Source organism: Myiozetetes cayanensis, unplaced genomic scaffold, assembly GCF_022539395.1.
Source record: "Myiozetetes cayanensis isolate MyiCay16 unplaced genomic scaffold, myiCay2020 scf23, whole genome shotgun sequence".
Taxonomy (NCBI): domain Eukaryota; kingdom Metazoa; phylum Chordata; class Aves; order Passeriformes; family Tyrannidae; genus Myiozetetes; species Myiozetetes cayanensis.
Genome location: NW_026087445.1, coordinates 10,307,201 through 10,450,911, shown reverse-complemented (window position 1 = coordinate 10,450,911; position 143,711 = coordinate 10,307,201). Strand labels below are relative to the sequence as shown.

General features: G+C 49.1%; 2 protein-coding genes across 10 annotated transcripts; both read right to left on the bottom strand.

The window, feature by feature from the left end:
- Positions 1–30,520: 30,520 nt before the first annotated feature.
- Positions 30,521–88,333, bottom strand: MVB12B (multivesicular body subunit 12B). Of its 5 annotated transcripts, none has more exons than XM_050319897.1 (11): positions 88,065–88,333; positions 83,388–83,473; positions 82,227–82,349; positions 78,014–78,121; positions 74,915–75,011; positions 71,888–72,017; positions 71,471–71,593; positions 59,858–59,955; positions 40,746–40,801; positions 39,393–39,452; positions 30,521–35,172 (listed from the first exon to the last, which is right to left on the bottom strand). In XM_050319897.1, exons 3-11 carry the CDS (start codon positions 82,335–82,337, stop codon positions 35,086–35,088), a joined length of 870 nt encoding a protein of 289 aa, XP_050175854.1. In that variant the 5' UTR covers positions 82,338–82,349; positions 83,388–83,473; positions 88,065–88,333; the 3' UTR covers positions 30,521–35,085. The 5 variants fall into 5 exon arrangements, with proteins under 5 accessions (XP_050175854.1, XP_050175855.1, XP_050175859.1 ...); XM_050319898.1 differs by having other exon boundaries at positions 83,388–83,505; positions 88,065–88,133; XM_050319902.1 differs by lacking the exon at positions 83,388–83,473 and having other exon boundaries at positions 88,065–88,142.
- A 38,672-nt stretch (positions 88,334–127,005) lies between these two features.
- On the bottom strand, positions 127,006–132,545 carry LOC126642469 (uncharacterized). 5 transcript variants are annotated; one of them, XR_007629446.1, is made up of 3 exons: positions 132,337–132,545; positions 128,158–128,531; positions 127,006–127,581 (listed from the first exon to the last, which is right to left on the bottom strand). XR_007629446.1 is itself a non-coding variant. In XM_050320130.1 (2 exons), the coding sequence occupies exons 1-2, from the start codon at positions 132,500–132,502 to the stop codon at positions 127,064–127,066; spliced, it is 684 nt and encodes a 227-aa protein (XP_050176087.1). In that variant the 5' UTR covers positions 132,503–132,534; the 3' UTR covers positions 127,006–127,063. The 5 variants fall into 5 exon arrangements, 1 of the variants encoding a protein (XP_050176087.1); XR_007629447.1 differs by having other exon boundaries at positions 127,006–127,316; XR_007629445.1 differs by having other exon boundaries at positions 128,341–128,566; positions 132,337–132,539.
- Between the last annotated feature and the right edge of the window lie 11,166 nt (positions 132,546–143,711).

The window sequence follows — 143,711 nt, the reverse complement described above, 5'->3', positions numbered from 1 at the left end:
CCTCACACACGTGAGAGCTGAAGCAAGCAGCAACACACCTCTGCTGTGGAAGCCACCTAAGTGATCATGTCTATCGGGCATTTATCTACAGACAGCACGAGTAGCTTGCTGTCAGATGAGAAGCTAATGAGAATCCAGGAGCTCTCCATGTCTCCAACACCTCTGCGCAACCTCTCGGCACAGGTTGCCAGCCTTGTTTGGGAAGGGTGAGTGAGACCGGGAGCGCTGCCCTGGAGTGTCCAGAGCAGCTACAGCTCTGCTGGGGGGTCAGAGCTGAGACACAAACCCCTGCCCCCCCTCCCCTCCACCCCAGTGAGTGCAGCTGTGCTCCCACACCACAGCACCTGGGCAGACCAGCGCTGGCAAACCAGGACCACGGGCACTCCAGCATCCACAGAGATGCCTCTTTGCCTGACAGCTGTGCATTAACTCTGGGGCCATGTTACAGCAGTGATGGTATTCTGGGGGAAGGCTGATGCTTCTCTGAGTTTAGCAGCTTATGATAAATATGGTGCATGCTGTCGGGGTAAGATTTATCCTTTCCTTTCATTCTACCAGCTGTCAAATGTGTTTGATTTTTCCCAAGCCTTGAGTGTTGCAGGAATTTAGCCAATAAATACAACTGATGATGATTTTCACTTTGGTTTCAAGCATCTGCCATTCATAACAAAGCCTGATTAAAAATGTAAGAAGATTATTTTTAGTTTCAGAATGTGGCAAAGAAAGCCTTGCTGCAAAAACATGGTTTGAGGCATGAATAATTAACTTTTTTTAAAAAAAATCAAGGTATATGGAGCTCCATAAAGCAAACGGGTGAATCCTCCCCAGAGCTCTGCCTTGGTTGTGATGTATCCAGGGTGCAGGGTGTGCTGTTGCAGCCATGCTGCCTCTGGGATGGCCAGCTCTTCAGTTCTCACTGAACTTCTGTGCTTTTATTGTGTCTGACAAGTTAGTGACTCCTTGCCTCATGGAGGACTTCAGCATAGATTCAGAGCCTGCAAATCCTTCAGAAAGCAATGGGGGAAATGCAGAGCAGCTCTCCAGGTGGTGGCAGGAGCAGACAGGACTGTGGAAATTTGGTTTTCTCTCTCTCCATGGGGTTCAGTGGCTCTGTGTGTGGAGCAAGGCTGCCCTCCCTGTTCAGCTAGGGCTGTAAAAATGCAGCTTTTGCAGGTCACAACTCTTGCCAGCAGCACATACGTCCTCACAGCAATAGTGGGGGCCATTGACGTGCCTCCAGCTCACTGCTGCTGACCCTCTCTGTGCTCCATGTGTGCAGGGTGGGCATTTAAAAGTGCTTTTCCCAGAAGTTGTGCAACAGGTAGGAAACTGCGGCACAGAGTGGGGAGTTGATCTATTACTCCCCATCTGTATCAGGAGCCAGTGGGCAATCCTGTGGGATGGTCAGTCCTGTGGGGGGACAGAGGAGATGCTGGGATAAGATGGAGGGAGGTGACAGAGCTGCAGACCCAATGCTGGTGGTGGCTGCTCTCATGCTTGTCATACTGTTAACTTCTGAGTGTTTAGTATATGGAGATGCAGACAATGAGGATCAGTTGTTTTCGGGATTCACTGCTTTTACCCACATTACAAACCATATCTAGTCTCTTGGAGTGAATTCAGATTGACAGGACTAAATAGTCTGATAATAAATTTATCAAGATGTTAATGATCATCAGCTTCTCCATGTACTACTTGGCAAAATCACCACAGGTCTTCCTATTAGCTGGAAATGCTACCCATTTAGGGCTCGCTTTGAAATTTTATCTTTCTATCTTGTTTTCTGTTTCCTCCTTTTTTTTTTTCTTTTTTCTTTTTTTTTTTTTCCAGAGATCTCATCTGTTTGCCAGCATTCTCTGATCAGCATCTCTCATGTGTTTCCCATTAGGGCTATGATGTGTCTAGCCATTTTACTTCTCCTGCCCTTTTAAGTGGTGTCAGTCTTTATGCTTTGCTACTAGTTGCCTTTTATCTCTGCAGTCTCCAATTCTCAGTGCACATCATTACCTAGCTCTTGAACTATCTTTTTCTTACTCAGTATGACAAATCTCAGAGGCCTGTGGCAAGCTCTTGCAGGATGTAGATAATGACGCCTGACCAACCGTCAGGAGAGGTGGCTTTCCATGAAAAAACAGAAAGCCTCAGCTGTGGATGTGGATGGCTGCCAGCCATCTTTGGAGCTCAGCACCATCTGAGCATGAAATCACAGAATATTCTGAGTTGGAAGGGAGCCACAAACATCATTAAGTCCAACTCCTAAAGCAAATAGCCCATGCAGGGATCAGACTCATGAACTCGGTGTTTTTAGCACCATGGTCCAACAGAGCTGATCTCAGAGATGCTCTGCCAGCCTCGGGTAGAGTCTGTAGGGCCCACAGCACAGAACTCTGATCCCTCCTGCCAGTGAGTGCTGGTGGCTGCAGGGCCCAGGGTAACAGCTGTGACCCTCCAGGGAGGCCTGATTCTCTCCTTGATTTCCCAGCTCCAGAGTGTGGGATCTGATCCATCGCCCCACGGAGCAGCACAGCTCACAGGGAGCCCAAGATGCACCTGAAGGGTGGTGCTGGAGCCTTCAGAGATGTGAAGACGTTTAAAAGGGGAAAAGCCCATCAAAAGATATCCAGTACTGACCAGGCTGTTCCTTATGGCCCCACGAGCCTCTGAGTGTGAGAATTTGCTTGTAAGAGTTCGTTTGAGGTGTCCGTTTTGGCTGTTCTCTGCACTTTCATGATTATTGTTTCTTTTCCCAGGCTTTTTCCTTTCTGTTTTCTCGCATGGTGCACTACCTATGGTCACCCTAATATCTGGCTTATTTATTTGTATTTCCTACTGCATTTCATTCAACCATGGATGTCACTAATGATCCACAGAAACCTCCACAGAGCACCACACAACCCCAATTAGTAAGTAACTATGGATAGTGTTACCCTACGTACAAACAAGAAAATTAAATGAAACATGGTGTGGCCAATTCAAGGGAATGCCTATATGGTGTGAGTCTCTGTCAAAGTAAAACTCCTCTAGTTCAGAAGAAATCAAGCCTCTACTTCTCCCTGTGTCCAATTTTCCCTATGAAAAACATGAATAAATAAAGAATCCCCCTGTGAAAGTTTCTCTAAAGGTGTATAAAATAAAAGGCTCAGATTACATCTGTTCTGTGTGACTTGTCTGTAAAGTCTTAATCTGTTCTGGGCTGTTATATAGCAAAGGTCCCAGATAGCACCTCAAATAGCTAGAAACCAGCCAAAGTGTTTTTTCTCAATTCAAAAAGAAAGTCTTCATTAGGAAAATGTCAGCATAAATACATTAATTTTTTTCACACTAAATTATGAATAGAAAAGACAGAAACAAGTCCCTTTGCATGCTTTGCACATGCCTCTCACTGACAGGAGCCAGCATTTTCTGGGGCATCTGATCAGCTCCTTGCAGGGACCCAGGGAAACTCCTGCTACAGCCCCACAGGTGGGGGCACACCCATGCTCACAACTGCTTGTGGCTGTGGGGACACCGTGGGGACACTATGGGCCTGACAGCAGTGGAAAACTCACATCGCTCTGGGTTGGTGACAGTTTATTTGTACACATGTTCTGAAAAGGAGGGCTTTCTCCTCTGTCTGGGAATTCTGCCCCTGTCAATCAGTCGCAGTCAGGCTATCACTCTTTGTCCCCATGGCAGCTCCAGGCCACGCTGTGCCTGGGGAGCTGCTGCAGCAGTGTCAGCACTCACAGGGCTTGTCCCTCTTCAGCTGCTCCCAAGAAGGGAAGGGCAGCTGCCAGGGCTCTGTCCCCCAAGCAGTGTCACTGGCCAGAGGATGGGCCTGCAAAGCCCCATCCCTCACATCCATAGCTGACAAAGCCACCCTGCTCAGCACATCACTCTGAGAGGCCAAGGGTCTCATCAGCATCAGCAGTGTCACCCCTGCCTGCCCCCAGAGCCAGACACAAGCCCCTCTGCCCCAGGTACAGGCAGAACGCCCAGCCAGCTGCAGAGCGGGCTCCCAGATGGGGCTGCAGTTACATCTTCCACACAGCCATGCTGGCACTGCCATTCCCAGCTTCAGGAGACCTCAGAAACCTCCTCTGAAAGCAGCCAGAGCACCACAACCACCTGCCATCTCACCGGGCCCCTGCGCTGCCCATGCCCTCATTGGGTGCCTGCACCCCTGTGCCAGGTTCACGCTTCAGGGTTCACAGACACTGAAGTGGTAAGAGCAGTAAAGGCACAGAGCTGCTCCTACTTGGGCTGGAAGCGAATCTACTCACTACTCCTTGACAAAAGCCAGTGCTTTCAATTTCTGTAAGAACAAGACCAGGTGAAGCAGAAGGCCGTGGACAGTCTCTTTGCATGGATGTCTTCAGTGGGCAAGTGCTCCTGGGTGTGCCATGCACATGGGCATACAAAGCCTCTGGCATTCCTCAAAAATGCTATGGGAAGGGCTGCATAGTGACACCAACAATGCTGAGAAATCACAAGACAGTCCTTATTTTCAAGTGCGAAGTAAGTGACAACACTTTAAAAATTCAGCCCCATATGCTGAACCAGAGAGGTGTTCCAGCTCAGTTTTCCAGGGGCTTTGAAAAGGATTTCCTGCAGTGCGGCTCATTCGACTCACTTTTCGTAAGCTAGTTTTCAACAACATCTTCTAAAAGCTATTAGTTTCACTGTATGTATCATGCAGGGTTATTTAGTACGTCAGGAGGAAAATTTAAATGGACAGGTGCTTTAAATTACAAGATGGTGGAGGTGGTTAATAAAAAAATACTAGAAAACATTGGTAACCTTATTTTAGGCTTGAAGTGGGTTCTGTAACTGATGGGCAAATGGCTTTGAGAAACACTGAGACCTGTCAGAAGTGGTAGGTTCAAAATGCATTCAGGAAATCAAGCTGCTCCCCAGAGCTCAGCGCTCGGCACACACTTCCCAGACATTATGCACCTTTAAAACTATTTATTTCCTCTTGGATATTTGCACTCTGGGCACAATTAATTGCATCACACAAATGTCCTATATATGTGACAGAGAGAAAGCTCAAAACACTTGCATTTCTTGTCATGACCTGAGAGGTGTGAGAACCATAATGGGCTGCCTCCAGGTATGCTGCAACCAACCTGGGGAGAGACTGAACCTCCCTCTGCACTTCTGTGCCTTGGACTGAGGCTGTCCCAGGCTCCGGATGTTTTGGCTATGACCCATAACCCACCTCCCTGCTACTTGGAGGGTCTACCTGGTACCCAGGCTGTGTAGTAGGTCCCACCACCAAAGAAGAACCAAACAAGAGGCTTCTTGCAGCTGAGCATCTGCCATGTGTGTCTGCCACCAGCATTACCCAGAACCTGGGAAATGGCCTCAGCAACAGCTTAACAACCTTGTACCACCCCTGTAGCCCCATGGGTGGATGCAGTGCATGGATGCAGCACCCAGGGTGCAGTCTTGGGGTTTTTCAGCACCCTGTGACTCCTGGGGTCGCAGCTCATACTACCACCTCCCAGCCCCTCACCTAGAATTATCCAGCACCTGTGCAAAGCTAGAGCACGGCAATGATACAGCACATAGAAGAGATGGTCACACAAGTGCAGCCAGTCCCACTGCATGCACAAGGGTCTGTGATCACTCAGAAATCCTGCCAGTGTCAGTGAGACAGCTCAGAAGGAGAGGAACAGGAGAATGGAAAAAAACAGAAGAAGGATTTAACAGGGAGATGAGGAGGGTTTAATTATTTCATACACTTGAGGCTACTTATTGAGATGTCTGCTGAAAGATTAGTGCTGTAATGCATTCATGTATACAGCATGCGAGAAGGGCAAGTCTGGTTTGTATAAACATTCCCCAACATCACCACATCTTACCCAATTCCTTTGGCTTGGAGATCAGGCAAAAAATCTAATGGGAGTCAACTGCTTTCCAAGATGCTTGATACTTCCTAATTATTCCAGGTTGGAAACATGTCAACAGCCAAAGCAGAGATACTCTAGTATCTCTTAAATCTGGCCAAATTCAGGCTATTCTTCTGTTCCTGAAGCTCAGGGCACAGGAGAAAGTAGGAAAAGCAGGAAAAAGCAATTTGGTGCAGCAGGCAGTAACAGGGAGCAGGTAAATCACTGAGGACATGACTGGCAGCAAGGACAGCAAGGGCTTTGGCTGCCTCTCCTTCTTCCCACTCTACTTGGGACAGCACAGGACCCTGGGAGTGCCTGTGGTGGGGGTGGGAGCTTGGAAAAACAGCCTCCTGCCACGCACACACCTGCAGGATGTTCCTGGGCCTCAGAGGTAATTCCCTTCTGAGACTTGAAAGAAAGTTTGTATTTCTTTGCCTACAGTTTGCCTTGTCAAACCACAGAGAGTGGAGCATCTGTAACTGGTTTGGTTAATGCTGCCCTAGCCTGACTGAACTTTTCTCCACCCAAGATCTTGTTAGGATCCAACCATGAGACTAAGAGACAAAATGTGCAAAGTCACAGGGGAACAAGAGGAAACAGGAGGAACAAATCCCCCAAGTTCCTCTACCTTGAATGCCCTGATGATGCAGCCTCAGATGGTGATGTGCAGCCAATGTTTGGGCAAGAGGATGGAGTGACCGTATGAACCCCAGAACACCAGGCTGCCTGCTCTGTGCTTCGTTAGACCACTCATTCTGCAAGACTGCTTCAGGCTCCTGACTGGAAATCCCACCTTTTTTCTTTTTCCTCAGCATCTTCTCCCATGTGCATAGTTTGCATGCCAGGGGATGAGCCGTTCTGCCCAGATGCTTTCCTGATGGTTTGGCTCACTGACATGAAAAGAGTGGACAGTATGTACCAATGCACCACAAAGTCCAAAGAACAGACTGCTGCAGGAGCAGGTGATGATTCGGACTTTGGTCTGTAAAATATACATATGTATGTTTTGCTCTGCTATAGCACATCTAGTGTGCTCTCCTTTCCAGCAAGGAATGACGGGAGAATCTATAGGATGCCTTTGTTCCCTGCAGTGCAGTACATATGCCATGATGCATCAGCACTTACAGTGGAAATGGATTTTACACACCATCAGAATAACAGACAGTTGTTAACAGTTTCATATAAGGAAAGAAACATTTTAGTCTGTTAGGATGGGCCAGATTCTTCTGCTGCCTGATCATTTGGATCCTGGTGGCATTGGGGAATCAGTCTGAAATCTGAACATACAGTCTAGTTGTGAGAAGTGTTGTGATAGGATGAGTGGGAGATAACTGTGCCATTGAGGGTTGTATGATTTGTGTAGTAAATACACTTTAAAAGCTTATTTTGTCCATACTAAAAACCTATTAAAAAAAAGAGTGATATTAAAAAGTTGAGACAGGCAGAATTTGGCCTGGAATCTGCATTTCACATCAGAGGCTTTTAAAATCAAAGGCACAGATACAGTAACAGACCCACCCCAGCACCACGATACCCACTGATTAGCGGCTCTCTGAGGTAAGGCAGTGACCACACCATGCCCCAGACTGGCACCAGCCACCCCCACAGTGGCCAGATCCTGAGCTGTGCAAGGACAAGCCTGAGGAGTGTGTGACTCCCCCCAGCCATGGAGTGTGGGCACCATGACCTCAGGAGGTTTTCATTAAACTGAGAGCACAGGAGTAAAACCAGGGGAGATTACATGTGGGTGCAGCCAGTGCCCTGAGCAGCATTCTGACATGCTTCAAACTGAGCCTAAACTAACAGGGGATCATACATGTGTTTCAAATGTTTTTGGCATTTCTTTAGCATGCTCGCAGTGTTTGTACTACTAAACCACAACTTCCTTCTCTGGGTAAAATAAGAATATTAGATATTCCTCTGACAGAACACAAGAAGGGAAAAAAGCGAGAGGTGTTTCATGTCCTGCCGGTTCAGAGCAGAGGTGCTCAAGCTCCCAGGAAAGCACAGTGTGAGCCACCCTCAGCTCACTCCAGCCATCCAGTTAACTTTGTACAGATACACAGCTGGAAAAACAGGCTCTCTCCTGCCCCACACAGGGCCACCCTGCACCCCAGTATCACCAGGGCAGCTGCTGTGAGCCAGGGGATATAGAGCATTGGAAACCATATGCCTTAGCAGAATACAGAGGGGTTTGAAGCTATTTCAGTTGGGTGAAACATGAACAACGAAGCCATGAAGTCTATGAAGTTTCAGATGTTAAAATCTGACACAGGAGCTTTTAGGGTACAGAAACCCCCCTCAGCCTCTCCATTATCATGTGTTTTATCCTCAGAAAAGCTGATTTGGACAATGCAGCCTGAGATTTCACTGCTGCCTTTTTCTGCACTGACCTGTACAAGGAACACTTGCATTAAGGTGAATCTGCACCTCCTCTGGACTAGACACTTCCCAGAAGGCAGTGTTTGCCCTGACTTTGCCTATCTGCAGAAAAGCTGAATTTCTTTTTCAAAAAAACGGTCACTTTATTCCAGTTTTGTCTTATTTCACTACACTTGATGTACTTTCTCTCTTAATTTTGCATGACAGATAGGCTTTGTTGAAACTTTGTTTCACTAGTTTGCCTTTTTTTTTTTTTGACATTGTATCATTTTATAACAATTACTCAAAGAAACATTCAGATTTCAACAAAGCATTACTGTGAAGTCACTAGCTCACATTCCTTGCAGTGCTGCAGTCATTTCAGTTTTGCATTTTCATGCGTCTAGTTCTCCCTTTCCACTCCAGTAAAGTAGTCTCAAATAGGAAGAAATGGAGGAAAGAATAGCTGCTATTTCTCTGATTTTTAAAAGCAAACCATCAACAGAAAAATTATTCTTTTCATTACACGAATTTCCTCATGAAAAGAGAAAAGACATGAGACAGAGTTCTCTTTCCACTTCCTTTTTCTGAGTTTCTCTGCTCTTTCTCCCCAGAGTTCCCTGCCCTGGGGAAGAGTCTTTCTGCACAGTGCAGGGGCAGGTGCCTCTGAGACAGGACAGGAAAGGTCAGCAGCCCGACAAGGGGACCAGACATGTTGGTCCTGCTGAAAGCCCTTTGTCACTCAAGAGAGCAGCTTTTGTACAAGATTTCAACTTGTCTCTGTTACTCTGGTTTTAATGCAACTGCTAAAAAATCACACCTATGAAATTTTACATTAGATAAATTAAGAGAAATTCACTTCAGTAAAACTTCATTAGAGCAAATCTTGCAGTTTTATGGTGTTTAGGTGTAAATTTTATGTTCTCTTTTAACTTTTATTTTTGTTTGCAACAAGAACTTGGGATTGCACTGAGCTGGCATAGGACAGTGAAGAAATATGTCACCAGCCTGGTGTGGCTGGGTGTGGAAGCCAGCCTGGGGCAGTTCAAGCCAGCAGAGATCATAACAGGTCCTCCAGGGAGAAACAGCCCAATCCTCAAATTACTGGTTCTCAGTCTGCCTCATTCAAAAAGGGAAATCCAAGGCCTTCAGATTTGGTTTTGTGTATCAAGTTAAAAACTCTCCAAAATTGCCAAAAATTATCAGGTGAAATCAGGAAATTTTGCCTGGTTCCCATCCAAAATCTCACAGCCACTTAGGTTGTACCAAATCTCACACAGGTTCTCCAAACCTCACATTGGTTCTCCAGGTTTCCAGTTTCATCAGCAAAGTTCTGCATAGCTTTACAGGAATCCCAGTTAAATCCAGAGGGAATCCTTTGTGAGGTCCTAGGTATAATACTTCTATATTCTGCCTTTTTTTTGTGCCTATACCCAAACCGTTGCCAAATTGAGGCATCTCTGAATATTGGAAACAGTTTGGTTTTTTAAGGGTACGCACACAGTGGAGAGTCAATTAACATCACAGACGTGCTTTTTTTGGTGGTGTGTTTCCATTTGGAAACAATTCATCCCAAATTCTAGCAAAGCCCTTCAAAGCATATTGAACTGATTTAAGGAATTTGCATCCAAAAAATTTGAAATTTAAACAATGAAAAAAGAGGTTAAAAGGCGCATTAAGGGTTGTTTATAAATCATGCCCTCAAACGTTAAGCAAACACGCTGCCTTCTTTGTTGGCAGGAGGAGCGAGAAGAGCAGGCTATAGAAGCATGGATGTGGGCAAGGATCAGGGGAGAGTTCCCCAGTGCTGTGGTGAAGTGGCCAAGGCCAGAGCTGCCAGTCCAGAAGGTGGGTGAGGGGCTGTGGCCTCAGCACTGGGTGCAGCTCCGGGTGAGCTGGTGCCAGGCAGGCGCTCTCCATCAGAGGGGCTGGACCCCACCATGACCTGTCACCGTGTCCCGCTGTGCCCTCAACCTGCTGGGACTCATTTGCAGGAGATACTTCATTACAAACAAAGGGATTCTGCTATTCTTTAACATTTCATTTCCAGAGTAGCTGCAAGCCAGCTCCACTGAGACTGAGCCTGGAACCAAGGGGTAGCATCAGCACACCTGAGCAGCACTTTGCTCCTTGCGTGCACTAACAAAAAAATGAAAAGGATCTGCTTTCATCTGTCTGAAAAATACAATTTCCTATGAAAGATCTTTAGCCCTGAGGGTGCTATGGGTGTCTCTGCCCCTCCCCATCAATATTCTGCACAAATGGAAAAAATTGGGGCAGCCCCTAGGCAACTAATACTACTCCAAAGGTTTCTCTCAAAATAAAACAAAAAACAAACCCATGATGAAATACCTAGTGACTGCTACAGACTGTATGCAAAATCCAGAGACTTCCCAGAATTGCTCCAAATTCAAAATTCCCTGAGGAAATGAACCTTGTTTTATAACAGCTATAGGAGCTGGTAACTCCGAAGGGTGGAGGCGCAGGAGGGAACTGCTGTTGTGGGAATTCACTCACAGGCCATGACTGGGAAGGAGAAAAGCCAGAACACGGGGACAATCACAGACCTGCCCTAGAGCACATGGGGAGCAATGTCTGTGCTGTTGCTCATGCCTTTTCTCCTCCCCACAGACACCATTCCTGCAGCTCCCAGGGCTGCACCAGCGTGCAGCCAGATGGGCTGGGCAGGCTCAGGGGCAGAGGCAGTGTCCACTTCGAGGGCCTGAGACCTACAGCCACAGAAGAGGTGAGTGATGGGAGATGCCTTTGCTCTGGCAAAATAGCAAACACCTCGGTCCCACATCTGTCCCAGCGCTCTTGCACACTGGCCTTTGTGCTGCTGGCGTCACTGGGAATTAGGATCCAAGATGATCTCTTTGGATTCCCAAAATGCTATGCACCAAAATTAGAGGCTTCTTGGAAGACACACTCGTGGTTAAACAACTCCCAGAACTGGACACAGCACTCCAAGTGCAGCCTAAGCAGTGCCAAGTATAGTGGAAGAATCACTTCCCTGGACCGGCTGGCCACACTGTTCCTGATACAGGCCAGGATGGCACTGACCTTGGCCACCTGGGCACACTGCTGGCTCATGTATCCACACAGACCTTCCTCAAGGACACCCTGAACAGACAGAAGCTGCACACTGAGCAGCTGTAACTTTCCCACACCATTTCTTTGCTCCCATTTTCTCCTGCCCCTCACCTTTCCCGCAGCAAAAGAAACAGGGACATTTCTCCCCCAGATAGTAAAACGGCGATTTGCAAGCGGTGCAAACAACGGAGCAGAGAGCTACAGGCATATGTGTCCTACCAACAGAGCCTCAGAGCTTCAAAGGTCTTGGCAATGGGATGTTCTGCCTTGGGAAGTCACAATCGGGTCTGAGCAGACTGGGCCAGCTGGAACCAGGATCTAACACATAGAAATTTGAGTTCCACGTGATTTCAGTACTTTAGGTGAGTGTTTACCTTCACAGGCTATCAGCCCAGGGCCAGACACTTACTGACAGCAGCAGTGTCATACCCGGGATCATAACACTGAAAATCCTGCAAGGGAGTTCATTCTGTGGTGCATTTCCAGGGAAAAATCCACAGTGTCAAAAAATGAGGTGCCTCGGCCAACCCCAAAGCACTGTGCTCTGGCCTGACCACAGAGCCCATGTCATCCCCAGCATAGGGATGCTTCTGCCCAGGGGCTGGGGCCTTTCTGGCCGTGTGGGAGCAGCCTGGGCTGTGTGTCCCTGCTCTAACCCGTCGCAGAACTCGGCACTCCACTCTTTAATCTGCTCCACCACTCCTCTCTGTTATTTACAGCTGCTTAAAGCACCTATTGAGCCCTGCCTGTAAAAGGCCTGGGTGCTTTTTGATCATGCCATGAATCTTCTCCTCACAGACTTCTCCTGGACCTACACAGTTTTCCTGAAGAGCAGTACACACTTCTGTTCCTTTCAGAGGAGGAATGAGGATTACGGAGCTATAAAAGCGGAAGCAGGCTGCTTGGCAGAACATTCCTTGAGATTTGCCAGCCTAAGCACACAGATGTTTCTCAGATGGATGAATTTGGAGATGAAGATCTACGTGGCATCTGTCAAAGGGCTGGTGTTTCTGATCTGTGACAAACACTATGCAGGAACACGCCTGTTCTGCCAGGCTAAGGCTGCACACAGCAGATCTACCCATCACTGATTTAATCCCCCGTAATTTATTAACTTTCTTGTGCACACTCGTTTGTACCTCATAATTCTCTTGTCCGTAATGAAAAATTATCTCTGGTTGCAGTTGTCTTTCCAGAGCCAAGGAGAGCTGCAACGGCACCCAAATGGTTTTTGGATGAAGTACCATCCCTAATAACTACACATTTGCCCATCAGACATGCCGGTGAATGCCAAGGATGGAGGTGCTTCTGTAGCTGCAAAAACTTTCTTTCCAATTATTTTCTTTCAGGAGCTGATGTGTGCAACAATGGGCAGCTGCTTTGTCTGACACTGGTACAGGACAGGATGCTGGCAGCAGGTTCTGTTGCAGCTGCTGCAGGACAGAGAGATTATTGGTCTCTGACCAGTCCCAGAATGCGTTCCTCACACTGGCCTGTGCCTTGGTGAGAAAGGACTTTAATGTCAAGCAACTCAAGTGGTGACCACACTTGAGGCTCACAACCACCCCTGCTTGGGGCTACCTGGACACTCAGGGCCTGGTCAAGGGGACAACTGCAAAAGCCCTGTGCTGGACCTTCATTCCAGCACCACCAAGACATCACTGAATTGTTTAGGCTGGAAAAACCCTCTAAGATCATTCAGGCAAACCATTCCCTTAGCACTGCCAAGCCCACCACTAACCCATGTTCCCAGATGCCAAGGCTGTATATATGTTAAATCCCTCAAGGGATGGTAACTCCACCACTGCCCTGGGTAGCCTGTGCCTGACCACCCTTTCTGCAAAGACATTTTTCCTATTATTTAATTTAAACCTCCCCTAGAAGGTGCTCCAAGCCCACCTTCCTTCTTGCTGTGACATCCAAGGGGCTCTCATGTGTGCCCAGAGCTGGCCTGCTTGGGTGGAGGGTGGCCAGACCTGGTGCTGTGTCTGCAGCGTGCACTCCTGCAGACACCAGAGCTCCCTGCTCTGAGCAAGGGCGAGCTGCAGTCAGGGACACAGGAGATGAAAAGGGTGTACAAACACCAGAACACTTTTCTCATTGTGAATCCCAAACCATAATTCTTCACTTTGGAGTGTGTAATAAAAGGCCAACTGCAAAGTGCTTACAGTTGGTGTAATATTCTGTAAATCACAAAAGAAAGAGAAAAGAACTAGGCTACAGGTTTCTGAGGAGTTATGAGTAATGGATTGTCAGCCTCAGTTCAGACCTATACTAAAAATCTTTTTAACTAATGCATTAACTCTTTCACTGCTCCTGCAGATGAAAGCATTGGGGTCACGAGATGTTACAATTTCAACATCCTGCTCCAATTCATCCAGGAATACTGTAGGTACTTGTGGGACCCAACTCCCCTTTCTGCATTTCACATTCACATTTCTGATTTCACATTCAAAGCTGCTGAGAGTGGTAATTAATCATAGGAGTATTGCAGAAGACACAGGGAACTTAGGTGCCTATTTTAAAAAGTCTACCAAAAGACATCAAGTGAAGAAGCCATTAAGAAAGGGAAAGGGATTACTGGTAATTTGTCATAATAAGACTCACAGCCTGCAACATGCAATTCTTTCACAGAAGTTAAAAAACAAACAACAACAACAATAAAAAACCAAACAAACCAAACAAACAAACCCCAACACCAAAAACCTCTATAATCACCATTCAATACTTTTTGCTCAAACAGTGCCCCCCCCAAGTTGTCTTTACATCTGCTGATAAATGCCCACAAGTAAGAGACTCCCAGTATCCCAAGTCCTGCCTGCCATTCCACAGCCTGTGGGGCTGAGCACCAGCACAGCCTCCTGCAATGTGGCTGGGCCAGCAGTGGGCATATCTCTGCCTTTGCTGGATCCCACCCCAAGGGCTCAATGCACGCTCCCGGCTGCAGCAGGACAGAGAACACTTTGTTAATGCCTCAACAGCATTCCTCAGCTCACCTAAATTCATGTCACAAGGGCTCCCACAATCTCACCTCCACCCATCAGAGGACAGAAAGGGCTGTGCTTGCTGCCCTGCGTGGGGAGTGCAGCTGGTTTTGGCACAAGGTTGGTAACACAGGGGCTCTGCAGAGACAGTGAAGTGACAGAACACATCATACACACTCAGCTACCTTGCACTTCTCCTTGGTGTTGCTGGTCTCTACTCCACCTTGGTACCACTGACCTCTGCAGTCAGGGCCCTCACAGAGGCTCTGGACTCTTATCATCAAGAGAGTGGTACTGGTTGTAAAGCAAGCAAGAGGCTCAGAAAACTGGTAACTTCAGCAGCAGGACAGCAGATGAGGGATTTCTGAAGTGACCTCGCCTGGCTGCTAGTTCCTCACTGCTGGAAACCTCATCAGAATCCCAGAGCCCCTGAATGCTGGTGTCCTGCCCTAGAGAACTTGACTGTTTCTTCCTTGGAGCAGCTGCAGGAAAGATGGGGGTTTTGATGGGTATTCAAGCTGAGCATCTCTCCCTGGTGCTACTTATAAAATAATTTCTAGTTCTGAAGAGCAGTGGTGTTGCTGTTGTACAGGCAGGTGCCACCAAGTGCCGGCGCGATAACTACGCACCTCCCACCTGGACTCTGCAGCTGACAGCATCACCGTCTCGGCACAACGCGCAGCAGTTCTGAAGGGACCAGGGTTACCCCGTCTCCCTCCCGCTGCCAGAAAAGGGCATCCCAGGGCAGGGACGGACCCGCTAACCGGGCGGGGTCCCCCGCTCCGCCCCCTGGTGGCCGCGGGGCACAGCGCGGGACGGGGCCCCGACACCGCCCTCCCGGCGGGGACAGCGCAGCTCAGCCGGGACCCGGCAGGACCCGCCGCACGGCGTCACTCGCACCCAGGCAGAAAGAGATCAATGGGCAACGGAGGCTGTTATTATTATTATTATTGTTTACACAGCGTCAGATGCCCGCCTGGCGCTTTACAGACCAGTGAAGGGAAACGCGTTAACACGGCGGTTTGCAAGTGTAGAGTCTGCAGTGAGAATTCCGGCACCAACTGTAGGAAAAGTGGAAGCATGTAATGCCTGCAGCATCAAGACATCCCATTACAGTTGTGCTACTTATCTCTCGGTACAGGTATAGAAATTTTCCAAGCTGTTATTCCCCATGAACCTATCTGTTAGTAAGCACCTAGGAACACTCATCCCTGTGGTCACTGGAGTTCAGCAGTGCTGTGATCCTCAGGTCTGGGCACGATCACAGTGCGCTGCTCTGGACTGGGGCTGGTCCAGTATCTCATGATGGTCAAGGCTACCTTCACTGTTTGTACGATGTTATGAGGCGATTTTCAGACTGGAAGCCAACAGCTAACACAGAACTCCCAGGAACATCAGACACGCACACCCAAACTGATAAAATATTCTAAAATAGCCCTGCAAGTGTCAGGAGCTGCCAGTGCAGAGTTTGACCCAGCCTGGCCGATCCTCTCCCAGTGATGCATTGGTCGTTCTGATTCGTTGTGATGTTCATTAGTACCTGGGGAATTCATTATTAAACAAACACGGGTCACCTCCGCTGCAGCTACTGGAGGAAACAGGCACTTCTGTCCTCAGTTACACATTTAACAGCTGTAATGACATCAGTAAGAGGCATTTTTGGACTGGATTTAAAGCTGAAAAATCCAGGCAAGCTCAGATGCCACAGTTGTGAGGAACTGCCAGAAATACCTTTGGCAGAGCTCGATATTAAAACCTGTGAGCTTGTTTGGTCAGAGTCAAGTCATAAACCACGATGTTCAATCACATTGGAATGCGAGGGCTGCAGTGAGGCGGCAATGCCTCTGCACTGCCATGCCCTTTCCAACAGCTGCTGCACACAAACCTTCAGCAAAAAGTCTGAAGAAAAAGTAAATTCTGATGCAGAGAAAACACAAAACAATATTGCAAAGGGCAGCAATGGCCAAAAACTAATCATCATGACACTTCAGCCTGTATGACCGCAGAACAAGGGACCTGTTGCTGAGAGGCAAAGGGCAGCTGGGCTAAATTAGCCAAGCAAGTTTGAGTCTGGATAGTGTCATTAAGAGAAAAGCAGAACTATGCCATAAACTCTAATGAATGCATTAATGGATGGCTTGTGCCTCTCAAAAGGGGAAAAAACGGTTTAAATAAAGTTATTAACACAGCCCACCTGTGTTTGGCTCTTGGACTATGTTGCTTAAATAGCCCATTAACTCTTGGAGTAACTAATCTTGAAAGTGAATATGGCCTTTCTGAAGTAGACATTTAACTACATTCATATAATTCAATTAGATGGAGCATTCTCAGTCCAAAGCCAGTGTTCTCTGCTTTCATCTCTAATAATGGTGCACAGCAAACTTTCTTAATATGGTGTTAAAAAGAATTTGCATTTGTAATGGTAACCAAAAATAAATTGCTGGCACTGAACCCTAATATATAATATGTAATTTCTGTGATATGAGTAAGCGTTATTATAACAACACAGAATTTTAATGTTGCATTTAGTTCTAGAATCAGTATTACAAGTGAGCTGAGTTTTAGGGCTCTGCCTTAAACTCACAGGGGAAAATTAATTATTTCTTTTAAAAAATGTTATTGACCTAAAGGTTCTTTTCTGGGCACCAGGGCTCACGTCAGTGAACAGACAATGCCCTGGACTGCTTCTGCTTGGGTTTGAGGGGGGAAGGAGCAGAGGAAGGAAAAAATCTAAGTCATAGTCTGAATAAGTTCATCCAGTTAATAAATAGTTAAAGCAAATTCATTAGGAAACAGGAATTTTATAGATTTAGTTAAAGGTTTCTTCCTATTTATGTCACTGAGAAATGATAAAATTCCTTTTATCACTCTACAACTTGTTAATGTTTTACCCCAGGACCACTTCATCTGTAATAAACATCTTAACAAAATATGCATCCCTAGGGAGGAACCGTTAATTTCCTTAAGGCCTCACACATGTAATAGGGTTTTATTGCATGCAGGTGCTTTGTGAAATTGCATCGACTTGTAATAAACGTCCAGTAAAGAGCAGGTAGCACCTAAAAGGGGGAAGTGTTTGTGCACCTGCCTGAGGAGAGGCTAAGCACACCCTAATCCTCCCCGGGCTTCTTCGAGGGCACCTAGACACCGCTCCGAGCCTCCCGTCTAGGGCACCGCTGCCTCTAAGTACAGCAAGGTAAATGCTTGCATTTTCAGTTGTGTTTAACCAGCTTAACCAATGAATGCGAGGTGAATTCAAGATATACTCAAATAGATTTGTTGCTGCTTTGGCTAAAACTGCAGCCTAAATTGCAATTGATTTAGTGTACCCTAAAGGACAGGGAATGGAGCATGGCATCTCCTTTTCCTCTCTAAGGAGTTATCTGGGTAAGATCCTTTATGGAATTGATATATGTTATTTATTTGTTTAGAATTAAGTAAAAACAAAGTTTAACTTAATTCTTACCAGTAATAACATACCTTAGACTTTTCAATTAGCATAGCTGTGCCTTAACTGTTTAGCTTTGAGAATCAATATTTAAAAGCCATCTGAACAGAGCTGTGTCCATGGTTTCCCAAGGATGCTGATTGCAGAGGGCTATTCTGCTCATCACTGTAACTAGCATGAGTGTCCAGCAGCAGTGTCCCATAGATGTGCTGCAGCTCTCTGTTGTTTCAGTTGCTTTACCATTTCTTTGTGTTTGCTCGGGAGCTGGGAGTTTGTGTTGTCCTATTGCCTTGAATGGCGACACAGTTTGTGTCCTCAAGGAATTTCTGAGTTTAGTTTCAAAATCCAGAACTTACTTCAGTAAAAGCTCTCCATATTTCCTTCCACTCCCCCACCTCCCCCAAAATATTTTTTTTTCCTTTCTAAATATAGTTCCCCAGCAAAGGGATATCAAGGCAAAATTGCAGCCAGAAGCCAGATAAATGGTTCTGGAGACCTGGAGCAGCTCAGATTAGAAATCTCTGAGATGAGATTGGATCAAATCGGTCTGAAACCCTTCAGCGTCTCTGCTGCAGGACCAGGAGAAGCTGCCAAGGGCAGGACTGCAGCCCCTCGATGAGCTCCTGGGTGAAACACAGGGCAACTGTTTCAAAAGCTCCTGTGACACTTGAAAATCAAAGTTCAGTTAAAATTTTTACCAAAGTGCATAGGAGACCTCTTGATCTTTAACAAGCCTATCACTAAAATACCCAAGATCCTTTTTCATTTCAAATACGGGCATTTTAAAAATTGTAACCATATGCAAAATTAAGAACTTAAAATGTTTTGCCTAGTCCAGACAGAAGGACATACACTCATAGTCCAGAGCATCACGTGAAATATTAACGGCTGTTAGTATCTGAAATGTATTTTTAGTGCATGTTTTAAATTTAAAAAAATTTACTTTTCACCAACACCTTTCTGAGCATTTTTTTTTTAATGTAAAAAATTCAGCTGTGATGTTATTGAATTCAAGAATTAAATCAATATTGAAATGAATTCCCCACTTCTTGGTGGGGAGGAAGAGTGGATAATGTGCTTATTACTGAGGCAGAAGAAAGCCATTCCTATCAAAGTGTGTGAAAGAGACAAATTTAGAGTCCTGTGTGGATAAATAACAAATACTATGGGGGAAAAAAAGGAACAAAAAAAGTAATTTAGGATCAAAGACTGAAATAGTGAATTCTAAAGAAAATCTCCCTGAATTTAAAAGGCAGAGGAAAAAACACACAATAAGTAACCTAACACCTAAGCTAAGATGACAAAGAAATAAATAGTTCTGCAAAAGTCAGGCAAGCATTTAAGGACATCAGTCACCCGTGTGCAGCCCGCGGTGCTCGGAGGGGCTGTGCACACTCAGGCTCTGCTGAGCCGGGCCCTGACCCTGACCCTGCCAGAACCCCTTCTGCCCAGGGATGCTGGTGACAGAGCTGTGGGAAGGAGCACAAGGGCTCTTCCCTCTGCACTCCAACACATGGGGGGCACAGCTCCCATCCTGCCTGGGCAGGGCTGTTCCATCTCTCCAGCTCTGCCAGGCTGAGGGAGGGAGAGTCAACAAGAGGGGGTTTGGGGAGCTTTTAGCCGGGAAAGCCCCCTGGTGCCGGGGAAGGGCAAATGGGACATGCACCCCTGGCAGTCCCAGCCCACTCTGGAGAGGATGGGTGGTGGGGGCTGCATGGTGGGGCAGGGGCTGCTGCAGGGACCCTGCTGGCCCCAGCCCAGGTGGGAGAGAGACAAGATCGACTCCCAAGGCCACAGTCATGATCAGCAGGTGTTCATTCTGAGCACAGTGAGACATGGGCAGGAGCCCCTGTCCCCCTCAGGCAGGAGCTGGAGAACACTATGATGAACAGCAGAGCTCACTGCCCTCCCCTTCCTAACAGGCTTTGAGGGGGCCATGGTCAGCCTGTGCTGTGTCCTGTGCTGAGACCTGGTGCTATGTGTAGAGCCACAAATAGGCCAGTAGGATTTCATACAGGGAAAAAAGGTTGTACTTGTCAGCAGGCAGCACTGGAGCAATTTTTCCCCCCAAAACAGCCATAGACGTATTTCCTTCCACTCGAGCAGCTCCTAGAGTCTTCCCCAGGCTGTGTCATGCTGGGGGCTTCACTGCCCAAAGGCACGGGGTGCGAGGCCATGCCACGCCACGCGCCACCGGAGCTGTCCCACTGGAAATCCCCTCCCGCGTGGAGCCCCGGCGACAGGAGGGCGGCGGATACCGAGAGCGGCTCTTTGGGAATGTGACGTGGATAAGGGAGCACCGTACTGCTGGAAAATCTTGGAAAATGCTGGCCGAGGTGCAAGTTTATGCGGGTGGAAATGAGGAGCTGCCACCAAGAGCAATTTCTGTGATTTCTGCTGGGAATGATACCCATTCCTGCTGGCCAAACCCGCCTCCTTTTCACCCCCAAGATTTCCTATGAAGCCACTTGGCACCAGAGCTGGTCATGGCAGCCCTGGAGCAAAGCGACATCGCAGCCCCAGCCAGCTCCATGGGGGAGAAGGGCAAAGGCGAAGAGAATAATACAGGACAGACCACACCGCTCCTGCAGCTCTGACTGAGCTGCACTTTAAAAGGCTCAAACAGTAGGAATGATCATCTTCAAAGAGAGGATTTATAGGTGCTGCCGGGTCCCAGGTGGAGCTCTGGGCAGGCAGGCGCTTCCTTCAGTCGTTATCACAACCCCTCGTTATCTCCCTGCAAGCTCTCAGTCCCAGTGTTGCCACTGAAAATATTCCCACAGAAAAGCTTAATGCAGTGTCCTTTTCAGAGGAAAAAAAATCAAAAAATCAAACACAAACCAAGGCAAACACTCAGCCCCTCTGTGATGAAGGAAATAGAGACAGAAGTCAGAGAGGCAAATGTAATTAGGAAACATATGAGAAGATTCAAAAGAGTTCAAAAGAATATGAGAAAGGAAATGTATAAAAAGTAAATAAAACACATTGTTTAAAAATGTTTCATATTAGACTTCCGCTATAAACATTTTACTTTTTATTTTATAGATTTCATGCTATTCTAATCAACTTTATTTTTGTAACTTCACAATTGAAACTGCAAACCTTACAGCCTGTTTTCACATTTCTAGGGTTTCCTTGTCAGTCTTTTATATCTCTCTAGATGGGGGAAAAATAAAGTCAATGAAGTGAGCCAAGAAATTCTAATTTCAAAACTTTTATAGAAAATTCTGCTGAAGAAACTCATGCACCACCTCATGGAAAGATCATAAAGGTTTGGTGAAAACAGTTCCAACTCCCAGACAAATCAAAGCCTAAATAGTTTACTGTTGCTTACCAAGGGTTTGTAAACTTGTAAAGGATATTAATGAAGGTGTAAACTCTTACTGAGGAAAAACAAATCTTTACTGTAGAGGATTGGAGTATTAAAATTGAGCAAACACAACACCTCCTCTGCCCTAAACTGCACCAGAACCTAAGAATTAGACCAGCCAGGTAATCTAAAAAACAATTTAGAAATGCAAGGCTCTGCTGGCTGCAATCATCTGGAGGAAGGTCCCATCTCATCTTTACAATCAAAGAGTTAACTCTGATGTCTCAACACACAAATAAGTAAATGTGGGATAATTAGGAAACAAATTCTGCAAACATCTTGAAAGGGGCTGGAGACCTTTGATCTTTATAGAAAAGAAAACATCACAATATGGTCCAGCTTTTGGGGTCTGCACACATTTTATACCAAGGCAGAGGATGGTATCTTTCTTAAAAATCAAGTAACACCTAATTCCATCATACCCTAATTATCTTAACTGATTTCATATGTCTTAAGGTATTTCACCAAAAGATTAGAGTAGAAAGAGGGACTGACAAAATAATTAAATATGCAATTTGCCAAGCTTGGGCAATATGGCTTTGAAATCACCTTTTCAGGAAGTTTTACAGCTTGTTCATTGACATATATATTGCAGCCTTCAGATTCTTATTTAAGCTCTTTTGATTACTTTAATGGATTAATACCTGAGTACCATCCATGTAAAGTCTAATACTCAAGCCTGTTTCTAATTTGTCCAAAGCTGCACTAGTTTCCTTTTGGTGTTATGGTAAGAAAAAATACTGTGTATTTTCTTTTTTTTTTTTTTAATCATAAAATTCTTTCTTCCAAAAGTTCTGTGAACACAGAAAAAAAGCCGATATCTGCTGTCCTTTCGGTAATATGAAGTGCTTTCATGTCTGCTAAGGTTTTGGTGGCCCAACAAACAAACCCACCAGCATTTTACCAGGAGAGTGCAGAATTGCCACTTTAACCCTTTCAGATTTATTTTGGGAGAAAAAAATCGTAATGAATTCATGCCTGGACCTTCACCACTGCACCATTTTGGGGTAAACAGGAGCCGGCAAGGCAGGACCTGCCCCAGTTCTCCCAGCAGGAGTGTCCAACCCTGGCAGCAGCACCCGCTCCCTCCTCGTGCCTCTGGAGCACTAACAACGCACCCACAGCCCAGGCAGTGCCTTGCCACAGTCCTAGGTCTATCATCCAGCCAAAGGCAGGAGGGACACTTCTCTTTTTACAGCAAAAACATTCCTACTTCTCTCTCCTGCTCTGCCTCTTTAATGATGCAGTTTGCAGGAAAGCTTTCCACCTAAAATCTGTGACCTGCTAAAGGGAGCCATGAAAGGAACCACCACAAGTGGAATCAAGGGCCCGATCGAGACGCTGACAGAGGCCAGGAGCAGAGCAATCCATCCTGTGGAGGAGCCTCTGACACTCCTGGACCCAGCATCCTCAGCTCATTTCACACACCACAAAAAGCTGACTGTGCTGCACACATGGCTCGCTGGCCTCTCGTTATTGGAGAGCCAGGTGTGGCTCTTTAACCCAGATGAATTTAGGAGGAACACTGCTGAGGTTGAAAGACATTTTTAAAAGAAAATTAAAATGTACATCCAAAGAGGTAACTTTGGCCATGGACACCAGAGCATTACTGCTCAAACACAACTCAGGCACAAGCCAAACAGACGATGGCATATCAGAGAAAGGGCAGCCAACTCCTCGCACATGTGAGGCAGCAGAGCCCACTTTACATTATGCAATTCACCCACCAAGATTCTTGTTGTGCCCTGTGCAGAGAAAACAACCTTTCATAACCCCTTGGGAAATGAACCTTCTCCTTCTTATACTTGTTTGACAAACTCAGCCCCTGCTATGCACCCAATTAGTGCTCATACAGCCACAGCCAGTTCAACCAGGCTGTATGACCTGGCTCCTGCTCCCACAGCCTGTGGTACCTCTCTAGCTCAGTTCAAATTTTGTGAAAACAAAAGCAAAGACAAGCTTTAAATAGAAAAGAAATTCAAGTTCAGAACTGCACAAGGCTCTGGATACCAAAAAGGGAAAGGCCTCAGCCATTCCTCCGGAAGCCAACACACATTCTTTAATGAAGAACAGTTTTTCCTCAAGATTTAACAAAACAATCTAACCCAAACCAGCATGGCCTTTGCCTCTGCCTGAAGAATTCCAGCCTAATTATAAACTTCCTCTGAAAGATGAAAAAATAGAGCTGATACTCACGGTTTGAGAAAAGACACAGGCGGCAGCAGGTCAAAAGCAGCCATTCTGCCAAGGACTGCTGATGAGCCCCACACCTGAGGGCAATGATGAGAAAGGGGCACCCAGCAGGCCCCTCCTCTAATCCTCAGCTGGGACCTGCCTGTGCAGCCTTGCACATGGTCAGCTTTACCTGTGGTCACTCTGGCTTCAGAGTGACTCCCTGGCATGTCGGGTGTCAGTGCCCTTTATCCTCCTTCATAAAAGACCCAGTTCTAGAGCGTTGGAGTTGTTTCCTACTGACTTTTTTTCAGGTTTATTATTTCTCTGTTCCATATTATCATTGGAAGCTATCAGAAATGACCTGGGACAATAAAAGAGCACTTGTTGACCACAAATGTGCATGAAAGGTCCTGGTCAGAAATGCTGTGGTTTACCTGCGAGTCTCAAGCAGGTGATGGAAAAGCGCCACTGGACTTTGGGCTTGGCTGCCCCCAGGGTGCTGCTCTGCTGTGGGGGAAGCAGCAGGTGGCCAGGCAAGCACTGACCTGGTGTCTCCCCTTCCAGGGCAGAGCCCTGCCCTCACTGGTCACACCAGGGCAGGTGCAGAGGGCTGCGAGAGCAGGGGAGGAATAGTCCTGCTTTGATGCTGAGATGTAGTTTAAAGCCTGCTTGTTTATTAGAGTCCATAACATTTTGCCAATGGACACATGTTAGGATTAAAAATATTGATACTGTTGGAAATGCTCCCTGTAAGCCACAGTTCAGCAGATGCCTTTAAAAATAACTAACTGAACAACAGATAGACACCAAACTGACCCAATCCTTCCCATCTCTAAAACCATGTACATGCACCATATTTCAGGGTCAATTTATCACAACATGCCCCTTCCTCACTGGTGCATAGCAAAAGGGAGAGCACGGACATATTTATAGCGTGCACTGCTTATCAGATGGTATAAATATGTCCATGCTGGAATAAATCACAGCGCGGGTGTGAGTGCAGTGACCCCCAGTGAGGAGGAAGCGTTGCTGAACACCTGGGAGTCCCCCAGGCACAGGGCAGGCTGCCCACCACTGCACCGGGCCAGCTCCTGCTGGAGGGACTGCAGGACACAGGCACCGTGTGGGGACTCACCATCATGTGCCCTTCATACTTGCACCAAGGAGCAGATGGAAAAGATTAAAGAGGCCTTCTCTGTATTCTCCTTCTCTGATCGTTGCTTGATAGCTGTTTACCTGTTTGCATTCTGAGTACAATGAAGCTCCCCAAGACAAGGGTTTGTATCAGCTTGTCCTTGGACCTGCCTCCGGTGATAGTGATGGCAAGGCACCATCAAGTCATCTCATGCTCCTCTGCTGAACTATAGAAATAGTAAATGTTTTTTCCTAAACTTTTACCTGTTACCAATTTAATACCATTATCACTACTGCCTGAATTTCCCTCCAAGTGGAAAACCCCAAGGAGACTTCCAGATGGTATGGGATTAAGAGAAAAACCAAGAAAGTGGGTTCCCCATTAGCCACTGCTTTTAGGAGAACAGTATCAGTTGCAGGGACAGGCTCAGAGCAAGGGAGGACAAGGAAAGGTGAAGGGAGATGTCTAATTCAGGCTATTTCTGACTCACCTGGGCATCTGGTGTCTCCTGAAGCCTTGGGAAACAGCTGAGATTTAAGGTTTGCAAAAGTGCAAATACAAATATATTGATAGGAAAATCAGTTTAAATTTCATACAGCAAAACTAATAATTCACAAATCATCAGGAGTCTCAAGGCAGAACTGCAGGTAGTGATGCACGAAATGTTCACAAAAGAATTGCAGAAGCTGCACAGAAAAGGCTGGTTAAAGAGACTTGGGGAGCAAAATGCCAGCAAACCCCACCAAGACAGAGTTTCTGTGTCCTTGTGGGACCATTTAAGATAATGTCCACTCCTGTGCAGGGGCAGTTAGGGCCTTCTAAGAATAAACTGATTAAAGAACATTTTGCAACCTATAAACTTGGTGCAGTTTAAAAGAAGTCTTTTAACCTTGGAGGTCTTATTTTCCTTATTAAGAAGTTGGGAAAGCCCTTGCCTTTCCTAGTTTGATCAGCTCATTAACGGACTGACAATATCTTGGGAGCTGCTGATGCTCAATGCTTTAATAATAACATCTGCTGACTTCCTCAGGGCCCATTTCAGAAGAAATTAGGTACAGGTTTGCATGCCAAAGTGAGCAGGGACGTCATGAATCTGCATCCAGCTGGGAAAAGCAGACAGGCTGCAGAATCACTGCTGCCACCAACACCGCCCACCGAACCCCGGCTAAAGGAGGCAGGATCTGTTCCCAGCCCCCTCCCCTTTGCAAAGAGCACAAATCCAGGCTGCCTGTGCCCCAGGCCCCCACCCCAAGCATCACCCTGTGCAGGACTGAGGTGGGGCGGTGGGGGGATGCCACTGAAGGGGCTGGTAACTGCTGTGGGATTTTTTTAATCTAGTTTCCTATGAAAACAAGGTTCCTGTGATCCCTGTGTGCTCGTCTGTCTGCCTGTCCTGCCCAATAACTTTGAACTCTTTTCTTTACTGATTTAAACCAGATTTCACAAAGAGGTAGAAGTCCAAAGGATAATTAAGTTCCTAAAAGCTTCATATATGTAGGCATTTGGGCAGAAAAAGGAATTAGAAAAAGAACAGGGGAAAAGTTTACATTAAGGGCTTTTGGTACATCAACTGGCTTCTGCCACCTGTGACAGGTCAGTGCTGGGGACTGTGGGAACAGGCCTATGTGTAGGTGGAACAGACAGAAAGTCTTTGTGTAACTCAGGGAACAGTAAGTTGCAGGAAGCTATCTCTGTGGCCTCCAGCACTCGTGAAAAGGATCTTCATACATCCCCAAGTTTGTACTTTTTGGGTTTTGCTGGCCCTTGGCCCAGCCCATGGACACAACAGCTTTTTCCCACCCAGTGGGGAACTCATTTGTCACTATAGAATAGCGACCACTACAACCATCCCTGGCAAGGGGTCAGCCCAGTCACTCTTACTCTTCCCCTCCACTTGCCTCTGCCGACCCCACGCCCTCTGCATTTCACCTGAGGCATCACAATCAACTCCCGTTGTGCTCCTGTGGGACACCCACAGGAATAGCCACCATGGGCTTCTCACCTGGTTTTTGAATAAGGAATGTGTTCAGACACTCCTGGCTGGAGTGTTTCCCTGGCAGTGAATTAACCTGAGATGACCTTTTGGCACATCAGCTTCTCAGGCTCCCTGTTTTCTTGACAATTCAGTGACTTGGGAGGCACCTTTCCCCAGCTCCCAGCAATCCCAGACAACCCAAATGTCAACCCTTTGCCATGAGTGTAGAACAGCCACTGGTGTGCTCCCTGAGGAAAGGCAGTGCTGCAGGAGGAGGGATGTGGTGTTGGGCACTGCTGAGGTTCAGCCTCACCTCCCCTGCTCCCAACAGGTATTTGGCAAAGACTGATGGACACCGCGCTCCCAGGCCTTGCCTGCTTCCCCTTTAGGAAGTTTCCTTAATAGAATAGTGTGTATTTTCCTTATTACCGTTTAAACCCCGCATTTTGGTGCTTCTGTCTGAGGGGAGGGGACCCATGGAGGGCTGAGGGTCCATTGCCAGGGGAGTGCAACACTCCCCAGCACTCAGCACAGCCAGAGCCCCCAGGCCAGCAATGTGGAGCCTGCAGAAAACCACTCAAACCCAGCTCAAGCCAAAGCACAGCCCTGTGCTTGGAAACTGTCTGTAAAGCTTTTTGAAGTTGAAAATCAGACTTTTTTTCTTTGCCCAGATGACAGCACTGTTCAATTTGGTGAAAAAAAGGTTTGGGACAATTACTATCTTGTTCCACACCAGATTAAATTAGAAAAAACTATAAACTATAAGCAAACCAGTGAGCAGGCTCATCTGCTTGGCACAGATGTGAAAACACCCAAGAGAGGGGCGCAACAGGTAGCTGAGAAACAATCAGTTTACTCATTTTTTCAGAGATAACTGGCATCAGTTCTCCCTCCCCAGGAGAGTGCCTGCCCTGCTTTGCAGCACCCAGAGCTCTGGACTTTGGGTGAGGACATCTGCTATTTGATTTCAGGTTTCTTCACTTGGAGGAACCTCGGAGGACCTGCTTCCATCCTGCTGGACAACGGACACTAAATTTGAGCCTTAAAATCTGTAAGTGGAGCCGGACTTTCTGAGTGACACTCGGTGAGCAGATCGCATTTACAGCCCCATTCCAATCCCTCAAAGAGGATGCCCTGGAGGGTGGATTGGGCTGTATTGGCTGGGAGCAACTTCTTCACCTGCACAGGTACCGTTTAGAAAAGGTGCATCACAGTACAGCCTCCATCACACAAGTTGGTGGGAAGATTGTGAAATAATTCCTGGCAGAGCAGCTGGATGAATACTCAGTTTAATTTAAGATCCCACACTCTCAAGTCCAGCTACAAAGTGGTCCCACTTGGGGCACTCTCTCAGCTTTTGGTTTAATCGAGTAAAATTCTAGAGGTCGAATTTCACCCTCAGCAGAAGTATGTCACAAGACTTCCAGCATTTCTGGTGGAAAAAGCCCAGCCCAGAGCCCGTTTCCTCCCAGAATCACATGATGGTTCGTTCGGGCTTTTTCTCCTTGACGTGTCGCCTGTGTAATTAACTTCTGCTTTGCTTTAAAAAGAGGCATCTACCATTTTGCTTCCCTGAAGAAGCTCATAATGTTATAATTTAAGTGTCAGGACAGATTAGGTTAAATGTGCTGTGTGATTCCCAAAGGAAAACAAACTTCCAAACATCCTCTGCTTGCCTTGTTCCATGTCATGGATCGCATTAGAGCTGAACATGTAATTCTGTCGCCTAATGTGTTAAAGTTGGCAGGAATTTTACTCTCTGTGCAAGGTGAGAAATTACTGAGCTAACAAAACATTTCGTTTCCCCCTCCTTGCGTTCCTTCTTTATGAGATTCTGAATGTGACATTTTCACAAAAATTCCCTGCACTTATTTGTGAAAAATGTATATTAAAACCAAAACACATCAAATGGAAAGAAATCACAGATGGTTTTATTCACAAGCAGCAGAATTAATGGCCTTCTCTACTCTTTATAAATATTGGAAGCAGATGAGTTCATTACTATTTCACTCTAATAAAGAAAAGCTGCTTGATTTTGACAAGACATCTACTTATCTAGTGTTTCTACTGAATAATAAAATCTATTTTCCTTGAAAAATAGAAGTTATCAATAAACAAAAACCTGCCTGGAAAATTTGCCAATCAAAAAAACCCCAAACATCTTCATTTCTGATAGTGCTGGAATGGAATTCGAGGGATTTTGAAAATGTCATTAATTTTCAGAATAGAAAGTTTTGAAATGTTTACTTTGTGGTTGTCTTAAATTTTTACATCTTTCAACAAAGCAAGTAGAAAAGTGAAAACATCTGACAAGGCTTTTGAAAAGAAAAGAGTCAGCACAGGCTGGATGAAGCTGTGGGCTCCTTTATCTTCCAGAAATCCACACACATGGAGCTTAGTTTAGGAGGGTTTTCTCCACTAGGCATTCAAACACTTCCCAGTCCACAATCCCGGCTCCGTTGGGTTTGCCAGAGCTTCAAAGTGCTGTTGGCAGCTTTTCCTGCCCTGGGATAAAACATCTTACCCAGGGGAAGCAAAAGCTGAGTCATTTTTAACCCCAAACAACATTCACTGATGTGGTCATCTTGTTAGTCATGGAAATTCCATGTTAGCTCTGTTTGTGCTTCTTTCAACACTTATTAACCAAGGAGTGAGGAGGTTTTATTTTAAACTGCAGAAGATGTTTATCCTCTCTAGGGCCATGACAATCAGTTACATGGCTTATCCATCATTCCAGAGAAAGGAAAGGATTTTAAGAAACTCCCCAGGCAAGTTAATTTTTAAAGCTGTAGGAGGTAGAGGAGAAAAGAAAACAAACATCACCAAAGCCACTGGCACACAAAGCCCGACACAACCCTCTGATGCTGCAGGGCCACACCAGCCAACTCCAGTCCTGCATGGGCTGCTCCCCTCGGGCACTGGGAGGATCTCCTTGGGGGCAGGAACGGCCAGGAGGCATCTCGCTGGAAAGGAATGGCCCCTCCCATGGCTGAAAACACTAAGCAGAGCAGAAGAAATTAGAAATTTTCCTTAGAAACCCAATTCTGTGAATGATGGATGATGTGAGCCAGCTCCTGTCCCACCTCGATGTTGGGGGATGAGGCTCCTCCTTGCTGGCGGGCCTGGAAGCTCAGCAGCACTCCCAGACACTGGGTCTGCAGCCCCACAGAGTGTCCTGGGCCACAGGGCTGAGCCCACGTCCAGTGCAGCAGCTGATGAGGCAGAGGGGATGGAGATGCTCGCAGGCCCCACCGGCACAATGATGGCTCTGGGCAGCTCTGTGCCCACCTGCCAGCCCAGGAAGCCACAGGCTGGCGTGGGATCGGCCCACTCTGGTTTATGTCCTCCCCACACCACCTTCCCCCCAGCCAGGACATTCAATCAGGTGCCAGTGACGGCTCCCACGGCAGCTCCAAGACGCTGCTTCTTAGTTTTTGGTGGAACAAGTGGTACTGCTTTCAAAAGGTTATAAAAACATGAGCCTGAAGAGAATGCTGGGAACTCGGGTATTAATCTCCCTTAATTCAAAGACCACTCAAAATAAGTGAAACAGAAATATTGGCTGGGGTGAGAAGATGCCAGAGGTCAGATTGTGCCCCACCAGCTTGGGTCAAGTTCAGAAGAATAATTTAGCATAAAGAAAAAGAATTTTCAATGTAGTGGTGTGGCACTGGCCTCTCCCTGGCTGAGCAGCCTATTCCCCCGGGGGGTGCCAGCCTGCCCACAGCGATGCCAGTGCGGCCACCGCAGCCCAGACCATGTGGCCACCGGCAGAGCTGATGGGATGGGCACTGCCCCAAGCCGAGCGCTGCCCTCACTGCCAGGGGCACCATCCCTGTGCCAGGTACTGCTTTTGCCAGGTTTTGCCCTGTCCTGCCCCATAAAACACTTTAATTGATTTCTGTTTTTGACTTTGCAGCATACCTTTGGAGCAAGACATTTTAGATAGATTTTCCATGGCTTTTTATATCCAATTTCCAAGAACAAAAAACCCAAACCAAGAGCACATTCCCTACTGGGGACCGTGCTGCCACCCCCACAGTTCACCATTCCAATCCAGGTAGCTATTTCAGTCAGAAAATTAAAACACAAAGCACAGAGAATAAACTGATTAAAACAAGTTTCATTTAACAAATTATATTAAGAATACAGACTGAGTTATCACAGAATGAAACTTCCCTTTGTAAAATACAGGAGGGTCATCTAAAATAAATATAAAACATAGTAACATTCATAAGATTAATGCACAGTAAAATCACTTTCAATAACCCAACCATCTTAGAAAACCACTTTGCAACTGCATAAAAGGTTCCTCTCTGCCATTTGCATGATGACATTTAAATCTGTTGCTGTTAGGAAACAATTTCATAACAAATGACCAGAATATCCAAAGTGTTTGGTTTCCCTGTAGTGAATGAACTGAGCAGCACCTCACTGAGCTTGTTTGTGAGCAGGGAGGCTCCTCCCTGTACCACAGCCAGGTCATCTGGGTTGGGATGACTGACACCAGCACTGCTGGGCTGCCCCGCTGCCAGGATTCCCACTGCTGGGAGGGATTCCCGGCTGTTAGTCAAGGCTCCAAGGCTGAGGTAATTAATTATCTGGATGTAGCAAGATGTGTCTGCCCTTCAGGAGGAGCGGGAACACCTCTCTGGGCTCCTGGGGCTGCCATGGGAGAGGCCATGGGCACATCTGGGGAGACAGACCCCATGTCACCCTGGGGGCAGCAGGGAGGTGAGGGCCAACATGGGACCAGCCAGCTCTGCAGGCACCACATCCTGATTTCCCTCCCCCCAGGAGATCTCAGGGCCCCATGGAAGAGGAGGTTCCAAGGTCAGCAGATGCATGCCCTCGCCACTAGCATCTGCCTGGCACGTGCCTGACCGTGCCAGGAATTCTCCAGGCTCAGAGGTGTGCATGTTCAGTCTGGAGAGCTCAGAACACTGAGGGGGTAGTGGTGGGTGTGAAACCAAACAAGCCCAAGGCTACAGATTACCAGCAACTTCTCACTGCACAGGAGGCTCCCAGGGATCCTCGGACAAACACCGCAGGCACACGCAGGGACAGTCACAGGAAAAGTCAGACAAAGTTTACTCCTATGGAACTAAGGCTACGAGGTGCTCCCACGGGGGAGACACCCGCTACAACTGTTCACACTTGAATTTTATCACAAAGTTCACACTCTACATCACTTCCTGTTCTAATTTCTTGCCTTTCTATGGTTAAAACAGCAGACAGCACAGCCCGGCCTGGGTGGGCACAAGTCACCTTGGCACATGACCAGCTTCTTGCTGTGAGGAATCCAGGAGGCAGCACGTCACTACAAACTCACATCAGAAGGTGTATTTTACAGTAAGCAAACTCCTTATTGCTGCTTTTCTGTCTCTGTTGCAGATGTACGATAATTTGGCAAACTAACTTCTCCATCAGCCACAAGACTGAACTACCTAGAGACCAGTTCTGTTCTACAAATTCAGGCAAGGTAGCCAAGCACATCTGGTAAAGCTTTGCAAATCCCCTTCTGTTGCTTTCCACTGACTCATCCCCTCCCCTTATGCTCCAGAAGGCTTTTCCACAGCCAGACAACATCCACATCAGGCTCCCTGAACACTTATTGCCTGGGCCAATGCTTCCAGAGTCGCATTTCGGACAGGGAGGAAGATGCAGAGATGCTCATACTGGCAATGGTACATGCCAGTGTGGAGGACTCACTGCGAGGATGCAAGGACCAGCCTTGCAATGAGCTGCTGTGAGTAGAAAAGTTATAGAACAGCCAGTAAAACCTGCCCATGGAAAGGCTGACCCGACACTCTGGATCTTGGGAACTCAGCGGTGCAATGAAAAAAACTTCCTCTGATCAGTGGACTGTGAAGTTGACACAGTCAACCACCCTGCACTGTGTGTCTCACTGTGCTTTCAAGCAGTGGCTCCGAGCCCTCTCCCTTTTGGAATCGCCCAGTTTTCCAGCCTGTGGTTAGCAGGGCTGAGAGCTCAGCTGGCTCTCAGCAGCTGCAGCTTCTTGCTCAAAACACCTTGATTTGCCCCATTAGCCCCAGAGGAAATGCACCTGTCCTTTCATGCATTTGGAACAGGGTGTCCCTGCAGTGCTAAGGTGCAGGATCGCACTGTGGACAGCAAACTCATCTCTTGAGGTTCTTCACAGGTGCACCCCTAAGCAGCTTTGCTGGGCCAGTGTCAGAGAAGAAGTAACTACAAATATATCCTTAAGATGTAGATGCCTGTCCTGCCAGTGTTTCAAGCACCCAGTGTCTCCTGTAGGTCACTGCAGAACAGGCTGAGCTCACTATCTCCAAGGCAGCTGAGCAAACCTAACAGTTAAAACATTAAAGCATAGATTTTATCTCTAAGCTAAATCTCACAGAAGGGACTCGAAGCTCTGCACCCATTTTCCCAGACATACCTGGGAGTGTGGCACTGAGTGCAGGGCTTGGCAGCTCTCAGAACCCACTCCTCGCTGAGCCCCCTGGCTGCTGTGCAGGCAGCCCTGCCCTCACACGGAAAGAAGCAGCTTGAGGAAGGGCTCCTGGCAGTGGTCTCTCTATCTCCCACTGGCAGGCACTGCCCCTGGAGCTCTGCAGACGATTCTGGCTGCTCTGCACCAGCCCACAGCACTGGGAACAGGGAAGGTCAGCTCTCATCCCAAAGCTATGAGGAATGCACCGCTGCAGACAGCTCCTGCCTACCTGCCGTGACCACTGAGCCACAGGAGAAGCTATAAATGGATGTCACAGAAAACTACAGAACAAATTACAAGCAGAAAAACAGACAGACAAGAGATGGATGAGATGGGTACAGCACTACAGTGTGGAGTGGATTTGAACTTCAAGTGAACCTGAGCCAAATGACCAGGCTGCCATGGTATGTTCATTTGTCGATGTCGGCATCATCAATCTGGCCTTTGTGAAGCCTGGCAGTGAGGTCTGGCTTTTCTTTCCTGCAGGATAAATAACAACTAAAAATGTTGCTGCAACCTCCAAGTAAACGAGCACTTCCAGGGGGTCACACAAGGCTCCAGAGCTGGTGCAAATGGCACAGCCTTAACTCTTTTGCCCGAAACTAACACAACCAAACTGGCCTCTGCTCTCCAACCACATGGTTGCTCTAGAGGCAGCTCCAGAAAATTATTTACCTGATTGGAAGCAGCTAAAGCAAAGATCTGGACTTGGTTTGTCTCAAATGTTACAGTATTTTGTGCTCATTATCCCAGCACTATGGTGCGGTGCCTTAAAACCAAAAATGAATCTTTGGACAAGAAATATTTTACATATGTACAAATAAAAAATAGAAGCTGACAGTACAAAACCTGCTATTAGTCACCATTCTGTGCAACTAGCAAATGCCAGATCAATCCAAGGCAGTGCAAAGCGGGTTGGGGCACACATATGACCCAGGCTGAGAGAGACAACACTGTTACTGTTACCATGGCAATTGCATTTCAGTGGCATCAGGAAATCACTGTTTTACAATATAAAAAATTGTATGTTTTAACACTTACTCAAAAATTGCCATTTTGCTGCCATGATGTAGCTTTGTTTTACAGCAGAGACTTAAAAGAGCAGCATGGAGTCAGATGGGCACTTGTAAATAACTTATTACAGCAACGGACTTCTCCAAGACATGCATTTGGCTCAGGAGTGAGCCCAGGTCAGTGATCGCAGGGGGCTGAGGTCAGGGTTTAATGCATCCCACTCTCATCCTGCGTCATGTCAGAGTTCAGTCCTTCCCTATGAGCGCCCAGGGAACAGGCACATCGCTTTTATTTTAGCAGCTAGCAGGGCACGTTAGAGAATTGTTTCAAGTGACTGGCAGGTGATGGTATCCCAGTTGTCAGCAAGGTCCTGGCTCCACAGGCAGCTTGGCCAGGTCAGCAGGGTGCTGCCAGGGTCTGCCAGCGTGGTGCTGCCAGCATCCAGATGGGAAGAAACACAGGATGTTTGTTGGTCTAGATCCGGATGGACACAAGGACACCCTGTGCAAAGCGGAGATGCTTCACCTTGGCACTCTGCCTGCCCTGCCCTGCCCTGCCAGTGCCCAGGGAGAGTCCAAGATAGGCATGAGCCAGTGGCCCCAGCTCCCCCAGCTCCAGCAAATCCAGTGACTATAGTGGGTGTATGGGGGGGAACTGATCCTGGCTGTGGCAGAACTGATGTGCCTGGACCTTGGTAGAGGGATGAGGCACCTGCTGCAGCTCAGTACTGCCACCGGACCGAGCACTGCAGGGACCTCCTGCTGCAAGGCGTCGAGAGCCGATCGGTTCCACAGCAGCTTGGGCAGCATTACCCGGCCATGCCTTTTACTCTTCCATTTAGGGCTGAGAGTTCTCGATGGTCTGTGAGCTCCCAGCTGTGTTTGCAGGGGTTTGCTACAGCTCGGGATTCTGTGACTGTCCTGCAGCAGGGTTACAAAGCGGGGATGACCAAGGCTCCCATCCTGTACTCACATGGAGAGGGGTCTGCAGCAGCGTGTGAGGGGGTGCAGCTGCCGAAGGGTCGCGCAGTCCCAACGTGTGGAGCGGCGTGTGCAAAGGGCGGTGCAGCGCAGGGTGGTGGCCGGATGCACGAAGGTCTGCCAGGAGGGTCCCAGCACTGTGTCCTGTGTCCCGCTCAGTAGTATGCACGCACACGCCTGCTCCGGCGCCGATGGCCCCTCAGGATGGCGGGACGGGCGGGCACCGGGTGGGGCTGGGCGGCAGGCGGGCCGCCGCGCTCTGCTCCGTCCGGAAGCTGTAGTCATACTGCAGGGTAAAGCAGAGAGAGAGAACCTTGGGGCACTGACCCATGCAGCCCAGGCCAGGGCATGTGACCATGCAGCCACACTGCTCATGCCTAGGGTGGGACGATACAAGGAGCAGAAAAATGTGGTAAAAACTGGGCCTGGCAGCAGCTGGCCCAAGCAGGGCCATACATGGTGAGCCTGCTGGCATCACCTGACCCCACAGCAGTGACCACTCGAGGTAAGATCTACCCCCTCTCTCAAAACCCAGCATTAACACAAACATGACCACACTCATCCAGTACATAAAACAGCTAGTCAGAAAGATTCCCTTTGGCAGGTTTTATACACAAGCCAATACCGTGAAAATTAACATGTTCAGTTCGACAAGGTGGGTGAAAATTTCTATATACACATCCCTGCACTCCCACGATGTCACTGCAGCCCAGGGACACCCCTGCAACTGAGGGACAGCCCCACGCAGCCATGGAGCCCAGGTGCTGAAGCGCCTGGCGTGCACTGTAGCAGTGCCATCTCGTGGTATGCTGTGGGCAGCACCCTGCAGGCCCTGGGCCACCCCAGGGCACCCCAGGAGAGGCCGAAGTGGCAGTGGCCTGCCCATGGTGGGTGGGTGGTCGAAGCAGCGCCATGCAATGGGGCTGCCGGGGCAGGAGCTGCCCGTGACCGCACACCCACTGCAACGGCCTCATATAGGGACTGCCGCTCCCCCCCATCTCCCATTTGTGGCCCCTGGAACGTCACAAACACGTCTCCCCGTGGCCTTGGACCACTCCTTGCCAGCCACCCAAGGGCACAAGACACACCGCCAGCAAGGTGACCCTGGGAATCAGAAGGTGCGCTGGGGCCTGGCCTGCCGGAGTTGTACCAATTGCGCCAGGGTTATGCTGGGGCTGTGCCAGGTCTGTGCCAGTTGTGCCGGGGCTGTGCCAGTTGTGCCAGGGTTGGGCTGTGGCTGTGCCAGTTGTGTCAGGGCCGTGCTGGAATTGTTCCAGTTGTGCAAGGCTGTGCCAGGTATGCACCATCTGAGTAGAAGGTAGGGTTGTGTCAGGCCTGTGTTGCGACTGTGCCAGCTGTGCTGGGGCTGTGCCAGTTCTGTGCCAGGACCACGGCAGTTGTGCCAGGGCTGCGCCAGGGCTGTGCCAGTTGTGTGCCAATTGTGCCGGGGCTGTGTCAGGACCGTGCTGCCTCTGCATCCCAACTCAGGAGACCACCGGTGCAGCGCCGAGCTGCGGGGGTCCCGCTCTCCGGAGCACACGGGCCCGGGCCCACCCCGGCGGACGGGGCGGCGCGGGGCCGGCAGGGGGCGCCGCGGCTTCGTGCCGGGCTGGGCCGGGCGGCGCCACTGGGCGGGAACGGGGCGGCCCCGTGTGGGGGCTGTACCGGGGCTGTACCGGGGGCTGTACCGGGGGCTGTAACGGGGCTGTACCGGGACCTGTGTCCGGGGGCTGTACCGGGGCTGTACCGGGGGCTGTGACGGGGCTGTACCGGGGGCTGTGCCCGGGGGCTGTACCGGCGCTGTGCCGGGACTGTGCAGGGAGCTGTGCCCGGGGGCTGTGCCCGGGGGCTGTACCGGGGGCTGTGCCCGGGGCTCGGGGGGCTGTGCCGGGGTTCGGGGGGCTGTCCCGGGAGCAGTGCCCGTCACCCCCCGGCCGCACCTCCCTGTCGCGACGCCGCAGAAGGCGGCGCCCCCTCGCGCCGTTCGCAATAGGCGTCATTTTTCAACACCCAAACGCATAAAGATGTCAGCTCAAACTGTTTACTAATTAACACTTAAAAAGACACAAATTAGATATGCGTGGCTAAGAGCAATTATAATCAAGACGAATCTCTCCAGTCATTGGGGAACTGAGGAAACTCCTAATTGCTGGAACCAATGTTTTAAAAACTGAAATCATGCCAGTTAGTAAATATGTTCATTTAAAAAACATTTCATGTGACTGCACTCTGGAGAATTGCCTACAAACATGCGAACAAGAAAAAATATTGCTGTGGAAAATTAAAATTTTAAGCCCTTTTAGATTTACAACTTCTTCATTAAATATATTTGCGAAGAGCAGCCCATGATAACTTGTAGCAATTCAGTGGTTAAATAAACTGCCTTCCCTGTCAGTTTAAAAGGAGTGATGAGTATTGGATGCTTGCTTTACTAATTAGACTCTCTCTAGACTTTTCACTCCACACCAAGCTCAAAGGAAGACGAGATGCGCCCCACGAGTGGCCGGACCACTGCGCTCTTTGCCACAGCCACGGGCACCTCAGCACCCACCGTGTAGCTGAAGTGACTGACAGTGCCAGCACCTTTCCTGTCACCTGCACCTGCCCAGGTGCCTGCTTGAGGATGCTCCCCTAGCCAGGACAGGCAGGAACAGTGAGGACAAAGCCCTATAGCCCCGCAGGGAGAGCTGGCAGCAGCGTTGCCAGGGCTCTGCTTCTCTGCTGGCCATCCCACATCCACCAAAGCAGCCATGAACAACAGCATGCACCGCTTACACCTGTGCTTCACCGCGTCTTCATACCCCAGCTCTCCATGCAATGCCCTGGGCATGGATGTGCCATCCTGGAGCAATGAGAGCAGCCTGGGTGCAGTCCAGGATTTGTGCCTATTTCCATTATTTTCCTGACAGGGTGGAGTCCTGTCACTCAGCTGCCTGCAGCTTGGAGGATGGGTGCATACATCTGCAAATGTGGCAACAGAGAACAATAACTCTTGGAATTCTTTGGGAATATTTTTTGCAAGGCATCTTGCTCCAGGGAGAATGTTCTGGCTGCTTTGGAAATCCAGAAGATTTGCTGTAATGGTGCTATTGCTTGCAAGGGAAATAAAGCCATGCTGAAATTCACAATATTTATATGTGTAGCTCTCTATGTGCAGACAAGATGCTTCATCAAGGAATATGGGCTGCATAAACATATTTTTCATTACTCTGGAATGCACACAGCCTACGATGGAGCAGGAGCTGTGGCAGAGCCGGCAGGTATCAGCCTCTCTTCCCTGGCCCACACAAACCATTCCAGTGCTGGTGCCCCCGCATTCCACAGCCCTTCGAGGGCACAGGCAGGGCTGCACAGCCCAGCCCTCCAGGCAGCCCCCGAGCTGCCAGACCTCTTCCACACCAGGCAACACACAGAGATGCTGCAGAAGCAAATCCAGCGCCACTTTGATTCCCCTTGGGCCAAAAGGACCATCTGCTCCCTGGCCAGCTCCCAGCAAGAGCGAGGAAGGAGGCAGGCACGCAGAGGGGCTGCCAGCTCTGAGCACACCAGGCTCCCAGGGCTCCTCCTGACAGATGTAAGCAGTCCTGAGCAGAGGCACGGCACATGTGCCATGTGGTAGGACCGCAGCACCTGAGGCAACGGGTGCTTCTGTCAGCCATTGCCCCTGTCAGGCAGCATCTCCAGAGCCACCACTGCAGGCCCACTGCATGCCTGCAAAAGTTCTGGCAACCAATCACCTTCTTCTTGTACTCAGACAAAAATTCCAGGCAGAAGAGGATGGATTTAGGCAACTAGAGTCACAACTGGAATCAAAAAGTGGAGAAACTTTGAGCAGTTTTGTGATGGCATCTTGTTACTCTCTGCCTTGAACCCAGCTGGTTGGCAGAGGAGAAGGTCTTTGTGACCAATGGTGCCTGAAAAAATATGTGCTGCTGAGACAAATTTCTTCCTGGTCTGAGACTTCAGCTGCAAGGCCACCTTTGTAGAGCAGGCAGCTCCTCAGCACCATGTGGCAGAATGCTCCCTTGGGACCACCCTTGGTTTGGTGGCTGCCTCCTCCCATAGCTCCTCAAACACTCACACCCACTGAAATGCAGCCCAGTTCCCCTGACAACAACTTATCAGCATCACCACACTGAAAAATGATGAAGGTGTTCATCTGATATTGCTGAGTCAAGTCCATTTACCTTCCTGACATACAAGAGGCACCTAACAGTGTCCTGCTTGCACTATGTGTTGTTAATATATGAGAAAGAAAGGTTAACCAAGACAGATATCTGGAATTAGACAGAGGGCCCCAAACTTTGCCATTAGATGCACCACCTAAAGCATCTTCACTCAATGCAGATCACAGAGGACATCCCTGATCCTGAGCTTACCTCTTGACTTTATCCCCTCTCAGTGACTTGGGAATGACAAGAAAAGCCTTTTCCATAAGGGAAGGTATCTTACAACAAAGTAAGCACAGCTCTTGTGACTTGCTCAGTGCTGGATGGTACTACTTACCTCCTTTTCGATTTCTGCAAGAGTTTTGATTGTGATGCCCAAGAGATCAACTGGCTGCATCTGGCAAGAAAGAAACAATGTCAAATTTAGGTGGGTGGTGGTGGTGGTTGTTGTTTTGGGTTTGTTTTGTTTAAAGTCAGCAAACACTCTATCACCAGAGATTTAGAGGCACCATCTGTGAACACAGGGATGGCCCTGCTCCTCATTGCACCAGGAGAGCGAAGCAGCAGACAGCAGGTTGTGGCCAACAGCTCCAACACCTTTCTCCCTCAGCGTGACAGCCGACACTCATCTCCACGTCAGAGGTAGATCTGCCACCACCTCCCATTGCAGGACCCAGTCTGTAACACTTCTACGGCAGCAGCATCGAGGTGTGAGAGGCACCGGCTGCGGGAAGCCTCGACCAAACTGACCATATGGTGGCAATGGTGTCTAAAGGATCCGCGGGGAGGATTAGCACAACCTAATCTCTCTGCATTTGTCCTCACAGCAGGGACTCCATCTTTCTGGGAATAAAGGCCCATATACAACCCTTTCAGAAAGCCAGGGTTGTGCAAAACCCCCTGTCAGCAGGAAGAGGAAAGCAGAAAACCAGAGCACTTCTGAAAAATCAGACACAGCTGATGGTTTAATAGCTTCTTGCAAATTGTTATTTAAAGAGATACTGGTTTAGCATCGGATGGATTCGGGAACTGGTAGTGGGATGCTGAACTTTGAGCTCTGGATCATAAACTTTAACAAGTACTGGCCCAGTGACACTCAAAGGTCATTCTAAACCCAGACTGGGGTTTCCACCCTGGCCGTGCTCTTGGCGGCACGCTCTGCTGGGGTGGCCCTGCAGTGCCCGGCGCCGAGCAGGCAGCACTCGGTGCCCTCTCCAGCCTGCAGCCAGGCAGGAGCCTCCAACAGCTGCCAGCACTGGGGTGCACCCTGCCATTACCACTGCCCTGAACTTCTGGGGTGCCAACAGGAAGTAGTAAAGCTGATGGCACTATGCCATTCCCATGGCAGGTTAAATCCAGGAGAACTCCACATCTGCAGCTTTCTTTACAATCTATGCTAAGAAATTAGAAATGATTCCAGCACCAGGGAGTCCCACTGCCATCCTATTTCTGACGGCAATAAATCTTCCAATCCCAGGACAATTCAGTTGTAGAAATGATCTGGCAAAAGCCCTTCCCACCAAATGGGCAACTACTGTGATGTGCAACCTCAGCCCATCTCAAGCACTGGTATATATTTGGCCCCTCAACAGAAAAGCTTCCAGAAGGAGGTAATATTGTTGATGTTTTGTGACCACTTTCCATGAAACAATGAATTTCAGACACTGGGAGAACAACGAAGGCAACTCACCCCTTCAGGAGCACAGGCAAACTTCTCTGAAATCATAAAAGGCACTCCATCCATTGCTGAAAGGGACAAGACATCACGTCACATTTCCAGCTGATTTCTGACATGCAACTTCTCACATTCCCAGTGACAGATCAAGTATTCACAGCACTGACACATGACTGATTGCTCCTAGATGTTACTGCCAGCCTTTTCTTCCCTCTAACCTGCCAGTGGTTTCTTTCCATTTAAGACATAGCTGGGTCAGTCCCTACCAAACCAGGAATCCAACGAATCTTCCCTGCTCTATCCATATACAATTTCATGGTGTCAACTTTGCATTTTCCAATTTCATTCAGCTGCCAAAGCAGGACAGTATTTGAAACTGGAAGGAGGACACACATCTATTTACCACCTCCTCACTGAAGCAGCTGAGCACACTGGGTGGTGTCTGAGCAAGAAAATAAGGAACAGCTGGTTCAGGGAACTTGTACCCCCCCCAGCAGTCAGTACCACCACCTGTGTACCAGGCAGTAAGTGCTACCACCTGAGCAGGATGATGACAAACACCTGGGGCCAAGTACCCTCCCCAGCCTGGCTGCTGCCAGTGCAAACTCAATGGTGAGCAACGGAGCTCAAACACCTGCAAACAACAACTGAAGGATAGAAACCAATGGAATACAAGGACAGCCATAAGTACATGACGGCACATGGCACAGTCTCGTGTCACTGCCTTCAGCTCTGTCTGCAGCACAACCTTAACTGTACTCAGAGCACTGTTTGCCTTTTTGTTGTCTTGTATATTCATCTTAGTGCAATGATGTTCAGTGTGTTTGCTATCACCACCTTGGAGACATCACAGGAAGCCTGCCATGAGATGTGGCAGCACAAGGGAGACACTTACTTTTAAAACATATAACTCAGCAATTTGCACACAAGACTGCAAAGGGCATATTTCTAAGGCAGTGCACACCCCAGATATACCCCTTTTATTGCACTAACACCTTTAACATTTGAAGTCTTTAAATTTCAGCTCTAAAAGAAATAAAACCTTCAAATTTAAGCCGTGAAATGCCCCAGTGTGATCCTCAAATAGGGTCTCCTTTCAGAAAGGATCTGGGCCCACAAACTCAGCATTCCTCTGCTTGCCATTTGTAACTTCTACCAGCACCACTTAGTTACCATGTTAGCGATTTAACAAGGACCATTTAAGAATACTTAGCTTTTTACATTTGCTTTGTCTATTTTTGACTTAAACACCCTCTCCAATGGAGTATTTTGCTATCAAGGGTGCTGTGTGGCAGCCACAGCACAAAAAGAAACAAAAGGAAACAGATGAAAAGCAGCATCACCAAATCCAGGAAGTTTTAAACCTAGAAGACCATCTGCATTTGTTATCCGACAGAAACACGCTTTGATCAGCCACACGCCGGCTTTTGTAAAGTAATCTAAAGCCTGAGCCACAAGCGAGGCATCCCCGCAGCCCCCAGAGCCACCCCCATCCCTCGGCCGCGCGCTCGGCCCCAAGCTCAGGACTACGGAGTGAGGCAGCAGATGAAAGCAGGGTGAGCCAAAGGCTCAGCAGCACAATTAGCACTCTCCTAAACAAACGAGCTTCAACAGAGCTGTAATTAAGCAGGCCTGTAATTAAGTATATGCCCTTTATCATAACGATCATGCTTAAAAATGGCATGATGCATGGAAGTGTGTTATTAATGCTGCGCTCCCCGAGCGCAGGAGCCGGCGTGTCAGGCCCGTCACCAGCCTGCTGCTAAAATGCATTAAAGGCAGAAAGCAGAAAACAAGGCATGCATTCAGTGGTTCCTTTCACAGCCAGGCACCAGAGTCACGAGGGTTTAAACACCACCAATTCTGGAAACTTTACAGAAACAAGGCCCCAGGCGGCCGCTGCCTCTACCTGCCCTGGTGCCGGAAGGGCAAGAGCCCCACTTCGAACCGCGGCTCAGCCGGGCTCCTGGAGCCCTTGGGCACCCAAGGGGCTGCAGGCAGGCAGTGGGGACTCCCTGAGATGCTTGGGGAGCATCCCTCCTCCCTCACTTCTGATCCCAGGCTGAGCAAAGGCCCCGGACAAAGCGAACACTCTGGGGGAAGGACTGCCTGCTGCCCTGCACACAGGGTGAGACACCCATCGCTGCTGCTGCCCAAGATGTTTTTTTCACATTCATGAAGATTTCAATTCAGGCCTAATTCCCACAGCAGCTCATGGAGACTTGCAGGAGAGGGGCAGTCATGATGATCTCCAGGGCCAGGTAGCTCCAGCAACAGCAGGAAAGAGCTCCCATCATCATCTTGGAGCCCGACTGGGTATCCAGCACTGGGGTGTCCAGCACCGGGGTCTGGGCACTGGGGCCACTGCTCCTGCCACACACCATGAGGCAGCGCACAACTGCTGTTTACAGCAGTTAATTTCATAATAAAACGGAATGAAACCAGAACTGTAGGAGGGCATTTTAATTTCATGTCCCTTGTCCTGATGTTGTGCAGCAGGACATCATAAAAATAAACATCATCAGCACCTTCTGATTCCCCCTTTTTTCCTTTTTTTACTCCTCTTGCCTTTAAAGCATTCCTGGCAGGCTCTGATGAGCAAGCACTGTGCTGAGATCCTGCCCTGGATCACCACCTCCACAGGGAGTTTCACACTAACAGACCAGGCCCTGGCCCTGAGGTGCAGTTCCTGTTTTAGTCTGGCCAAAAGCTATTCCAGGCTCCTCCACATCAATATGCACCATGTTTGAGACCAGCAGATAGCAACACCAGGGGATAAAGGAACAGGTTCTGGTGAATGATAAAGCTCAACTCCTTCCACGGGTACCTGTGCTGATTCAAAAAAAAACCAGTGGGCAAGGTCCCAGTTGTACAACATTACTCATACCACTACAGAAGCAGCTAACGCACTGACCTACACAGGTTTCAATATCTTTAAAGGTTGTGACTTTAAAATATTTCCGAAAAAAAATTATAATTGTTTGCACCTTGCAGGTTAAAGCCTCCTTGCACAGGTAGGCAGAGCTGCTCTTGCCCCACAAAGCCTCACTGCCAGAAGGACACCCACCCACTGGGGCCCCCCACCCAGGGGCTGAACCCAGCAGTTCTCCCCATGCCACTATACCCACAGCACCTGCAACAGGTGAGGGAGGTGCCTGCGCTCTTCTCCCTCCAAATGGAACAAAACAGAATGGGATTTCAGAAGGAAAACTCTTTCCAATGGCTACTTGCTGCCTCCAAGGATCAGCTTCTCCCTGAGGGTCACAGCTGATAAGCTCAGGTACTGAAATTAGATAAAGGGTTAAAAGGAGCCAGCAGCCATAACCACACTCCTAAACCCCAGCCCTGAAGGACAGTGTTCCCGCGAATTCCCGGCAGCAGCCAGGAGGTGGATGGATGCCTCAGTGAGGGCCCCTTTGTGGGTGCAGGACCACTGAAATGCACAACCAACTTTTACCTGGTGGCTACTTTAAGTAATTTACCAAGACTTGCTCTAAGGCTCCCTCAGGGAGGACACCAAAGCACGGTCTATAAATCAACTTGTTAGCTTGCTTAGAAATTCTCTCTTTAATCTGAAAAAGTACCATCACCCTCCTCTAAGTACTCAAGAGATACTGCCTTCTGTGCTGCAGACTCAAACTAAATCTCAGTTGTCAAATTAGTAATTCATCTTTCTTGAATAACTATATTTTTAGCAAAGCTACCAGATTTAAATAATCAGACCTGCCAATGCTACCCTAATTTGAACATGCTGACGAACTTTCACAGGCAGCATCAGCTAACATAATGAGTTTCTGGATGACAAAGAACTTCAGACTCTAGTTCTCTACCCAGCGTAATAAGCACTTGTTCTTTTCTACAATGCGCACATAAAAGAGAAATCTAAATAATAGTTGCTGTAATTATCTTGAAAAATATGTGGTGATTAATGGTGATTATGAAAATCTGTATAATTGTTCACTGAAACTCCAAAGATCAGATGCTCTCTTGAAGCAGCCGTCAGTGAAGAACTTGGGAACACAAAAGCTTCCACGCTCCTGCCCGCTGGAAGCATGTGAGGACGGGACTGCCTGCGTGCCAGCTCAGCCCTCACTCTTCCATGACCTCTGCCAGAGGTTCCAGGATGTCCGTGATATGATGCACATGTCATTACGGTTCAAAGCACGAAGTTCAACCTGTTATTTATGCAAATAATTAATTACTCTAGTAAGCAACTCGCAGTTTGTCATGACATATTAATGACTTGATAGACTTCTATGAACTAGTAAGCACAGGACAGCAGAGCGCTTTTATCGTCATTTAATTTAAAAACGATCCTGTGTGAAATTATCTAGTCGTGAGTGATGGAAGCATAAAGAACAGACTCAGCAAAGCTTCTTTTGGATCATTGCTTTATTAATGGTAACGTCAGGGAAATGAAAAATGCTAACATTGTCATATTTAGCTCCTGGGTACAGATGAATCGCTGCCTCAGAGCCTGGCGGGCTCCGTTTGCACACTGCAGTGAGTGCTAATTCCTCACACCATGATTGTGGGGATATGCAGCCACGAAAGAGTTTATATACCTCAACTCCCAAGGAAATAACAGCTGTTTCTGCATTAAATTCTCACCATAAGCTTTTATAGCTTTGTATTTCTTTATTGCTGTTTTTGCATAGCTTTTTACACTTGAATTTTTGACTGCTGATATTAAAAATATTTAAATAAATAAATCCCTTGCAAAACATTTTTCTGCATGACTTTGAAAACAAAGCACTGTTAATCCAAACCAACAAAAAAACTAACACTGAATATGCTACTGCCACCTTTAAAATTTAAATGATCTTAGATTTTAGACAGATCTTTCTCTAATGCCACAAAATTGTTCAGATTTTCCCCAGACCTGAGAGCTAGCAGAGTGTTCCTATTTTACCAAGATGAATATCTCATAAACCAGCACACAGCAACACCGTAAAACTGAGTTTCCCTGCTTAGAGAAGACTTGATTTTCAGCTAAATGGCACCAGAGGAACACGGAAGCAGGTTGAGAACCAGCGGTTGGCAGACAGCATGGGCATGGTATTGCTTGGAGTGGACCCATGGTCAGGCTGGAGGGGCATATGAGTCCCTGTCAGGTGTGGGCAATGAGGGAGCCCACCCAGAAGAGGCTGCTGCCCCCAGCATGGAGCCCAGCGGCAGGTGGGCACTGGGAGGGCACCCCAGCTCATGGCCAGGGCAGGCTGGGGCCAGGACACCTCCCCTGGTACCCCTTTCCAGCCCCTGCCACGCACACAGCTCTGGCTTCCATCCGTGCCCAAGGCACACGCCCAAGCTCATGAGACCCCATGAGCACCTCATGCAGCAGTCACGGGGCAGCAGGGCAGTGGGGGCACAGCCAGCTGGGAACACCCCAGCCCTGTGCCTGGTGTCCAGGTCTGGCCAGGCAGCAGCACAAAACCACCCGACGCCTGGTGCAGTGAGTAGGGGAGCAGGGCCCTCCTGGGCTGGACAAGGAAACCTCCGCCTTGGGAAAGGTTTACAGCTTTCCTGTTCATCTTGAAATGACTTTGATTAAAAAAACAGACCTGGACTAAATTTTCATTTTTGCTAATTTGATTGTCAGCCTTGATTTTCTCTGCTTCCTGCACAGCTCATGACACGGCACAATTAGTTCTTTACTGCTAAGATCAAGCCATGAAAACACTTGAGAAAATACTCCTGGTTTTGATTATTTTCTTCTTTTAAATAAAGTGAGGGTTAAGTACTGCATGGTGACAGCTAAGGAGCACCTCAGCACTGTGGCTCCAACAGCACCAGAGAACATGGAGAGACTTCAAACAAGCTCTTCAAATTGCAAGTGTTTAGGAGCTCTTGATTTTATTATTTTTTAATAAAATGTCCCCTTTGAAGTCTCTGCACCACACTAAACTTCAAAGATCACACCTTAGCATGTGCTACTTCCAAGCAACAACCCTTAATTAATTAGAGTAGAGCAGATACAAACCAGGGCACTGGCGCGGGGTGCAGCAGAGCCAGGGCAAGGCCAGCTCAGGCATGGGGAGGTGAAGGAAGGCAAAGGGAGGAGAAGGCAGGCTCTCCTCCAGCCTCAGCGCACAGCCACGCGCTGAAGAGAAACGCAGATGCTTTTCCATTCCTTTCAGCTCTGGCTGTAATGACAGACTCCTTGGAAGTCATTAAACATGTAATGTCTGTCTGCCGCAGCGGCCGGGCGGCGCAGGCTGGAGCAGCACTTGCAAAAAGCATCTCGGGTAGCCCCACAATGGCTGCAGTGTTCCCTTGCTGGTGGCTGGAAATTTCTGCTGCTTGATGAGAGAAACATCCCATTGGGTAATGCGGCTTCCTCCCAGCACGGGGATGTTTCGCTCTTCAGTCATTTCAGTACTGCAGGGTAGGAGCAGGGGGTATTAAAGCCACACGCTGCATTTCGTTGCAATGTCTGGCCCTGGAAGCTTTGAATTTCCTTTACTAAGCCACCTACTGTGTGAGGTGGGATTTGTTGCCACCACCAGGGTTCTGGGCTCCCCATGCTCTCTGGACAGCGGCCAGGTCACCAGCCAAGGGGAAGATGCTCACATGTACAACACTGTGATCCTGCCCAGCAGCACCCCATGCCCTCCAGCTGTGCACCAAGTGACCAACATCTGTCCCACAGGGTTCCCAGGGGAGACAAGGGTGCACGGCATCCTCTCTTTATATGGTTTTGGTTTAAAGGGCTTGAGTTATTTTTAACATGCAGGCAGCTTTTTGTTTCCAGTAGAAGCAGGGGAAAGAATCCCAATCAGCTGCCCTAGAACACCATGCTCTCCACTGCCCAGGCATCCCTGAAGGTTAGTGCAAAGAAGAAATTCATAACGCATGTGGCTAGAAAGGACATGGGACACCCACCTCCTACTCCGGAGCTCACTGATGCAGAGTGTGCTCCCACTATCCCATGGAACACTCATCCAGCGAGGAGAGCCCTAACACGGACACAAAGCTGAGGCCTTCAGTGCTGGAGAGGACAGCACAGGGCATGGGCACTGCCCAGCTGTGGGAGCCTGAACCTGACATTGAGGACTGGGGGCTGAAAAGCCACGGGACGTGCCTTTCTCCTCCCAGCCGCCAGACAGATCCACGGCTCTGCAGAGGCAAAAGCTCCTCTGCAGGAGGAGATCCACTGTGTCACTGCACAGCAACTCGCGATCCAGATCTCCTAATGGGATTTAATTTTTAAGTGTTCAGAGTCATTACCGGAGCCACATATTTCTATCAGGTAAATTTCATTTGCATATGCAAATGATATCAAAATACATTGCACCATTAATATGATCAGTAATTACATAATAATAGTCACTAATCTCCACACAGATCAAACTTACAGTTTTGTAGCTATTAAGGAAACTGTGCTTTGTAATTAAGATAATCCTCGTTTCCAGATGCTAATTAACTATATAATAATTAGCTTCTTTTGCTAATGTAAATTAAGTATTTTCATCCTTATTGGTAAGAGAGTTACTTATCACTTAAAAAAGAGACAACCTAGAAATAATCCCACCTCCCCCTTAAAGGTGAAAAGGTAACTCCATTTTTATCAGTCTCATTTGTGAATGCAAATGAGCCCTGATTAATCAAGTCACAGGGAAATGTGCCCATCTAGCATGGCCAGCGCCTGGCGCAGCCCTCCAGAGGATGGGGATGGCTCTTCCCTGGCTCCTCTGCCGCTGGTGCCAGCCCCACAGAGCTCCCTGTCCCAGCACAGTGGGGACACGCCGTGCTGCCCGGCCACAGCCAGGGGCATCTGGAGCTGCCCCACAGAGCCGTCCGGGCACGTGGCTGGTGGCACGGACCCGGGATGGTGGGGAGTGGTGGCGGGCACAAGGGGCAGCGCTGCCAGCCTGCCAAGCCACCATGGCAGGGCTCGGCCTTGGCGCAGCGCATTCATCATCGGCAAAACCAACCCACCCGCTCTGCACCACCATTTGTCATTAATTATGCTAATCAGCACACCATTACTCTCCATTGACACCACGGCACTTATTAGCTAGTTACAGCTTTTCAAAAGCACAGCTTACTGTGTATGTGAGTGCCGCTCCTGCATTAGCCTACAGGGAAGAAATGTCCAATTATGAAAAAAAGAAATTTGCTATTATCTCCTCCTAACAAACCAATTTAGTAATTACAAAAGTCTCTGAACTCAGAAGGATTTGTTAAGAGGAGCTGAGTGATGAAACCAGAGAATTTTCTTTGCAATAACTTTTTGAGTTGAAACTGAAGAGACAATAGAGAACAAGCAGTTTTTATTATCTTAATTATGGCTCTTGCATCTTCACTTAAGATGATCAAAAAGCAGAATTTATCTAAATGCGTGACTCTATTTGGCTCTTTCCTTAAACTATGATTTGTTTATTTTAATAGATATGCAGCCAAATGTGTGTAATACAGTACAGACACTGACAGGCCCAGCCTGTTCACAGCTCTGAACCATGCACAGCAGCCATCCCCACAAAGCCCCTGCACGCCCACAGGACACGCCAGGAGCAGGGACACAGCCCCACGCTGCCAGAGCTAAAGGGAGGGAGAGGGGGCCTGAAGAGTCCATGGAAAACCAGCTTTGCTGGAGTATCCAATTCCTATGTTGATTTGCTCACTGTGAGAGGACATCACTAGTTTTAGAAGCTTAATATGTGTTAAGAGCTCATTAATATCATCAGAGTAAATGGGCCTATTAAAACATCTTTAAGCAATATCTGAACATACATCTCCCTAAACTATATTTAATGACTGTACTTAAGATACATTATATGCAAGTCTTAATGAGACATTGGATAGCATTTTGAAGATTAAAATTAGAGAATCCTTATAAAGTCTGTCCACTTAATGTAGCCTTAAGCTGCACTGATGAAAAGCATTACCACCAAATTATTACTTCATTAGAACAAATATTTTCTAATAATTTCTGATTTATACCATTAGTTGTCTCCATATATATTATTCATATCTATATGAATATTTGAGTATACACTAAACAAGTTTCCAGTTCCACAGGAGATGGGAGAAATTCTGAGCTTTCTAATGGTTAATTACTTGTCTTTTTTTCTATTGAGTTAAAAACACACACTCGTCCTAAAAGTCCATTTACTGTGTCCCCACTTTTCTAATTTAATTGGGGATTTTAATTCCATTAACCACAAGGTCGTTTTTTAAACATTTACTGTTCTGCTTTTCAAAGATCACTAAGATGCCTTGGGCTCACCCCGACTGGTCCTTTGGCTCCTCCCTGGAAGTTGAGGGGTGGTGGCAGCGCAGTCCCCAGGATGGAGCCCAGCCCAAGGCCAGGCAGGACCCTGGCTCTGCACACCTCTGCCCATGGCCCGCGAGGGGCAGGACACGCCAGAATTAACCAGGGCCTGACGTTACCTCTGGATAAACCTGCGGCTCCAGCGGCAGCCCCTGCCCACGGCATGCCCATGGCCAGGACAGCAAGGCCATGGGACACCTCCTCCAACAACTGAGTCACTGCCATTACGAATTACAATAAACTTATTAGCAAGAGGGCTTTATGTGTGGTTTATTTTGTATAAACAGCTTTTCATTAGATAAATGAAGCCCAACAACCTTTATAAATGTTTTCAATTATGAAATGATGCCACAGAGAAATCCGGATGATGACAATCAGGGAAAACACCACTGACATCTCCTGCTCAGAGCCGGAGTGTGCTGCCTGGATGGCTGCTCCTCCCAGTACCATCTCGCCCAGCCACATCAGGCATTTAAAAAACTCCTGCTTTATTAGATGGAATCTGTAGCAACAAGACTATTTTCATTTGTTCTGCCCAAGTCTTCTATCCAAAAGAGTGAACAACTCAGTGTAACAATTTTGCATTTTTAACTGTGCAAATTAAGCATTCTTCATAAATAACAGCCTGGTTTGCTGCACTGCAACTCCTTTTTATTAGGAGCACAGAAATGCACAATGAGCAACGTGTTCTATTATTCTTTGTCAAATCACAGAATGCTACATTAGAATAACTGTGCTGGTCAATGTAATATAGTAGATTAAATTCAACTTCTGTGCAAAACCCACTGTAAAACAGCATGATAAGAAGGCTATAAAAAATTTAATTTTACTCCAAACTCCATCAGAAAAAAAAAATGGTGTGAAAAGTAATTTTGCATAATCAGTATACGCCATCTGGAACAATTAACCGATTTCTATAGAACTATGAGGATCAGTCATATCTGCTTATTAAAGATCAGAAATTATACAAGTAATAAATCCTTGAAAAAACTAAGCGTACTCCCGCCTGTCAATGCTATTTTAACTTCAAATACTGAAGAACGCCTGATAAGGCTGAAAAGAAGAGATTAATATATGCAAATTACATCCAGCATTTAAAATCCCCAACAACTGTCTCTGGTTTTCTGTCCCTTATTGCTGCCTTTATGTTTTATTCATACACCAACTCACCTGTCACTTCATAAGCTATAATATTATGAGGGTATTATTAAACAGCATAAAGCCGTGCTTTAATTGGAAAGCTTCATTGCATTTTCCAATTATTTGGAGTAAATTAAAAGCAGATGCACATAGTTTAATAAGGAGTCTAATATCAGTTCCGGGAAATCAAAATTCATTGTCATTACTATGCCGTGATAGTTTTGCAAACTGTACTCAATTTCGGAGGTTTTGAAAAGAAAATCTGTCTCTGCAATCTGTTAATTGTCATTCAGTTAATAACTGTTTAAATATCCAAACCTCCGAGCGTCTTCCTTTATAAAAAAAATTAAACTCTGACACTCGGCAAAGCAAAACAAACACAGTGCAGCCCGCCCCAAGGTTGTGCTCCCCAGGAACGGCACGAGTCCTGCCACCTCATCCTGAGATTGGCTCAGCTGGTTAGAGCATGGTGCTAATAACACTAAGCTTGGGGGTTTGATCCCCATATGGCCTTAGGAGTTGGACTCCTTGATCCTTGGGGTCCCTTCCAACTAAGAATATTCTGTGATTCTGTGATCCTCCTCTGGCAGCCACCAGCCTTCAGTCACTGCTGCAGGGTACGTGGAGCAAGGGCACCCCTGTCTGGGGGGCTCCACGCCAGCGGTGGAGTCGCCTTGCCATCACCCTCTCTCCATCACACCCCACTCCAGCTGCTACACGCAGCTGTGTCCTGCCTGCGCCACAGCCCCGCCACTGGGTGGGTTACAGCTAGATAATCCTGTCAGCAGAGATTGAGCAGCCTCCTTGGAAGGTGATGTGTGAGCTGAGGAACACGGGTGATGCCTGCATGCCACTCCCCACGCCAGCAGGGCAGTGCCCAGCCAGGGCCTTCACCTCCCATACAGGCACATGACACTAAGGTGAGGAAGACAATGAATAGTAGTACTTTGGGCAACAACACATTCATCAAAAAAACACGTCTGGGAAAAGACACCAGCGGGAGAATTCACAGCTCCATCATCCCTGTTTGGGGCTGCTGGAGGGTGCACTGCCACAGGACACCAAGGGTCTGTACACCATGGATGCACTAATTTAATAACAAACATGTTTTCTGAATCTCATTAAATATAGTATTAAGTAGCACACTTCCCTTTCTGAAATACGCAGCTGCAGCATTTTACATGAGACTCCAGCCTCCCTGAACTGCTGATATTAATAGGACCTTTTATATTTGGAAGATTATCCAGGTCTCTTAGTCCAAAGACTGAAAATTGCAATATGGTAAAGAACAGGCTGACTTTAATCTCAGCTTCAGTAAAGAGGTTTCAGTGCAGAATAAAGCTTGTGTCACAACTTGTCTGGTTTTTGGACCATCCTGATTAAAATTCAGTGTCACAAAATATAAATTTAGTTCCGCTTCTACTCTTTAAGAAGTGCCAAGAACGTAATGAAGGGATGGCTACCAACAGTAAGATGTAGCATAAGACTTCCCTTCTGAGAGTGGGGGTTCCAAACCCCCTGAACATTGGAGGGGATCACAGAACCACCAGGAACTGTGCCAGATGACAAAGATAAAAGCAATCCTTGTGCACTGATCCAAAAAACAGCATTTTTCTTTTTTTTTCAAAATTACCTGTTTTAATAAAGCAGACACACTGTGCCAAGTGAGCCATTTAATTATCTGCAAAAATTATGAAGGAAAACAATAGTTTGCAAAAATAAATGACTAACATCTGATTAAAATATCTGTCCTACATACAGAAAAAAGATACAGCGTCTTTTAAAAGAAAACGGACATCCGAGGAAGTGGCAGGTGTGGCCAGATAACCTGGCATTTTGCAATAAGAAGGAATTTGACATATGGGCACTGAAATGTAATGAAATCTAGAAAGCCCTCTGAAAGAAACTTTTGTCATTACAAAAAAAAGAGGAAAAAAAAAGGATAGATCCCACTAGACATTCCCAAGTCAGCCACTGCAAACAGGAGACTGAACCAGGAAGCAAACTGCTGCTTTCGGAGCAGCGTACACAGCAAACGCTTCCCACGCCACTGCCCAGACAAGCGACATCTGCCTCTCACTGAGAGCCGCCACCTCCATCACGGAAAAGCAACTCGGTTTCCTTTTTGGGAATCCACTGGCTTTGATGTTTTTCAGATCATTAACACCAGTTTCTACTCTCTGCTGCCTCCAGAGAGCTGGATTAGAAATCAGTGTAGGGTGAACGCCCAACCTCACTGCAGTGCCTGCAGGAGCAGCCCATCCTCCTGCAGATGGACCCCAGCTTGGCTTGCCCTCACGCCATGGCCAGACCCTGGCTCACCTCACCCCCGTGCCTTGGCCAGGCTGAGCCTCTCTGCCCCCTCACCAACAGGGCCTTGCCCCAGGGCCTGCTGTTGCAAATATTGACCTGTGCGACCCAGCAGGTGGAACTTGGACTGGAGCATCCACTTGTAACTGTTTCCCTCTCCGACCCCTCAGACCACAGTTTGCTCTGACCTTTACAAAAAGTGTCTTAAAGGGGAAATAAATATTAAAGATAATAAAGAAATATTTATATATAAAATATAATAAACACCCATTTAAGTAAATATTTACCTCCTTAAGGTAATAAATACTGGGGTGTGATTCCAAAATAAACAAGGGAGAGCTGTGGAGGAAGTGGCACCTGTAAGAGCTGCCCATGGAAACCTCCTCCTCTGTGGCATGCTGGCACACACCTCCAGCCAACACCATGCTATGCTGGCAGCCGGCCTTGCTTCCCCTCCCTGGTGCTCAGCCCAGCTTCTCACAGCAAAATACTCACACAAGTAATTGTGTGGATCATGTGGTAAAAGACAACCACATAGTAATACCTTTAAGGTAAGAAATATATGCAAAGACATGGCTGCATCAAATGAGTGCCCAAAACCCGATGTTCCTCAGCAAGTGAATGGCTGGTGCTGCAGCCTTGATCACAGCATGGACACTGCTTTATCAGTGGATAAAACATGGGATGCTTTGGGATGTGACATCTAAGCTCCAACTCAGAGAACATTGGTTTTTTTCTCTGAAAGAGAATGAAAACTTTCACCTGCAGCTCAACAGGGTCTCAAACTGAACTGAGAATGCTCTGGGTGGTGGGAGATTCTTAAGCATATTGCAAAAACCACTTCAGTTAACTTTTATACAGTGCAAATAATCTGTGTTTCTGGATCCTGCTTTATTTCTATGGATTAACATAACCTGAGGTACCAAATTTAGGAATGGTGTATCAGTGTGTCAAGCTAACATCATTCATTTCTTAAGGTACTTGCATAAATTTTTTAATTGTTTGGGGATGACAGCTGGCAAGAGTTACTTCAAAATACTGCCTACAGACATATATCAAAATAAGCTTTGGTTTTGTTCTGTTGCTTTGTTAGAATAGTTTCCATCCTTAAGTATTCAAAAGATGAACCTTGGTCCTATCCAAGAGTAACTGATCCTCTTATTATTTCCAAGTTTCTTCCAGAATAAAAATACTTGGAAAGGTTCATATGACTGAAGCTGGGTTTCTGGCTATGTGTTGCCAGCTGCCACAGGATCTGGAAGTTCACATGCTCGTTTCCTGCACCAAACTGGTACGAAGAGTCTTTAAGTGCTTTGTACATACATTCTGATGGGGTTGTACAGACTGTTTGACAGACTGCACGCAACACAATTTCTACTGTAGTCAGATAAACAGGTCAAGAGAACGGATGAGACTGTCCTACATTCAAATTACATAAATTTGTCTGCTACTCCCCCAAACACATCTATGTGTAAGGTAACAACAAAGACTACAGGGAAATTTCAGAGGAAAAAAAAAAAAGACAACCCTGCTCAGCAAAAGTGCAGGGTCACAGACCAATGGCAGCGAGGGCTCTGCCCACCCGACTCCAGCTGAGAAACTCCCACTATGGGGAAGCACATGGCTTGAACCAGCTCATGGACTCCCACAAATCCTCACTACAGGGAAGCACACAGCTTGGACCAGCTCATGAGCTCCCACGAACCACATCTGAGGCCATCAAACTCTCCTTTGGCAAACTCAGTCACTAGTTTCCAACGCAACAGCCTGCCACATGCTTTGCAGGGTGCCTTGAGCCTTTTTCCACCCCTGATCATTTTCCTGGGATAACTGATTGAGTCCATCTCAAGCTGGCCGGCTGAGGCAATTCTGAAAGTGCAATCCAAGTCTGGGCAGAGTGTAGGCAGCTCTGCCAGCACAGAGGGCAGGGCCTGTCTCCCCAGGAGGAGGTCGTGCGATGGCCATGCAGCCACCCTGAGTCCGGTCTTGGCCTCAGGCAGAGACAACTCTGCCTGTAATCAGAGCTCGAGGGGACTTTTGATGGGAGACTTTGTAATCCAGAAGGTTTCCATTTCAGTGGCACTTACAGAGCAGAAAACTTATGGGAGGCAAGATCCCGAGAGGCACCAGCACACTGTGCTGAAGTCAATGCTTAGTTACTTCACCCCACTGAAGTGGTGTTAGAGCCCATTCAATTAGTGAGGCCTGCAGGAATATCTGCATTCCTAAATCTCCAGGTTCCTGGAAGGGTTAAAGCTTATTATTAGCATATAATTTACAGGTCCCTTCTCCCAGGAAAGAAATAATGCACAGTAAATGCCACATTCATTTTAATAATACATGTGGCAGTCTGTGCCCAACATCTGCACAAAGGTAAAGCAGACAGATTTTTTTGACATGTCCCACTCTGCCATCGAAACACAGGCTTTTTGTTTCGTAAGTGACGGAAGGTTTAATCAAGAAAGCAGGCAATTCATCAATCGAAACAAGGCTGCTCACACCGCCCTGACAGCACACACATGGTTTTATACAGAAGAAACCTGGCCACCTGTCAGCAGCACCTTTTACATCAGGATATACAAATACACTGGGTGATCAATCCTCCAGCTCTTCCCATTCGTTTCTTCATTTTCTTATTATATTTTTCTTTATGCTAGATGTTGCCCTCATTCTCTGCAGGGATAGATGGGAGACAAGGCAAGCTATGGCTGTTTATACACTATCATAAAAATTTATATACCCTTAGAGTGACTTATTTCCCTTCTATTTGAGTACCATTATTATAAATAATTTTTCACTTCATTCAGGAATTTTCCCTGTATGTTATTATCTGTGCCTGCCTGCAAGGGCTGCCTCTCCCTCACTGTCCTTGTGCCTCTGATAAGCCAAAGCAATATGCAGGCAAAAGATGCTTAAGTCTGAAATGAAGGCAGTATGTAGTCACAACAACATCTTAATTAAGCTGAAGGCCACAAGAAAAGACTGTGCTGTGAAATACTGAGCTGTGTCTGTCGACAGGTCTGTCTGGAGCGAGGCATTCTTCTTCCAGCAGCTGCCTGTCCCAGCATGCACATTAAACCTGTCAGCTCCTCAGCACCCTGCTCACAGCAGCACCCACAGACCTTCTGCACATTAACTTAGAACTAATTCTGCCTTTTGGTCTGCAGTGTGTGGCACGGAGTGGGAGCACAGAAGGTGCTGGGCACATGGATGATGCCAGCAGTGCCAGTGCTACACTACCATCGTGCTTGACAGGCTCCTGCTGTGGGGTCTGGGCACTGCTTCCCTATCTGCACCCTGTCAGGGACTGACTTAATAGTTTACTGTGCCAAGAGAAGTCTCCTTAAATTTCTGGTCACCCAGTGTCTTGTTGCCAAGACTGGCAATGACAAAACACTGGTTAAAAACTGTAATTGTTGCTTTCAGGACTGTTTTTTCCTTGATTCCAGTTTTGTGCAAACAACAACTGCATTACACAGCCCAAGGGGTAGTGGGCAGTTCCAGCAAGGATACGGTCATTCTGCCAAAATGTATTTGAAATAAGAGAGTAGGATCAACAGCCAAAATACATGTCACCTTCCACAAACATGCTGAACCCCAGCTTAAAATGTTTTCATTGACTGCTGAGAAAATCCTGAGCGTCTACAGAGAGCGAAGCGAGACAATGCTGCAGCTCTTCATTCCGGCCCTCCCTTCCTGAGCGGCTCCTCCTGTGCCCACCACAGACTAAGGCAATACCAACATTGGAAGAGACTGTTCTTAAAGCCTTTTGTTTCTCTCACCAGCCCCAGAAACCACTCCACTATGCTGGGAGCCAAGAGAGGGAGCCCACAGGCCTGTCTGCCGGGCAGGCAGAGAGGAATCCTGTGCCCGCCAGAGACCCGCATCCCCTCACCCACCACACCGGCCACGCGCCACTGCCACCCACACGTCTCCCACGCACCCATCCCTCCCCGGCAGGGACCCCACCACAGCAAAATGCGGCCTGGCAAAGCACGGCCTGCAGCACAGCTCCGGCGGGCGTTCCTAAACCTCCCGTTGCCATGGCACTGCGGAGAGCACTGCAGATAGACCGGACTGGCTGCACACGACACCAACAGAACGGGAAACTTGGGAATGGTTTCCACAGCACCGTCTGGGGCTAATCCACCTCAGCAAGGTTTAAGCACACAAAGGGAATTGTCACAGCACCTCATTGCAGCTGCTGACAAGGCAGCCATGGTCAGGAGCTGTGCATGAAGATCCTGCCAATGCACAGGATGTTTCATATGACAAGACTCTTTCTTTGGAAAGGGCTCACAGCTGCAATAGCCATTACAGCATATGCAGAACTCATATAACAGCATTTCAGGAGGAGAATGTGCAATTGGAGGAAAAATAAGAGCTATATGCTTTGAAATGTGCTCATGCAAACATGGAGAACTAATGCCCTATCCAGTTCCATAGGCCTGTTTTGTGCTCTGGCTGTAATGGTCTGGTGAAGTGTTCAGGCTCTTTGCAAAGGGCTCCTCAGGCTGTGGAGTGAGCAGAGCCTGCACATCCTGGGGAAGGGTCTCTCTCAGTAACACCCACATGGAGCTGCTGCTGTTGGGGCACTTGGTGCTTTCCCAGGAGAGAAAGCACAGCTTCCCATCCCCATCAGGACTGTCTCGCGTGAACACAGGAACACGCCTTCCCTTACATTTCCAAATCTATTAGGGCAGGAGAGTAACAAGAAAAACAAGGACTGACAAGAATTATGCAATTGTTATATTCTACCTCTTTAGGAACCCAAAGCTGCAGTTTCAGGCAGAGATTACCTTTTAAATAACCCTTTGATTATGGTACATGAATTAATGTCATGTTCCCATGTTACAAGTGTCACTCACTATTAATAGCAAGAGCCTGTGAATGGCACATTTTTGTCATCTTCTCTTCCCTGATTATGCACAAGCAGTACCTACTGCACAGCCAACTGAATCCACTGCTCTTTTTACTGGGTTTCCAAACTGTCCTAAAATCTCCTTCAGCCAGAAGAAGCGACTGGACTTTCATTACGTTTTGATGGAGTCAGGTTTAAAGGCAATATTTTTTTCCCTTTCAAAAAAAACATAACAAAGAGAAAATGTGGCTAAGTGCGATTTTACCATGCCTGTCACAATATTTGTTCAGGTGTATTAGTACTCAAAAAAAACCCCAAAAACTCCAAGGAAAACTGCTGCACCTCAGCAATACCCAGCCAAAGCACAACACACGAGCCAGCCCCTAAGAGAAGGGGTGGGTGAGACACACTCCTGGGCCACAGTTGCACCCAGCATTTTTTACTCTGCAGAACCAGAAGTCCCTTTGCTTTGGTCCATGAACACAGCTTTGATCCCAGACCACACAGCTCTCAGCACATTCAAGAGTGATGGAGTCCATGAGGTACAACTCTAAACCATTCCTGCCTCTTGCTCTCAGAGGCAGCTCTTCCTGGGCCCACAGAATCTGGTTACGTTCCCTTCGAGTTCAGTCTTCCTTCAAGAAAGCAAGCACTTGGAGCCAGGACCTCCTCCTGAAGAACAGAGCTGCCAGTGACAAGTCACAAGCACCCCAGCTCCAAAACAACCCACTGCATGGTCGTGAGGCACAGTAACAAGTACCTGTACCTGCATGGAGGAAGGAATAGGCTTGACCCTCCTCACTCTACTTCAATAAACAACTCCCTGCAGATTAGTACTACTTAAAAACAAAAACTGGCTAAAATATTAATTGAAAGGCTCATTCCACAACATCTGGAAACTATCACTGGCTCTAGCACTTGTATACTGGTTTGGAATGGTGAAATCTGCAACTAGAGAGACCAAGCATGCATGTACATACATGTTCTCACAACTAAAGCAGAACCCCCATATCCTAACATCTAACTCCAAATTTGCCCTAATACTGAGGAAGCAAATTCATGCAGTGCTAGTATTTCGAATATAGAAATGGGGAAGAGTAAAAGTCTCATCTGTTTTTACTGTGTATGTTAAGGGTGGCAAAGACCACTGTGTTTGAAACATCCCTGCTGGGCAGGACTAAGCTTCTTGTGAAACCAGCAGAGATATCTCTTGTGACTAGCCTGTGAACATCACGAAAAAGATGAGGAGCAAAGTATGTGCAAACGTTGTTTGCCATCAGAGCTCTAACATGGCACCCTGTCAGGCAGCAGCATCCCTCCTCAGGGGCTGCAATGTCTCTGGGGATCAGTAAGACCTCCTGCTGGCAACACCTGCCTGGGGTCTCTCTGCATCCCAGCTGCCCTCAACTATTAAATGGCACTGATCAAAAGCTGATGTTGTTCCACGGGTACCACACACCTGGCTGTTTGCACGTGCAGGTTTGCTGTACTTGTTTACACTTCTGATTCCACAAGAGCAAAGAAGCCGTGGCAGCTCACCTGAGATTGCGTACAGGTTGGAGTGCTGGTGCTCCAGGTCCAGGCGGGTGCTGTGACTCTTGCCCCGAAAGCTGGCCGGGAGCGTCAGTGAGATATGCCTGAGGGAGAGAGAGGGGAAATGGGGATGACGTTACTACAGAGCAGAAAACGCTGCTGCTGTCAGCTCGCTCCAACCTAACGACTCCAGTCAGGTAAAGCAGCTAGTATTAACATTGCTTCCAAAACTGTCTACAAACTGTCTACGTCCAAGATCAGCCTCCTCCACCCCACTGAGCACTGGGCTCAGCCAAAAACTGAGGGCTGCAATGGTGACCATTCACTCCTGTGGAGCATCCAGCCCTGGCAGGGCATCCACTCTGACCAGGGCATTTGCCCCCGGCCAGGCACAGCAGCTCCACTCAAGCCAGCACCCAGGAACAGCCCACATGGCTTTTCCCTTTCAATTAAAATCTATATTTTTTTAATACAGATCCCAAGTCTGTGTGAATTTTAGTAAAATGTTACCATTAATCTTCTGGACCGTGTTGCCACACATAATGAAGCAGCTCCCTCTTCACAGAGGGGTTCAGTGCAGCATGAGGCAGCAGCTCCCACCTCACCTGAGTGAGAGCTCCTGGGCACAAGCAGACCCTCAGCATCACCCTCCTGCCAGAGGGAGAACTAGGTGACCTTTGTGTCCTCCTGGAGTCCCAATGTGTGAGACAGGGCCCTGTGTATTCTCCAGCAGAGCATCAAACTCACGTTCTCAGCCAGCAGGTTTTATCTACCACATGAATCATCTGGAAGTTATTTGTCTTTAAAAACAAGACACATTTTGGGAAGAACTATGTATTTTTAGCCCTCGATGCAGCTGATGGTGAACAGCACAGATAAAACAAGAAAAAGCAAACATCAGTCTGAGTTTGCTTGTGCTCCCCAAAGCTATTTCTAACCAAAAAAAGATGGTGTGAAAATACATTTGAATTTGGCTATCAGTATGCTGTTTAAAACACAATCCACATGAGAGTCTCCAAAGAAGGTTTGTCATGAACACACTTTAAAACAGGAGACCACTGCCTGTAGGCATGACACACTTTTCATTTGGTTTTTAATAGCAGTATCCAAAAATACTTTCCAAGGCACCAAAACAGCCAATAGAAAGACTATGAATTTCTCTGGTCTGTGGGGGGACTGCTTTCTTCACCACAAACAGAACAGCAGGAATTGTTCTGGAAGCAAACAAAGCAGATCTACTTAAAAGGGCCATTTCTAAGGAAAGTATTCTTTAGAAGTTCGTACCAGTTTGTGCTGCAGGAGAGGCTGATGCCCTGCCCTCTGGACAGCCCTCCTGCACAGCCCACTGCCACGCTAGGGCATGTGCCCTCAGCCAGAAGACTGCAGGGACTGCCCCACAGCCGGCTCGAGGCAGCACTGCCTGAGCACCACGACACAGCCCTTGGCTCCAGAACGCAGGCAGCAGCTTTCCAGCACAGTTTTGAGTCCTTTGCTTGCAGAAGAATCTCTGCACCACAGCCCCAGTCGGTTCCCCCATGCCAGGCAGCTCACACGCACAGCAGATGGAGGGCGCGTGCCACGCGTGCGATGAAAACGAATCGCTCACCTGCCCAGGAACTGACCACACACGCACGACTGCAGCGGCAGCAGGCGTGCCCAGCCCTCACTGCCCAGCTCCACAGGGAACCCCTCTGCTCTCCAGTTAACATGGATGGATGTTAAGACACCCTGAGGAATCCCAGGGTGGCAGAGGCACAATGAAGGTGACGGGGAGTGCACACGTGTAGACCTGCCCTCAGCACTCCCAACACTGCTCGTGGGGCTGGTGAGGAGTGCCAGCCCAGCCTTGACACCAGGGGCTTGACTGTGGCTGTAACAAGGGCCAGCATCCCCACCCTGGGGGCCACTTGCCATTCCTGCAGTAGGACAACTGGGCATTCTATCACTCCCACTGAGCTGCATGTGGACAGCCAGAGAAATATCTCCAAGAAGAACATTAGCTGCAAGACCATAAGACAGGGCTGGATGGAAGTCAGGTCTCTCCTTCCCCCTGTCCTTTTATGAAAGTATGACATTGTAGGGAGAAATGGGAAACAAAGCCCAATTTATTTTAAATTAATGCAAACTTTGGCCAGGATCAATATAACTTATACCTACAAAGTTGATTGCATAATGCATTTTCCTTATGTGTTGTGAGAGCCAAATCATTTTGCATTGTAGAAGACAAAAAAAAGAGGCTGCCATTGAAAAGCAAGAAAACCCCAATTACAAAGTCCCCAAGTTCCTAAACACATATCGTGGAAGTATGTGCAGCTCTGCGGCATATGGCAAATCAATTACTAGTTTAAATTTTAAAACAAAAACATGGTAAATGTGTTGCACAAATAATCAAGAACAACGGTTTGGTTTAGATTACAGCGGCCACTAGAGTTTTGAATACAATTAATCATCATTCCAGGCAATGGGAAGCCATACTGACACTTATTCCTAATTTGAATATTTAATTAGGGTGAAGTTCTTCATCAAATTACCTCAGAACTGGGAGGAAAGCCTAAAAGATTTAAACAATTACTACTTTAACCCTTCCACAACTTCTCACCTGTGAGCACAACAATCTTTTTGCTGTTTTGCAAAGCTGGAACATGCTCAGGCAATGTGACAAGATAGTATGCAAAAGGCACTATAAATGCCCTGGGAAAGGGGCATGGACACCCGGCATCCCAAAGGGCTTCTCTGCGGAGGCCAGGCTGGCACAGGCTTCTGACTGCCTGTGTTCCTTGGCCTTTACCAGAGCAAAGCTTTCAGGTCACATCTCTATTTTAGTAGCAAGTGTGGTTCCTCCCAGGGCTTTTGTGGTTTGGGTTTTGTTGTTGTTCCAGTTTATTATTGGTTTGGTTATTTTCAATTGAAGAGCCTGTCCAAAACCATCCAAGAGGCTCCTGTGCTGAGGGACACTGAAGCTGCAACCCACAGCTGACCTGGCACAGCCGCCCGCTCCTGCCTGGGAGGTATCCCAGCCCTGGTCCTGCACCAGGAGCTCACGGGATGGAGCTGGACCCTGGCACTGCTCTAGACCTGCCGCACCTCCCAGCATCCCATGGGCATCCCTCTCTGCACAGCCCTGCCTCCGATCGCTCAAACACCCCTTTATGTGCTGTATTAATCCATACAAGAAAATCTCTTTTAATGAGGAGTGATATATAGTTATGAACTCTCTAGAGCCATAATTAGAGCAAACTAATTGAAGTTGTGTTTTGACACACTTTCCAAATTCACGGGTACTGCATGACATATTCACAACACTACTGCTGCACACCGTGGTGACAGCAAAATCATTAGGCTAATAACACTTATTTGCATTCTGATCATGCCAGCGGTGGCCGTTAAATGCTGCCTCAACCAGTGCTCGTTTACTCAGAAAGTTTCCACTGGAAGATATTAACAGTAATTATTAGTATTTTAGTGAATCTCTGATGTTAAGGAACAGCAACTTGCATTAACTACCCCATGCCAATTATCTTCCTTTTGAACTGTCATCAGAAGAAGCTTTCCTCCTCTCCAAAAGAAAGTGATGAGTTGATTTGGTGCTGCAGAAGGACTGGATGGTTCCAGTGAGGCCAAGCACAGGGCTCCAGGATGTCCCTCTGCAGCTGAAGTCAAACCCACACTGCTTCAGCACTGCCTCAATGCCAAACATATTTTTTTCCAGCATACAATAACTTCCAGACAATTTAGGATGAACCCACTGCAACAGCTCAGGACAGGGCAGGTTTAATCACTCTCTTAATTTCAGTTGCTCTTTCAGTCAGTAAGTCCACAGAACAAGTCAGCATATGATGAGGAGATCCTTCACATGCAGGCAAAGGAGATTTGAGGTCTGTGCACATCATAGCCACTTTCTGAATGTTTTTGGAGAGTAACTCACATAAAACAGGCCCAGGAATGCCTGACAGTTCCAAACCGGTTAAGAACTGTCTGCGGGAAGGTGATGAACTGCTTTTGAAGTGAGGAGGCAAGTACTCATAAAAAGGAACAGAGGATCACAAGGGGAAATGCCAGATATCAAAGGATGCTTCATAATTCACATAAAAATATCAACAATGCACAGCAAAAGCCCAACGGGAAGATGGGCTTTGGACCCAGCAGTGACGGTCTGGGGTGGTACAAGTGTGGCACCCAGAGCAGCATCTGGACCAGCAAAGTCTGTTTTTTCACAATGACTTTCAGAACAGAAAAACCACCAGTCTCATAGGAATACCTTCCAAACAAAAAAAAAAAAAAAAAAAGACCTTATTTTCCATAATCAATGAACATGGAACGATCACACCTCATGAAAAACTTAGGACAGAACAATTAAATTCCAAGCTGTAGAAGGCTGAAAACACACCTAAAATGAGTTAGTATCAGGCTGCAGCTCTCAAGAAACGTAATTCAACTTGAAAGCTTTGCCTATGGAGACTGGAAAAGGTCCATTTCTAAGAAGGGAGCTGCTGGGATTCCACAGACTGGCATCAGAGGACTTGGCAATCACCTGCTCTACCAGGAGGCATTTCCCAGACTGCAGCTCACAGCCCAGCAGGTATCCGTGGTTCTGGCAGTGGCCAGATCCCAGCTACACTATTTATTCACAGCCCTTAACTTTGACTGTGCTGGGGTGCTGCAATGCCAGAACACCTACCTCATACTCCAAAAAACTGCAATGAAAACCAAAACGGCGAGGCAAAAATCACCTCGGGTAATGGACTTCATTCCAGACAATCTATTCTAATCGTGTAAACCAAATACTTAAATACTTTCTAAAACCTTCCTGACCCTTTCCCTAAAACAAGCAACATATGGGCTTTGCAAGCATTTCATCTCATTCCAAGCTACTTAAATATCCTGTTTCCTAAAAGTCAATGAGAACTGGGGGTGCCAGATTCAGATTTTATAAAAGCCCAAATGCAAGAGAGAATGAAAAAGGGAATAAGCAATTCTTTCCACGTTCAGATCTGCCCGTTTAACTCTCCCAGCTGTAGGAAGGGAGGAAGGCAGCGCGTGCTCCATGCACTGCACACAGCTCGTGCCTCCATGTGTTCCCCTCCCCGAACACCCATGCCAGGACGATGACGGAGGGGTGATGTCGCACTCCCCTGTCAAACAAGAGCAGTCACTGGCTGTACACACAAACCCCGGGGATGCTCAGGAGTGCACATGATCTCCGGTAGACCGGCAATCCAAAATGGTTGGGCCTAATGCAGAATGAAGCTCCTGCAGCTTCCTCTACACGAGGATTAATTCAGATCAGAGGACTTGAGTAACTAGGACAGAGCAGCTGCCAAACAACAGAAAGAACCCAACAAGTTTAATATACAACGCTTGGAAGTCTGAGCTGCAGCCCATTAAATCCTTATAGGCAGAGGCTGCATCAAAGAACTGAGAGCTCGCACTGCAAGCACGAAGTGCTTATGAAGTGGTTGTCTCAGCTGAGCAGCGCCGTGTCTCGGGAGGCTGCGGCGGGAAGCGTGTGGCTTCCACATCCTTCACGAGCTGCTCTCCAGAGTCAGGAGTTTTCAGATAATGAAGCAGTGGGGAAAAATTGCCAAACAGCAGAAATACTCCAACAAGATAAATTACACACGGTGCAAGCTTCCTTGGTTAGGATTTTAAATTCTGTCAAATTAATCAGCACAACAAAGCCCAGGCTCACGAGCACAATGCAAAGCCCCTCTCAAAGAGAAGCCCCTCCCAGGGGGCAGGGGGTGATGGGAGGCTGCTGCCCAAGCAGACCTCACAGCTCCTGGGCGCTACAGGCAGAGCCGGGCCCACAGGTACATCAACGCTTCCCCTGCAAAACCTGTTAAACAAATATTCCACATAAAGACTCATTTGGGAAGAGCACATTGTCAGCACTTTGCCAGTAATAAATAATGACAGTCCAAACACTTTACTAAAAGCAATAAACTCAAGAAGTGTTTTGGAAAATGGTGAAAGTGACTGATTTAAAGAAGGAAATATCTGAACACAACCACATGCACTTCAGGGTGAAAGTGCAGATTACAAATCAGCAGTGACAGAGATCATAGTAAATAGCAGACAACACATAAGTTTTAGGAAAAAATGCTCAATACCCCTGCAGGCCTTATTTAAAAACCCAGAGTACAGCTTCTCCAAGCAGATACCTTTGGTTTGGACTTAATGACCCTATGCTATGCCCCAAAAAAAACATGCCTCCAGGAATAATGCAATATAGCAAGCATAGGGCTCTATAAAGAAAAATGACTCTTCACTTAGAGCACTCCCCAAATTTTTCAATGCATCCTCAATATCAGCTAAATAAATCAGGATCATTCTAACTACAGTTCATGGCTTTCCTTCTCAGCTGCTGCAAGGGACTCTTATGCCCGGAAACCAACTATATTGTTTAAACATTTTTTCCTAATCACCATTTTCTACCACTAAAACATACTGGACTGTGACCAATTTTTGCACGTCTTCATCCAGCTGAGCTGGACGCGAGCCACACGGTCAGTGCCGTTTCATAACAAATCCTTTATGGGAACCAGACTCTGGAGAAATGTGTGCCAACCCTTGCTTAGCCACCCAAACCATCATGTTCACATCTGCACAGCCTGTATGCATCATGGACATTTCATCCTTACATTTCACTTCTTACCATCCCCATCGGACAGTGTCCATAGAAACACTTCCTCCAGGTTTCAACTTACTGTTTCAGCCTCATAGGGTTTTTAATCCATTGCTGTTGAGACGTGACCTCAGCCCTTATGCCATCCTTGGCTTCTGTAAGTATGTAATTTAAAAACTAGGAATGTTGTGCCGTGTTTTGTGATGCAAGTGATTTGAGCATTCCAGCCAAATAATATATTCAACATATAATAATTAATAAAATTACTATATTGTATTTTTTACTTGATCTTATAGGTCTTTTGGTTGGTGCTGTTTGATGACCTGCCACAACTGCACATCATCAGCCTGCAGCAGAAAGCCACACACTGATCCCTCCCAAGCTTACACCACCAACTTCAAACACCCTTAATAAATCAATTTGAAAAATCAGACTCCTCTGCCTAGCAAGGAAATGCTTACATTCCTCAACATGAAGCCCTACTGGGAGCAGAGTAGCAAATATTTTCCTTTTTCTAAGGAGGGGCAGCGTAACTAATGAAAAAGTAATTGGGAGCTCAGGAGGAAAATTGACACATCTTGCTCTTATTCCAGGGATTTAAGTAGAGCAATGGCTACCTACTAATGAAAGCCAAAGTGGCATTTCGCGGGTGCAGTGCTCTGCCAGAGCAGTGTTTGAAGACCTGAGCACTTGGTGGCACAGACAGACCTGCTCCACGCAGGGAGGGAAGGAGGGACCCAGAGCTGCCAGGGCTGAGCTGCAGCACAAACGAGCTGTTTCAGTCGGTTTTCAGCCACAGGGGCCAGGCAAGAGCCAAAGCACAGCGGCTGCATGCTGGGCCCAGGCCCTGGGAGGAGGCAGGAGCAGGGAGAGGCTGTCCGGACTGGGACAGAGTCCAGAGGAACCACCATCTCCCCTGGACAGGCCAGCACGTGTCCCTGTGGCCACACAGGAGTTGCTGTGGGACCAGCACCCGCCTGCAGCTCCCTCCAGCCAGGGCAGTCTGGAACATCTGCTGCACAGGCATTCTGGGAAGGCAGCCGGAGGAGCTCTGCCCCTCTGAACCCGCACACCAACCGGCTGTGCTAGCACATGAGAGGAATTCAAGTAGATTGCAGCCAGATCTTCCTTCTCCTCTCCTCTCCCAGGTAAGCCATTAACCTTTTGGATGACAGCTTCACAAACCAAATGACTGAATGATTCTCAGGGTCAGTGCAAATCCACATTTTCAAAACCTGACATCAACAAATAAAAGTTGTGACTGAATCCCAAGTCTCTCCAAGAGGGAGATTAAATGCCTGTGACACATCATCTGCAATCAGAGTGCTCCATTTCCCAAAGTATCCATCACAGATTGATAACATCCACGCAAAAAGTTAAGTGCAATTATGTCTGTCACTGTAAAACACACTTCGGCAGCACTGACTGACATCTTGCTTGCAGCTGACAAATTGTGAGCGGGCTGTTTGAGTGACAGTGGCAGAGGCTCCTGAAGGAATGTGCTCCCTAGCCACAGAAGCCACCCAGTGCCTCAGAGCACTGCAGCTGGGATGAAGCCACTGCACAAGCAGCTGCAAGGCAAAATGGCTTGAGGTTGCTCCCAATGCTGGACCTGCACTCGAAGAGGAGAACATCATCCACAAATCCTGCTCCAGCCTACTCCAACAGAGCCTGACCAGTGGCAGGGCTGAGGCCAGAGACACTGCTGTTCTCCAATCCCCACCCATGCACTGGTGACCTTTGATGCACAGGCTGGGTGAAGCAACAGTGTGCCAAGGGCCAGGTGAGTCAGCTGTTAGCAGCACCTGTTCTGGGGGAGGATTACCTTCCTGCTCCCCACAGCAATGCTACCATGCAGCACAAGCCTCGCACACAGAGTAGAGGTACGAGGAAAGTTACATCAAACTCCCTTGTGTCACTGAAGCCTACAAAAGCCACCCTTCAGCAGTAGGACAGGAAACTCCAAGTGCATTTGTCCAGGTTGCCATTAGTTCCAAGAAGCTGTCGCAGAATTTGGAGAGAAAAGAAGTAAAGCAGCTTGATGCCTGCACAATGGCACGGCTGTGCTGCACAGCACAGCATACCACCCTCACCAGGATGTGCCATGGCTGCTGTTAGAAGCCAGCAAGCCAGATGCCTGCAGTAGAAAACACCAAGGAGAAGAAACGGCTGAAAAATACCATATGCAGTCCTGCACAACACTCAAACAAAGCCTCCCCTTGTGCAGCCCACACTGTGAGCCATAACCCCGTGACAGGAGCAGTGCAAGCTGCACTGCTGACGTGCAGCGAGCTGTGGAGGTCACACCTCTGACACATGACCATACTCTGATGTGCCGCCATCCACTGCCATCAGCACTTTACACCACAGATCAGAGGGGCTGGTGCAGAAATAAATATCTCCCACAGTAAAAAGTTCTTCCATTTTGGAAGATTATGTTGTGCAGAAAGTCACTGGTGTGTTTTACTGGTTTAGCTTACGTGCAGCATTACCGCTTGTTCTGAAGCACCCAGGCATACCATCTTGATTTAGAATTATTCTATAATGCCAGACAGCAACTGAGGAGAGCAGCTGAGATATGTGACCAGCCCAACATCAGACTCTCCACAGCGCTCCATGCAGCACTGCTCACCAATTCTCCCTCAGCATTGAGGCAGCATCAAAACAACTCACTGCTGTACCTGTGAGGATATATCTACATGGAATAAAACAGCAAACTGGCTGCCAGTGTCATCTTCTCTCGCTACAGTGACGTAAAAATAAGAGGTTACTTGTGACTACAATCTTTCACAAACACTGTGTTGAGCTACACACCACATTGTTGATAAAGTATTAAAAGAGGCTTTCAAGTAGTCTGTATTCCCCATAATAATGAAATATTTGCAGGATGCACCTTTATATACATTTCTATTTCTTAAAAAATATATTGGATAATAAATAATCAGAGTAAAAAAAAGAGACATGAAAGATGCTTTGAATGATCAGGCTGGTAGTGTAAAAGTTACCTGTAAATCACGCGTGGGGTGTGAGAGTGGAGCTGACTACAGACAGGTGGGTTTTACTAGGAGGCATTAATGTAACATTCAATTATTCCACTGCATACTGGCTGGCTTAACTCAGCCAAATTAGAATACATTTTATATTGACTATTTTGACATTTGCTTTATTTGGCAAGTAAAACAAAACTGATCCAATTTCCTTGCAGCCATTGTAAACCATAAACTGTACAACAAGAGGTTATAAAATATATAAGCCTTGTAAACACTTCTTTTCAGACTGTTGCTGATGCTCTGAGCTCTAATTTTGGCCCTGTTCCCAACAGCTCTGACACTGTTCTGCAGCCTTCCCTGCTCAGCCATAAAGTGACCCTCCACACTCAGCTATTAAGCACTGCCATTGACATTCTCTTGCTATGTTAATTTTTCTCTTTATTGTGGAAATCTGCCCAGACAGGAATTTCTTGCAGGCAGAAAAAGAAGATCTGTGCTTTAAAATCAAGACATCTTTCTGATCTCACATGGCCTGTGCTGGCCTCTAGCTTGTGTCCAGTAGAGCTTCAGAAAAATGTCTCAGCTCCCCATGGAACAGGCTGGAATCTCAAAAAAACTGATGGCTTTTCATCTCTTTTGCCTCCATCTCTATTGAGAAGCATCTCTGCCTGCAGCACACGTGACAGCACTCAACAGCAAGCAGTGTACCAGGGCTTGGCAAGTGACCAAGCAAAACTTTCAGTGAAAGAAACACAAGAAACACCCAGAGGCTCTGGAGAAGAGCCACTGCAGGACGGTGGATTCCATTCTAGGTCACAGGTGAAGTCTCAAGTGTACACACCTGCCTTAAAAAGACACCTGATAGCTTTTTGGGGAGCATTTTACAACAGTTTAACAGCGTAACTCTGAAATTATCTGTAAATCAAGACTCCAAAGTACGTGAGCAATTTCAACCCATGTGATACAATGACCTTCGTACACAATGACCTTAGATCCCCCTGGAATGTCTCTCCTCTCTCTCTTTCAAAATTCTAGCTCTCAATAGTTACTGCAATACTGTAAAGGTATTTGCAGTGTACCAAATGCCTAGTGTAAAAATACATTTTTGTCTAATTAGACAAAATCACACAGGGACCCATGGGGAGCATGATGTCCCCAGAAATGGCCTAGCCCCACTCAGTCCCTGAGCCTCAGCAGCAGGACCCTGACTCACACTGGGTGCTGTGCTTTCACAGTGAATGAATGCCAGGAGTGCAATGTGCTCAGTTTAACCTCTGTCTGGGCTGGCTTAACACCACTTGGTTTTGCCTGGAGAAATACAGCAAGTTAGCTGTCAATACAGGACTATTGGCATATGCAAATATACACACCAGCACATTCATTCATACACACATACAAATATTGTCCACAACATAGGGAAAACAGCCTGAACAGACACCGTGCCAGCCCCTGCCCAGCAGCGCTGCTCCCATCTGTCACCACAAGATGAGCGGGGCTCATGTCAGCTGCATGACTGGAGCTCAGCGGTCGGGTCCAAGAAAATAAAAACCCAAGAGCCAGTACTTCAAACCATGAGTGGACTGATCTTGGAGATGTGCAAAACCTGTTTCTCTAATAAAGTCTGTATGAATGCTTCTCTTTCCTTCTGGTCAAGGAGAGCAATCAGCCTGGCTGCAGCTCTGGCCCACTCTTACAGGCTGGCCCACAGGCACATGTTGGAAACCACAACATCCTGCATAGTTTGAAGCAAAGGAAAGGTGCAGTCTGCTGTTTTCCTTCCTCTGCAGGCTTTTTCTTTCTTCTAGCTTCTTCACCCATGTGTCTTTACGCAATGACAGGCAAAGAAACTTCCAGTAGGTAAATACTTCAACAACAGCACATTCCTTCATCGTGCCACAATCATTCCATAAGAATACAGTACCCTGGTCTTGGTTTCCAAGGCAAGGTCAGAAACCACACACCATGCAGCATCAAGCAGAAATGGCTGGAATGCAGAAAACCTACCTTGGCAGGTTGGGAGCAGGGGTCGAAGCTGGAGCTTGGGCAGGAGGAGCTGCGGGCTGTGCGGAGTCGTGGTTGCGTGGCACTCTGCCCATCCGGTACCAAATGCCCATGCTGTTCAGCTCCCTGGGGAATCAACACAGAAGGCATCAGTGCTACAAACAAATGCTGCACATATGCATGAACATCAAGCACTGATGTGTTTCACAAACACCTCAGTCAGTGAGAGCCAGTCTAACTGAAAAAAAGAGGATGAGCGAATTCCTACATTAAACCCAGTAACACTTGTACTTACTTGGACTTTTCTAATGACAAGCTTCAGCTCTTACAAACTACTACTCAGTAATTACAGGAACACAGGGTGCGTTGCCTTGGTACAACTGAATTTACGACAACAGTTTCGGAGTGAAGGTTACTTACCCTATAAATGTGTACTGAGGAGGGGCCTGTTTAGATCTTCCCAGGATTCGGATATCACAGATGGCTGCCTCTGTGGAATCTCGAGGGATGAATTTAATGCACAGCCTCTTCTTTCTGAAAGCTATTTCTTCTGGAAAAACAATGCAGAACACAGGGTGTGTTTTATGCAAGATTAGGGTATAATGCTATTTATTGTCTCTCCAAATATTAGGCAGATAATTATGGGAAGAACTGGTGCCAAAAAACAGACATGTCAGCAAACCAGACAGTGCAGTGCCATTCAGTGAGGAATGTTTCATCAGGAGATGCATGACGGGCACCACAATAACCAGATCTCCTCCTGCCCTCTGCAGAGATCAGCCCCCACGTGTGCCCAGTGCCGCCACACAGTGCCAAATGGCAGGTGACTCTGCCAGTTCCTCATACCTCTCACACTCCCTTGCTCCTTCCCAGGTAATGTTTGCCTCACTGGCCTGGACAGATGTATCTATAAATTCCTCTCACAAGCATCGCCTCTAGGAATGTACCTGGAAGCCACTGACACAACCAGTCAGTTCAGTCTGCCAATTGCTTCCAACTAGTCACCTCCACCAGGAGGGGCAGGCAGAGCCCACCATGCAGAGAGGTCGAGGGTAAGAGCTGTCTGCCCAAACCTCACACGTCCCAAGTATTAGTGACATCTCCTGATGCAGTCAGCAGGCACAGAAATTATACTCCCACCGTGTTTGCCCTGGTTCTTCATAGGGACAAAGTGGATTGACAAAGCAAAACTGCCAAGAGGTCCAACGAGGCAGCTGTGCTGCTCTGACCTGTGCTCTGGGAGCGAGTGAACCTGCTGCACAGCCCTCACTGTTACGTGTCACAGAGCAATTCCACTTGCTTCTGTGTTATCCATCATGTAAAACTCAAGCCCATCAAAGTTAAGCCTTATCTATATAATGAATTCACATATCTGCAGGCTGTCTGTCTGCATGCAGACACAATCCACAGCCAGCTCCGGGGCAGTCTGTGACCACAGGTGGCACTGGCACACAGAGACGGATTCGCAGTGCTTGGAAACCACTGCTCCATCTCACCCTAAGGAGTCTCAGGGCGAGCAAGGTGAGGTTCCTGTTTGGATGCAGGCACTTGGAAGGCAGGACACAAGTCTACTGATAAACTGAAAATCTAAAGAGCAGATGCTGAATGAAAATCTGGAAACAACCAGTAACTACAAACAAGTGCCTGCAAAATAAAAACCCTTCAGCTTAATATGAATAAATATCTTCTAACTTAAAATAATGCTCTCACTTCAACAGATGGCAAGCAGCCTTGTCTTTGTGGTTCCTCCTGTTTCATAATCCACACCTTGGGAGAAGAGCAATCCATCCCAGCCTCTGGAATGTGCCATTGCACCAGCATCACTAACTGTACAGACAGTGTGAGGTGTGCAAATACAGCATCTGTGCATGCACCTTGCAGTTACAGTGCTACTTTTAGAGATGGTAAATACCTGCATCACTGAAGTTTAGTTCTTATCTTGATTTGAAAACTAGGGCCTCTGTTTGAAGTGCCTAAAACTGATTTTAGGAGTCTAGGGTTTAAGGCTTCCACAACTGAAAATTTTCTCAGGACCTAGTAATTTCAAATATATTTACTGCAAGTCAGCTGCCACTTTGAAAGGAACACAGAGACACCTGTAACTACAAACCTAACTCTGAACAAAATCAGTGCCTCTTGTTTGACTTTCTCTGCAAGTACAAAGCTGCGTATTTGCTTTTGTCTGTGGTCTCTCACCCTTGGTTGGAGTCTGCAGTCTCTAGCAAATGTGGTTTAGGAGCTGGATTCAGTAGTTACACATGCTTAGCCAGAGTTAATTTTAAGTAAACATATTATAAACAGTCAATCAAAGTGTGTTCATTCATGCCAATAAAGGGAAAGATGTGCACTGCTTCCTTAGTACAGGCAGTGCCTCTGCTATAGAGACTGTGGGGTGACAACCCAATGCATTTCAAATTAGTAACAAAGCCCCCTTACACCCTTCCACGAGGACTTTCACAGAAACTGTAGCAGCATGCAGTAAGGTCCAGCACTCCCACGGGCAAGCAGGATAAGCCAATAACTCTACCTCACACCACATATGCCCAGGAATTCTCAAGGGGTGACCCAGGGGAATGGGCTGCAGAGCTTTTCACTTCCAGGTAACAGGTTCCAATCAGAACCAGACTGCAGCGACTAAAAAACCATCGTCACATGCTGCAGTCCCAGATTCCCTGCAAAGCAGGCTCATGTACCCCCTCTTTCTGCTCATTCCTAGGCTGGATTTCATCACTGACATGCACTAGGACCAGCCCTGCTGTGACCAGCAGCTGCACACTGAGTATCAGAGCTGGTGTCCTGCCATCCCCTCACACTCTGCTCCCACGGGGCTCATCCCCTGCCAGCCCAACGCCCTCAGTGCCCGCTGCAGAGCACAGGGTTGCCACCAGACGCGGCTCCAGCAGCCGCTGCCTTGAGTCCCAGGGGAGCCAAATGCACTGTTTGGGAACTGCTCACTTAACTGCTGCAGTGAAGCGATTCTGCCTTGCAAAAATGAGAATGGTATTCCCCCTGGACACTGTACTTGTGCCTTCTCTCAGCAAGCACAAACATATCTCACCCCCCTCAGCACTACCTGGCAGGACATGGGGCCTCGTTCGTTCATGGTGGGAGAGGCAGAGCGGGCGTGCATGAACACAGCACCACAAGCATATCCCCTTCCTTTCACTGCATTTGTAAACACCCCTCTGCTCCTGCTAGGCCCAGTCCACACTTCAATATGAAAAAATGAACTTTCTCTTCCTGCCTCAGAGCTGTGAGGGGGCTCTAGCAAGTGAGTGGAGAGATCCAGGCAGTCCCATTAAACAGCCTGAGGAGTTCAGGGAAACCAAAGACTGCTTTCACTGCAGCCCAGAGCTGTTCCTAAACCCTCTGCTTGGGACACAGTCCTCCTCTGCCTGACCACAATGGCACTGTCAGAGCAGGAGGTAGGAACAGATATCAACTCACGTGTATCAATGGTCTCCTGGATAGGAATGAAGCCCACAGGTAAAGTGTCCTTGATATCAATGAGCTTCATGTCAACCAAGACGTTGCCTAAATGACTCTTTGGAGAGAGAAAAGAAACAGCTGATTATGACAATGTCGCCAAAATCAAACCCAGCTTTTCCCACCTGCTGAACCACAAGATGCCTTGTCCAAACACAACTTTAAAAATGGTAAGAAGGTACCAAGCCAACCCTTGCAATAGTCCCCTCTGAAGGAACCAGACAACAATTGACTAGGACATACCAGTCAACTTCCAGCATTCAAGATTTTAACACTTCACCTACTGCCATACTTCCAGATACTTGGAAGCAAAACCAAATTCTCTCTCTTGGAAAATGGCAGTTGAAAGTACCACCTCCACCAACTCATCCACTGAGTAGGTCACCTCAGTTCTTAGAGACTCTACACCACCACAGCAACATGACATTTCCATGACAGTAACAGCAGAAAGCATCACAGGACAACGGCTCATGCAGGCACAGCCAAAGTTATTACATGCATTAGCTAATTAGTACTGAACAGACATGGTTCTAGCTCCAAAGAGCATGTTCCAGAAGCACGGGCCATTTGGAATGAAGAACTTCATCTGGAGTCCATGTGAATTCTGAACTCATGCCTCATCCTATTAATCAAGGCTTGAAGAGCTTAAAGCACAATTCAAAGCGACAGCCTCCACAACAGTTTAGAGACCAGATTTTTTTTGCAGTTCTCATTAAAGCCAGCACTGCTGCCAATAATCTGGATTCATGTATGGAAGAAGAGCACATTTCAGTTACTGCACAGCCCTTACAAAGAGAAGTGTCATCCCAAGCCATCAAACCATTATCAGTGAGTTTTACTGTTACTGGCTGCTAAGTACCTCCTTTAGTTTTTATCTGGCAGAGTTTTTCAGGCAAAGCCTCTACTCTCTGATTATTCCACTGAACTATTTAAAAACATATTTAAATATGCAGGCTCTGAAATAAGGGGAGATCAGGTCTGTGTTTATTTTTTGGAGGTCCTGCATTTTACAGTCAACTCCTCAGCAGGAGGGCCAGCACATCTGCAGCCCTGTCCCACTAGGCATGAGTGTGGCACACACCCTTTGCTCATGTAAAGAGGCCGAGGCCAGGCAGCCCCACACGCCTCTGACCCTCCACGGCCAGGGCGTCTCAGAGCCAGCAATGCTGGATGCTGCCAAACCTGAATGTGTCAGTTAACATGGTCCTGGCAACAGCAGACGGCAGATGAAGTGGTTACTGCTGATTCATCTTTCATGTTTTATTTATCCAAGCCGTCTGGCTGAGTTACATCAGTGGCAACTTTCAGCTGAACCACCGATCACTCTTCCATCGGCAGCAGACAGGTAGGAGATGTGCCTGCAAGGAGTTTGTTAGCTGCTGGAACTTGGGAGTCAGCACCGATGCTCTGCCACATGCACAGAAGAAAAGGGAACAAAGCCCCTGTGCTCGTGAGACCCACCATCCAGGGCCTCCTCACCATGACTCTCAAATACAGCAACATGTTTATAATCCTCAGATATTGTAAACTGTTGAGAATGATGACTGCTGAAGAGACACTGCAGACTGGCTCTGCTATAACCCAGGTATCTGAGGTGCATTAACTCTGCATTAACATGTTCTTCAGGACAAAGTTCTGTGTTTTGTTCTCAGTGTTTTGGTTAACACAAAAAACACCCTGAATGTAAAACTTGCAACCCAAAGTGCAGCAACACATCAACGTCCACGGGAGAAGGAGCCTCTCCCCTCCCTTCCTTCTGGATGAGGGAATTAAGGCCCTTTAACCCTCAGAGGTTTTCAACAGGGCAGTACATCATTATCCCCCATGGCCAAAGAGGGCTGAGTGCTGGGGAAGCTCTTGCTTTAATTCATGCCTCATCAATATGAGAAAGGTACTCCCAAATCACACCAAGCTCAGGGCTCCTGCCAAAAGCCCAAAAGGCACCAGCTGAGGATATTTACACTGTCTCTGCAGCCAGCAGCTCCTACTGTCCTGTAATTATTTCTGACAACATCACATTTCAGGTAGCCACAGATACACCTAACATTCATATCAGCAGAAACCTTTCTGTTTAATAGCCTCCCTGCCTATTCTGGGGCTGTTATTCCTGTGACTGCATGTACTCCAGTATGAAAAGCATAATTATTGTCCATCTACTCCAGGAAGCGATATCTAGAGGCAGGCAGGGAAGCAGATGGAATAAAGGTCAAATGCTGGGAACTGGTAGCCTCAGGCTCTCCTGTCAGGACCCATGAGCAGCCTCTGAAGCTGCCGTCACTTTTTTGTTCCCACTGCGGTGAAAGCACAAGTACAAAATGGTACCTCCAGCTCCTGACAGCTGAGTCTCTGTGAACATCCAAACCACGACCAAAGGCAAGATTACCCACTAGATGGAGTACATTCATTGCAGAAGTCAACAGTTCCCCCAGAAAAGAGAAAGTTTTCACACTAGTCTCAAACAAAACCACAGCAGAATGCATCAGGCCCTCGCTGCACAGTCTCCTCTCCTCCACAGAAGTGTGGGCAGACAACTGCCACTAATCACAAAGCAACTTACACTTAATGGTCAGATCAGATTAAAAGAATATAGCAGCATATGCACAATGTGGGCACATTTTCAAGAATCAGCAGCAAAAACAACAAAGAAAGCAAGCTAATCCTGGAAGAAAATATCCAAGATGCCCCACAAGTCAGAAACTAACATCTCCTTCACCAACACTACCCCCTGGTTTTCTCATGGTACTTTGGGTTAGAAATCCATCACAACCATGAGTGTGCAGTGGTCACTGCTGCAGCAAGAAACACGAGTGCGAGAGGCTGTTGAAATGCAAGTGTTCCCTTTTCTGCTGCTTTTATTGCAAATTTTGTCAGCAATTTCTTTCCATGAGGAACACAGACAAAATGCAAATATCCTGCCATTGCAGTTTGCCTCCTGACGCACCCAAACTCAGCAAAAAGCCTGCTTGAATTATAATTGGCTCCATAAAATGAATCATCTTATGGGTAAGAGCATACCAGGCACAGATGCAAATCATGCAGATACTCAGCAAACCGACTTACGTTTTCTTTTGAAAATGATCTGGTGAAGCACAGGTACCGTGTGACCTTGGATTTAAATAAGCCATCTTTCCAGAGGTCAGCATCCAAGCCATCTGCTGTTTGTGCAACCTGCAAAGAAGAGACAGAGGGAGAGAGGAGACGTGAGCTAAGATAAAGTTAATGTATGTACAGTACTTCTTCCTCAGACCTCTCCTAATTAACAGCAGCCCGAACTCTCACAGCATCTCATTAGTTTCTTCACAAGGTGCAGCACAAAGAACTTCCAAGAGGAGGTATAAAAGGAAGTTCTAAAAATGCTGTCTCTTGGGAGCCCCTTGATTAAAGATGCTCTGACAAAGGCTACCCTAATGAGGAAACAGTAACTTGGGTTACAGTCTCCAAACAATAGTTTGGAAAAGTCAGCACATTGAAACTCTCATTACCACCCCACGTGCAAGGGCACACCAAGCACGCTGTGAGTGTCTGTGGAAACAGAGCACAGAAACTGCCCCATCTCAAGACAATTTTCACAGAAAGCCATCAAGGAATTCTGGCTTCAGGCCAAAAAGCTGCTTCCAGCAGATGAGGAAAGCCCCAGTCACTGGTGGATTTTTGCAGCAGTGAGGATGCACTCTGCAAACATCCATCTCAAATGCAACCCCACGCCCAGTTCAATCGACAGCGCACACCGCACGGAAGGAAAGGGAACAGGCACCGGACCCTACACAGACGAGACAGCGGCACAAGCAGGAGGAGATCTCTGAGCTGATTCAAGGAGTGGGCAGGAGGTAGCACTTTGTGCTGGGAAAGGGCTCTGCTCCCAGTAGCAGAGCACTCTCCCACACAGCTGGTAAGCGCTCCAGCCCCAAAAGGTTTCTTGTCAAGTAAGAGAGGAGACAAGGTGGCAAACACAAGGAGAAGGGTAGCAGAAAAAAGATTACCCCACCAGACTAACACCTGACCAATATCTTCCAAGAGGAGACTCCAGCACGGTCTGAAGCTCCACAGAAGCACAGCTTAACTTCTTCCTAACGTCTCTCAGATGGGGTGAACAGCTCCACTGCAGCTCTTCCAAGTCTAATCTTACCAAGTGAGCCCTTGGTCCCAGAGCAGCCTGATAACAAAGAGCTGACATTTGTTGCCCCTGTTTGCACCCACGTTTAGTTGAGTGGAGACTGCACAGGGCACAGGAAGTAAGAGCCGTGTGCTGACAAGGCCTCCGATTATCGCAAGTGCGGGAGAGAGATGTGTGTTCACGGTCTGATCAAAGCACCAAAGTGCACTGGCTGCTCCCCACATTTCAGCAGCTGCTGTTTGCAAGCCCCAGCTCAGCTCAAGCCCTTGTACAACACACAGCTTTTGTATTCAGGCCTCTGCAAAGAAACATGCCTGATTTTTAAAGTCACATTTTAGAACAAGATTTTGCTGGGATTTTTTGCTTACGTGAATTCCTTGAATTCAGCTCTTTCCTCAAGTGATAGTTTAGGAATATGTAAAATCCACAAGCATCTCCCTCCCCTACGGGTAAATCAGTCCTGGTGAAAATATATTCTGAAAACAATTCGCTTGAGAAAACTGCTAAGGATGGTTAGCTTGAACTCCAGGCCTTGTGAAGAATAGTTTGAGGGACTAGACCTAGATTTCATCACTTTGATCACTGATATGGTTTGAGTTCTTTGTGCTAGCCAGTTTTGTTAAGATGTTCAAAAATCAACAGGCAGCAACAGATTCATGTGCAACTGCAAAACTGGTGCTACACAACCTGCTGTCAAATTAACTTTTTATCTAACTTCTGTAAGCTTGAGGAACTTCACATGACTTACAACAATACCATATTTTTTAAGGTGGACATATATCACTTCAGTTGATGACATCTCTACCATTCACTGCTCAGGGCACAGTTGGATGACAACTGGCCAAGGCATCTGAAGGGCCCCTGCACTGGCACTGTTAATGCTCTGGAGAGAGCCCTGGCACTGTCACAGTCCAACTTAACGATAAATAAACCTAAAAACCTCCAATCCACACCACACCCTTTTTTAGGAACAGTCCTGCCATTCTAACCCATCTTCTAGTTGCTGAAATGCAACTGTCGCAGGCAACATCCCCAGCAATGAACCTTGAGTGCTCTGCTCTGCCTCATCATGCTTAAGACTTTTTCCAAGCCTGGAGAATGCAAACATGCACAGACTTGTCAGAAAACTCATGGGGAGAGAAAACAGAGCAATATAAACAGGAGACTTTTTGCATCACCTTCTGGGCTCCCACAAGCGAGGAGGAATGCCCTGCACCCCGTGAAGCAGTCCCATGCCTGAGCAGCGTGCCCTTGGAACAGGAGCGAGTGGCAGAGACCACGGCAAACCCGGCAGCAGGACAGGTACTCTGCAGCCCCAGCTCACCCAGTCCTCCCTTGGCTAAGAGGCAAGGAACGTGTGAGACAGACCACAATGGCACCCAGCACTGGGCACACAGCACACCAGGCACAAGAAACAGTCCTTCTCCTCATGGAGCTGAGGGAAGACACTCCTTACCCACATGCTACAAACAGATGGACCTGACAGAGCGACACACAGTAAGGAAGGTGCCCCCAGCTCATCCCCTCCAAGTGCAGGGTGATCTATCTGCTGCACAGCAGTCGGAATAGAGTTACTGCTACCACAGTCAGGTCTTTGGAAAGCATGCCCTTTAAATCTCCTACCCCACAGGGTGATCTGCCTTAACAGACACCCAGGCAAGAAAAGCACAGCCACCATCCTGTCACAGCAGGGTGGCACCGAGCATGGCCCTGTGACAGCAGGTGCTGCACGGGGACAGAACACCAAGGGCTGCTGGCAGCACCCAGGCAGCCACACTCAGGTAAGGACTGCAGACAGCAGGTGCTGCCCCAGGGCCTGCTGCAGGGGCAGAGAGTGCTCTTTGGGAAGAGAGAGGACGGCAGCAGAACCAGAGCAAAGGCAGCTCCTCGCTGTGCCCTGAGGAGAGAGCGACCCACATTCACCAGCATTATTACACCACCACCGTAATTGGATTAAGCCACAGGAAGATTCTTTTATCTTGTTTAGTTTAAACTGCGTTAGCGCTGCAGCTCCCCATTAAGCCACAGACAGGCTATCTGGGGTGAGCGCTCTCTCTGCCCAGCCATTTAGGCAAAATGCAATTCTGTTATCACAACTCTCACACTGTCCCATGCTCCTTTATCAGGGCAAGCAGCTAATTACACAGCCTGGCTCACACAGGTAATGAGCAGTCAGAAAAATGCAGAAAATGCAAGAAAACTCCCAGTTCTTTAAAGCACCTTTTCACAATTCCCCCCCTTCTTCCCACATCCCATGTCCACAGTCACACCAGCCTGATTCATTTTCTTCCTTCACACTGATCAAGGTATGCAATGATCCAGCGCTGAAGAGCTGTGAGCAAAGCCTCAAGACAGCTGGTTTCCACTCCCACCACACAAGCTGTGCGGCTCTGCATACCAAGGTGTGATGTAGCACAGTTGGAGCAGAACACACAGAAAGGCAAGCAGGTCAAATCTTTCTCTATAGACCTCTGCAAGGTCAGTATTTTCCGGTATTTCACAGTTTGGGACACTAATCTATGGGGAGAAATATCCTGCTGCTGGGTACACAGCAACTAATCCAAGGAACAGGCAGCTGTTAAACAGTGACCTCCCTTTATCCACTCACACATTCGTCTCTGCTGTATGCAGCCGCCTTTTCCTGCCGCCAGTCTCCTGCCAAACCTTAGTTTAGAGGTTTGCATTCTGCCCATCAAAATCATCTTTGCAATTTCATCTGGATGCAAAAATCTTTGCTTCCCATTCTGGAGCTTCTCATCATCATTGTGCAGTGTTGATATTTGGGAATAAACAGCTGATGAGGGATCCATTTATGCAGAGATATAATTTGTGCAATACTTAGGACTCCTTCAGGATGAATATTACCAGGATTATTAAATTTGCATGCCACAGTGGCCAGCTGTTTCTGAAAATCCCTCCTCCAGGTAATTAAGCTCCTCTGGAGTGGCAGAGGAGTGCACAATTGCACCCATAACCCTCCACTGAGGGAAATCACTAAGTGCTGTGGGCTGAAAGGTGGGCAGCTGGCTACCAAATGACTTCTCACAGCACCATCTGAAGTCAAGCTCTCTCTGGAAGAGATGCTGTTTCCCAGCAAAGTAAAGCCTCATTAGGGCAGAAACAAGCATTAGCAGCAGCAGCTCAAACAGCTCTACTTACTACATCATATCCAGTCGGTGCTCGGCTCCGGGATGCAACCACACCAACACCTGTGATGGGATCCATCGGCAGGTCAGGCAAGGCATCAGAGAGGTCTCGCACCTCAGGCATTATGGACTGATTCTGGAAGAAAGGAGCAGAATTAAAGGGCTGCTGGGCAGCACACCCCAGCAGAAGCCAGAGCACCAACAGCCCACATGCATGCCACAGTGCCTGTGCTGACACACCAGACGGCCAAGGTGAACACAAGATTAGGCCAGACACACCTTCTGCACTTTCATTAGCTTTTGATAAGAGGGTACATTTATGCAATGCCAAACAGTTTTGGAATTTGGGCTGGCAGCCTCTGAGACTCATTTTGTTGCTTCCATGAGCTGGTCTCCATCTAGCAATGATGGGAAAACCCAATGCCTTCCCTCCCAAGCAGAGAACAAATTTCACCCCCAAGGTGGGCTGGTTGAAGCAGCTCTCTCATTTTAAGCAGAAAGAAGTCTGCTCCTAATGGCTTCAGAGGGAGGCTCCTCATCCACTGCGGGTATTAGAACATGCTGTGGGTTCCCCCACAAGTCTTCAGTCCCATCACACCCCCCAGAGCCAGACAATTTTCACAGAGCAGCACAGATGTCTCTGGCGCTGGATGCAGAACTGCACTGCCTGCAGGGAGCCTCGACACCAGGGAACACAGAGGAAGCACAGGGTAGGCTGGTGCAAAGCGGACAGAGCCCTTGAGGAGGCCTGAGCATCTTCCAAAAGGGACACATCACCAAGAACGTCAGGGGAGGGAGATACGCAAAGGGGACAGAAGCAGTTAAGACCAACCAATTTCGGAGAGATGCTGTTGCAGGAAGCAGGAGGAGAGGACAAGAGAGGTGCTGAAACAAGTCGCTGAGGAGGAGGAGGATAGGGAGAGGTGCCACTGCCTCAGCATGTGGTCTCCTGCAGAGGCAGCCAGTTAGGGCAAGTCTTCTCTGGCTTTCAGACAGGAATGCCCCAGGAAACCGCCCCCCACGCACCCTGAGATAAAAGGGCAGTGCTTTGTGTAAACAAGCATTACTGCTGCGAAGCCAGACAAGCCGTAAACCAGCACTGCCTAATTCAATTCCCTCATCAGAGCAATCAAACCCCAGCGTTTCTGGGCCACGTAGAAGGCTGGTTACTTACTGCTTCTAGAAAAGGCAGAGGTGAGTGCTGGTGCCAGTGGGACCTGGGTTTACACTTCACAGTGCCCAGTCTGAACAAACATCGTGCTGCAGGCAATAAAAAAGAGCAAGTCTGGGCCCTATGTAAATAATAATAATGTCACATGAACAGCCAGTCTACTTGAGAAGTCCAAAACAACAGACACTAGTGACCAGTAATGGTGCAAACACTATCGCTGAACCAGAGAGGAGAGCTCTGCTCTGGCATCTGGATACCCATCCAGCATGGACAGAGCATAGCAAACCTTCTTTGTTCCCAACAGAGCCCAAGGTTCCAAAGCATTGACGGGAAGCGCAGCTTGAGCTGCAGGGGCTCACCCTCCTCTCCCAGCAGGCTCCCTGTCCTCAGGTTGGGCAAGGAGCACAGGACCCCACCGCAGGAACGCTGGAGGCACCGGCACAGCCCCAAGAGACCCCACGCTGCTGCCCGTGCTGCCCCACCGGCTCATCCGGATCCCTTGCAGATAATCCAGAGGCCACTGCCTAAAATGTGCAGCATGGAACAAGTGCATATGAATTTAACAAAGAGATTACAATCTGTTCTTCATGCACGTTTTCTGAAACTTTTCCAAGTCACTCTCAATAGTGTGATGACTCGTTACTACACATTGGGAGGAGCTGGGAGATAATGAATGCTGATGCAAGCTTCTTTCAGGCCATTTTGAAGCGAAGTCCAGGTAAGTGACAATATTCCCCAGCACGCAAAAAACACTGCACAGCAGGTTCCTACACAGCTGCAGCTACACTGAAGGGAAGCAGATTTGTTCCCCAGGCCTCCACCAAACCCCCACCCTGATGAAGTGCCAGTTTGCTCCACAAAGGCAGGGGAGCAGGGGTAGCCAGATGGCACAGACATGCCACCTCGGCGAGGGAAGCAGAGGGCCTGTGTACCCTCTCAGGCCCCGGGACAGCTCATGTAGGCAGAGATCCCCAGCACTGCCTCCTCTTTCCCAGCAGTGATGGCATGAATGGGGCTAATGCGGGCCGGGGACCTGCTGTTGAATGCTGCCCAGGCCCCATCTTGCCAGCCTGGGGCCTGCTGCAAGGAGTCCAAGCTGCCCTGGCAGGAACCCAAGCAGCAGTCGAGTCAGCCTGGGCAAGACTGAGGACAGGGCCCTGGGCATCCGTGGCACCAGTGTGGAAACGCTGTTGGGTGGCCCTACCAACAGCACAGTGCTGCAGAGCAGCCCCCTCTGCCTGCCGGCACCTCATCCTCAGTGAAGAAGGGCACCTTTGTGGGAGCCATCTTTGGCTCCACTCAGCACAGAAGGGGGAGGGGAAACGGCATCAATCCTCACTTTGTGACGGCTCACACAAAGCCCCTCTATGGCGGCAGCGCCGGGCGCGGGGCTTTCCGCCTCGCCGGGGCGGAAGCCACAGGGTGACGTGGCGTGGCACCAGCGCAGGGCCCCGAGCAGCACCCGCTGCAGCGAGGGCCGGCCGAGCTGCCCACAGCCAGTGAGTCCAGCACCTTCCTCTGCCTGGTGCTCAAACCACAGCCCATACCCATAGCCGGCAGGGACAGTGGACAGAGCACCTGCCCAGAGAGCAAACCTGCCAGGGCCACCACAGCACAGGCAGGCTCTGCCACACCAGGCCAGCCACTCCAGGCAGCTTCCCACTGCGTGGGTGGCACTGAAGATGCATCTGGAACAGATATGGAACAGCAACAATCAGTTTGAACACTGGGATAAATGTTTTTGTGAACTCTGTGCAGGTTAGAGGGGTGTCTCTGGCTGGGCAATTACACAGATGATTAGTTACAGTGCACTTCTCCCCCAGGGCACCAAAGTTCGGTTTCTTTTCTATCACACCTTTGAACTTAAAATAAAAAAAAAAAAAAACAGTGAAAGATGAGATTAAATTAAGGAGCAAGATTCTATAAATACTCCTATTAGGCAGCTTGTTATTTTAATTAAGTTCTCTTTAACCAAGGTGGGTTTGACCTGTACACCCACCTACCATCACTGTGGCTGACCACTCAGCCCAGGAGATGGCCTATCCCCACCTTGCAATAAGCTGTATGTGCTGGGCTCTGCCCAAGGGCCTGCGCTGCACTGCTCACTGCAGAGTTATTCTGGGAACAGCCCAAACCAGTAAGAACATTTTTCCCATTAGTTGGGAGCATACTCCCTGGAGGTCGTTCTGAGCTGTGGGGCCACATCCAGTGTTCAGCACGCCCTGGCAGCCAAGGAAGCCGGATGCAAGCTCTGGGACAGGAAGAAGTTTCAAAACACTGTGGGGCAGCTTGGACAAAGCCAGTAGGGAAAGGATGTGCCTGCACCAGACAAAGTGTCCATGCACACTACCAGCACCAACCCCAAGCAGCACGCAGCACAGCTGCATAGGATGGCTGCAGGATGAGATGCATAAGATGCACTCTTGGCATGCAGCCATGCTGCTTCTGGCAACATCCCAAACGCTTCCCGCCCCCTCAAACCAGCCGCACCACGGGGCAGGAGGCGTGAGGCCCCAGGGTGTAGGAGAGGCCTTCAAGGACTCTGCCAGGCTGTGCTACAGCCTTCTTCCCACAGGCCACATCCACAGTCACACACACGTACTTCCCCTTCTCCCAGTACCCCCAAGTTTGTCTGCTTACGTCCTCTTCACTTGCTATCTCCCATTTTCTTGCTAGTTTATCCTAGGCATACTTTTCTACTGGTTCCACTGAGGTGACTGACCACACACACTGCTGGGCTTTGGCTGGGACACGTACATAGAAGAACATACCTTCAAAAATGAATGCATTATTGTGAGTTTCTAGAGCACTTTTTGCTCTCAGTGTTCCTTTTCAACAAGTTCAGCAAGTTCAAGAGCTGGTATGTACATGATCAGATCAGGCCTGTGGATGTATTTGCTACAGAAACATCATGCTGCCAGCACAGCAGGCCAAGCTCTGAAGTTAAATAGCCAAGACTTGGAGGGAGAATGGTCTTATTGTTTCTTCCTCCAACTACAAGCCCTGTACTTTGACACTGACTTGCTCTTCCCACAGGCAGAAAAGTATGAGCTAAGGTAAAACTGAAAAAAATTATCAACCAGCCTGCTGAGGCCCTGCAGGCTGTGGGAAATGGTCCCACCAAACCAAAGCAGATATTCTGCTTAAATCCTTGCCCGTCTGCTCAGCCTGTCACTCCATCCCTCTGCAAAGGTGGGGATACTGCTGGCACAATGCTCTGCTCCGGAGTCACACTGCCCCGCTCTCCCGGGCCTCCCACCACGTCCGGGAACAGGACAAAGCCCCAGCCAACTTTCTATTTCCGTTCATGGAATAGGACACAGTTCAGAAAAACAGGAGCACAGTTGGACTGAGGGGTCAGGGCCCCAAAGGCCACCATCACAAACGGGTAGAATTTCAGTGTCATGCTTTGCCCCCATGGAAGCATGTCTAGAATCACCCCCACATCCAGGCTCCCCTGAGAGACACCTGCCAGGCATCAGTTGCAAAATCTACACATTAAGACTGAACAGGATGGAAACGGGAACTTAAATCGCAGAATGAGCAAAACCGAGACCCTATATTGCTTCACAGTACTTCTAACTGTGGACACACATCTGTGAAGAGTGTTTCCATATACAACTGACCTTGCATCAGGGCAGGAAAACAAATGACATTCTCTTCAGTTATTTTTATCTTGGCACAGATACGAACCTGGGGGCTACAGGCACGCTTGAGCCTGGGATTCATTTTGTCATGGCAGCACACAGTACAAGAATGAGATGTGTACTTTATTTCACACCTCCAGAAGCTCAGGCTAAGCCTTTATCTAGCAGGTAAGGCCATCTCAGCTAACAGTGACACAAATGACACAGCCAACCTGCCATGTGACACATAGACTCCCTAAAGTACAGGTGTACTCTCACACAGTTTAAATAAAACACAAGATGGAGAAACCCAAGCTTCAGCTCAAGCAGCTGCACATCTCCTGATGTCCGGCCTGTCGGGTTTCAGCGTTACTGTGACCAAGCCAAGAATGCCCCAGCTCTGGGAAGGCACAGAAGACACCGAAGCTTGGTGGACTTTTGAAAAGCTCTCCAGAAACCTCTGACTGAGCTCGCAAACCTTGATGATGCAGGTGGTGAGTACATAAAACAAAGGCAGCTCTGTGTCGCTGCTCCAGCCATCACTGTAAAGCACGCGCCTGTCTCACACCTCCAGCCACGCACGGAGCACAGGTGAGAAAAGGGCACTCGGGCGGACCTACACTGCAGACACTTGGAGCAGAAGACCACACAAAACACAGGGCTTTGTTATCTTTTCTAACGTCACCAGTAAGAATTTACATTAAATTCTAGAGCACGTCAAGGTCAACGGGCTCTGCCCCACGGCTGGTCCCCGACGCCGTTCCCGCAGCCGACCCAGCTCCAGCGGAGCCACCGGGGCGCTCCGGCCCGGGCCCAGGCGCGGGGTCTCCGCGAAGCCCGGCCCCGGCAGCCTCGGCCCGGGGCGCTCCCGCCACCCCTGCGCCGCCCCGGGGGGCTCGGCCCTCCGCCCCGCCCGGCGCCGCGGCCGACTGAGTGCCCCGCCGCTCGCCCTGCCGCGCCGGCCCGCGGGGCCGACCCGCAGGAGCCGCGAGCGCCCGCCGGGCCCGGAGCGAGGCCGCGCCGCGGGGTCGCGGCGGGCGCGGGGACACTTAACTGTTGCCCGTGCGGCGGGCGGCGGGTCGCGGCTCCCCCGGCGCAGGCAGAAGCAGCTCCTCATCGCCCGGCGGGGCCGGCGCGGCCCGGCAGGAGGAGCGGCGGAGGGGAGCGGCCTGCGGGCCTGGGCGGAGCGGCGCGGGGCGGGGAGCGGAGCCGAGCGGGCGGCGGCCAGGCCGCGGGGCGGCCCCGGACTCTCGGCGCGGCTCGGACTCCCCGCCGCCGCAGCCGCCGCTCCGCGCCCACCGCGGCCGGACCGCGGCGCGCAGGGCCCAGAGCCCGCCCCGCCCGGCCCGGCCCCCGCGCCGCCCCGCGCCCCCCGCCCGAGCCCCGCGCTCCGGCCCGGCCCACGGGACACTCACCGCGCTGCCTCCGCCGCTCCGCCCGGCCCGGCCCCGCCCGCAGCCCCGGGCAGCGGCGCTCGGCCCCCACACAGCCCTGCGGCGGAATCGCCCGAAAACTTCCCTCCCCAAGAACGGGGCGATCCCCGGCACGCTCCCAACAGCCCCCCCGGCCCCGAGCCTGGGGCTGACAGGAGGTGCCAGGTGGAAATGGCTGAATAGTTGTGATTTGGTCAATATAACCTCTGTCTTCTGTCTGAAACAGGCGGCATCCAGGAGATGGGCAGCAGCTGCTGTGGGCTGAGGATGAGCAAATGGTGTCAAACAAGCTGGTTGTCTTCTTGAGAAGGCAGTCCCTGGCAGGGGCAAGCGGTTTCAGGAGCTACCTTGAATTCATGAAGATATTTGATGCTCTGTCTCACCAAAGCCTGACAAACCAACGAAGCAGATATGGTCCAGAGAGGTCAGGGTATGCTGGGCTGGATGGTTAACCCTGGCTGGTTATCCAGCCAGCCCTCAGGTCCACTCACAGCACAGAAGACATCCCGAGCAGGGGGCAGTTAGAGTCTAGTTCTGCTCAACATCATCACATGCCAGTGCCCAAACTGACAACACACTCATTGAATTAGCAGGTTATGTGAATCACAGCATAACCTGAGACAGGAGCATGGCCTGTAGCCATCATCACATGAACAAATCCTGCAGCTGTCCTGCAATGGGTTTTGAGCACCTTACCTGAAGCAAGGTCAACAACATCCACCTGGAGAGTATCAAGATGGGTGTAGAGGCTGATATCAGCAGCCTTTGGTGCAGATGCAAGACAGGGAGTTGTAGCTGCTACTCTAAAGCAAAATAAAAATCCTGGGATGAAGAATGAAATGAAGGAGGGAGGGAAACATTAATTTGTATGTGAACTAAAGATAAGGGCAAAAACCTGTTCTTTGTGAGAGGGTGAGAAGTGATGGGTGTGAAATGCAGCAAGAGATTCTGTGAAGATACAGTTAAAAACTACAATAGCAAAGAGTAAAACACAGCTTGGGGAGGTTTTATTACTAGTCAAGTCAAAAGCCTTCCCAAAAGCTCTTATCAGGCATTACTCAGTTATTCCCTCAGAACAGATAGTCTCCCCCTAGAGCTGTTTTCCTGTATTTTCCATGATGCTATGGTTTCCTTTGTGCTGGGAACCTGGCCTTTGTGACCTAGAAGAGGAGAAAGATCTCACTCAGACACCCAAATTTCCTCCCATTGACAAAACCAGGTACCATCTAAAAGCATGGTGCATTTATCAGAGGGTCCATCTCTATGGTCACAGGGTGTTTCCTTATCCGATATTCTGCCTTGAACTACACCACCAATTCCCTGGGTTTTTTCCCCTCTCCCATTGTCTTTTTGCTTGGATTTGGCCATCCTTTGAAGAGCTCTGTTCAGCCTGGTTTTTTCTCACCTGGATAATAGTTTGCATCTTCCATCCCGTTTGGACTGTCTCTCTACATTGCTTTAGCCAGGCTGAACTGAGCAGGACTAGTGGAGCCAAAGCCCTTCTCTTTCCTTTTGTGGGTGTCTTCAGGCTGGTTTTGCACCTCTCTGGCTCTTACTGAGACAGGCAGGAGCTCAGCTGACCAGGCGTTTTCCACCAGCCCAGCTGTGACTGGGCTGTAGATGCCGAGCTGAGGACCAGGGGAGCTCCTGGGTTTGATCCTCAGGGCTGTTCCTTCTCCTTGCTCTTCATCCTGGTGTGGTCAGACTTGCTACCAAGCAAAACACACTGGCTTTGGTTAGTCAGTTTTGGGAGGTTTGTCTGGAAAGCAAACATACACATTAGTGGTTTTGTATTCCTGTCCGTAAAACAAAAAAGCAGAACCTGGTGTCCCACTTCCTCCTGTGTACAACCCTGGTCTGGGACCAAACCTTCCTCCTGTCGTGACTGGTGTTTCTCTCCAGTAAAGCATTTTATACTGGTGCTTGTTGAACTACAGTAATAACTGGGTGTTCTGAATGGTGACTCCACTCCCTCCCTGTTCAACCAGGGCTTAACAGCTCCTACTGCATACAGTCTTGAGAGCTGGTAGCGGCTTCCAAAGATTAAAAATATATTTTTTTGAGCAATAAGGAATACAATGCTTTTTTTTTTTTTTTGATTTGGAGAGTAAATTAGAGTGAAGGAAGGATGATGCCTGGTGGAAATGAGAAATATGTGTTACATACATAATATACGCCCCAAATGTCCTATTACAAATACAAGAAGATTTCCTGAACTGGAGAAGTTGTTACACATTACAGTGTGGTAATGCTCCCCCATGGAGGTGCTGATACTGAGAGAGTCTTTAGTGTAATAATATTAAAAATCCAAGAGTTTCAATAAGATCCTCCATGCTACCACAGCTGTAGGAAATGAATTGATTCCAAAGGAAGGCTCTAACTGCTGCTTAGCATCCACAAAATATTCCAAGATCCACTGCAAACATATATCCCAATGTGTCTGTGGCATGTTCTGCAATAACACGTTTTCCAAAGAGGCAGTCACTTCCCAGCTGGTGCCCTCGGAGTGACCGCCGGTGCTGCAGCCCTGCAGTGGCACAGCTCGGGGTGAGCACCAGCACCTCTGCCTGTGGGGACCTTCAAACCTCAGCAGGTTTGGAGTCTGGGAAAGGCCCTGTTGTGCTCTTCCACAGGGCATGAGCATGGACTCCGAATCAGCAAATACTGGGTATTGGGTACATGAATAACTACACTAGAGTTGGTTAATCTACCTGTATAAAGTTACTCAAAAGCATAAATATTTGCAAGTATAATGTTTTCCTCTGAATGTTTTACATCCATCTTTTTCAAGATGCATGTATTTACTCGTCTTTACTCAGAGCATGTCTTTTCTCACGAGTTCTGCCGTCCTGTACACGCTATCCAGTTCGTACCAGTGTTGTTTTTTCAGGACACTGAATAAGAGGAATTTTGGTCAGTCTTGGCTCTGATGCCAGAGCTGTGGCTGAACAAACACGGTTCACTCATCACTGGTGGATGGGTGCCAGAACTCACATCCTCCAGAACACTGTTCCAAATAATTGTGTGTGCAAGCCGGGTTTGTCAGCCATCTGGGACGTGCTCCGTTCGTGCCACCACCACAGCATGGCCTGGCTGGAAGGGAGGTGACTGCCAGTGCTACTCCTCAGGGCTTGATGCTGGAGACAGCACTGCTTCCCACCTCACAGTGGAGTGCTGGCAGCAGTCAGGGGGGTGATGAAGGTGCCTGAGGAGCCAATCCTACGGCCATTCTGGAGGAAGCCCAAAAGATCTCTGCTGTGGCCAGAGAGCTCGTCCCCTCAGTGCTTGCCTTGGTGAGCACCTGCCCACTGCACTGCAGCTCATACTCTCCATGGGGAGAGCTGGCATGGAAGGGGCTGTGGCTGTCCATTAAGGAGAGCAGAGCCCCTGCCCTGGCATCTCCAGCCCCAGAGCACCTCAGGGGAGCAGTCAAACCTGTTCCTCAGTCAGAACAGAGTCCTGGAGCTAGCACAGGGGCACTGGACTGGTACCACTGCACATGCTGCCCCCAAGGGCAGCAGGAACTCCCAGCAAGCCCTGGTCAGAATTCACCATCAAAAACACAGGGAAAAAAAGCTGTAAAGGATCCTGCATCCTCATCCTGCCTGTAAGCTGGGATGCATGGGGTTGTTTTTTAATAAAGAGATCCCAAAGCATTTCAGGGAACAACATGATCCCAGCAAGAGACATGGGGATATTTTGAGAGCTCACTGTAGTCAGAAGCCCCAGACCACCCACCAGGTTTCACTGCATTTTTTCATTTCATTTTACTTTGAGTTGAACCTTTTGTTCTTACTCAGCAAGGCTGTGTAACATTTCCTGCAGGGAAATTAGCTCACTACTTTCCTTCTGCAGTCCTACTTACTTTTGGCTGACTGTTGGATGCTCTGTAGTGGGTGTCATAGCTGGTGGGCCAGGCTGCAGCCCAGCCTGGGCATGCCACAGGCAGACTCTGTGCTGGAAGTCCAGCTCCTCCCATCTCTGAGCTGCACTTTGAGGTCCTGCCACAGCAGCACTGACACTTCCTTCTGTCCCTTTTGGTTCGGCCACGATACAGAGGAAGTGTGTGAGTTTGACCGAGGTTAAAAGGCATCATTTCTGAATTTAGCTGGAGTGAAAGAGCACACAGCATCTCTGCACCTTGTCTTTGGGGCAGCACACACTCAAGTGGCAGCTCAGAGGCTGAAGCCTGCAGCTGGCAGCACAGCTCACATATCTCTCTGCCCACTCTTCAGCACTGTCCCCCTACTGCCAGCTCAGCCTCCCTCCAACTGCAACCCTGCCAGTTTAGTGAGGCTGTGTGACCCCAAGATGGAGTGGAGAGGGATTTTTACAAGTGCCAGCGCTTGTGTGAGTACTGACACCTTCAACTGGTGCAGGACAGCACAAAGTAGCTGCACACTCTGCTCAATATTTTTAATACTATGGACCATAATATTTAAGTGGCCTGCTATAACCCTATAACCAACTCTCCTTGACAGAACGAGTGTTGCTCAGCACACACCAACTGCTGTCTGTAAAAAACATTTTATAAATTGTTCATGAATTTCCTGACAGTGGCAAACCCCACATCAAGGCTCCCAAGCCACCTCCAAGCCCTCGTGCAGGCAGGTGCCAACATCCCTCTCTGGACACTGAGGGCACTCCTGGCACTGGCTGCACCCCGGGGACCAGGAGGAGTGAGTGGGTGCTGGGCAAGCCTGGGACAGGGTGGTTCAGAGCTTGGTGGGCAGAGGTGAGCGGGGTCCTGGGCTGCCAGCTCTAACTCCTCTCTCTAAGGAGGGGGTGACACTCACCAGATACTCCAAAACTCATCTGCTGTGGGTACAGGGGAGGCATTTACCCGCTCACACAGGTCAGTGTCCCACTGATGCCTTCAACTGCCTTTCCCAGGCCTCACATGGGAACCAGCTCTGCCTGGCAGCTGACTTCCTCCATCCCACACATTTAGGAAAATATTTGTTTGCTAGTGTATTCACTACCCAGAGCGTCATCCTCACAGGGCACCAGTGACCAGTGCCTGGAAAGTTTCAAAACAGCCTTTTCCGAATTTGCTCCAAACATTGTTTCAGGGACCCACTCTGGAACACATGAAGTGACTTGGAAAAGGCAATTTCTTGACCTATTTCCCTTTACTTTCCTATCCCATAGTTGTTCCCAAACACTAGATAACTTATAACATTTGTATTTCAGTCCCATTTCAGTTATGATGTACAGGATACCAATATACAGTAACACTGCCAGAGATAACTGATTTATATAGCACCCAGTGGTGAATTTGGCCAGGGCAGGCATTCAGCCTTCAACCCCCTAAAAAGGTTCAGGGCATCCCTCACCTGGAGGAATGATCCAGAAAGAGGGACTGTCACCAGCCACCTCCATGGCAAGGGAAGCAGGGCCCAAAGCATCCCATGACCTGCCAGGGTTACAGGGAGCTGGTGGCCCAGGGTACACAGGGCAATGGCACCATTTAGTGGCACAGGGATGAAATCTGGCCTTGTGAGCCCTGTTTCAAGGCCCCACAGCCAGGACCAACCCCGTTTGTTCTGCAGAGACACCCCAGGACTGAGGCACAACTGCTATTGCACCAAATGGAGGGCAGAGAGAACACCATGCGGCTAATTACCAAGGAGAGCCACACATCCAGAGCCTCAGATTATGAGTAATGGCCACGGCGCGATGGAAACCTTTGCTTGAATAATTTTGAATGATGAACACATTTGAGAAAATAATGTTTTCTTTGCAGACCTCCTCTGATGAAATGCTGTGGTTTGCTTTGCTTTCTCACTCAGGGCACTGCTGTCCCCCAGCTCCCACTGCTGCTGGCAGGGCAGGGGAAGCCAGACAGAGTGGCACGCTGCTTACTGCTTGTCCATGGCCTTCCTTGTGGATATATGCAGGGAAAACCCATGGATGTGGCTATCAGGGTTGTGAAGCTGCTGTTCTATGTACACACTGGAAGCAGATGTCATTCTGATGCCGGCTGTTTACACGAAGGAATGCCAGGGAGTCAGTTAATAGGTGACCATTTGGCAGCGGCGCTGGGAAGTTCGTCACAGTTCATTAGCCCCTTCTCCATTTAGCCACGCAGGACTTCAGAAATACAGCTCTGGTCTTCCAGGTCCTGAAAGCAGCACTGAGGGACACAGAGGGCCCCATCCACTCCTGCAAGAGCACGTCAGCTTCCTCTGTGGCAGTTCCTAGGCCAGCTAGCAGCACTAGGTGCTGCTGCTTGGCTCCTTGGCTACTGCAGCTTGTGCATATTAGCACCCCAGTGAGCTTCCCATCCGTCGGACCGGACCCAGTGGAGATAACGATGCCAAAGTCAGTCATAACTGGACAATTACAGTGTCGCTGGGAGGCCAGAAAAATTTCAATCCAAATATTCTTAATGAGGGACCAATAAGAACAACAAGAGGCTCCCAGTCTCACCTGAAAGGGGGTGTGTGTTGTCCTAGATGGAGCTGGTCAGGACCATTAGGACAATTAGTGCCCTTGGCTCTAGCTGGAGGTTCCCAGAAACCCTGCATCTCCCACAGGTGTGATGATCTGTGCCTGTTCTCAGCAGGCCAGAGGCCGTTGGGTGTTGCTGAGACAGTTCCTTAAAGGAGAAATGCCTCATCCTGTCCTGGCCCATGTATTGCTCTCTTCATCTTATAAGTGACAGTAAATACCATCCATATTATGATGACACTGGCAGAAGAGCTGCTGCAGGGTTGCCTCCTGCTTTATGCTTTTCAGGCAGAGGCCAGCAGCAAGAGATCAAAAACTGTTTTTCTGTTGCTTCAGAGATGTGTGGGCTCAATGAGCCAACAAACCCCGCAGCGCCGGGCCCTCACTGCTTAGTGCTCGAGCAGCAAATCACTGACAGGATGCTGCGGGTGAACCTGCAGCACTCCAGACCCAGATATGTGGTGTCACTAAACCTGGAAGACACGAGTCTCAAAAATGTCAAATTTGCTGAAATATTCATGTTGCAAATACAGATGGTATAAAATCTTCAGCGAGGCTACAGCCTGCACATTCACTTATGTCAACTCCAGCATTGCCAGTGGATGAGTCACAGCCGCTTTGTTCAATTCGTATGAAGTGGTAAGGAGGGGACACAGGATGTTTGATGGGTTTAGGTGACACCAGTTCCTTGCATACATTACTGATTCCAAGAAAAACCCCTCCCTACTCTGGCACAGCATTAACTGCTCTTGCTATTGCACTGCTGGAAGCCAGTCAAGGCTGCAGCATCATTTCCACAACAGACGGTGCAACAAGCAAACCGGCATTAATCCTGAATAGTGGATCCAACAGTGGCAGGGACGGGCCTCTCCTGCTCCTGGGGAATGTACGACCCTGGAAAAAGCAGGGAGAGGCTGGCCATGGCAGCATTTGGATCAGAGCAGCAGAGCTGTCTTTTGCAGGAATTATATTCTGCTCTGTGGTGGGAGAAAATCCCCTGTCCCAGGAAGAGGGGGTGGGAGGGAAGGCTCATGCAGGACCCTACTCCCTGACTGTTTCTGAAACCTCTTCTTGAAGAGCACCTGCAGTCACCTCCCAGTTTGGAGCCCCATAAGCTGGAGCAGCAGCACATGGAGCAGCAGGGCTTTCCCTGCACCCCAAAATGTGCAGAGATGCACTTCCCTCAGTGACCAGACTCCCACTGTTAGCCAGAAATATCTCATTTAAGTGGAAGCAATATTTTCCCTAAACTCCATAATCAGCTGACAAAATGGGGGAGCAAATTTCAAACTGTCTTGCTTAGATCCAAGGCTATGAATCCCTTCCTGCTGCATCAGTAGTTTTGCAGGAGAAACAGTGAATCCAACCTAGATCTGTTGCAGTGAGGTAGAGCTGGGCCAGTCCAAGTTAGCACAGGACTTCGTACTGGAGTTGTAGGACCAAACTCCCTCTTCCTACAGGCAGAAATGCCTCCAAGGCCAACCCCATCGAATCCTAGAATATTTTGGGTTGGAAGGGACCTTGAAGACCATCCAACTCCAACTACCAACCATGAACAGGGACACCTTCCACTAGACCAAGTTGCTCCAAGCCCCATCTGCCCTGGCCCTGAACATTTCCAGGCCAGATTGTCATCCCATCGTGACTCAAGTTTTTTTAAGAACTCCATTACAAGGATGAACCTCCACATGCCTGCATTGGGGTCACTCCCTTCCTACCACAATGTCACTTGGCCAGAGGTATCATCACAGAATCACAGAATCATTTAGGTTGGAAAAGACCTCCAAGATCATTGAGTCCAACCTTTGACCAATCACTACCTTGTCAACTAGACCAGAGCACTGAGTGCCATGGCTAGTTGTACCTTGAACACCTCCAGGGATGGTGACTCCACCAGCTCTCTGGGCAGCACCTTCCAATACCTGACCACCTTTTCTCTGAAGAAATTCCTTCTGATGTCCAACCTAAACCTTCTCTGGTATAGCTTGAGGCCATGTATTCTCATCCTGTCCCTGTTTGCCTGGGAGAAGAGGCCAATCCCCACCTTGCTATGACCTCCTGTCACGTAGTTGTAGAGAGCAAGAAGGTCTCCCCTCAGCCTCCTTTTCTCCAGGATCCTGTCCATGAGAAAAAATCTGGTTCATTCCCCCTAACATCTCAGTGAGCTGAAAGAGTCACCAGTTCCCAGGAGACAGCTTTGATGGAAACAATGATGAGCAGCTAACTGGAGATACTCCTATCAAATAGGTTCCCAAGTTTAATGAGATGCTTGAGGATGCATCCGTCCACCAAGAGGGATTTCCTTACACATGGGCTGCCCCATTCACCCCTGTGAAGACCCCTGTGGTGTTCGTGGGGGTGAAGGGGGCAGCCCATGTGTGGGGGACATGGATGCACGGGGGGCATGGCAGCTCCAGCTGCCTGTGCCTCACTGCCCTTGTGCAGTTGTCTGCCAGTTGTGTGTGCCTATTGCTATGAATGCCACCATCTGGTGTGCCACGTGGACATCATAATCTTTTCTTAATTACATTAGCAGTGCAATCAGTTACTGCATTACAAGGCCGGCGATGAGCTTTTAAATCTTGGTGGAAATCATAAATAATTGCACTAAGTACCAGGCGCCAGATGTGAGTGCCAACTTCAGTTGCTCTAGATAAATAGTAACCTTACAACAGTGTTAGATAACAGTCCAGTCACTGCTTTTCATGGCTTAACAGTGGCTGCACTCCCATTTTCTTCCAGGCAGGATCTATCCCTAGTGGTAGATTAAAAAAAAAAAGCAAACAAAAACCATAAACAAAACCACCACCAACAACAAAACCAAGCAAACAACAAAAAACCCAAGCCAAAACACACACACAGACAAACAAACAAACAAAAAAACCCAGAAAAAATACAAGCAGTAAACAGGATTTTTCAAAATGTTAAAAATAAGAATAATGTGGAAGAAAAATATGTTCTGGTTTAACATGGTGGAGTGGGTGGGTGTCAGGCATCCCCCCTCTCTGTGAGCCCCTCATGATGCTGCTGGGGTGTGATAGGGGTCAGCCAAAATTCAGCAGATGTGGGGGACACCTGGTTGTACAGACATGGCAGCAGCCACAGTGGGAATGGCCCTGGCGGATCGTCCTGGGGTGAGATGGGTTCAGTGGGGCAGGGCTGCTTGGCCTAACCCCTAGCCCAGCTGTACTGAAAAGCTGCCTCCTTTTGTGGAAATTCGGGATTTTTTTTTTTTGTAAAAAGAGCAGTCCCGAATCACTGACAACCTCTTTTGGCAGTTTCTTTGGAGTCAGGTAATTCACTGAAATTCACTGAAATGATCCTGCCCACAACTAATGTCTGGCCCAGAGGAAGACCCTGCATCACGCAAGCAGAAGAGCCTCACGCTAGCTCCTGTGTCCCAAATGGGCACCATCCCACTGTCCTGCTCCTAGGAAAGCACATGGATGCCAGGTGGTAGCGGGCGCCAAGGGTGGCTTTGCCGTGGCCATCCGTGCCCGCCGCCAGGAGCAAGCGGCAGCTCGGCTGGCAGCAGCAGGGATGAGGCAACTCCTGTCTGTGACTGCCAGCGCAGCTCTGTGGATCCACTGCCATTTGGAAGCCATCCCATGCCTTGTGCATCCTCAGGAACTGCTGGCTCCCTGCACATGCCCAGCTCTGTGCCAGCCTCACTTGCACCCAGTGGAGCCCCCGCATCTCCAAGCGTTTATAGCATGGCTTGGAGATGGTAGAAGTGTCAGGGCCAGGCTGTGACAGTGCTGTCAGGGTGACACAGCCTGGCCCCAGGGCTGCTGTCCCCTGTGAAGGCGGTACAGGTGGGATTCTCACCCCTTCACTGCATCCTGGCGGTTGTGGGTGAGTGCCAGGGACCCCAGGGGAGACTGTCCAGCGTCACATCGGGATCCATCCGGAAGGAGAACAGGAGCCAGTACCCTTGCAGTGTTTAAATAAGCAAAGTTTTTGTGCAAAGCAGAGGTTAATGTACTTTATTGTTCAATGTCATGTTTATAGTGGATTCTTGGAGGGAAAAAATGTGATTAATTGCCCAGAAACCCATGGATCTACAATTATTTGGTTGTTGTGAACAAATAAAGGGCTACAGTATTCATCATATTCAAATGAGGCAGTAAAATAAATGATGGCATGCCGTTTATGAACAAAACCTCGTCGTGTTCCCTCACAATCTGAAAATGTACTCGAAAAATTGTAAATGAGATACAGCCATTGTCGAGGGCTCACTGGTGATTTGTCTTTGTGTAATGTTTTGCAGTGCTGACCCATCACTTGCCTGTTTTAATTTATGTCACAATATGCACCTTCATTATGCACTTTATGAAAACGAAGTGCCAATTTGTAATAAAGACTTGTTTTCAATGAAATCTCCTCTTTTTGGTAGGTGTTCTGCTTTTCATTAGCACCCATTTCACCAGACCTAGTTAAAGAGCACAGGTACAGACTAAATATGTCCGATCATTCATCATAATTTTGCTTTCCACTTTGTCACAGCTTGGGTATTTAAGGAAGATAGATGATACAAGATGTTGTCTCCTTTTCAGGCTCTTTATGCTCTGGTAAGTGTGTCCGATGCAGAATTATTTTGCCACTTTATTATTTTCTAGTGAGTGTTTGTCACAGCCCGCTCTGCCTCTGGTGGGTGCCGGTGTTTGCTGTCACTCACCGCTGCCTCGCCGGCCGCGCAGGGCTCAGGCAGCTGCTCCTCACTGCCGGTGGCTCCGGGCAGAGCTCAGCCCACTCTGTGCTGCTGCTGGTGCTGCCTGGCTATGGTTGAAGCCAAAATCTCAGTGCCTGTTCCACAGGCACTGTGGACCTGTTTCTCCTCAGCTTGGGCAGCCACGTGCAGGTGACAGTAGTGCCATCGGGCAGCTCTGCCTGACTGGGGGGTTTCACGGTGCTGGGGCTGCTGTGGAATGGGCTGGACACTGGGCAGCAAAGGGATGGGATGTCCACCCCAATGTCCAGCTCATTCCACATCCTGCCCAGATGCCCTTTTCTGTCCAACAGGAGTCCATCCCTTAGAGCTTCCCTCTGACTCTGAGCCGCAGATGAAGATTCTGCTGGTGGTCCCTCCTTTCTCCAAGGGCAGTCAAGTGCCAGGTTCTGGGGTTTGTGGATCGGGATTGCTGGGGCCTGGGAGACAACTCAGCTCCAGGCTGCTGCATCTGGTACGGGAGTGGACGAGTGCCCCTCGCCCAGGTGCTGGCACCGCAGCTCTCGGAGCAGTCCCAGCCGCAGGCCTGTGCCCTCATGCCGGTGCCCACTGCCACCCTGCCACAGTGCTAATGAGAGAACAAATGTCTCACCGGTTCTGCCAACGAGCAGTGTGCTGGAGACAAAGCCCTGCTCTCCCTGCCCACCCCACTCCCTGGCTCTGGCCCCACGAGTGCCACAGCATGGGGAAGGTGCACAGCCAGGCATGGCGGACTCCAAATGCTTTTCCATCCTTTCTGACTGGAAAAAGCTGTTGGCCTCAGCTGCCAAGCAGAGTGCTGTGTGTCGCTGGAACCCAGGAGGATGGTGGCTGTGGATGCTGCTCAACGCAGGCTGGCTCTCCCCCCCGCTGGCACCGGCAGCAGTGGCACAGATGTTCGAGTGCAGATAGGCCTGGGGTGCAGAGGTGCCAGGAGGCTGGTGGCCATGCCAGGGCTCGTTGTGCTGCTGTGGAGGCAGCCCGGGACACACTGGGTGATCAGCCACAGCCTGCTCAGGGCAGCAGAGCTGCTCTGCACAGCATGGTCCAGGCAGCTGCAGCGGCTCAGGCAGCTTTGTGTTGTCACCACATTCCTGTCTGGCCCTTCCCAGCCTCTGCTTCCCTGGCACATGAGCACAACCTTATCAGGACTCACAATGCAGCAGCAGGTATTTTCATCCCTCCCTACTATTGCCATAGCCTCTTCATTCCAGGTAACCTGACTTTACACATACAGGGACTCTCCCCAGTCAGCAGAGGCGGAAGGAGAGAGAGCCAGGGCTCCCCAAAGGATTCTCCTCATATCTGGAGCCCTCCATCATGTTTAGATGCTCCCCAGCAGATGCACAGGCAAGGTGTCTTGGGCAGGGAACAGTGTTTTCTGCAGGGCAGATGGGAAGAGGAATTCATTCAGCCATTGCCCATGGTTACTCAGTCTGCAAAATCCAGGAGATTTGTGCTTAACTTCCTGAGTCTGTAAACGATGATTCCAGCCTGGGCAGGGCCTGGGGCAAGGGGTGCTTTGGGATTGCAGTGTTGGTGTTTTATTGCCATATCTGCCAAGGAACCCCGCACAGCCCTGCTCTGGGAGCACGGGCTGGAGGGGCATGGGGGCATCTGGGGGGGACACTCTGCAAAGGCCACAACCACGGACACCCATCCCTGGCTGTGCAGAGAGAATGTGGCTCTTTTTAAGGTGACGGTTTGAACTGGATGGGTGTCACCCGGGGAGCAGGAACAGTGCCAACCTCCAGGACACAATGGCTCCTGCAGCTCTGGCAGTTCCTTGGTGAGGGATCACCAATTGTGTGAACATGTTAATTCTATTTGTAAAAATCTGAGGGAAAAAACACTTACAGCACAGCTCCCAGTTCTTCTCTTTAAGTATCATATAATTTAGATTAACAGATATTTTGCAGATGCCACCAAACTTGACAAGATATAATTATTTTCAACTAGAAAAAGTTGGTTTTTTGGCTGCTCTGTGAATGCGGGGCTGTTCCCAAACACCGATCCTGCATCAGGCTGTGCCAATCTGCGGCAGCTCTTTCCCCATCTGCACGTCATGTTTGTGCTGATATCTGTGATTCCAAGGATGTCCTTGAACAGACCCCGCAGTCATCGTGGGGCAACACCTTCGAGAGTCACAAAGTGGTGCTTGGCTCCCAGCTCTTGGGCTGCCATGCGTGGTTCAGGACGGAGCAGGCTGGGTCCTGGGACTGCCAGTCAGGGCCTTGTGCTCTGCCACAGTGACTGCTCGTAGTGTCCTGGAGAGAGGGCAGGGAGGTCGTGGCGGGGCTGGAAAGGGGGACAGGATGTGTAAAAATACGGGAAACAGGAAAGTGCCACCCTGCAGCACCTGCCATCCCTGTGAGCCCTGTCCCGTGGGTGTGGACTGACCCTGTGCCCCACACCTATGTGCATGGGCCAAAAGTTCCCCGAGCTCCCACTGCCCCTCATGTCCCTGACGTCCCCCTGCCCTGTGTGACCCTGGTGCTCCCCAAGTTCCCCCCATGTCCCCAGTGCCTTCTGTGTTCCCTCTGTGTCCCTGTGACCCCCGCCCCCGTGTCCCTGTGTCCCCCGTGTTTCCCGTGTCCCTGTGTCCCCTGCCCCCGTGTCCCCATGTCCCCGTGTCCCTCGTGTACCCGTGTCCCCGTGTCCCTCGTGTCCCCGTGTCCCCGTGTCCCCGTGTCCCCATGTCCCCGTGTCCCCGTGTCCCCGTGTTCCCGCGCCCCCATGTCCCCATGTCCCCATGTCCCCGTGTCCCTCTGTCCCCCGTGTTTCCCGTGTCCCCATGTCCCCGTGTCCCCATGTCCCCATGTCCCCATGTCCCCATGTCCCCGTGTCCCCATGTCCCCATGTCCCCATATCCCCGTGTCCCCGCGCCCCCTGCCCCCGTGTCCCCGTGCCGCGCGTGGCGCTCGTTGCCCACGCGGTGGCGCTGTGGGAGCCCCGGGCCGGGCCTGCGCTGGGCACGCGGACCCCGCAGGGAACGGAGCAGAGAGAAGTTTCCCATGGAGGGAAGCATTCCCTTTGGAATGGGAACACTGGCGGGTGTCAGCATCGGAAGATTAAATAATTTTTTTCCTTTTAATATTTGCTTGAAGATGTTGATTTGATAAGGTGAAATATTAAAAATAAATACAGTTGCTGTTCTTACTTAAATTACTTTTTCTTAAATTGCATATAATATTAAATATTTGGCATTATAATCTATAGCATGTTGTATTTGATAATGTATTTTTACTCACAATGAAACAATTTGATGTTATCAAGAAGGCAGCTCAGAGGCTTCTAAATTAAAGTTTGATTTTTTTCCATATAGTGAATATTAAAGTTTTGTTCTAATCCAGAGGAAAACACGTGTCATGGTGCCGGTGTTTTCCACAGACCAGGAGCGCTGGTCTCTGGCCATTCTGAACCCCGGGTTTCACTGTGGTTTTTGGGCTGACGTGGTTCCTGAGGCTTCTGCAACCCTGGGCAGTGGCACATCCCCATGCTGGGGGTTGCTCTGCCTCTGCTCACCACCTGATTTAGTCCCCTCAGGACTACAGTTATGCAGGATGATCTCAAACATTGCTAATTAATAATCATGTATTACGGGAGATGCCCAGCATTGATTTAAACCCATGGGCAGCTTTAGGAAGAGCAGGTTTAATTTATAGAAACTCTGATGTCTGATAGCAATAAATAATTAGGTGATCGCAAAAAAAAGGATCAGAGGGCTCTGCCCTCTGACTCTGGCTGGCTGCTCATGTCCTGTTAATAAATTGGTTAATAAAAGGAGAGAGAGAAAGCCTGGATTCTGGGGTTATAAAAACAAATGACATTTTTATGTTTAGTGGACAGGAAGAACCGGAAAGGCAGAGAAGTCAGGCGAGTGCACCGGGAATCACTCTGCGTTCACCATCTGAATTCCTTAATGACATTCTCATTAAAAGTTCTCACTGCCAAGAGCTGTTTGCTTTTGCCCTCAGACCTGCCTGCATTAATAATGAATAACTTGCTTGAGGTTATTTACATACAGTGTGGTTCCCCTGTCCCCTTGCTGGGCTGGGGAGGGGGGTGCACAGGCCTGGTGCTGGCAGCCAGCACGGCAGAGCCTTGGCCCTGCAAAGGAAGCACCAGGTGCCTGGAATGGGCGAAGCCAGGGAGGCAGAGCTATTAACGTGCCCGTTTGAGGGAAACCATCCCATGCTCTGCAGTCGTGGCAGGGCACGGGCGCAAACAGACCTCGATGTAAATGTTCAGAAATGACAGAAATGAGATCCCCACAGCCTGTGGGCAGCTGGGGCTGCAGCGCCAGCCAGGTCTGCACCCGGCTCTGCCAGAAATGCCTACCTGTGTTCCTGAGAGCAGCTCCACCTGGAGGTCCCAGGTCCCTTCATAGTATTATTGTGTGGTATTATAAATGTTGTTACTTATACTACAGTAAACACAGCAAACCCCATGGGAATAGTGACCCTCTCACGAGGCAACAAACCAGTGCAGAAGGGGAAGCCAGTCCTCACCATGGAGAGCCATGGAGTCTGGTCTGGAAGAGAAACCTGTTCTGAATGGGAGGTGAGACCATTCTGGAATCTTCCACGGAACAAAATTGTGTGGAAAGTCTAATTTCAGGTCAACAGAAATTACTTGTTTCAGGAAAAATGTAACATTTAATTTCAAATTTTGATTTTATTTACATTCTTAGCACAAAATTGAAATGAAACATGAGGCTGACGTGGGAAATTGAAATGTTCTGCTCTGAAAAGGTTGAAGCTGAATGCTCTGACCTTATTAGGAAAACTTCCCCCACATTCCCAGTTTTTCTTTCAAAACAAATTTTTGTCAAAGGCAACACATTCCTACAAACCATCTTGTTTCTGTCCTGTGGAGCAGCACAGAGACACCCTGAGGGTCACCCAGTGCTAGACACATCCCCATCAGTGGTGGCTCCGTGAGACTGGACATGCCGGAGCATCACCGGACACCTCCAGGGAGAGCACCGACCGTCCCACACTGCTCCGGAGCAGTGCCACAAATCCAGGACACGTTGCTCAAGTATATTCACTTGGCTTTGCAGCAGGTTTCACCCTTTCCTGCCCAGCTGTGAGCAGGTGGAGCCCAACACTCCACTGGTGCTGGGTCTGAGAAGCTGTTTAGAACATGTGCCCAGTGGGATCCCAGAGTCATTAGCACAGGACCTGGCTCACCTGCAGCCAAATTGAGCTCCTCTGCCGCAAGCTCCCCAGTGACAGTCACCTGCCAAACCTGCTCCAGCAGATGTTTGGGACGTTAATTCCCAGTAAATTTTGATGTATTGTGTTTATTCCCGGTCTGACTGGCAGAGCCCTGACTATCCTTGCGGGCACACTCCTGCATCACCTCCCACCTCCCTGTCGCAGCTGAGCACTGCTGGTGCCTCACTGCCACTGAACCTAGCCGAGGGGTCACCTCCTGAGTCCCACAGGTGTTGTCACTCCTGCTCCTGGTGCGCTGTGCTCCATCCCCCCTGCCCCTGTTGCTGCACTCTTCCCGGAATGCCCAACCATGCTGCTGAGATACGTGCCCTGGAGATTCTCCATTTCAGTTTCCTCACTGATGTCGTCAGCTCCTCCACGGCATCACAGGCCAAGTCCCAGCGCTGTGCCAACAGCCAGCAATCAATAACCTGGGCCCTGGGCACACCAGGGTTCACCTGCTGCCTCACGGCAGGACAACGTGGCTGTGCCCTCTGGCCGGGGAGCAGCCGGCCGTGTGCCCGCGGGGCTCTGGCAGCAGCCCCAGTGGGAGTGAGGGCCATGCTGTGCGTGCAGGGTCCTGTGCACGGGCAGGCAGCCCAGCTGCACCGCGATGCCAGGCGGGCACAGGCGGGCACAGAGCGGCTCGCGGCCCTGCAGCCAGCCTGACTCCCCCAGGGGTGTTGGCAAGCGGCTGCCCTGCCTGCCCGGTGCCCCAGCTCGGCCCCATCCCTCAGCCTTCCCTTGCCGGCAGGAAAGCTGCGCACAAAGGGCTGTTGGAAATCACACGACTTCAGTGAAAGATTTTCACGGCAAGAAATCAAATAAAATGTTCATAGTGATGAAGTGAAAAATAAAGCATACTTTCAGAAAATGGTCCTTTTCTTTACCGCTGGGGGGGGTCTGGAGGGGGAACACAGACAAAGGTGCCAAAGGTCTCAATCATCTCACCACTTAATTATTCCGTCTCTCAGAAGGCATCTCCAGGCAATTAGAATAATCATTCATGCCTGTGCTTTACAGGGACTCTCGCATTCTTCCCATGAAGCATCAGAGCCGGATTGTAATTTTTTTTTTAAACTTCAGTGGTGACCTGCAACTAAAGGAAAAATAAAAGTTTTTTGAAATATTAGTTTAATAAGACATGAGAATAATATTAAGGATATGAGCCTCCCTTATTTATTATTTATATGTATAGCGTGATTTAGAGATGCACTTGAACCAAACAAGTCACTACCAAAGAGTGGATCTATCCCTCTATATATATATTAAAAAACCCTACAATATTCGCCTGGAGATTCTGTCCACATATTCGGAGATTGTGATTTAACATACACAGTTTATCAAGGCTGGTGTGCTGCACACAGAGGCTGAGATTTTATGTAGGGGTATAAATAATCAATGCACATAGCAACTTTAAATTACTGCTAATGTGTTTTACTTATGTTCCCACTAGAACGATATGTGAAATAACAGGGAGTTGCTAGGCACACATTTGACAAATAATATCCATGCGTTTCCATTTTTATTATTTTTATACATTTCTTATTAAGCCAAGCAGTGCAGTTCAGGCCTGTGCTGCTGGATCCCAGTGGTGTGAGCTGGAGGAATGCTGCAGGGCTGGGCAGGGCTGGGCTGAAGCACTGGCACCAGCACGGCGGGGCTGGCTGCAGCACGTGGGCCCATAAACCCTCCGGCAGAACTGGCAGTGAGTGACCCGCTGCTCCTGCCACAGCAGTGTGTGCTCGTGGTGGGGAGGGGCTCCCGCTCTCTTGTGCCTCTGCTCTGGCAGGTTTCCCTGTTTGCTGCTTCTGTCCACTGGGGTATTGGCACAAGACCCACTCTGCCTCGTTTGCCTCCATGAGCTGCTACATTCAAATCATAATTCCCTTTTTCTCTTCTGCCTCCTCTTCTCTCATACACTCTCTGTAAACATCTTTGCTGGACCAAAGCCTGGATTCCCAGGGTGGGATTCTGCAATGGTCCAAACCCTGAGCAGTTCCCTGGGACAGTGTGCCATGGCATGGTTCAGGCAGTGGGCTGACACCAGGAGCAGGCAGCCCCGCACAGGGACCAGGGCAGAAGGGCCAGGTCCCTCCAGTAGCATCTGTTTTGGCAGCCAGCATGCACACATACTGTTAGTAAAGCACAGCCTGTGTGCACACACACCTTTGTAGAATCTCACACTTGAAAGATGCCATCCACAGAAATCCCAATATTAAACATGGCACTGATAAGAAAGACACTTGACTAGACGGGAGGACAGATTTGCTCTAAAGCATGCAATCATCTCATCTGTGGGCACTGGAGCTCTTACAAAACCCCTGCACTTAAGCGATGAGTATGTGAGGAGCAGGGAACACGCTGCTCCAGGCCTGCCCCCTGCATCCGCAGCCCCGCACTAAGCCCCGGCAGGGAGCTTCCATTAAAACTATTTAGCAGACAATAACTATTTCTTTGTAAACAAGTCCTTAAGTGTTTTTTACTATGTCACCATCAAAACCATACAGCTTTGTACTGTGTTTAATGGAAGAAAATTAACAGAGTGTTTTAAAACCTGCTCTGCATAGAAATGCAAATGGACTTCCCAGGGCTGGTAGGCTGGGGCTGCTCCTGGGAGCAGCAAGGTCCCCCCCTGGACATTGCCACGACCCCCCATTTTGGTGACACTGACCTCCTTTACTGCATATAGAAGCAATAAAGAATCAGCAGCTTTTGCAAAACTCAATTGTCATTCCTTGCAGGGAGAGCAGAGCCCAGGCCCACACTATTAATGTTAATTGAAAAACTTACTTCAGCCTCTGTGAGAGCTCAGGCAGTCTGAAAAATGAGACCCAGATGAAATGATTGTCATAAGGGCCTTTTTGTTGGGGATGCACCAACAAAATGCTGCCAGTGAAGAGTGTATTTGGGATATGAAGAATATTAATTTGGTCAGTATGACTGTCAAGATTATCCTTAAGATGTATTTCCAAAGAATAGGCAGCTGTGACTGCCCAGCACAGCAGAGCATCAGTGAGGGGCTGCTGAGGGCTGTGCCAGGCCAGTGCCACCAGCAGTGTCATCGTCCCGGTCCCCGGCAGGCAAGGCAGCACCAGCCACTACCTGGTGCACATACGGTCATGCACAGAGGGGAGGGACGTCATCCCTCAGCACCGAGTCTGGGACAGGGGGAAAACACCCCATTCGAGTGAAAAGCAGCATTGGATCTTTAATTAAAAAACAGGGTTCACAGCACTGGGGCATTGACTTCCACCAGTTAATCTCCATCACTTCATTTCACCACCAACTTCCATACTCTACAAAACTGCTGGAGACAATTTTTATTGATTGCTCTTCAAGCCGTCAAAAGCGTCCCTGGCTGATCATATGTTACCCCCAGACACCTTGTGCATTTCAGATAATAACTTGGTGCTCTGGAGAAGAAATGAATTGGATGTGCAGTCAGTAACTGTCCAAGTGAATCATGTTACTATATGTCAGCGGCCCAGGCTCTGACTATCATTTTAACAGAGAGAAATCTGCTATTTTCATGGCTGTTTGAAATTATTTTCCAGATGAATAAGATATAACAACAACTACTTACAGTAAAGAATAATATGGGGAATCTATTTACTACCTGGAAACAAATCTTTCCAGTGTAATGTTGTTTAATATTATTTAATCTGTAACTACGAACATGAAATTTTGAAACTAGCTTTCATGTAGTACAAAAAGATTGTGATGTGGGAGGGTAGGAAGCTGGACTTGGTGTGGGCGCTGGGTGGTGTTTGCTCTCACGTAACTGCAAATACAGTAATTCATACAGAAAACGGAACATTGTTAAAATGATGTTGACAAGGACGTATCCTGATGCCAACCATCCGCAGTGATGGTTTATTTTGCATAAACAATTACCACGTACCAGGTACCTTTTTCCAGGTGTGTTTGGGGTGTGTGTTTTGCTTGGAATTGCTGCAAATAACTGCAAATGGATTTTGTGAGGTTGAAAAGAAGCAAATAATGTAGAAGCTCTTACCAACCTGGGAAATCTTTAGCTATACAAGCCTTGGTTTATTTCTAGAGCTGGATTAATGCCATTGCTCAGGCCTCAGGGGTGAGGGTCAGACTCCCAGCACTGCCGGGCACCCCAAGCCTCTCTGGGGCTCTCTGGCCCTGTGGTCTCTGCTTGCCCTGTGTCCCAGGCCAAGGGCTGAGTGGCAGGACACAGCCCTAGGCTTTGGGCACTGTCAGGGTTCCTGCAGCAGCCCCTGTGGCACAGGCAGGGCAACAGAGTGTGGCTGCTGGCGGAGCAGGGTGTGCACCTGCAGTGGGGACCCCTCCCATGGGAAAGTCCTCTGGCACTAACAAATCTGCTGCAGAAAACTCCCACCCACCCACCACCCAGTGAGGGAGCAGCTGTCCCTTTCACTGCCTTATCTCCTGCTTTACAGAAGACTAATGAGAGGTATTATATGACTGATACCAGCCTGCTTTCCCTGTCTATCAGACAAGGTTTCCCTTCCAAGAACTTCAGACTCCATGAGTGGTTTTACAGCCCCGCCTCAGGCTTGTTGACTCCTGACCACCCCATTCCACCCGAGGTTTTTGCTGGAAAGGGCGCTGAAAGGACATTCCTTTGGAACACAACTTTGCAGTCAATTCTGCAGAACCCCTTAGGAGCTGAGCCCACAGGCAGGATGGGACCCCCTGATGACTGACTCAGTCCTGGGAAAGCCCCTAGAGTGTCACCAAACCGGGTGGCACCATCCAGGGAGATGAGAGCTCCAGTTCCTCACACGCAGGTGTTCTGAGAGATGTGTCAGCTAAAGTAGTAAAACTGATGGAAATAAAGAAAAGAAGGTTTGCTGACATGGAGAAGGTCTGGTGATGCCCACAGCTTCATTTAGCAGAGATGGGGATTGTTGTACTGCTGCTCATCATCTGGTGGCTGGTGGAGTCCTTCTACTGAAAGGATTAAATATGTCATGAGCCGTAACTGTTGCAAAAGAGCAATTTACTCCTTGGGTGGGTGAAAAAAAGGTTGAGACAAACCATATTAATTCTAATGAGTTCTGGGGTTTTTCTGAGTCCAGAGACAGGACTTATTTGCATACAGATTTGCATCCATTACATGAGCACAGCGTCCCAGCTGCGTACTGTGAGCACTTTGCCACTCCTTTCTAGGATGGTCCAAGACCAGCTCAAGAGCTGGCCCCCTGAAGCAGTAACCCCACCCCAGGATGGCTGCAGGGCACCACAAGCAGATGGAGATTTTCCATGACTCCTTTTTCCTGAAGAGTCTGTCCCAACCCAGCCTGGGGGCATGGAGCAGCCCCACCTGGCAGGATGGGGGTGGGACAGGCCAGAAGTGTTTTGGATTTGGCAGGATGGAACACCACCTCCTTCCCTCCCTTTCTAGCTGCTTCTCTCCCTCAACCTGTTCCCAGGCTTCTCAGCTTCCCGCACCGGTCCCTGATGTTCTGTCACAGGCTCCCGGTGGGAGCTGGAAGCAGAAAATGGTCCTGCCACTCGCGTCGGCTCAGCCTGCTCATGTTCCAGCTGGTAAGTCATAAAGAAATGGTAAAACACAACCCCCTCAGGGCTGCTGGGAGCTGGATCGAGTTTTTCCATCTCTCCCCAGAGACGGCTCTTTATTCTCACACTGACAAAACTAATGGCCTCGCTGGGTCTGACAGTGACAAAGCGGCCGACAGCAGTGGCCCCACCAGTGCAGTGTCACATGTGATGGGCCAGACCCCCATCCCGGTCTGGGGACAGCTCTCAGTCTCTCCTGCTGATGCAGGCCCAGGCTTTCCACAGCCAGAGATCATGTTTGCAGATAAATATTTAATTTTTAAGAATGAAATCTTAATTACTACACAGGCTTTCACAGTGAGACTGTAACGCAGGTGCCCTCCCCACACTCTGAATAGGCAGCCCCCGGGGCTCGCAGAGGTGTTTGGGATTTGCACTGTGGAAGTCCAAGAAGAGCCAGGCGGGTGCCCACTGCTGCCAGGGGAGGCACTAGCACCTCCTGCCTCTGTCTGCTCGTTTCCTCTTGAGGCTTCTGCCCCCAGCGGGTCTGTGCTGGTACCGCTTGGTGGGATGAGGCCGGGCAGGTGGATGCCTGCACACGTGCTCCTCCATCGTTTAATCTGGAGTGATGCATATAGAAATTTAGATCAGGCAGCTTGACATTCCTGACTGCTGAGGCTGTGAATCGATGGCCTCTCTACTCCCTGCCGGGGAGATCGATTCCCCAAGCACAATGGATTGGTTTCATCACTTTGGTTTCACCTTGTCAAAGTCATGTCTGATTTACTTTAGTCTGGAGGGCAGGTTTTAAGTATTTCATTGCATTTTGTAATCTGGCTGTGTGCCTTGCTAACCGTCCTGCCCTCCAGGAGGCTGGGGTGCACCTGGCACTGGGCTGGACAGCACTTCCCACACGAAACAACCAGCTTAGTCTAGGCAGGACCTCTCAGAGCCTTCCTGTGTGAGCAGTGAAACATTGCCAAGGCTCAGAAACAGCTGGGAAATGTCCCTGGGATCGCTGTGTCCTGGGGGAGCCCTGAGGCTGTCCCGAGTGGGAGGAAGCTCAGTCCAGCTGGAATGTTTGGGCTGGTGAAGAATACAAAGTTTTGTGGTTTTGCATCTGTCACCAAAAGGCATGAAAATGAAACGTTACTGAGCTGGTGTGGCTGTAGCTCTCCTGGGAATGATGTGGCTGGTCCCACGAGCTTCCTGGTGGCTGGTTGTTAGCAAAATCATACTCCTGGTGCCTGGTTTGGCCCAAATTCTGCTTTGTCCAATTATACTCCTGGGTGAGTTTCCTGAATGTAAGTATTGATCACTCTTCAGACAGGTTTTCTGTTTGGTCTCTACATTACCTCTGCTCTTCTTCAGGAAATCAATTATATTTTTATAGCCATGGGTATTAATCAATATACAGTAGCTATCTAATTGATTTGTCCAAGGCCTGCCGTCTGCAGCCGGTGGTGATCGGGAGGGTCGGGGCTGTGTGTGCAGCCGGGGAGCACGTGTGTGGTCCCTGCGAGGTGAGGGGCAGTGCCAGGCCCCTTCCAAATGCTTTGTCAGACTGCTCCTGTGGTCCCTGAGGCGTCGTGCTTCGACCCCCTCCCTGCTGCTCATTACCATTATTTATCTCTCACGGCTGCATCTGGAGGCCACAGGAAGGGTCAGGGAACATTCATATGGAGAATTAGCAGTAATATTTCAGGGGGGAAATATATATCTCGTGCTTTAAGCGGAGCTCGGCAGGGTAAGTGGGCTGGGAGCCGAGCTCCCCGCTCCTCCCTCCACCTGCTCCATCTGTCACCACGACGGCTCCCACACTGCCAGTGCTGTGTCGATGGTGGTTAGATGGATGGCCTGAAGTTTTGATACTTGCATGGGCAACAATAAACGTTTGTGACTGGAAAGGCCCCTTGGGATGCTCCAGCACTCCCGTGGTGGTGGAGGGCGCATGTTCTGTGGATGCAGAACAGGGATCCCAGCTTGGCCCCGCTTCAGCCTCCATCAGCCAAGCAAGCCATGGGCAGCCAACGGCACCCAGCTGGGCCAGCACCGGGCTGGAGCCAAGTGGGCATGAGAGGGTTAATTTGGGAAGATCTGTGTTGATAATAAAGCTGCTTTTTTCCTGGCAATACTACTATTGGAGCAGGGTTGCTACGGCAACAGTAGCTCTAGAAACATCCCCCCCAGACCACTGGTGGCTGCTCCCAGGCTGGGATGTGCCCACCCACCCCCCATTCACTGACCACCCACCCCTCATCCCTGCCCACACCACCATCCCCTGCCTACAACCGTCATCCCACACCCATTGCCACAATCCCCTACCTGCCAGCCACTCCCACACCCACCACCCCATGCTGCATGCTGCTCTCCATGCACCTCCCTGTGCAGCTCTCATCTTGTGCACACATCCTGTCCTGCACCACTGTCCCCACCCACTCCCAGCACCCCAGATCCTGCACGCCTCCCAGGGATGCCAAGGCTACTGGACAGACACAATGGGATGGGACAGACCCCCCACTGCAGCCTCGTGTTGCCTCCTGGGCACAGCAATCCCCTGACCCTCTCCCCACTCCTGGGGAATGCCATGTTCCCCACGCTGCAGCCACCACTGGCAGGGTGCCCACAGGGTGCCCTGGTGGCCCCTTGGCCTTACTGGGAGCTGGCCAGAACCCCCCAGTCCCACCACAGCACGAGGCTGCAGCACATGGCCAGGTGATGCCAATCCAGCTGGAGACCATGGCCATGCAGTGCCCGGGGGTCTGCACTCCCACCTGGGGTCCACTCCCACCCTGGGTCCAGCTGCTGCAGGTGCTGACATGACATGTGACACGCCACTCGCTAAATCACGCACCCTCCTCCCTCCTCTCCCTTCCTCCCTCTCCCATTAATGAAATGAAATAAATTTTCCGTTTTTAAACACGAAGTTTTAAAAAAAAGCTGCAGTTCTGTGCACACGCAATTCCCAGCGGGAGGGGAGAGCGGAAGCAGGCCCATGTGCTAAATACAGAACAAAGCCTTCTGTCTGAAAATACCTACGAGGAGCTAACAAATGCTAATGACAAAATAATGTATGGGGGGTTTAACGCTGGATGCTTTTTATCAGCAAATTAGCACAGTTATTATGCTGTAAATGCATTTAACAATAATTTGTTTCAATAACTGTAGAACTGGTATTTTAAAAAATATACACCATATTTAGAGCACTTCATCCATGAAGGACCATTATTGTTTTTTCCTCCCTGGAGAGTTATAAAGGTCTCTCTTACAAGTGAAAGAAATACAATCATCACCTTTCACAGTTCAGTTATTCTCTTTTATTTTATTCAGAGCCATTTAAAGTTTGTGTTTTTAAAGGAAAAAGAGCAAGTGTCTTTAAAGGGTCAGGGCTGGAGAGGGCTCAGGGACCTGAGCACTGGGCTTGGATTTGACGAGGAATGCGGGGCTGGTGGATGGGTGAGCCCACAGCACAGCACGAGTGGGATGCTGGCAGGGGCTTGGGGCAGGGCTTGGGGCAGGTGATGTTGCCTGAACCTTGGGTACCTCACGGGCACTCTGCCTCTGCTGCTGCTCACCTGCTGTGGCAGCTGTGGCAGCTATGGCAGCCCCAGTGTGGGCTCCGTGGGAGTCTCATGTTCTGGTGGCCATCCCTGCTGCAGCTGGGTCTCCAGGGCACAGGAAGGGGGCAGGAGCAGGCAGTGGTTTCTGGGCAAGGCAGATGGGTACAGGGTCTGCCCATGGGCTCTGCCCCTGGGGTGGACTCGGCAATGCGCAGGCAGCGCTGCTCTGCACCAGAGCCACTTGTTTACAGCCCAGCTCTTCAGTCACAAACCATTAAGGAAGAGAAACAGCTACATCGACACTCGCCAGAAATGGATTCATGTGTAAATCAGCTGCTTTTAAAATTTCACTGAGCATGAAAGTTCACCTTTAAAATCTACATAAACCACAGCTGTTCCCAGGGCATCCAAGACGCAATCCCGTGCAGGAGAGGAAACATTTACACTTGTAACACAAGCAAGGGGCTGTCAGAAAGCTGAGGCTGCATCCGCATCTTCAAACCCCTTTGTGCACCGGCAGCTCAGGAGCAGCACCCAGCACCAGGCAGTGATGTCCTGCTGCCTCTGGAGCAACTGATCCATGGTGCTGACTGGGACAGCAGGTCAGCTTGGCCACATGCCAAATGACCACTGGGGAGGCTCCACTGTGGTCTGGAAGAGGCCAAAAAAAGCTGCACAAGTTGTTTTTCTGGGCCACAGAAAAAGGATCCCCAACCCAGGTGGGCTGCAGCTCAGCCACATGTGAGCACTGCCCTGTTGAACGAGGCCATGTCAGGAATTCCCATGAAACAAGCACTGCCTCAGGCCTCAGGTGAATTCTGGCTGTTAGCTGGGGAGCCAGCTCTGCTTTCAGCTCACCCAGCGAGCACTGCTACCTGATAAAATCAAACAATAACTTCCAGGACAGTCTACTCACACCATAAACAGCTGAAAGAAAATCCATCTCTTCTCCATGCAAAACCACTGATGAGTTCATGAACTGTGCTGGGCAATAAATCACTTGTGCTCGTGCAGGAGAGCTGAGGTTTTTGGGTTCCTAATAGTCACTCTGACAATGTGATTGCTCCATATTTCTTTGTAGCTGTCACCTTGCAGGCTTGTCAATGCTCCTAATCTTTTTTCATTGAGATGTCAAGTTTTGGTAAGTGAAGAGGTGGAAGGTGGGATGGGATGTGAGCAATACTGGGACCAGCTTCCTGAGCTGCTTCTGAAGCCCTGTCCCTCCTGGCTGGAGCACACCCATGGATTGCTGCCCTGCTGAGGGGACTTGGGGCAGCTGCAGCACCATGTGTGGAAGGGCTGGCACTGGCATGTTGGGATGGTCACCAGCTCCAAGCTCCCCTTCCGGCTCCCTGTTGTCCTTCCCCTCTCTCTGCCCTCCCTCCTGATACCCTCCTCCACCTTCCTGTCCCACCAAACCAGCAGAGGTGTTCCCGTGGGAAGGCAGACAGCACTGAGCCACTGACGCAGACCAGAAAACATGCTTTTAATATTCAGCATCTGGATAGACAATAAAAACTGGGACAAATAATCTAGTTGAGGCAATTACCTTAGCATAAATGTATATATTATTTATAAATGGTTTTGAATATATAAATAATATTGATAAAATTTGCATGAGTAAAAAGAGACATAATTACAAATGATACCTCAGAACAGTTGATCCTGCTGGATGCTTGCTGCCCTAATTCTCACCCAGGGGGCCCGCCCCAGCCCTCTTCTCCCCCTAAAAATGTGACATACACAACAAACTGAGCAAAAAATATAGAGCCTAAACCAAGGAAACCAGTATAGAAAAGGCAGCGCTGCCCACATGGCCTGCCCAAGCGGCTTTGGCTGGGATTTTAGAGTTTGGTGTTTCCTGGGAATGTAGTTCAGGATGGGTTTCAGAGATCCACAGAGACAAAGTGCCTTATCCAGCAGCCAGGGGTCATGGGGCTGGAGCCCCTAGGAATGCTGTGTGTCCCTCCCAGCACTCACCACCATCGCCGGGCACTGCAGCCCTTGCCATCCCAGCCAGCCCCAACCTGCTCTCCCGCTCCTCATGAAAGGACCAGGAAACTCCACAGGCTTTTAGTGAAACCCAAAGTGGCTTTTTTAATCTTGCCAGTAAAGTGAACATATGAACAAGGAGCAGTGAGACAAGTGCTCGCTGGTGCCCGAGCCACCGCGGATGAAGTTGTCTGCTCCTGGCGCGTCCCACACGCGGCTCTTTAATAAAACTGGCTGAGATTTGTTGATAAGCCTGAAGCAAAGTCAATGTGAAGTGTCAATCCTGCCTGTTCGCGGGAGCCTTCGGGGGTCAAGCTGCTTCCTCGCTATGATGGTTGTATCACAGATATGTCAGCCACGCGTTAACTGTTTTCTTATGGATCACGCTCAGATCAGACACGAGACGCAGATAAGCCAAAGCAGAGGGACTGGGGCTGAGCTGTGCTGTGCCAGTTGGGGCTCGTGTGGCCCCATGGGGCCTCATCACTCTCCGTCCTGCGGCTGTGCTGGCCAGGCCTGGGTGGCAAAGGCAGCCAGCGACATCGAGGTGCTGAGTGGGGGGACCACAGGCACTAAATCCCACCTAGCTCATGGATGCCACTGTGTGTGCCAGGCTGTTCCATGTGGGATGAGCATCTAATGGCTGCACAGTCTGCACTAAGTGAAGCTGAGAGAGAAGAAATCAAAAGAAGTGGGGTTTAATTAAGTATCAACCAAGATTTATGCAACTTTCTCTCCCCATCATAAATATTAATAAGGAGCAAGTGGTGGCTCCGTGTGGCAGGCACTGTCGAGCCATGAAGGGATGTTAATTCCAGGCTCTTTGAGATGGACTAAGCGTGACACAGAGCCTCTTTGACTTGGAATATTCCTTGGGTTTAGAAGTTAAATAACATGAAGGGGGATTTAGTGGGTAGTAAACCATTAGTGAGGCCAGGATTTAAACTCCAGTTGTGTATTTCACGATTGCCAAACTGATTAATGCAAGTGTTGCCAGAGGAGCTCCTTCAGCAATGTCGGATGCATGCCACCGGCAGGATCGGCGCAGCCAGGCTGGCAGTGGTGAGATGTAGGGCTACTGGGGTGTGGGTGCCATGGGGGGCAGCAGAGGGGAACCTCTGGGAGAGGGACCAAGAGCCAGGGCCACCCCCCAGTCCTGCACAGCGCACAGGCAGTTATTAAAGGTGACACAGCTGGACTGAGGAAGGACTCACAGAGCCCACTAAATCTCCAGCCATCCCTTAAATAAAACTTTACGCTGGGTAATAAATTTTAATGCCGCTTGTCAGTGCTTGATAACTGCAATCATTTAATAGAGGAGGAGAAGCCCCAGTGCTGGAGCGCAGTGGTTGTGCCATGCGCAGTGCCCACCGTGCCTGTGGTGCTGCCCTCTGCATGGCTGCTCGAAGTGTCTGCCCAGGAACAAGAAAATCCTGCCAGCTCCCTCCCCTCCAGTGGCAAACTGTCCTTTCCTGTTGTGCACTGAGGAACAGGCATCTTCTAGGGCTGGAAAACAACTGCAGCCCGAGGAGAGGAGCAAAGGGCTCTGCAGGTGACGTTCACACTGGAACTTAATGGCAGCAACGTTGCTGTGACACAGCTCACTGTTTCATAGGCACCACGGCAGCTCAGGTTTGGTTTGCTCATCCTCAGGCTGCTGTCTGGTGCACTTCTGAGCCACTGCACAGCACAAACCTGCAATTTCAGCACAGCATCTGTGTCCAGGTGAGGTGAGGAAGTGTAAGACTTTTACACACTCACAGTGTGAGAAGTGGACTGTCCCCTGACAGAATGGGCACAGCGAGGCTCTGGCCCTTGGCTGTGGCTGCTCAGCTACATTGCAATAATCAATAATGATAATAATTATTACAGGAGCAGCTTGAATTTCCTATCAAATTAAATCACACAATGAATAATTTTTATGTTTTATTAAACAAAAGCCCCTCGATTAAGAGGTTTGATGGTGCCACAGTGTCTTTAGGTTACCACAACAGGGCATCATGACAGACTCAAGCACAAGCCGGCTCTGGAGGGATGGGGGCATGGAAGTCCTTGCTTCCTCCTCTGCTCCCCCATGCCCATGCTTTTAACGTGTACTTGACCAGTGCAAGGCATGGGACCTCCTGGGCAGAGCCAAATGGACCCTTGCCTCCCCTTCCATCCACATTCAGCATGCAGGGCAGTTTGAAAAACTCAGGTGGGACAAGGAGGTTTGTTTCTGTGCCAGTAGCCAGAGCTGTCACTTTCAGCAAAGGTGGATTCCGGAGACTCCATCCACAGCCAGGGCAGCCCTGAGCCCTGCCTGGGAAATCCAGGTCTCATTAGCACAGCTTTAAAGTGACCTGAATTTCCACAGGTTAAGCCCACTCATCCTCTGGCCTTCTATTTTTAGGAACTATGTAAGACTGGAAAGAAATACTCCTACAGGGCCTCCAACTGAGTCACCAACATGTGAGCATCATCCCCTTGCTGAAAATCTTGCAGCCCTCTGCAAGCTCCATGGGTTGCACTGGCAAGGGAAAAAACATGACAGCTGGGTGGGCTGGTGGTGACCTGACTCAGTCCCTTGCGGTGCCATCCTGGTGCTTGGACCCAGACACTTGGGCAAATAATTGGGATTTCTAAATTTGTTCGTCAAACAGAGACTGAGAGGAGTAAAAAGCAATTTATGCCATCTCAAAATCAGCAGTTTTCAGTGTCTTTGTGGTCAGAAAACAAAAGCTTTCGCTTTTGGAAAAATGCAATGTCATGTTTGGGATTTGGGGGGAATTGTAAAGAATAATCAAAAAAGTTTTCAATTTTCAGAAAATTGCTTTTGAGGCCAACAAATTTGTTGAATTTCATACAAAAATTCAGTAGTCTGGGAACTGTGTTTTTTATCACTATTTGAAAACACTTTTCCAGCTTTACTCCAGACCCTGAGCCAGGGTTTAACAGCAGAGTTTATGCAACCACAACATCTCTGAGCAGTTTCCAGTGGATGTCAGAACCCGCTGGGACCTGGCTGCTCGGCCAAGGCAGTGCCTGCTGCTGGAACAAGCAGGTCCCCCCAACCCTGTGCTAACCCTGCCAAGGTACAGTTTCACTCCTGGTGCGTTTATTTGGTTTGTGCATTGTACAGGCAGTGTTGATTATGGCTGGGTGCATGTGGGGCCCGCACAGCACAACCAGGCAAGCGGAGCTACCTCCAAAGGTGGTGTGTGGGAACAGATTGGATTTAACTTGCAGGAGAGGGAAGCATTGTGCAGGCAGGAGATCCTGTAGAAGGGATCAGCTCGCTCTGCGTAATAGCATTTCTTTCCTCTGCTCCCTTGCCCGCCGCCGTGCAGCACGGCTGCACACTGAGATTTCATGTAATTTTGTTTTAGTGCAGAATTTAATGTTAAGTTTAAATATGTAATTATCTTTAATTGAAATTACATCCATGCTTTTCATTAACAAGATGCACAGAGTGAGCAGTGTAAGGCAGTGCCGTGCGGGAGCGGGGCTGGCGCGGGGCTGTCCTGGCCGAGCCCCGCAGCTCCCGCACCCAGTGTCCGAGGTGAGTTAGTGAGGAGGCCGTGGGGCGGAGAGGGGAGGACCCCGCCTGTGCTCGGCTTCGGCATCCCCAGCTCCGCTACCTGTGCAGGCAGGGGCTGCTTCCCGACCCCGTTCCGCGCCTCCAGGGAGCTGCGGCTCCTGCCCGGCCCTTCTCCCCCGTCCCAGGCCCTGCAGGGGCACCGGGCGCTGCTCACAGCGTCTCTTTGCCGTCGCCATGGAAAGCCAGAGGACCGCGGACGGACGCTGCCCCGACGACCCCCGGCCCCGGCGGCGCCCGCGCCCGGCCCGGAGCTGCGCGGAGCCCCCGCGCCGGTCACCAGGGGGTAGCATCGGCCCGTCGGCCGCTCCGCCGGCACGGCCGCTCCCCCGGCTCCCCCTGCTCCCCCCGCTCCGCCGGCACGGCCGCTCCCCCCGCTCCGCTCCCCCTGCTCCCCCGCTCCGCCGGCACGGCCGCTCCCCCGCTCCCCTGCTCCCCCGCTCCGCCGGCACGGCTGCTCCCCGCTCCGCTCCCCGCTCCGCTCGCACGCCTGCTCCCCGGCTCCCCCGCTCGCTCCCCTGCTCCCCCGCTCCGCTCGCACGCTGCTCCCCGCTCCGCCGGCACAGCCGCTCCGCCGGCACGGCCCGCTCCCAGCTCCCCCTGCTCCCCGGCTCCCCCTGCTCCCCGGCTCTCCCTGCTCCCCCGCTCCCCCTGCTCCCCGGCTCCCCTGCTCCCCCGCTCCGCCGGTTCCGCTCCCCACGCTCCCCCGCTCCACGGGCAGAGGATTCCGCCGTTTCTCACGCTCCGTTGCTCCGCACGTCCCCCCCCATCCTCCGCAGTCTTCGTTCCTCTCGCTCCCGCCGCTACCTCCGGCAGCGCCCCAGTCTTGCTTCCCAGGGCCCAAGCATCGGTTTCTTGGCCAAAGCGTTTCCCTAAGTGATCCTAAAATCCCGTTGCCATAAGTGAACCTTCACGGTGGCCCTGGCCCCACTGTCACGTCTCATAGGAAAAACCATCCATTCCCAGATTCGGTCCTTTTCAGACCTTAAGGTCAGTGATTCAAGTGGACATTAAACTAATTCAGAGAGACAATGTGGTTATGACTGTCTGGTGGCTCTTCTGTAAACCTCCAGATCCTTCCCAATTCCTCGTGGAGATCCACCCTCCAATGGCTCTGCTCCCTGTGGCCTCGGGGGCTCACCAGCACACCTGGATCTGCATATTTAAAAACCAGACTGATCCAGGATGTGTTCTGCATCTTTACAGTCCAATGGGATAATCTGTTCCTCACTCTGACATGGGTTGAAAAGGCTCACCAGTGTCTGACCCCTGTCCCAGAAGAGGGGCTCCCAGCGCTGCCTGGGAGTCCTTGGGAGCCCTCATTTGTGAGGAACAGCCTGGTCAGAGCTATGTCCCCCCAGCCAGCACTTGCCACAGACCCTGGTTCAGGCCAGGAAAAGTGTCCTACATTTTTGTTGTAATGTTGCCTTATGTTTCACTCAACAACCCATAAATTTCACCAGAACAAGCCCATAAAGGGTTGGTTTGAGGACAAAAGAACAGATTGCCCCAGGCTGTGCCTTCAGTGAGAGGCCTTAAAGAAACTCCTGACGAACAGCGAAGTGGCACTGTGTGAGCACTGGGCCATTATCAGGGATCGGGCTCCCCCGCCCAGTGTGGGTCGGGCCCTGTGCTCCCCATCAGCTGCTCCCCCCGACCTGCCTCCTCCACTCAGGGCACTGGAACTGGGAAGGATCCTCCACCTGCACTGATGTTGCACACTGGGGACAGCCAGGGCAGGGCAAAGATGGCACCGGTGCTCCAGAGGAACTTTCTGAGAGAGACCAGAGCCCAGTATGGTGCTGGGGCAGGCAAATGGGGACACCCCCACTTACCAGCTAAATTTAAATTTCTCTCAACAATTATCTTGAAAGCAAGGAAAAGGACTTTTCTGCATGATTGCACTGATCACTGACTATGCTCCATGAACTTGGGTCTTTGCTGCCACCAAAATGTGCAGTTCCTGCACATTTTGCACGCATGGATCCTATGGATTTATACTAAATGCTCTTCAGCCTTGTTAGCAACAGCCAGCGAGACAATCAGCATGTGCTGAAGTTCTGCTCTGACATGCAATCAATTAAATATCAATCAGTTAATCAGTTCAGAGGATATACACAATGATACCATGATGGCCACTTTCTTACACTGGATGTTTCATGCCAGTTCCATGTATGCAGCTTGACAGGAACATTAATTTTTTGTGAGGGAGCTTCAGACTGGAATTTCCAACCTGTGGGGCAGAGCTGGACCAGTGCTGCTAGGGCTTTTGTGGAGGCACTCGTGACCACAACTGAAGAGTTCCCTTCCTCCACATCTCCTGTGTTTGCACCTTCTGCTGTGCTCATTTTCAGCCAGAAAATTGCAGAAAACTTGGGAAAAAATAGTTCAAGAATGTAGGAATTTGCTTCTGAAAAGGAAGAAACTAAATTTGCCATGGAAGCTGTCCCAGATTCCTCTCCCAGCTGTGGTGATAGGACAGATGCCAAAACCCTGATGTCCCACACCTTACTTGAAAGTGTTCTGCCTCTAGAACACTCCTTGTTCTTCCTGCCTTTCTCCTCGCTCCGTGACCGTTCAAACTAGGGCATCTGCACATCTGTGTCCTTTCGCCCTACGAACCCCTGAACACTTGCCCCAATATAGCCAGGACAGGTGGCCCCAGAGACCTTTTCACCTCGGCATGTCCTGCCTGTGCCTTAACCTGATTTGGATGTGTCTGTGATGTGAGTGATACACCTACTCAGAGCCTGAGACCTCCAGAAGCCACTGCTCGTTTCCATAGACCCCCATAAATGGATAACTGGCTCTTTTAATCTTGTTACTAAATTGTAATAGAATTATCCCTCTAATCCTTTGGAGCAAGAGCAGAACTCAGCCACCAATATAAAATTAAAAAAAAAAACCCTACAGTAATCATAGATTTTAGAAGTATTTATTTTGTGCTACTCTCAGATAGACTGTATATAAAATTTTATTTCAGAGGAATAATGTCACATAGTGCACATTGTGGCTTCTCTATGATTAAGTCCTTTTTAATAGGCCGTGTGTGGAGGTGCAGTGCTTTCCCAGCACAGTTCCTTCCTTGCCAGACTCCCCATTAATGGTGTTACCGGCTTATCGGAAAGAGGCGGAATTACCCAGCTTCGGGAGGTTTTTGCTCTGATCTGCTTAGTGGCCTGGGCCATTCCAGGGCAGGAGGGCTCAGGCACTTAAGCCTGTTTCCTCCTCAGGACCATGTGCTCCTCATGGCTCTATTTTCTCACAAGAAACTTTCTAGCTGGTAAATCTGTTTAGAGTGATTGGTTCCTGCTGCTGCTCTGTCTGTCTGTCAGTCTGTCTGCCTCCCTGTGAGCAGGAGCTGCCAGTCCGGGCAGCTGGCACTGCTGACAGTGGGATGGCAGGCAAAGATGGAGCCGGCAGATGGGGCAGCAATCCCAGTAGCTGGGGCTGCCCAGACATGGTCACAGTGAGCACAGCAAAAGCATGTTTGATGCAGACACCTTTGGCAATAAGATGGGGAAGTGTAGTTGGCTCTGGAGGCTAGGGTACCTGGTGCCATCAGCAAAAGGAACCTGGTGCCACCATGGTCAGTGCATGGAGCCATCCTGCTGTCACCCTGCACAGTGCTTCCTCCTCACCAGCACTGTGCAGTAACAGGTCCTGCTCATTCCTGTCCAACCATGGCTCCCAAACCTTAACTCCAACGAGAGGTGGTGACACAGAGATGGGGACTAGGGCAGCAGAGGCTGTGGCCAGGCCAGACAGGGCATGGGGAGAAGGGCTTTGCTTCCTGCAGCACAGCCGTGATGGCATGGGTGCAGAAGGGAAATCACTGGGCTGATGCACGAGCATCCTGTGGAAACAGACGGGGCACAGCCAGAAATGCGTCCCCAGCGCGGGGGCTCGCGGTGGCATTCGTGCAACGGGAAGGAGGAAACGTCGGCAGGAGGGAGCTGCGGTCCTGGTTTGCTCCGCGCCTGGCACGTGGGCGAGACAGGGAGCGGGAGAGAAGCGGGTTAGGGATGTGCCAGAGTCCTGTCACAAAGCATTTGCTGACCTTTCCATAAATATTTCTCAGAAAGGCTAAGTGCCCGGGTCAGCTCAGAGGGTGCCGTGCTGTGCTCAGCGCTTTGCCTGGGGCCGCGGCCACGGCTGCTTTGACAAATAGCAGCTGACCCGAGCACTGCGGGCGCGGGGCGAGCGCGGCCGAGCCGCGGTGCCTGCGCTGCTCGTGGCCATGGCTGCCTGGCTGGGCAGGTGATGCTTTAGGGAAATGAATGCGATTTTGCTCTTAAAAAAGCGAGTGCTGCACAACACAAGACATTTATGAAATGCTGCTTCTCACCTGATGGCTTTGCCTGGATTTCTAACCCCAAATTAAAGAGGCCTTACGCGTTCCCATTGCAAATCAGATATGAAGTGGAAAGAGCTTAGTAGAAGGTCACGTCTTAAAACGTTACGTGAGGGGGAAAAAAAGGCCTTCACAGGGATGATTTTGAATGTGAAGTGTACTCCCCTTTTTTTGGTCATTTGGTGGCAGAGATTGCAACATAGAAATTAAAGTTTGGAGATTTGTACAGTGAATCTCATAGCCCAGAGCCCTGCAAATACAGTGCTGCTACATACAATCACCCAACAAGCACCATCTGCTGTCAGGACGTACTGCAGCTGGCACAGCATTTTACCAGTTCTACTGGTCTGCAAAAAATCTGGTGGTTTCTTACATTAGTTTAACTCCAGGTCTCATTGGACCAGCTTTCATCAGTGAAAATGAACGGGGTGCATTGGTATGTGGTGACAGTTTACATGGGAGTGTTTGAGCACAAGAGGCTGCACTAGATGAGCTGGGCTGGAGTGAAGCATCTGCACGTGCTGCCCTGGGTCCTCTTATGCTGCCCTAGGCACATTTGTGAGCAAGCAGTCCATGGGGTGGGAGGCAAGGTAGACCCTTGCTGCACAGCAGACCTTCAGCATGCTTCTCTTTCCATGCCAACTACGTGGCACATCAGTGCCTTCCTGAGCTCTTTTCTGTTCCCACTCTGACCCAGATGCTGTCTGTGGCTGTCACGGCTGCTCCTGGCTCACCTCCGGCACAGTCACTGCGCTGTCGTCCCCCTCCTGCTTCCCAGAGATGCTGGCACAGAGAGGGGATTTGCCAAAGGTGGTGTCAGAAGTTCAACACCCCAACAGTATCCAAACTGCTCAAGTAATGTTCAGGAGGTTGGCACGAGTGTCAGGGACTCGGTGTGCCCCTGCACTGACGCACACAGTGGGCTGCACAGAGCTGTTCCATTACGCGTGAGTGCAGGAATGCGTGTGCATGTGTGCGTGGGAATGCCTTGGGCCCCAGCCTGCAGAGATTTATGTACATGCTTAACTCTTAACAGATGAGAAATCCCACTGAGACTATGCATGTGCTACAGGTTAAAGTCAGGCATAAAGCTTTGAAGAGTCTAAGTCTTGGATTATAAAGATTATAAATTTTCAGAGGACAAGGACAGCCTCTGTCTGGATGGCAGCAGGGTCCTGCAGACAGAGACACCTCCTGCCTGCAGTTGCACCACCTCACCTTCCTCCCCTGGAGGGTACCTGTGTGGCAGGACTGTGCAACCCCTGTGGGTGCCCAGCATGGGTGGAGAGGGGATGGGCAGGCTGGTGGCCACAGTGAGATGTCAGTGGATGCATTTCTCGGGGTACTGGCTTCAGCAACTCAGAGCGAGTAGAAGGCAGCTGGTGATGCTGCCCAGGAAAACCTGGGAGTCCAGGGCTCCATGTGGGCACTGGCACTTCACCCACTGTTGTAGCAAGACCATGGGGAGCTGATGCAGCAAGAATTGAATATAAAAACTAGGGATGTGCCTGAGCTTTGCCAGAGCAGTGATACTCAGGTGGGGCTGGTGCTGGGTAGCAAAGCCTGTGGTGTGGGTCTGGGGTCCAAGCTGGGTCCCAGTGACCCATCCCTGTCACAGGGAATGCCACAGCATGAGGCCATCCAGCTTTGCTCGGTGCAATTTCCAAAATTGCAAGAGGGCAAGAGGAAACTATTTCCTGTTACTCTGTATTTTTAATTCATATTTCACAGCCCTGCCTATCCTAAATCCCAAGCAGATGGTGCAACTCAGCCTGGCTCCTCAGCAGGATGATCCTCAGGGTCTCCCTGCAAAGTGTACATTTCAAAGGGTAATTCCTCGAGCACTTCTTACCCTTACCGGGAGCCTTTTGAGTATCCATATACTTCATCCCTCCTCACACAGCCCTGCCTTGCCTCATGCCAGTTCCCACCAGGGTTTCTTTTCCCTTTAAAAGGTCGGCAGAGTCACAGGCTCTTATGGCCTTTGAAGCAAAGGGAGCCAAAAGAAAAATAAAAAGAGAAAAGGAGGAAAACCCCTGCATGACTTCCCTGATTTATCCTGCATTATTGTGAGCCGCCCTCACCTCCACGTGGGGTGAGCTGTCCCCCAGCCTTGGGTGACATGGGGGCAGTTTTTACCCTTTGCAGAACAGCCCCTTACCCGCATCAGCAACCCCTTTCTTGTGCTCGAGGAGCATTTTTGCATTAACAAACCCCGTCTGATAATTGTGTTGCAAAAGCCTCACTCTGAATATTTAATAGAATTTTTGCTAGTTATCAGCATGGGAAGGTGATAAATCACCGCTGCCTTTGCCCACCACCAGCCAGAGCCATTAAGGGGTTTAAATCATGGTTCCCACCCTGCCCTCGGGCCGGGATGACCACGAGTTAAAGAGAAAAACAAACAAACAACCTGCCCTCCCTTCCCCAGGCTTCATCCCTCTGAGAAATAAAAGATAAAGCAGCGCTGATGGGCTTTGGGCTGGGCCCTGCTGCCCCCCAGCACCATGCGCCCCAGTTCCTGCTGCCCTCACCCCCTGCTCTGCCCCCTCCGTGCAGGAACGAGGTGATCTTTTAGCTGCCCTTTGTCTTGGAAAAAAATTAATTCTCATTTGCATTACCTCGACTAAATGTCACCCACCGATATTTTGTTAGACATTAGCAATGCTGGCAGAGAGGGGCACGGGATAATTGCGTTCTGCCTAGCGCTGGGATTTACATAATTTCAGACAGCAATTAAAGAATCCCTGGGAATTTTTTTTTCCCTTCCAACCTCTCCTACAAAGAAAGTGTTCGTTTACATTAAGCGCTCAGCTCCTCGCTGTTCATTTGCATAAAATTAAAGGTTTTTGTGTTCTGGAACAGCAGGGTAACATTTAAAATTCCGTTTCAAAAAGCTCACCTTAGAATAATAAAATGTTAATATCATTTCACGGGCTGGAGAAGGTTGCCAGCTGCCTTTCACTTCAAACTTTTACCCAATACTAACTGTTAGGGTGGGTGATATTATTATTATTTTTTTTTTGGTTAAGATATAAACTTTGTTGAAAAAGTAGAGGGCTGTGAATGTGCCTCTGGATGAGTCTCTGCAGGGCTACTCCAGAGCAGAATGTTTGTTTACTCCATAGTTTTTTAATTAAAAAATCATGCAAAAGACCAGCAGTGGAATATTACAGGTTTTAATGTGCCGTCATACTCCAGACTAGGAGAGGAAATGCAATTTGGATCAAACCCCGTTCATTTGCATTCATGGAGATGGAAGTGGCATTCCAGCGCCGGTCGGGAACACCAGTAACTTCCTTTCCGAGGCTGCAGTGCCATGGCCAGAGCAGGGCCCATGGCTGGCGTGGGCAGGGCGGCCAGGCAGGATGGTGGCTCTGAGAGCTCTGAGCCCATCGTGTGCAGGAGAGGACTGGGAGCTGGGGCTGAGTTGTCCAAGCTGAAGCTCCCCCTGCCATCAGCTGCCTTCATTCTGAGCACTCTATCAGCTCTGAATAATAAAAAATGACATTTCCATTTGAGGATAACACTGTTGAGGTTCCTGGATGACCTTTCTTGTATCACCAGGGTCTCTTGTGCCTGGGAAGTTCTCAGCAGCAGTGCCCATTCCACGCAGAGCCCGCAGTGAAGCACGTCAGACCAGGGAGAGGACATTGGGTCCCCCAATGCTCCCACTGTGGCCAGATGGGCTATCTCACAGAGCTGGCACCCAGCAGCAGGTCCTGCATGGCTGCCCTGGAGGTTGACAGCCAAACCTGGGAAAGGGATGCCCATTTTTAAGGCAGAGTGCCACCAGACCCCCTCAGCCTCTGCCTGACCCCACAGGCACCAGCCTGGGTGCAGGACCCCAGTGGGCAGAGGGCGAGAGATCAGGCAGCCCTGTCCTGCCCTGCCCTGCAGCACGTGTCAAGGGGTCCCCAACACACTCACACTCACCTTCCCCCTTCATCAGCCTCATCCTCACACCACCTGCCAGCACTGACACTGCTTTTCCATGACCACTACTGTCTGCTAGTCCTCACCCCTGCCCAGTGCCCCTTCCCACCACCCTGTCCCCACTGCTCCCCATGGTATCGTGGGGGGTTTCCCTCACAGAGGGGCTCAGGAAGCTGCTGAGGCAGGAGCAGTTCTTCCACCTGGCGTCCTCTTGTCTGCCACCATTTGGGGCTGCTGTAGGATTGTTGCAAAAAGTGTTTCATTAAAAATGAATCCGAATCCCAGCCGCTGTGTTACCGACTGCTTCACAGCCAGGAGAACACAGGGCATACCCTGCAGTCCCTGGTGCCCATTTTGGATTCCCACTTTAGTCTCCAGGCCACCAAAATTCCCACCTGCCTGCCAGCAGTGCCACGTTTACTTAAAGATTTGCACAGGAAATCTGCACCTTTGCAGTCACATCAGCCATGGACACTGGGCAAGCTCAGGCTTGCAAGCACCCAGCTCACCAGCAACCTGCTATAAATGTTTTCCAAACTGTTTTGTGTTTCTGGAAGGTGGGAATTATCATTGCATACCTGTAAAAATGAACATAAATCAGGATCAGCATGCTGTGTACTTCACACGAGAGCTCACAAGTGAAGCACGTGCCGGTCTGGTGTCACCCAGTGTCACCTCATGTGCTGGGACACATCCCCACACTCCAGGTTTCTGTGCTCCCCACACGCTCCTCCTGGAAAGCTTTAAAAGCTGACACCAAACCCAGCTGCTGTGGGTGAACAAAGCAACAAGCAGACAGCAAAGCTGAGGATGAGGAATGAAAGGTTTTACTTGGGGGAAAAGCGGAGTAACCAAATGAAAAAACTTTTTTAAAACAGAAAGGAAAAAGATTTGCTTGGGAATTTCTCTCAGGAAAAGTCATGAATTCTTTTTAAAAACTTTCATTTCAAAATTTGTTTTCATTACTTTTACATTATTTTATAACATCAGTAGTAGTGCATAATGTGACCCATCATATCATGTCAAGTCATGTCATAATATGCATAATAGTAGAGAAGTGCATAATATTACATGTCATATTGACATAATCAGAATATTCTATTATTATTGACTTTGTCAAACTAATTACAAAAATGACATGAAATACTTTGCTGAGGAAAATAAGATTAGGAAAGTGCAATCTGTAAAAAAATTAGTTATTTCCCTTTGCAATCATATTTTTAGGTATTTTCAATGTATTTGTATGGAAATATTTACATTAGCATATTTCATAATGTAATACACTGATATATGTAATTCCATGGAACAATGGAATAAGATAAATTAAAACACTCCAAATCAAATTTTCTGTTTAAAACTATTTCAGTTTTTCATAATAGACAATTCTCAAAACAAAAATTAGCAAATTCTTGGCACCACTTGGGGAATGATTGGACTTGATGATCTCAGAGGGTTTTTCCAACCTCAATGATTCTATACAGATCAATGTCTTAGAATTGCTGACAGCTCTGCAGTGCCAGGGGGCTCTCCTGCAGGGTCTGATGGGCTGCAGTGCCACAGCCATGCCCCAACGTGCTCACACCCGCTTGCATATGCACAGCTGGACCTCAGGCCCCCCACGCTGGGGCTCGCTCTGAGTCCCCTGGGATTTCTAATTGACTTGACACGTTATAAATTGCCAAACTTGGTTGTGATTGCTGTGAAGAATGGTACTTTAAAGGACTCAATATCTGTATATCTCCCTTTGATAAACATTGGCTTGCTGAGCTTAGATCTTATTTATTTACCCTTGGAGCAGGTTCATTACTATGTATTAGGTAGATATGACATATTTATGGAAATATGGGGACTCTTTGTGGAATATATTAAGATTAAATAAATCATTGACTATGTGGTCAAGAACTACAGCAATCCTGATGAATGATTCTATGATTTTTTTTTTAATACTTGTATAATTTTAAGAGCCATCCCCTTTGTGTTCCTGGACTGCTGCAGAACTTCCTGCACCGCCCCAACACACTGGGAAATGCAGGATGTGCACCTTCCTTGTGAGGAAGCTCCAGGTGACCTATGGGGAAGGCATCTGGAAGACCTCCAGATACTAAAACACACCCCTGAAAACCTGCTTAGAAAGCTAGGAAATGGTTCTGATTTGGTTATCCCATGTCATCGCATCCAGTGACCTGCCACATGTATACATTAGAAAAAAAATTTACGTATCTAGCGGCGCCTTTACCAAATTAGTGATAATTACACTTAAAACAGCTATTTTGATATAAACCAAGGAGAGCCACAGTCAATGCAATTTCCTGTGTCCCTTGGCCTCAGTACAAACATAAGAGACAGGCAGAGCACAGCCCACAGAGCCAGAGCTCCTGGGGAGCTCACTGAGTCGGGTCCAGATCCCAGGGAGCACCTTGGGCTCTTCCTCCTGCACCAGGTACATTTGTTTTCTGGCACCTTCTCTGCCATTAAACACCTGCTCCCCACACTGCCCTCCCAGGCTGCCATGGGAGCACCAGGCACGGGTGCAGGCTGGCACGGCAGTGGCTGGGCTCCTCAGCAGGGCATGTGCCACACGTGCCTCTTGGCTCAAGACAACTAACAAACGCCTGGAAATGCTGGGGGATTCTTAAGGATAGTTAAGTAGCAAACTATCTGTTGATAATAAAATTTGCTTGCTTCTCACAGATATCCAATTTGCCTACTATCCAAAGAAAGGAATTGGGTGTCTGCTTCCTAAATTGTTTTAATCTCTGGCAAAGAGTGCTTCTGGCAGAGTCCCTCAGCTGGAAAATAGGAAATGAGTTAGAAACAACAGACAAATGTGAATAATGCATAGCTTAAGATGTCTGATCATGATCTTGAGGAGAGAAGTTTAAATAGATTCCTCAATCCACCTGCCTGTGACCCCCCTGAGAAGGAATGTGCCCTTCCTTGGGGAAATGCAGGGTCAGACCTGGCAGGGACATGCGCTCCCACCCACAGTGTGGGAGCAAGCAGGGTCGTGGCTTCCCCACGCAGAGGTGACATGGTGCCACCTTGTCAGGCTGGGCAGATGCCCACGGCACTGGGAACCAACACCAGCAGCTTGCCAAGGCTTTAACACCAGAGATCTTGTGTCCTAATCTCCCTTGAGGCATTCGTGCACATCCCACTGCTCTGACCTCCAAGCCACCGGCCACACACAGTGCTGCTGGCGAGGGGTGGTGGGTGCTGCACCCACGGGGCTGCCAGGTGCCCACTCCCTCACCTGCCCTCTGCACCCTCCTCCCTGCTTGTGCCCTGCCACCCGCACGCCCCTGCCATCAGGCTGCATCTTTGCTTTAGCTTTACAAATAATTTTCTCAGTAGACCTTCAGACATTTTTCCACAACAGTCTGAAAGGATTTCAAGAAATCTTCAGATTCTGGGAAAAAACCCAACCTCCTGCTTACCTCCCAGTGAGAGGCTCTGTCTTCTGTAGCCCTGCCAGTCACATTCACTTCTCTGTGACACTACTTGAACTTTTCCATACAAAGAGGCCCCTGAGCATGCAGGTGCCCCCTGTGCCCTGGGACAGCCCCCACAGCAGCCTCCTCCCCAGGCTGGATCCATCCTGAATTCCCACCTCAGACTCCTAAGGAGCCAGCAACAACACCTGTTCAGCTTACCCCCAAAATCTGCCCTGCACCCTCTCCTGCCACAGGGCAGCAGGACCCTCCAGAGCTGACGTGATGCTTTTGGAATGGATTCCATGTTTCTTCTCCTCATAATCTGCACACTTTCTGTGAGGACAGAGCTCTTGGTATCACACACTCGGCAGGAGCTGCCCTGAACACTGAAGGAAACGCTCCTTCCCATCGTGCTAAGTGAAACAATTCAAACTGCGAAAATCTTGATAAAAGTTTAATTAGGAAAACGGACTCCATCTGTAACGTATCCCTGTTCTCCCCATGTATTAACCCTTTTGCCATAAATCTGCCACCCTTGAAGAAACCTGCCTTCCTCACAAAACCTACTCAGGGTTCACATTATTTTAATCAGTTAGAGGGGTTTAATACATTATTGATTTTTAGGAGAATTGAAAAAGCTCCCGTATTAAGTCCAGGTTGCTTATTCTTTCTGTATATGACATTCAGGTACTTGTGAAAAATTATACCAATTATGAAATCAGCCATTTACTGCTTCAAAGTGCAATCAGTTGTCACACTGGAAAGCACTTGCTCCTGAATATTATTAGTTGGGCTATGTGCACAGGAAAGTGCTGAGAGGAAAGACTTTAACCAAAGGGCAATTGCATGAAATTTACTTAGAAATAGCTATTTATCACCCTTGGATTTCCTACTGTTCAAATCCACTGCAGACACTTTATGGAATGAAACAGCCATCTCACCAACGTAACTCAGCCAACTGAGGGGTTTTTTCCTCACTGACATTAAATGAAAAATTTAGAAGTCATTGTAACAGCTTAAAGATGCATTATCCTTTTTGATGTGCAATTTTAGCTTCATATCAAAAGCCATATAAAATAACCCCCGCACAAACACAAAAAAGGAACTTTTAAAAGTTTTATGACATGTAGTTCATCTTACCTTTTATGCATCTACCAAGCACTGCTTCTCCTGCTGTTCTCAGAGACCATTGCGTGATTACCACGATGGGGGAGAAAATATTGCCATAGCAGCAGCAGAGCCAGCCAAAGGAAGGATTAGTCTGTGGAGCCTGGGAAACAGAGTGGGAGAAGCTGAGCCCCACCATGCTGGCAAATGCAGCCGAAGTCAGAGCGCGGTGGAATCGTGGGAGAGCTGCCCGTTAGAGGAGCCTTCAGTTGTGTCACAAACTGCCACCATTAACGGGCTCTGCTGCAGGCAATGAAGTGAGAGGGAACATAAATTAGAGAGGGGACATTCAGGAGAAATTCCTAGCTCAGTAAAGGTGTCTTGTCTGCTTGTTTTCCAGAGCAGTCAAGAATTTTGGAAGGCAAGGTCAGATTCTCCAAGTAGGAATGAAGCTGATCAGCCTCAGAGCCCTCACACAGCACCAGTAACATGCAGGACCAACAGGATTTGATTACTGACGGGTGTGACCACTGCTCCTGTCCACCTCCCCAGCTGCATGCAAGGCAATGATTTTTCCTCTTCTAATTCCTCCAGGTAAAATCAATAATAGGAATGGAACAACTGGCCAATTTCTGTGTTGGAAGCATGATCAGGTGGACAGTGGTGAGCCTGGACACAGCACCAGTCACCGTGGGATTGCAAACAGTGCTCCCACAGGAAAATGGGAAAGCAGCTCCTGAGCCTCCGAGTATTGAAGACCTAAATCAGGACCAAAGTGCTGTACCTTGGGATACAGTTGGCTTGACCTCGGTAACAATACCCAAACCTGCCTATGGGTTTGGAAACAACGCAGGATGCTTCCCACTTGCAGGTCTCTCCTAGCTCCTCTCTGAAGAAGGTCAGATCTGAGCAAGAAGGAAGTACAAAAACGGTCTCATCCTCCTCTGTGCAGCAGCTGCATCTCCTGTCAGATGGATCAGATACCTGCTGGTCCCACAGGTGAGGGCTGGGCACCCACCTCTTGTTCCATGAGCTGCACTGGATGAGCCGAGGGACCGCAGGTGTCAGCACATGTCACCTTGCTGCGGCTTGCCAAGACACTTCCAAAGGGGCTCACTCCTGGATGGGAGGGCTCACTCTGTACATTCTCAAAGCAGCTGAATCTGATTCACAAACCATCCACCCTGCCTCTTAGAGGGCCTGGGCATGTGCCACCTGCGCTGAAGAAACCAGACATACAACATGGACAAGGTTTGTGCTATTTGTCACAGTGAAAATCCGTGCTCCAGGAATCAGGCCACTTCAAATTACTCTGTTCTAGAATTTCACATCCAAATGAAGAAGGGGAGAGGACATGCCCAGGGGAGCTGCTGCTCTGACACCCAGCAGTGTGCGTGGGCACCGCAGTGTCAGACACGGTGTGTTACAAACTGCACCAACAATGGACTTAACAGGTGATGCCAACCGAGCCCTGAGAGCAGGCTTTGTAGCACAGAAATAATGCAAAACCAGAACACTTACGATATTTTAACTTAGCAAAAGGATTGTTATAAAACCATTTAATTTAATAAATAGTAAAGTATTTATAAAAGAACCATTTCATAAAGTGTTACCAATTTCTCATACACAATAATATGATTTGCACAAACGTTTGTCCTTGAGGCAATAGAAATTTTCTTTGCAAATCAATCCTTCCAGGAATTGTAATTAGTATCTGCTAAGGCAGCCTGCGGTACCTGTAGCTGTGTTTCTCCCATAAAAGCCCTGATTGCTGCAAGCTCTCACACAAAGCTAACGACACAGAAGGAAAATGCACACCGTCTAGACTATTCATTTTAATCAGGCAAGAGTGATTTTTTGTGGCCCATTTGATATGACTTTTACACAAGATACAACCTCGCTCCACGGGGGCTGGCAGAAAAGGTCAACACTGCCGTATAAAAATACATTTAAAGAAGGAGTTTAGAAAAGTGAAAACTGCAGCCAAGGTCCAGCATTGCTCAGGCAGAGCTGAAGGTGTTGTGTCTATCTAGTGATTTCTGGGAAATGTATAAATCTACCAGGTTTTTTGTGCAGTATTAAATGCACAAAAAAAATTAAAAATGGGAAATTATTTTCTGCCCAGAACCCAGAGGGACAAAAGCCACCATCCAGCGGTCTCTGGTCTGGGACATCCTACCCGTGGGTGCCCACATCTCCTCTGGTGTCTGTCACAGGACACTGGCATCCCTCAACACAGCCACATCCACACTGGCGGCAGCTCCGCACCAAGCCAGGCACGGGAACAGGAGCCCTCTGATCCCTTGAACGCAGTGTGAGGCAGGGGTGTCCATCTGTTGGGGGGTTCACATGGAGCACCCCACTGCCTTCAGCTGCACCCTAAGTGCCCCCAAATAACACAGCAGGAGCTGGATATTATTCTGTGAATAGGGTCTAAAATTCCAGCTGTAGGTCTGAGTTCCAGCATTAATCATGCCATTCATCATCATTACCCGCAGTCGCTCCACTTGCTGCCCCAAAGGCAGAGGCAGGGGCAGGGGCTGACGCTCTCTGTCCCTTTCTGCCTCCGAAGGAGGAGAGGCCAGGCATCAGTAAGATCATTGATCTGGACTGTTCCTGTCCTCCTGAGCAAGAAGGAAGTTAATTTATCACAGGATGGAGAAAACGGAGTCTTTAAATTCTCTGCTTGCTCTTAATTAAACAAAAACCAACTGTGTTTGCGAAGCCCTGCTCCAAGAACCAAACTGTCCTGGCACTGCAGTCAAGTGCAGGCAGCCTGTCCTCCAGGCAAAGATCCGTCTCAGGGGGCTGAACTGACCCCCCTTCCATCTTTGCTGCAAAAACACCAGGGACAGATGCAATCAGGTCTGCCTGGGTGTGTGGCTTTGACCTTGTAGTAGATTGGCTTCTGGACCCTCATGTTACCCAAAACGTGTTAGTCTGCATAGAACAGTACACACATGGGGAGATGGTGCTTCAGAAATGGCACCTCTTCTGTCCAGAGAGGAAATGTCAGCCCTGCATCCACATCCCACTGCAGCCACAGGTGCTGCTGCACCCAGTGCTCAGAGAGCAAGAACAGCCAAGTCCATTGGAAACATGACTGTGAGGCTGCCTGGAGATTTCAACATGTTCCAAGGTGTGAGGGAGAGATTAATCTTAATAATGACTGTCCTCAGCTCACCTGGCCCCATTCAAGCTCCCCTGGACACGCGCAGATCTCCCTGTGCCCCAGCCTGTTCCACACAGAGCAGCCCACCCTGCAGAGAAACCCTCCGTCCCAGCTGCCAGCTCGGCAGCACCTTGAGGCCTTTCCCCTCCTGTCCACGAAGTAAATGAAGTGGGGAGAGCAATACAGTGCGCACTCGCTGAGACTGACAAGCCTGAGCCTCTCCTGGAGCCACTGTGCTGGTATTAAACAGACAAGACAAGCTTGCAGTCAGTTATCGGCCAAAAAAATAATGAAGGAACAAGTCGGCAGAGCAAAGCCAAGTCACCCAGCCCAGCCAAGTGGAGAATTTAATTTCTCACAGGTTCCCCAGCAGCAGAGTGTCTCAGTGCCGTTGCCCTGCGTGCTCCGACAGCTCCGACCCAGTGGCCACAGCCGCTCCATCACTCCCGGGGCTGGGGGAGTGGGCGCGCCCCGGGGCTGGGGGAGCTGTGGGAAAGGGGGTGCCCCATTCTCATTGTTTAGAGCAGGGCTGGGTTAGCATGAGAGACAGCTCTGGCTCGGGGTGTCAGAGGGGAACATTTACCCATCACAGCTGCTGCTGGCCTGAGCACAGAGCCACGTGAGAGCCGTGCTCTGGGAGTGCTTCCAGCCTAAAACAGCCGAGGGCAGGGAGACCCCTGCACCCACCACAGCTTAGAGGGGCTCCAGCACCACGGGTTTCACCAGAGCAGTGACAGGGCTGAGTCAAGGAGCTGTGGGCCCTCTGGCCCGAGGCAGGGAAAACCAGTGTCCTGGTCCCGAGGCCACCAGCATTTCTCCAGTTTGTAAAGAGGGTGAGAGCTTGTGGGAAATCAAAACCAACTGACCTGCCTGAACCAATTCTGGGCTCCTTCTGTTTGAGTGCCTTCCCATCCTTTTGCTTCCGAAAACATTTCTGGGAACTCATCCCTGGTGTCAGTGTCACAAATAGGTCTAGTCAAACAGTCAGTGGTCTGGGATAGCCCCTGCTAAAAAACAGTCCCAGGATCAGAGGGATTTGAGTGTGCTATCTGCTGATGCACGTCAGTGTGGAGTTACCCATCCTTGGCCAAAAATATGGTGCTGAGCTGGAAACCAGCTAGGAACCGGCTTTATTTTCTCCCCCTGGTCCAGCATGTACAAGGGAATTTACTTCCTGGCAGGTTTTTGTTTGCTTGTTTTGGGGGGGATTGTTTGTTTGTTTGGTTTGGGTTTTCCCTTCTCATTATCGCAAGTGCAGCCATGGTGAGCAGGAAATCTACGAAACTCCTTGTCATGCCGGGACCATTAGGGTACCACAGCTTGGCCAAATGCACATCTCTGGGCTGATGCACGAATTCCAGACCTGTTTCTGGAAGCATTTTGAAGTTCAGTTTTGAGAAAGAGGAAGATGCAAGATGCTCCAAGCATAATAGATCTTTCAAAAAAAAGGTAGCTGAGGACTGTTAAACTGAAGCTTGCAGCAATTCAGCTAACAAAGGTCAAGGCTCCCATGGCCAGCAGCACATCAGCTGCCCAGGTTGCCCAGCATCACTGCCACCCCCCCGGGGGCCCCACAGCCCTGCACCCCAGCACGGTGTGGGGTCTTGCAGCAGCAGATTCCAGCAGCTGTCCTCCCTGCTCTGCCAAGCTGCACAGAGCCAGAGGGTGAGTCTGTCCTTGCAGAGTACAGAGTAGTGCCCAGCCCAGCATCCCCCCAGCCTGGCAGACAGGGGCTCACAGGCACCAGGACAGGGGTCCCCACGCCAGTGCTGCCAACAGCACCTGGGCACAGGGAACAGGAACAAAGGGCCTGAACCAGACGGTTTCTGCCCGGGAGAAATCATGCAACGATTTTCAGCTCCACACAAACATTTACAGCCAAGTTATAAACTCCTGGAAAATGCTGACAGACCCTTCGCTCCAGCAGCGCGAGCAGGTGCCCCGTAATGAATGTGCTGAATGACCTCCCCGGAAAAGTTGTCGAGGCAAAAAGCACCGCGGTCATTCGACAAACAATTAGTGAGTGTCCTGGTGGAGACAGCATACTAACAAGGGAGGGAGCCTGCAAGAGCTGAGCAAGCATCCTGCCTTCCCCCCAAATTCCTCCTCTTTCCAGCACAGGCTCTGATCTATAGCATGACTCGCTGGAGCTCCAATAAAGCTTTGGAGATTGTTATGCTAAACGAGAAAAAAAGTAATTGCCTTTTCCCCATCTAGAACTCCAGATATATAACTTGGAGAAATATAATTAGCTGCTAACTTCAAAGATGCATTGGAATTTTTGTAATGGGCATTGAGACCCTGTATTAAAAAAAGCTAAAAGAAAAATTATACACTCCTTCTTGTAAATGGAATAAGACTTAAAGGTTTTAATTAGGATTCACCATGCATCTGCAGCCAGGAAAACAGGAGGAATACCCTTGTAGTACCTTCTCGTTTGAAAAACACGTTGGGTAAGGAGCTTTCTGCAAAAATAATTAAGGGTGACACATATTTGTCTTATGAACAATAATCATCTATTATTAAAATTAAACTGTTCTTTTTACTATATTTAAAATCATTCCAGAAAAAGGGAGATCTTTGCAACAGGGCTCTAGGTCTCTTGACTGTTTGGCATGGGAACGGGAGCACCATCACCTAGCGTGGCCAGGCCAGCTCTGAGAAAAACATGGAACATTCTGCACTACAGTGAAATGTGTGTGCCTGCAGTGTCCTGTGTGTCCCCTGTGACTGCAAGGGGGGTGTCCAGGGGGTGCTCAGAGCCTCTTGTTTAGCCCTGTGGCTCCCACATCAAGAGTCCTTTTCCTAGAAAATCACCTGTGTGCCACAGAGCCAGGTGGCCAGCACAGCCCCAGGAAAGGGCTCAGAGACCCCTTTTTCTCCTTGATGAGAAACCAGTAGAAGCCCCACAAAGGGCTCCCCACTCTGCTCTCAGGGCACCACTGGCTGCTCGAGGCCAGAGGGGAGCTGCAGGCTCAGAGAACACACTTCCCTCGGTGGGGTACACCAGGCACCCCCAACTTGGGTTACCTGCACCCTGCCAGGCTGGGCCTGAGCTGGGAGGACACTCAGTGTCTCCCAGACCACACTACCACAGGGCAAGGGGAGACCTGCACAGACAGCTGCTGGGCAGAAAAGGGAACAAGCCTTAACACTGATGACTGTTCAAACCTCCAGTCACCAGAGAGCATCCTACACCTGCTGCACAGTGGTACCTCTGTGCCCAGGGAGCTTTAGAGTCAGTGAGAGGGGCTGAAAGCAGGGACACGGAGCACTGAGGAGACCAAGCTCCAGCCCACCCAATGCTGAACAGGAGCCTAAAGCTGTGATATCCTTAGGGTCTGTGTTCTGCACAAGCCTGTTTTGGTTCAGGAGTTGGTGCTTGCTGAATAGCTCTGCATCTGTTTCCTTCACTCCACAGTCTGGCAGCAAGAGCAGGTGCTGGAGTGTGAGAGGGTGGCTGGGACTGACAGGCTGACACAGGGACTCTGCTCCCCCCTGGGCCAGCTGAGCCTCAGCTTTAAACTCTTATATTTGGTATTTACTGCTTTTGTTTATATTGATCTTAACTGCACTTGATTTATGCTGTGACCCCTTTTCTCAAGATTCCCGATCTCATTACCTGTCTGGAGGGCCTGGAGGAGGGGTGAGCAGGGCAGGAGCCCGTGGCTGCTGCTGCTCTGGTAGCAGTCGGACTCCTGTGATCAGTACGGGGATCAAAGCCAGCAGGAGAAGGGCCCAGCTTGCTCCACCTGGTCCTGTAATTTGCTGTGACTGATGAATCCATACTGGAACTGGATGACGTGAGGAACAGTGTGTGGGGTGGCTGGAGATGGTGCAGGATGGTGATGGCCTGGGCTGGTCCATGGCTGGTGACACGGACACCACCTGCTGCTGGGGACGCTCGCACAGCACCTTCAGAAATGACCCCAAATGACCCCACTGAGCTGGGTGCTCCCCAAAGCTGGAAGCTGCTCCCAGCAGTGCTGGGGAGGAGCTGCCGCCCACCGTGTGCCATGTGTGGAGGACATGATACTGAGCACTGGTAATACAATTTATTTCCACTACTGAGTGAATTGCCCATAATTCATGACAAGTAGAGCCTCGAGTGATGATGAAGGTCAGCCCATCAGATCTGGAAATAAATTGTATCCTATTCCAGCCTCCTATTAGGGGTCTATTTATAGCAGGGGTTTGCAAACTCCTAGAAGTTGGGAGGGGTTTTGGTGGGATTTTTGCTTTCTTCTTGGCTAGGGAGGGTATGAGGATATGAAAAACTGATATAAACAACTTGTGCTGCTGACACAAACCAGTCCCTGTGGCAGAGCAGCCTGCTTGCTGCTCAGGGATGCTGGATCCGGAGCTGAGAGGGGGATTCAGTGTGCCTCATGGCTGGAGGCACAGCAAAGGGGCAGGGGAAACCTCCCTGGAAAATGCAGGAAAAAGCATGGAAACTTGGCTGCTTTGAGGAAGCTGATCTAGAAAATGCCATTATGCTTTTATACTGGCAGCACAGCTTATTTCTGCCAAGAGCAGAGCAGTGCCTCTCTCCTGTATTTACCCCTCTGTTTACCATGCCACTGCAATCCCCAGGTGATAGATAATGTGCAGGATATGGTTTACCATGGAAACAGAGCCCTGGTTCTTTACATTTTAAAAAAGATTAATATTTCTCAGCTTGGTTTCATTATTCTGATATTAAAAATCATCAGTTATGTACTGTTTCACAGCCCTCTCAGGCCTTGACGTGCCCTTTTTGGGCACCTGCTCTCCTGCTGGCAGGACAGAGCCCCAGGGATGGCAGGATGTGGGAAAGCACCTGGTGGCACCTGGGCCACAGGGTCTTCTCTCCCCAGCACCTCTGGCTGTCACCCCTGGAGTGTGACACACTGGTGTGCTGACAATGCTCCAGGTGAGGAAAATGGAGCTGCTGCTAAAATTCCACAGATGAGTGTGCCAGTTCCTGCCTCTGCTGCGTCCCAGGTCTGGAGGTGGTGAGCTGCAAGGAGCATCTCAAAGCCCATGAAATGCCAGAGAAAAGAAGTGGAGCTCCAAGCAGGAGGAAGTGCAGCAGCTGTTCTTTCCCCTGACCTCAGCATGGATGGAGGTGCAGGTGTTGGACTGAGGGGGAGCCCCAGGTCTGCACACAGAGGCAGGTGGAACCTGTCTGTGTTGACTTGTTCAGGTCAAAGGGGGGATCACTCATGTTGGAAAATGGCTGGAAGTTTCGTTCCTTAAATGCAAACAAATAAGAAAAACAATTGTCTTTTAAACCTCATAAATCTGTACAGTAAAAGGTTTGGGCAAAACCATATTTTATTGTTTTTGCTGTCAGAAGCAAAGAATTAAGGGCCATGTGACTGGTAATTGCTGTGGACTTTTTTCTGACAATAAACATTAAACTTAAAACTGTATTAAAATCATTTGACAATTTTTATGCTTTAACAGCTGAGAGTGAATAATGTTTTTTGCATATAAAACACTTTCTCTTGTCAGCCTATAAAACTGTCAGAAATAAATTAATCAAAAAAGATTATATAATTAAAAGTCACTTCTTTTCTTTCTCTAGTTTAGTTGGAATTATTTGTTTGTCACTTTTTCAGGACTAAATTATGGCACTCAGAGACAACTTTCTTTGTTCAGACTATTATAAAATGTATGATTCTTACAAAAGGAGCCAAACTTTCTCCTCTAATGTAACAATTCAATATCACTTCTCAGAAAATACTTTGAGATAGTTCTCTTTCTGAAAAGCTATTTTGTTCTGCAAAAGAACGGGACCAGTGATGGAAAGCTTCCAAGTGTAGAAATAGTATTTTTATTATTGAGCTGCATACAATTTATGGGAAATTGCTGAATTAAATTTTTAGTAAAGTAAATTGTTAGCACTTCAAATTGCTAATGCTCTCTTAGAGTGAGAGCCACACAGGTGTTTGAAAGGTAAAGCAGCAATATGGATTTTTCTCTCATGGCAGTTGGGAGAGGCTGGTGGCCAAGCTGGTGTGTGACCAGGGGACACTGCCGTATCTGGGGAGGAGCCGGGTGCGTGGCAGTGGTGGGGGAGCCCTCGTGCCCCGAGGGAAGGGGCGTCCTGCGGGCACAGGGCTCTGCAGAGGGAACACCTTTACCTGCCACCAGACCCTGCCTTCTGGGGAGACCTGGTCTCTTTTGGGAGAGGCGAGGGGGAGCCCCTTCCTGCAGGAAGGGATGTTTTGGCAGCCAGACTCTGTTAACAAGCTGTCTTGGCTCCTCATGATGAGAAACCATGAGCTTGTCAGAGCGGGGTGCGTTTGGGGTGACTGGGTTTTCAAGGCTGGAGGGTGATAATGGTTTATTGATCTGTTGTTAAGTTATTGGAGCCTTAATGGAGCTGGTAAACCAATAGTGCCCGTTGCTGTCATGTGGCTGCATCAGCTGGAAGGGTAACAAAGCCTCCCTGGCATGCAAAAGGAGGCTGGTGGTGGCCACCTCCGTGCTGACCCCAGGGCCAGGGAGCATGTTGCCTCGAGGCAGCAAAGGTGCTGCTGTGAGTGGGAGCAGAAGGTTAAAGGGATGCTGAGCACTGCACAGGACTGGGGTTTGCTGGTTTTCTGAACTGATAAATCATTAAATCCAGAATTATTCTGAGTGATGATTTTAAAAATGGGTTGGGGGCGAGGATGCACCACAACTGCTGCTACCCCTGGTTTGGATAGATCCTGGTTTTGTCCAGGAGCTGGGAGGCGAGGCTGAGCTGCTGAAGTATTACCTCTTGGTATGGTAATTATGATCTGTGATTAATCCTGCTCATGCTGAAGAGCTGTGCAAGCCTTTTTCAGAGGGTTCATCTTCATGTTTGCTTCTGCTGTTCTTGTGTAATGCAAATTGACGTGAGCTATTGTTGAAGGGGGATAGACGGAGGTGTCTGTGTGACAGAGACTTCTAATGACAGGTTGGGATGACTACAAATATCCTGGAAGGAATCAAAACCCCATGAGGCTGGGGCTCAGGGTGTGTTCAGGCCAGGTGATTCGGGCTCTCAGGGTACTGGTGCTGCAGCTGGCCTGTGATCAGGGTTGATGAAGTCCCACTTTCCTTCCCCTTCATCCTTCTGCACACCCAGCACTCACACTCCAAGAACAGCATGTGTACCATGGGCACAGCCTGAGAAACTGCCAGCCACAGTTCCGGAGCTCAGCCCAGGGCTGGGGTTTTCTCCCTGCCACCTTCTGTGGTCAGCCAGGAAATCCTTCTACTGGCAAGACATAAATATTTATTTGTGAAAAGATGGAAATACATGGAAAATTTGCTGGACTCTCAATAGCTCTATAGTCATCATTTAAGCAAGTTCATGCTCCATTAAAAACAGTTATTTAATACAATAATCATTCAATTAAAAACCTCTTGAAGCGGCTGCCAAAGCCTATTTGTATCAATACAATATTTTAATTGTAAATAGCAAAGTATGGAACTGCCAACTGTGATTGTCAAGGAAATGTTACTGAAATGAGTGCTCAGTCTCAGGGAGGCTCTGGCAACAGAGCAAGACTTGGGTAAGAACTGGGGGCAGCTACCCTGGACAAGGAACATCCTTCCAGCTCCCCCTCTTGCACCCTTGAGCAGGGCAGCTTGGTCCCTGTCCCTGTCCAGGCTTTGTGCTTCCTCAGGGCTGATGGTTGCTGCTTCCAGGCAGGGAAGTGCCAAGATTCAAAATAACTGTACTTTCAGACTTAGAAGGAGGGAGGAAGGGAGAATCTGTCCAAATCTCTGCTGTAGGGAGGGCTCTCTGCATGATGGACTCCGCCACTGCTCCCTGATGGCACCGATCACGGACTCAGCTGGCTGGGGAGCTCAGTGCAGCAGGGCAGAAAAGCTGGAAACCCTGCGTGGGATTCCTGCTGCCATGTTCCTAGTCCCACACCCTGCATTTTGCCTCATTGCATAGGTGCCATCACATAAATATTCCAGTCACTATCGCTTACTGTCAGACCCAATTTAGAAAAGTACCTGTCTGTTACAAATATTTTATAGTACTTGAATATGCAATTTATGTAACATGCCCAGCAAAAGAAATCCATTATACGGTTTTGTCTGATTGAAATTCTGGCATCGTAACAGTAGGAAAAAATTAAATTATTTTACAAAGTTGCAGTCCATTATGAAGACCTAACTGCTCTTCTCTGAAAAAGCTGCTGCTTACACAGTGGTGCCATCACTGTGATATGAGCACTGTGTGCCCTGGCTTCATTCCCACATT

Coding starts and splice junctions, on each gene's coding strand:
- MVB12B (XM_050319902.1), bottom strand. CDS start 88,127: ATGAGGAGCTGCTTCTGCCTGCGCCGGGGGAGCCGCGACCCGCCGCCC. Junction 82,350..88,064: donor CGCCCGCCGCACGGGCAACA/GTTAAGTGTCCC, acceptor CCTTTCTTCCAG/AATCAGTCCATAATGCCTGA. Junction 59,956..71,470: donor CCTGCTCCCAACCTGCCAAG/GTAGGTTTTCTG, acceptor TCTCTCCCTCAG/GCATATCTCACTGACGCTCC.
- LOC126642469 (XM_050320130.1), bottom strand. CDS start 132,502: ATGGTGGGGCTCAGCTTCTCCCACTCTGTTTCCCAGGCTCCACAGACT. Junction 127,582..132,336: donor GCTTGGTAGATGCATAAAAG/GTAAGATGAACT, acceptor TCCCTTTCCCAG/GTTTGGCTGTCAACCTCCAG.